Source organism: Zingiber officinale, chromosome 6B (genome assembly GCF_018446385.1).
Source record: "Zingiber officinale cultivar Zhangliang chromosome 6B, Zo_v1.1, whole genome shotgun sequence".
NCBI lineage: Eukaryota > Viridiplantae > Streptophyta > Magnoliopsida > Zingiberales > Zingiberaceae > Zingiber > Zingiber officinale.
This window is the reverse complement of record NC_055996.1, coordinates 136844255-136985284: the sequence shown is the minus strand read 5'-3', so window position 1 is coordinate 136985284 and position 141030 is coordinate 136844255. Positions and strand designations below refer to the sequence as shown.

The following is a 141030-nucleotide window of genomic DNA, read 5'->3' as shown; positions in this document are numbered from 1 at the left end:
CTAATTGGAGTTGACACTCTCTAACCCATTTATGGGGTAGAGAAAATGCTCCTAGGAACCCAACACCTATTGGTGCTCCTTGGATGCTCTAGGTACTCACTAGGGATAACTTCCCTAGATACCTTCCTAGTGACCTTGTTGGACTTCTTAGAAGCCTTGGTCACATTTTCTAGGTCAACTCTAGGGATAGCCTCCCTTGTGACCTTGTTTGTGACTTTCTTAGATTTCTTAGAAGCCTTAGTCACATTTATTGCAAAAACACTCTTAGGGATGACCTCCTTAGTATTTTTGACTTGCCCACTAGACCTAGGGTTTGTTCCATAACTATATGGAACCCTATGATAACTAGGCACATCCTTCTTAGCCTTTGGTTTGTATCCCAAACATCTATTGCTATTGGATGACTTTGATTTTCCTAACCCTAAGTTATGCTCATTTTGCCCTAATAGGATATTTTTCATCCTTTTTAAGGTCTTTTCCATTTTATCAAGTCTTGACCTTAAGACTTGATTTTCTATCATTAAGTCCTTAGGTCTTGATCCATGAGCATTTTTGTTTCTAGGCTTGTATATAAAATCCTTAGAATTATTGCCTAGATTTTTACCTACATCCCTAACCTTAGGTGTAGTAGTCTTGGCATGTAGGGCCACATGCTTTTCCTTAAAGCCCTCATGCTTCCTATTCTTATGGTAAATTGCATTAAAATGATAAAACTTAGAACTATCATGCTTTTTACCATAATGTAAAGGGGTAGGCTCAATAAAAGATACCTTCTTCTTTACCTTGGAGGCTCCCCCTTGACTAGTGCCTCCTTGAGCCTTGACCACCTTCTTCCCCTTAGGGCATTGACTTCGGTAATGCCCCTTTTGATTGCAAGAGAAGCATATAATATGCTCCTTGCTCTTCTTTGTGTTAGGGGTGATCTCCTTGGGCTTCACCTTGCCTCTTTGTGCCACTTGGCCCTTCTTCTTGGCCAATTTAGGGCACTTGCTCTTGTAGTGCCCATGTTCCCTACACTCAAAGCATATAATATGATTTTATTATTAATTGAATTATTTATAGCTTGTAGGGGTGGCATCTTTCCTTTGGATCCGGAGGTAGAAGCTTCCTCTTGATCGGACCTTGATTCTCCTCCATTTGATTTTTCTTGACTTGTGGAGGTAGAATCTTCTTCCTCCTCTTCGTCTCTTGACCCGGATGTAGAAGCTTCTCCTTCTTCTTGATCCGGCGTCACCAAGGATTGCTCCCCCTCAATCCTAGAGGTGGAGGCTTCATCATCTTGAATATGAAACAAGGAGTATGCTCCCTCCTTGTTCCCTTCGTTGCATTCCCTTGAGGATGAAGCTTCTAGGATTTCCTCTTCTTCGAAGGTTGAGCATCTCTCAACCTCGGAGTCCTCCTCTTGGTCTTGCTCCAAAGAGTCACCCTCTCTGGATTCTTCATGATCTTGTACAGTGGAGGGGATCTCTTCATGAAGCTTGTCCAATTTGCTCCATAATTCCTTTGCATCTTCAAATTCTCCAATTTTGCAAAGGATGGTGCTTGGCAATAAATTGACCAAAAGCTTGGTCACTTTGTCATTGGCCTCGCACCTTTGGACTTGCTCTTGGCTCCACTTGCTCCTCTTGAGAACTTTGCCCTTTGAATTTCTTGGAGCCTTGAAGCCTTCCATTAGAGCAAACCATTGCTCTATCTCCATCATAAGAAAATTTTCGATTCTTGATTTCCAAGAATCGAAGCTTGTGGATGTGTACAGTGGAGCCACCCTTGTGTCAAATCCAAGTCCATCTTGGAATTGCATCTTGAAGTTGAGCTTGATAAAGTCTTGAACTTGAAGAATTTGCTCCAACTTCTTCACCCTCTAGCTTTTCTTGTTATGCTTGACCCTTCCGGCGATGATTCCGGTGAAGAGCGGCCTCGCTCTGATACCACCTGTTAGGACCAAAAGTAGCTAGAGGGGGGGTGAATAGCTCGTCGCGTTCGCTCGGTGCTCAGCGATGCTTGTTTCTTCAAAGATGTGCAGCGGAAATACAAAGAAACAATCACACAACGCTAACACGGTTGGTTTACTTGGTATCCACCTCACAAGAGGTGACTAGTCCAAGGATCCACACCACACACGCACCCTCCACTATGAAAACACTCCTTTTCGGTAACTACCAAGGGCGGAGAAGCCCTACAAGACTCTCAGTACAAGAAGAAAGGAAAGGGAAACAAAATACAAGCGCAAAGCTTACAATGAGTACAGAAAACCCTAACCCTAGCTTCTCTTCTTGCCTTTGATCCGCCTCTTGACTTGGAAAGCTTCCAAGATCCTTCAAGAACTGGCGATCTGATCTTTGAGAGCGCTGTGGAGGAGTTGGCGAGAGATCTGGAGTGAATCTACGAAGCGATGCCGCAGCCATCGTACGCCTGCAGCTTAAATCGACGCCAACGGTCGGAACCCGATCGATTCAAATGTTCCCAATCGATCGGGGAGGCTTTGGATCGATCCACGGATCGATCCAGCGCTTATCTCGGGAAAAATCCGGATCGATCCACGGATCGATCCAGCGCTTATCGCGTGAAGCAGCCGCGTCCCAATCGATCCACTGATCGATTGGGACATCTGGATCGATCCACGGATCGATCCAGAGGCTTTCTGTTCGCTGGGAAACTCCTGGATCGATCCCCTGATCGATCCAGCACTTGGTTTTTGCCCAAAACCAAGTTCCAAGACTTCCAAACCAACATCCGGTCATCCTTGACCTGTTCGTACATCATGCCTAGCATCTGGTCACTCCCTTGACCTGCCAAGACTTCCCACCAAGTGTCCGGTCAATTCCTTTGACCCACTTGGACTTTTCTCGTCATGCCAAGTATCTGGTCACTCCCTTGACCTACTTGGACTTTTCTATTCAGATGTCTGGTCAATCCCTTTGACCTATCTGTATTTCCTCGTGCCAAGTATCCAGTCAATCCTTTGACCTACTTGGACTTCCCAACACCAGATGTCCGATCATCCTTGATCTATCTGGATTTTCCCTTGTCTGGCTTCACTCACCAGGACTTTCACCTAGCTTCACTCACTAGGGTTTTCCATCTGCCTAGCTTCACTCACTAGGTCTTTCACCTGGCTTCACTCACCAGGACTTTCACCTAGCTTCACTCACTAGGGTTTTCCATCTGCCTAGCTTCACTCACTAGGACTTTCACCTGGCTTCACTCACCAGGATTTTCCTTCTGCCTAACATCCCAGTTAGGACTTCCCAGTCAAGTATTCGGTCAACCTTGACCTACTTGACTCTTCTTCAATTAACATCTTATTGTCAAACATCTAAACTCAAACCAAGACTCAGCATGGTCAACCAGGTCAACCTTGACCTGAGGGATGTTGCACCAACAATTATAACCGTGCTAACACTTTCTTTTGCAAGGTGATATAATTTACATTATGCTTCGGACTAATGTTTTCTTGCAGGGAGTTGAAGTTGCTAGAAAATGGGGTCCGGGCGCCTAGAATGCAAATTATATCACTTTGTCGCTTCGCCACGTGGAGCTCTCTGGTTGGCTGGGCTACATTAGAGTCTAAGTGCCCGAAAGGGATCCGGGCGCCCGAAGTCTCCTATATAAGGAGGGTGAGCCCTGGAGCAAAATACAATTCACGACAACGTCTTCTAACGCTTGCTCTATTGCGCTGTGCTCTGGGACGCTACGAAGCTTCTCCGATAACGTGTTGCTTTCTCTTTACTTAATTGTTGTCGGTATTTTACTTCTAAGCATTTGTGTACCTTCATTTGTAATATCCTTTTCGAATTGTCAGTGAATTACCTAATGAAAGCACTCGAGACGAGTGCGGACCTCGGAGTAGGAGTCGACTAAGGCTCTGAACCAAGTAAAATGGTTCTTATTAGCGTTGTGATTTTACTTTTCCGTTACTTACTCTACGAACGTTTTCAATCGATATTCACCCCCTATCGACTTTCATGATCCAACAATTTTTAGTTACCCTGTTGGGTAGATTATTTTTGGAGGTACCAACTAATTTGGAGTCTCCCTCTAAATTATTGATTTTTTTAAAAGATTTTTGTATAATTAAGATTAGTTTTAGTTAAGATTTAATGTTTAATTTGTAATTTAAATTAAGTTTTAAGTTTAATTTGATTTTAAATTAATTAAATTGGGTCCTCTTTAAAAGAGTGTATTTAATGTTTAGGTTTTTATTAATTTTTAAATTTAAATTAATTAAATTGTTTGAATTATATCTCTTTAAAGGTTTATCTTTTAACCTTTTATTAATTGTTAATTTGGAATTTTCTAGATTATCTTTGTTTAACATGTTATCTTTAACATTTAATTTTAAGTTTGTTAAATTTAGTTTTGATTTTATCCTTTTATTTTCTTTGTCTTTTAAGTTGATATGATTAGTTGAGTTTATTAGATTAGTCTTATATTTAAAATTTAATTTTTTACTAATTAATTATCTTGGGTTTGAATAGGATTTTCTGGATTGATATTGTATAGATTATTAAATAATTTATTAAGAAATTTATTAATTTTACCTAGATTAATATTGACCTTGTCATCATTATCATTTGAATTTTCAAATTTATTTAAGTTTAAATTTGAATTTTTAATATTCAAGTTTTTTGAATTTGTTAATTTATTAAGAATTTTGTGTAAAGTAATATTTTTAATATTATTAGTTGAATTTTTCTTAGAGATAGAGTCATTCAGATTGATTTGGTTATCATTTGAATTTTTAGAGTTATTAATTATTTTCAGATTTTCTGAATGTTCTAAATTAATTAGATTTGTTTTATCAGATAATATCCTAGGGGTATTTTTGCATGTATTATCAAATACACTATTTTCACGTATATTTTCAGAAATATCCAAATTAACATGCATATTTTTTAAACTACTACTAGCAGGGGTATTTTGGTAAATAATACTAACCTTGAGCGCAACCCCTAATTCAGTAGGCTTTTCGATTGGATTTGACTCGAGTCCAAATTTGATTTTGACTTGATCCTCTAACTCTAACAACTCCTTGTGTAGTTTGATCAACTAGGTCCAAAGCTCATATGCATTCTTGTACTTTTCTAGTCTGCATAAAACATTCTTAGGTAAAACATTACAAATAAGTTTACTTACATTTTCGTTCAATTCTGAGTTCCGAGGAGGTTTTCTCAATATCATCACATTATCGAAATTTAGGCTTCCTAAGAACCATTCCATTCCTCGCCTCCAGTAATTGAAATTTTCTTGATCGTATGGTAGTGGTTCGTGGATGCTCCGTCGTTCTTGAATAGACATTGGTATATTTGCAAAGAATAGACATGAAATAATTTCCAAGACTTTGTCTTGGGGTAAGCAATGTGGGAGATAAAGAAATATACGTGAAAAAAAAATAATTTTTTAAATAAAATATTAATAAAAATTATTATTACAAATTTTGTTAAACGTGATATTTTGTCAACATTAATCAACGGTGAAAAAATGAAAATAAACTTTTCATAAATACTTTTGGAGGAAAAAAACGATATCTAATTTTTCTTTAAGAAAGACCACCTTTGCCTGATTGGTGGTAGCACTAATTCAGAGTTGTACCTGCTCTGATACTACTTGTTGGATTGTGAAAGTCGATAGAGGGGGGGGGGGTGAATATCGATCGATAAATTTTAAGCGAGTACGCAGCGGAAAAATGAAAATAAAATAATGCTAACATAAACCAATTTACTTAGTTCAGAGCCTTGGTCGACTCATACTCCAAGGCCTACATTCGTCGAATGCTTTCATTGGACAATCACTAATAGTTCATAAAAAGGTTTAAAAAGTTGAGTACAAGAACTATATAAAAAAAATGAACAATACCGACAACAATAAACAGAACTTGAGCCGTAGGTTGTCGGGGAAGCAGCGTCGCAGAAGCACAGGGAAGTAGAGCAGATGTCATCGTTGTTCTTTGCTTCAGGACTCACCGTCCTTATATAGGAGGCTCCGAGCACCCGGATCCCTTCCAAGCGCCTGGACCGTGACATAGCCTTGCCAACCAGTGAGCTCCAGGTGCGACGGGATAAAATTTACCTTCCGAGCACTCGGACCAGTTCCGGGCGCCCGAACCAGCTTTGGGCTCCCGGACCACCTTTCTCCAGAAGATCCTTTTCATGCAAGAAAGTGTTAGTCCGAGGCAAAATAAAAGTTATACTACCCTGCAAAACAAAAGTTAGCATAGTTAATGAAAATGAGTAGTAATTAGATTCCGTCTCACCAAGACTGGAATCTAGTCGAGATCTCAACTTAGATTTTCGAAATGGTTCTAAGTTAGATCGGCGCCTAAGTTCCCTTCCTGGGAACACGTCCTCACAGTCACTCGCCTCCAGTGACTTACCTTAACTTACCTGCCAGACGTCGGTCAGCCCGTCGACCCGTCTGGACTTCGTGCCAGCTATCAGATCAACCCGTTGACCTAGCTGGACTTCGTGCCAAACATCCGATTAGTCCGTCAACCAGTCTGGACTTTTCCTGCAACACTGAGTTAGCATAATAAATGAAACAGTACACTAAACTTAAGGTTACCTCCCTAGGGTTGCCTAGCTTCACTCACTAGGACTTCAATTGCTTGGCTTCACTCACTAGGACTTCCTCCACCTAGCTTCACTCACTAGGGCCTGACTTCACTCACTAAGACTTCCTCCACCTAACTATTGGTGCAATATTCCCCAGGTCAAGGTTGACCGTGTTGACTGAGCTTGAATTGAGTCAAGCTCGAGTCTTGATGTTGTGGTTTCGATGTTTGACAATACATGTAGTCAATACATGAAGATTGCAGGTGCAATTGTTCATGTGTGAAGGAGAGTCAAGTAGGTCAAGGTTGACTGAATACTTGACGGGAAAATCCTGGTGAGTGAAGCCAGGTGAAAGTCCTAACTGGGAAGTTAGGCAGAAAGAAAGTCCTAGAGAGTAAAGCTAGGCAGAAGGAAATCCTGGTGAGTGAAGTCAGGTGAAAGCCCTAGTGAGTGAAGCTAGGCAGAAGGAAATCCTGGTGAGTGAAGTTGGGTGAAAGACCTAGTGAGTGAAGCTAGGTAATTGGAAGTCCTGATGAGTGAAGCCAGGCAGACTTGAAGTCCTAGTGAGTGAAGCTAGGCAGAAGGGAGGTCCTGGTGAGTGAAGCCAGGCAAGGAAAACTCCAGATGGATCAAGGATGATCGGACATCTGGTGTTGGGAAGTCCAAGTAGGTCAAAGGGATTGATTGGATACTTGGCACAAGGAAAATCCAAATGGATCAAGGATGATCGGACATCTGGTGTTGGGAAGTCCAAGTAGGTCAAAGGGATTGACCGGATACTTGGCACGAGGAAATCCAGATGGGTCAAGGTTGACCAGACATCTGGTGGAAGTTCAAGTGGGTCAAAGGGATTGACCAGACACTTGGTAAGGGAGTCCTAGCAGGTCAAGGGTGACCAGATGCTAGGCATGATGTACCAACAGGTCATGGTTGATCGGATGTTGGTTTAGGGAACTTTGGACTTGGTTTTGGGCAAAAACCATGAGCTGGATCGATCAACCGATCGATTGGCTCATGCCCAATCGATCAGCTGATCGATTGGGCAAATCCCCACGATAGCCTTCTCCCAATCGATCAATGGATCGATTGAGGAGAAGTGTCGCGCGAACAGAACAGCTCTGGATCGATCGGCCGATCGATCCAGAGCCCCCAATCGATCAGTGGATCGATTGGGAGGCGCGACTTCGCACAATAAGCCCTGGATCGATCAGCCGATCGATCCAGGTAATTCCCGAGAGCACAGAGGTGCTCTGGATCGATCAGCCGATCGATCCAAAGTCTCCCCGATCGATTGGGAGCAATCCAATCGATCGGGATCCGACCGTTGGCGTCGTATTTAGCTGCTGGCGAGCTGTTCTCTCGGTAGAACTTCCACGGCTTTCATCTCCGATCCTTATAGCGACTCCAACCACTTCTCCACAGTTCTCATGCCAGATCTTGAAGGTTCTTGGAGGTTCTTCCAAGTCAAGAGGCGGATTTACAACGAGAAGAAGAAATCTAGGGTTAGGGTTTTCTTATGCAAACGTGTAAGCTTTTGCTTGTATTTTGTTCCCTTTCCTTTTCTTCTTGTAGTGTGAACTTGTAGGGCTTCTCCGCCTTTGGTAGTTAACATAAAGGAGTGTTTTATTAGTGGAGGGTGCGTGAGTGTGTGGATCCTTGGATTAGTCACCTCTTGTGAGGTGGATACCAAGTAAATCCTCTTGTTAGCGTTGTGTATTTTGTTTCTTTGTATTTTCCGCTACATATCTTGAACAACAAGCAACGAAGAGCACGACGAGCGCACCGAGCTATTCACCCCCCCCTCTAGCTACATAATCGGTCCCAACACTAACTTCACTCACTAGGACCTGACTTCACTCACCAGTGTTGGTGCAACCTTAGGTCAAGGTTGACTTGGTTGACCTGACTCGAGTTGGTCAAGGGTGACCTGACTCGAGTTGTATTTTGATGTTTGACAATGTTTGACGAGAGTAGAAAAGTTGTATTCTGATGTGTTGACAAGAATACGAACTTGGGAGATTGTTGGTGCAACCGTAGGTCAAGGTTGACCCGGTTGACCTGAAAAGTCCAAGTATGGAGACTTGGCACGGGAAAAGTCCAAGTATGGAGACTTGGCACTGGAAAAGTCCAAGCAGGGAGCTTGGCACGAGGGAAAGTCCTAACTGGGATGTTAGGCAGTTGGAAAGTCCTGGTGAGTGAAGCCAGGCAATGGGAAAGTCCTAACTGGGATGTTAGGCAGTGTGGAAAGTCCTGGTAAGTGAAGCCAGGCAGTGGGAAACAGGCAGTGGGAAAGTCCTAACTGGGATGTTAGGCAGTTGGAGAGTCCTGGTGAGTGAAACCAGGCAAGGGAAAATCCAGATGGATCAGGGATGATCGGACTTCTGGTGTTGGAAAGTCCAAGTAGGTCAAGGGAGTGATCGGATACTTGGCACGAAGAGGAAAATCCAGATGGATCAGGATGATCGGACATCTGGTGTGGAAAAGTCTAAGTGGGTCAAAGGGATTGACCGGACACTTAGCGGGGAGTGCTAGCAGGTCAAGGGAGTGACCAGATGCTAGGGACGATGTACCAACAGTCAAGCCGGAGGTGATGTTGCTGGGGGCGCTACTGGTTCAGTCAGTTGGACTTATCGTTTCCTTTGGCTAGACTTGAGAGGAAGGCTTGTGATGCGGTGGTCAGAAGGATGTGGATGTCAAAATCAAGACGGTCAAAGTTAGAGGCCGTCAATGTCGCGGGGCTAAACGGATCCGTCATGACACCACCGACCCGACCCAATGGCCCGATCGGTCAGCACCCTAGTTAAACAAAGCAGTCGCCTGAGCGGGAGGATTACATAAGTACACCGGGCACTCAACGAATCAAGAGGAAGCACCGAAGCCTGATCGGTCCATGGACCGATCAGGAATCTAGCCGTTGCGACGCAACGGCTAGTTCTCTGCTTTCTTCTTCGCGGTATAAAAGAGGGCTACAGGACTTCGGTGAAATCTCTCTTTCGCTACTTCTTCTTCCTTCGGAAGTTCTCTCCTGCCTCAAGCTTCGCTTCTTCTTCCTGCTGAGCTTTGCTGAGCTCAACCGCTATCAAGCTTCGCGTGAGCTTCATTCCTTGGCTGGGACTCTGCTGAGTTGCTTGTTGCATCTGTCCGTGAAGTTGCTACTTCATCCGGGACCCCAGTCGACGAGAAGGCAAGCTACTGTGTTTACATTCCTGTTGTATTTTGTTCTTGCTATTCTCTTGTACTCTTAGCTTGCTGTTGCAAGTGATTGTGGCGAGGTTTCTCCACCCACAAGGAGTTTGATTTAGCCGGTTTTCCGGGGACTCATCCACCGACGGATTGATAGGCTTCGTCCACCTTACAGACATGCCGAGGAGTAGGAGTTTCATCTCCGAACCTCGTTACATCCTTGCGTAGAGGTTTGATTTCTTCTCCTGTTTTCTTTCTGCATTTAGTTTCCGCTGCGCTAACCCTAGTTTGTAGAAAGAAACGCGAGCAATTGGGGTCGGCTATTCACACCCCCCCTCTCTAGCCGTACGAAGAGATCCTAACAACCAGGACTTCCACCACCTAGCTTCACTCACTAGAGCCCGACTTCACTCACCGAGACTTCCACCACCTTCACTCATCGAGACTTCCACCACCTAGCTTCACTCACTAGAGTCCGACTTCACTCACCAGGACTTCCACCACCTAGCTTCGCTTACTAGGACTTCCACTTTACCTAACCTTTGGTTAGGACTTACTTTTGCTGCCATCTAGCCCTGACTAGACTTCTCTCTCCCAAACATCAAGTCCTGTTTGGATCAACCCTTGGTTAAATTAACCAAACCTAGGTATATTGTTAAACATCAAAACCCTAGAGGTCGATTGCACCAACAATAATATTGTATGACACATCATTTCTGATCAACACTGAACCAGAATCCACTGCCTTATATGTGTCAAATCAATCCTTATTTGGAGTCATGTAATATAAACATGCAAAGTCTAAAATCCATCTGTCAATTGCTCCGAACTCGACATAACTAATAACATATCTCCATCACCGCTATCTGAATTTTCCTCTTCAACTATATTTACAAACTTTATCGAACTACCTTTGTTCTCTGCAACATGTTTCTTTATCTTTGGACAATCTCTCTTGATATGACCTTTACCTCCACACTTGCAGCACGTGATCACCTTCTTCCTTTTTGACTTAGAACGAGCCTTGTTGTTACCCGATCCATGTCAATATTTGCTCCTACCACACTCTTGGTTGCTATTTATCACAAGTCCTTCTCTCTGAGAAATTTCATCGATTGGTTTTCTTCCTTTAGTGAAAACCTAGCAACACACCTATGATCTCCTCCAATTTGAGAGTTTCCTTACCCCCACATCAAAATAGTAACTAAATTATCATACGTAGGAGATGAATGTAGAGAATGCAATAACATCAGCGTCTTATCTTCATCTTCGATCTTCACATCAACCCACTTTAGATCACTCACAATCTGATTGAATACATTGATGTACTGGCTTAGATCAGTTCCTTCTGTCATCTTCATCTCGAATAATTTCTGTTTGAGATACAGCTTGTTTGTCAATGACTTTGACATGTACTGGCTTTCCAGCTTTTGCCAAACTGCCACCGGTAACTCCTTGTCCATGATATGGTACATCACATCATCCTTAAAACAAAGTCTGATTGTTGTACTGTCTTCGCCTGAAGTTCTTCCCAATATGATCTCTCCATGTTTTCCGATTTCCTTTCTCCTAGCGCCTTCACCATGCCTTGTTGCATCAACAAGTCCTTGATCCTTCTTTGTCTTAATCTTCACCATATCAAACTTCGCAGAAGTCATCCCTGACATGTTGAAGAAATCTGCCAAAACCTGTAGCTCTGATATTAATTGTTATGCAAAGAGGGGGCAACACCTCTCAACCTCTAATGCGGAAGAAGAGGAAGAGAGAAAAAGATCATGTGGAGCAACGAGATAAAGATGCACAAGAAAGGAGCAAACATGAGGAAGGAGAAGAAGAAGAGTTGTCGTGGTTCGGTAGCGTACCTACTCCACAAAAACAGTCGAAATTTTATTAGAATTCTCTCTACACAATTGAATCATATTCCATAATTTTTTTGATTTATAATGATTTATATAAATAGTGTATAAATCCTACACCTAGTAAAAATTGTAAAAATATTTTATTATAAAAAATCACTTTAAGACATCCATTGGTCTCAGACAACCAATGTAATATTAATATCTCTTGTTCTCCTCTCGCTACAAGCATGCCCGGCTGAAGGCATAGGCCAATAAGGCCTATGCCTAGGGCCTCAATATAATTGGGGCCCATTAATATTATATTTTTTAAAAATATATTTAATAATTGAAATTTAATTTTAATTAGAACTGGATGTTTCATTTCAAGAATGCTGCTTCGGCGCTTCGATTTCCGTGCAGGCGTGCACAGTAATATATACTGTACCGCCGTCGCTTCGATTTTCTACTGTGCACATTGTACAACCATCTTTGAAGACTGCCGCTTCGATTTCCATGCACAGTAATGCAATGTACAACCACCTATTCCAACGAAAAACAAAACTTCAATTAATTATATAAAATAATTCTCCTAGAATTCTATATAAAACCACTACAGAATTTGATTTACTCATGTTTTCGTTCTCTAAGTCTCATACTCTCATCCTGCTCATATTTTCATCCTCTAAATTTCATCCTTTGTAATCTGTATTTTTGGCCCCTAATCATCTCGACGGTGATTCTTTCAGTCTCAGAATACTGAACACGACAAAATGCCCTTCGCATTCCTTAATCGTCAGGTAATATTTTTAAATTTTTTCTTCATTCTTGAAATGTTCTTTATTGTATAAATAATAAATTATTGATGAAATAGACTAAAATATGAAATATGGTTGGAAAAATAGATTATTAGCAGTTGTATGAAATTTTTTTTTTCTCATTTTTCCTCTCTCGTAAACAAATCACTACCATCGCAAACTTATTTATGCACTTATCTCATTTATTATATATTTGTTAAGTATAGTTTATTATAAAATATAAACTGCTTAAATTAACCGATTCAAATCAAATTTAATATTTTTTATTATATTTGTGCAGGTAATACTAAGTAATCAGTTTGAAATATCATCAAATTAAAACTACACGGCATAAATCAGGTTTTATTGTTCATTTAATTCTAAGTAATTTTATTTTGATAAATAATAGAGACTTATATTTTCTTTTCTAATATTATTTTAATATAAATATGTCTATGAAAAAAATATGATTCTGGATATATGAAACGTATGGAAAAAAAAAGAAAAATAGAAGAATTTATTCAATCTCAAAAAGGCGCACTCGATAGATTTATTATTAATAATCAAAATCAAAACTCAGAAAATAATATAATTGAAAATTTAAATAAAAAACTAATTGAATTTTCACTGGAAGATAATACTTTAGGACAAAAAGAAATCTATCAAGAACTTTCTAATAATCACAAAACAAATTCATCAAATATAATATTAATGAAGAAAATAATTATAATTTAGAAGAAGAAAAAGACGACTTAATAAATCCTGAAAATAATTTTTTTAATAATATTGATGAAACCCTTATTCAAAATATATATGATCTAGCACAATGGAAAAATATAAATACAAATTTAATAGATTTATTAGTTGAAAAGGGTCCAATTAGAGAAATCAATATTTCTTTTCCAAACGATGAAAATTCTAGACATTTTTCTATGATTCATTACATTCGAAAATTATCAAATGGAGAAAAACATGATAGAAAATGGTTAATATATTCAAAAGAATTAGATAAAGTATTTTGTTTTTGTTGTAAATTATTTAGTCAAAAATCAATTACAATTCAATTAGCAAACGAAGGGTGTCGTGATTTGAAAAATCTTAGTGCCAAGTTTAAAAGTCATGAAACAAGCAGTGAACATATTATAAATATGAATATTTGGTTTGATATTGAAATGAGATTGCTTAAAAATAAAACCATTGATCAAAATTTACAAGAAAAAATAAATAAGGAAAAAGAACATTGGAAAAATGTATTAATAAGAATTATTGCTATAGTTAAAAATCTTGCAAAAAAAAATTTGGCATTCCGTGGCACAAATGAGAAAATTTATCAAGATAACAATGGAAATTTTTTAGGTTTAATTGAAATGATAGCAGAATTTGATCCTATAATACAAGAACACCTTAAACGTATTCAAAATGGTAAAATTCATAATCATTATCTTGGTCATAATATATAAAATGAGTTAATAAATATATTAGGAAAAGAAGTAAATAATATTATAATTAAAAAAATAAAAGAAGCAAAATACTTTTCAGTTATACTTGATTGTACTCTTGATGTAAGTCATCAAGAACAAATGTCTCTTATATTACGATGTGTAGATATTTCAACAAGTCCAATCAAAATAGAATAATATTTTATAGAATTTTTAAAAGTAGATGATACATCAGGAAAAGGTCTTTTTGATACGCTTATTAATATAATAAAGAAAATTGAACTAGATGTGAATGACATAAGAGGACAAGGATATGATAATGGCGCTAATATGAAAGGTAAACAACAAGGTGTACAAAAGAGATTGTTAGATATAAATTCTAGGACTTTTTATACACCATGTGGTTGTCATAGTCTTAATTTAGTACTATGTGATATGACTACTTCTTGTCCTAGTGCTATAACATTTTTTGGTGTGATACAACATATTTACTCATTATTTTCTTCTTCTACAAAAAGATAGAAAATTTTACAAGACCATGTTTCTAATTTAACTCTTAAACCATTATCACAAACACGTTGGGAAAGTCATCTTGAAAGCGTTAAAACAATACAATATCAAGCTCCACAGATAAAAGAAGCTTTATATAAACTTGCAGAAACTAGTGATGATCCTAAAACAAAAAGTGAAGCAAATTCTTTAGCAACATATGAGTTTGAAAATTTTGAATTTTTATTAGGTATGATTATTTGGTATGATATATTATTTGCAGTTAACATTGTTAGTAAATTTTTACAATATAAAGATATGAACATTGCTATTGCATTAAATCAGTTAAAAGGTCTTGTTTCTTTTTTTAATGATTATAGAGAAAATGGATTTATATCTGTTGTGATTTCTGCTAAAGAGATTGCAAATGAAATAAATATAGAACCAAAATTTTGTGAAAAATGTGTAATTAGAAGAAATAAATGATTTGATGATAATAAAATTAATGAAGTGAAGCTTTCACCTGAAGAATCTTTTAAAATTAGTTACTTTGATTATATTATTCACCATGCCATTTCTTTACTTCAAAGTAGATTTGAACAATTTAAAATATATGAAGATAATTTTAGGAGGCGTTTGATTCTTTCCTACGAATAGGAATCGAAATGGGAATCATTGTATTGTGGAATGTGAATGAGTATGAGCATGAATATCACTCTTAAAAGCAATGTTTGGTTAGTTGCATATTTTCTATCGGAATAAATCAAAATTTCCCTTTTTACCCTTAAAGGAAAATAAGAGAAAAAATTAGATGTGAGAGAAAGATGAATGTAAGAGAAAAATATGATGAAAGAGAATGATGAGGGAGAAAGTCTGATGAGAGAGAAAGTGTGATGAGAAAGAATGAAGAGAGAGAAAGTGTTATGAGAGAAAATGAGAAAAGAGAGTGTGATAGGAGAGATCATGATGAGAGAAGATGAGAGAGAAAATATGATGTGAGAGAAAGTATGATGGGAGAGGATGAAGAGAGAGAAAATGTAATGAGAAAAATGAGGGGAAAGAGTGTGATGAGAGAGATTAAGGATAGAGAAAGTGTGATGAGGAAAAAAGAGAGCAGTGAGTGTGATGGGAGAGAGAAAGTATGATGAGAGAGAAAATGTGTTGAGGAAAAAAAGATGGAGTGTGACAAGAGAGATTGAGGAGAGAGAAAGTGTGATGAGAGTGAAAGTGTGATAAGAAAAAAAGAGAAAAGATAGTGTGATGGGAGAGATTGAGGAGAGAGAAAGTATGATGAGAGAAAAAGAAGGAAGAGAGTGCGATGGAAGAGATTGAGGAGAGAGAAAGTATGATGAGAGAGAAAGTGTAATGAGAAAAAAAGAGGAAAAAGAGTGTGATAGGAGAGAGAAAGTGTGTGATAAAATGATGAGAGAGAACAAGGAGAGAGAAGTGATATGAAAGAAAAAATAAATAAATATATTTTGATATTTGGTATTAAGGGAGAAAATTTTAGTTTTAGATCAAGGGTATAAGGAAATATTTTGATTGATGAAAATAGGATAATGACTCATTGAAGGGGAGGTACATGGGAATGAGTTATTACTCAATTTCAAGGATTCATTCCCTTATTTGCATTCCTATTCCTATGATCAAAACATTCTCATTCCCCACTCCTATTCCCCTAAACCAAATCCCCCCCTTAATTTTTTATATGATGTAGAAAAGTTAAAATTGCTTGATGATGAGTTTTTAAAAATAAAATGTTTAAATCTTGAAAATTTTTTAACACATGACATGTTATCTGATATTGATGGTTTAGATTTATTTTTAGAATTAAAAGTTTTAAGAGAAATAATAAATCCAAAATTAAAAACAACACTTGAGGTATTGAAACTTATAAAAAAATTAAATTCTTTTCCTAATGTATGGATAGCTTATAGAATATTATTAACTATACTTGTTAGTGTAACTTCAGCAGAAAGAAATTTTTCAAAATTAAAATTAATAAAGTTTTATTTACGTTCAACAATGTCTCAAAAAAGATTAAATAATCTAGTAATTTTATCAATTGAATAAAAATATTATCAAAACTCGAATATAAAAATTTAATTAATAATTTTGTATCTCAAAAAGTTAGAAAAACAAAATTTTACATAAAAAATATTTTAAATTAATATTTTATTTTTTTAAAAAAAAATTAAACCTACCATTATCGATCCGAAGTCCGAATGAAAAAGGATGATGAAAATTTTAAAAATATATATATTAAAGGCTTTTTTTTTTTTTTTTTTTTTTTTTTTTTGAGGCGGGCCTCATAGAATCTTGAGTCGGGCTACAAGTTGCAAACTAGTGTGCGTAGACATTGAGCAGCAACAGCAGCCGTGCGACTCCATTTGCCACTGCCATGACAGCCACAGAAAGAAAAACTCCCACACAAGCATTTTATGTCGCTATCTCTGATCCATATGCGTACATCTACAAGTATAAATTATTTAGGGTAAAAAGACAAGGAGAAGGATGGCAGAGGTGGTCTGGTCTGGTCTGATCTGATCTGCAACTCTGCATGCATGGTCGCATTCTTCTGCTGTTAAGCTTCAGCATTCAAATTCAATGACATTGTCTGTCTTCTTCCTCTTCTTTCAGTGCTTTTCCCAGCAGCCATTGTTGACACTCTGCCTTGCTTTACAAATTAATTTGCACGAGGTCCCTAAACACCAGGGTTCCTATTCATTAATTGTTTTGTGCCTCTCTCACAAATGAATCCAAGTCGAACTCCTCCCGTATTCCAATGGATTCATTGTCTGATTCTCACTCTCATTTTCTTCTTCATCTTCATCTTCTTCTTCCTTGAACAGGCTGCACTGCATGCCATGCTCACTCCTCGGTTTTGTTTTAATCATCTTCTCGGGAGCAAACATGCTTCATGTTCCCTCACTTTTCCCTGTCACCACCTCTCTTCCTCTTCTTCTTCATTCTCATTTTGTAAGCATTCAGTGATTCAGATCATCTACGACTCCGCTGACAACATTTCTTTTCCATGTCCCTCTGCATGCACTCATCTTTCATCCATGCCAGCTACTTTAGTCTGTACGTACGCAAGGAGTATGATACAGTGCTGCTGCAAAAGCCATGAACATGAAAGCAACAGATTCCTAGCATTAACATATCAAATATCAAATCAATAATACACTCACAATCTCGCTCATTACCTTAAAATCACTAGTTAAAACACACACGGAATCTTAGTTCATCATTCACTGACAAAACTGCAGAATCCCAGAGCAACCAGATCATGACTAGCTTGGGTGTAGAACAGAGGAGGGCTTGGCTTGTTCCAGCATTTGTATCACCTCTCTCATGGTCGGCCTCTCCACGCTGTGCTCCTGCACGCACAGCATGGCAACAAAGAACACCTGCATGGCCTCCTCCACCGGCACGTTGCTCAGCCAGGGGTCCAGGATCTTCACCACCCCTTCCTTGCTCCAGTTCGTGACGATCCTCGTCCACTGGACAAGGTCCAGTCCTTCCTCGCCGAAGTCACCCACCGGACGTCGGCCGGTGATGAGCTCCAGCAGTACTACTCCGAAGCTGTACACGTCGCTCTTCTCGTCCACCTTCAGAGTGTACGCGTATTCTGCATCACGAAAATATAAAATCAGGGATTCCGATCAAGATTCATGAGGCAAAAGGGATGAGGAGCCCGGTTCTTGAAAGAGAAAAAGCAAGGCAAATGCCGTTTGCTTTCTTTGAGGAGTTGGTCGGGCGATCTCAGTGCCCTTCTTTTGATTGAAAGGGATCTCTCACTCAGTGCCATGATTCTCAGAGCAGGAAGAGTGTAGACAAAGTGTACTGCTCGGAGCTTCAAAGTCTGAACCATCCATATATAATATAGCGAGGATCTTGCTCGACTAAACGAACTTATCTACAATGATTTGACCTATAAGTAAAAAGATGATACTGAAAGCAAAGCAGAAAGGATGATTACCGGGAGCAATGTAGCCATAAGAGCCAGCAATGGCGGACATGCATTCGGAGGCTCCAGTGTCCCTCAAGTACTTGGCCAGCCCGAAATCAGCTACATGAGCTTCAAAGTTTGCATCCAACAAGATGTTGTTGCACTTGACATCCCGGTGAAGAATCGGAGGGCGACAGTCGTGGTGCAGGTAGCACATTCCTTTGGCCGATTCGATGGCGATCCTGAGCCTCATTTGCCAATTGAGATACCCAGCTCTCTTTCCATGGAGCAACTCTCCTAAGTTTCCATTGGGCATGTACTCGTAGACCAGCAACTTGCAGTCGTTGTTGGAGCAGAAGGCGAGCAACCTGACGATGTTGCGATGTCTAATCTTGCCCAGTGTTTGAATCTCTGCAGAGAATCCGTTGTCATGCGTCGACCCTTTGCTGATTCCGAGCAGTCGCTTCACTGCGACCTCTTCGCCGTTAGGCATCGTGCCTCGGTAGACGATGCCAGCTCCTCCTCTCCCGATGATGCAGTTCTCTTTGAGGCATTCTACAATCTCTTGACTCCCGAAATCCAATTTCTGGAACGCAGTCAATTTCCACAAATTAGAGTTTCTTGCCATCACGGACCGCGTCTTGATGGCCACCGTGATGGCGAAAACTATGGAACACAGTAAGAGGCCCAGAGCAAACAGGAGTTTGGACTTCCCGGGGAGCTGGAGCTTGAAACTTCCTTGTTGGTCTCGATGGAACTGAGAACTTGCTGAGATGTTGCAGGGGTTCAGAATTGGCCCGCATAGCTGAGGATTGGAAAGGAAGGACGAAGCGTTGAAGTAGGCAAACTGCCCTGTCTCCGGCACTCTGCCGGAGAAGTCATTGTGAGAGAAGTCGACCGAAGTTAGACTCTTCATGCTCCCCATTTCCTTTGGAATGGCTCCGGCCAACTGGTTCCATGAAACATTCAGATAGTTCAGAATCCTAATTTGAGACACTTGGTACGGCATCTCACCGGTTAATTGGTTCTGGCTCAAGTCCAAGTAGGTCAGCAGCAAGCAATCGCCAAGCTCAGGAGGGATCCGACCAGAGAAGTTGTTCGTGCTCATATCTATCTTTAGCACGTGCTTGAGAAGACCAACCTGAGGTGGGATTTCTCCGGTGAACTGGTTGTCACTGAGAAGAAGAATCTGCAATGCCGAGAAGTTGCCAATGGAGCCTGGGAGAGGTCCGAAAAACCGGTTGTTCGATAGATTAAGCTGGCCTAGCTTTGTAGGTGGCTTTGCAGGTTCATCTGTTAGAACTCCGGTGAGGTAATTGTTTTGCAACTCCAGCAGTAACAATTCCGGTAGGTAGAGGAAGCCTCCGGGAATAGACCCGGTTAAGTAGTTCTGTCCCATGCGCACCCTCACAAGAGTTGCGCACTCGCCAAGGTCATCCGGCAGAGGACCAAAGAGGAAGTTGTTGAGCAAGATCAGTATCTCCAACTTCCTCCCGATGCAGAGAGCTCTGGGGACCAATCCAGTGAGTTTGTTGGTGGAGAGATCGAGCTCGCGGAGTTTGCCATTCTGTCCAAGTTTGGGAGGGATAATACCAGTGAAGTTGTTGTGCCACAGTTTCAGCACCTCCAAACAGGGCAGCTCTGCGATGAACAATGGGATTTCTCCATGGAACTGGTTGAGGAACATGTGCAGCAACTTGAGCTCCTGGAGATTCCCAAACTCACTCGGTATCTCCCCGGTTAGCGCATTGTTGGAGATGTCGAGGAATCTTAAGTTGCTCAAGTTGCCAATTTGGGGAGGAACGGTGCCGGTGAGCTGGTTCGTCTGCAGGAACAGAGTGTCCAACTTCACAAGATCCCCCAACTGGTGCGGGATTTCACCCTTCAAGCCGCAGCTCGAGAGGTCAAGGTGGAGGAGATTAGTCAACCTGCCGAGCTCCACCGGAATGCCACCGTCGAAGTCATTGAAGTAGCCTAAGTAAAGCTGCTTGAGAGTGGTGAGGTTGCCGAGCTCGGGTGGAATGCGGCCACCCAAATCGTTCCCAGCCAATGACAGATAGCTAATGGCAGGAAAACCACCGTAAGTGGCCGGGATCAGGCCGGAGAAGTAGTTCCCGCCGAGGTCCAAGTGGCGGAGCAGAGGCAGCTCCGGGAGCGCCACCGGGAGCGACCCGGAGAAGTCATTATTGTACGCGTCGAAAACTTGCAGCTCCACCATTCCAGAGAAGAAGTTCCAGTCCAGGGAGCCATTGAAGCGGTTGTTGGAGATGTTGAGGAACTGGAGGTGCGGGAGCTGGCAGACGCTGGCGGGGAACTCACCGGCGAAGTTGTTGCCAGAGACCGACAGGCGAGCGATCGCCCTCAGCTCAGCTATCCTCGGCGAGAGGAAACCGGAGACGTTGAGGTTGGAGACGTCGAGCTCGGTGACCCCGCGCCCGGAGGCATCGCACCGGACGCCGTTCCACGAGCAGACCGAAGCATGATTCCACGAGCTCCAGCTCCGGAAGAAGTCGTCAGACGTGCGGAAAGATTGCTTGATGGAAAGAAGAGCAGAAGCCTGCTTCTTCAGGGAAAGGCCGGGGGAGGAAGCCGGAGAGGCGGCTGAGAAGAGAAAGAGAAGAGAAGCAGAGAGGAAAAGGAAGAAGCTTGCACCAAGCATGGCCATGGAGAGATAGTGAGAAAGCAGAGGAGGTAGCTCGATGACTGGTGCAATGGAGGAATGAGGATGGTGGCGTTGATATGGAGATGGCTCAAGCTGCTGTTGCTATCTCTCTTTTTTCTTGGGAGGAAAAGCTAAAGACTAAAGGGCAGGAGCTTGTATTAAAAGAGGATACAAGGCCCTGTTGGAGCAGGACTGGTCATTATATTGGTCGACGTTCCTCTGCATGAGCACAACTTTTGTTCAGCAAGTTCCTCACTCACTCACCTTGTGACTTCCCTCTTCTGCAAAACAATAATAATAATAATGCAGAAAAACTTATGTTAATTTAAACTCAAACAAGATAATGAAATGGTCTGGACACTGTCTCCAGTCTCAGTTTGTTCAAACTCAGCAGTGCAGTCATCAGTCTGTTTGTTTGCGAGCGGATCGAAGAGCTGAATGAACAAGTTGCTTCCTTCAGTATTTGGTATTCAGTAATGATCAAGAAGTGCCCTACGATCAGGGACAGCTACCAGCCTTTTAGGAATGGATGAACATGCTCTATCAAGACTCACTTTTGCCCTTTAGGCCAAAAACGAGCCTCTTTTTTAACAGGAAAATGCACAATAACAAAAGACTGCACAAAGAGACTCCTTAAAGCAGCAACTGAGATATGGGGCCAAGGAGAAAAGAGGCTCCAAGTGCCATCCAATACCAGCCATCTTTGCACTGCAGTGGTCTAATATAACAGCTATTTATCTAGCAATTGATCATGAATTATGATGACTATTCATCATATCTGAAATTGGTGATAGTAGTGAGATGTGACGTGGCTCTATTACTAATTTGATGAAGATTCCGTGTTGTCCCGTAGCACAGGGAGTGTTAGTGTCGAGTCAGGAAAAGAGTCTCAACGTTGGTCTTCCGACACTCAAGTCAGTGCTCGATTTTGGAGAAAAAAGTAATAACTATGAACTGTAGCAGATAGTGTGTGCAAATAAGAAGCATTGCATACATCTGCTTATAGATGGAGACGTCTTTTATAGTGTTGTTGTTGCATTATACACGCATCTCAAAGTATTAGCACGTTTTCAAAAGTTTTTCTAAGAAATGACCGACTATAAAGTACCCCTGACACATTTCCTTAAATAAGCCTACAAATTGTTGTGACTTCACAGGTTGGAAGCTTTTAAAGGACGATTTGCTAACATGATATTCTCTGTCCTTTCCGGCACAAACTTCCAAAAGAGTATGATATGACAAGTATCTAGGCTCCGCTATAAGCCGACTGGCGACCACTCAGTCAAGAGCTTGCCAGCTCAGCTTTCCATAACGCAACCACTGACTTGTTCTTCATTTGGTCCTTCATGTTGTCAGAAAGGCGCATTGTGTCCGATCGGCCTTGTGTCTGATCGGACCTTAGGTTCAATTGACAAGGACGGTGGACCGGATAAATTAGTACTTAGCTCTAAATCCCATCTGCGAGTTGCAATGGATAATTGTTCAGGTGGTCTGATCAGGCCCTCACGTCCGACCGACGTTATAAGGCCCGCTCGGCCAACCTTGCCTAATCAGTAATTCTAGGTCCATCTGACCTTGCGACTTTGATCGTTTGACTTTGAATTCCACGTCAGTTGGTCCTTGCAGTTTTGACCCGCTTTTTGAGGGACTAATCTTTATCATTGTATCACAAGACTTTCCCTTAAGTCTAGTCGAAGGACGCTGGAAGTCCAACTGATTTGACACTTAGTATTTTTTGTAACTCTTATTTCCAACCGGGCATTTTGCCATCTGGGTCGTCGCTCAGCTCGAATGATTACTGCCCTTACTTACAATCCTAAGGAAACTCATTTCTGCCCAATTGGGAAACTCCGAGGTTGACATCGATTGGATCGAATGTTAGAGACACTTAGCTATTCATTATCTCTTTTTTGATTTTTTTTTTTCTTGAGCGGTTTCCTATACTCATAGTGTCTTTTATTGCTACTAATGTTATCCTGATTTCTTAAAAATTACTCAAATCCTTTGCCATTAATGCAAAATATGTCGAACATGTTTTTTCATTATACGTCTGCTGATTGTTTCCATTCCTCATTAATGTCACATGTGATTGACTGCCATATGTAATACTTTCATGCCTCCAAATGTTCGATGTGACATGCAACTGTTGGGATTCAATGTGAATGCTATTTTTTGAATTTTGACGGCATAGATCAAGTTTTGTTTTACTAAACCCTTGATCGGACAACTCTAAATAACCGACGACATGATTTTTAAGGCCTTCGTTTCTCCTCACACTATGTTGCCCTTGTCTTCGTTTTCATCTGCTCCTTTGCTCTCTGTCTCACATAGCCAGTAGTTCTCACCCAGTAAGTTCTCTCTTTTTTTTCTCCTTTCGATCTTTGATCTTCATCTTTCTTTACATGACACACTCTCCTCCTCCTCTTGTTATCCTCGAACTGTGGTGCACCTCCACGTCGTCAGATATTAATGGTGATGAAGTAGATTAAATGAAAATGACTTACCACATTCCTTATGATCATACGCTTACCATTCCATCTGCCTACGATTGCCCCCACACCCCTCCTAAAGCCCTTCTGACTTTTTTCAAGGACCAGCTTTACGCCGACCTCCGTTTCCCAATCCATCCTTTTTTAACGAAAATTTGTAGATACTTTCATATTCCATTACAGCAACTAGTACCTAACTCTTTTAGGTTACTGTGTGGAGTAGCAGTATTGTTCCATCTTTATAGGATTTCCCTTAATCCTCACATTTTTTATTATTTTTATTACCCTAAACAATCTGAACAGGGCATCTTCTTCCTCCAAGCCTGGGTCGGCGCCGTGTATTTTGATAAGATGTCCTCCTCCAACAAGTGTCAAAAGTCTCATTACTTCTATGTCCAACTTCCCAGCCGGGCTGCCTTCTCGAGAGGGTGGCAAATGCAAATACCCAATTCCTCTAAGCTAGGAAAATATCGATGGGAGTCGACCTACATCCAAGCCGCGGCACAACTAATCGGCATGAAATATCACAGACACAAGTTGCTGCTGGAGAGTGTTTTGTATATGTTCGGGCTGAGTCTCGTCCACGCCCTATTACCCTGCACTTTTGATGAGTAGCCTTTTCTTCCCTTATTTTTTGATCTAGCTGATTTTTTTCTCTTTTTTTATAGCAAAAATGATGTTTAGGACGTTACACAGTGGCTCCACTAAGTTAACTGATGAAGAGATGGAAGCTCATGGAGTTACTGAGCTGGAGAGCTATGAGCTATTGCCGGTCGGAACCTCAAAAGCACCGACTGGTGAAGAAGAAGCGAGTAGAGTAGCGAGGAGTGATGCTGCTACAAATACTGGGGAGCTACCTCTCGAGCGGCCTTCTTTGGTGCCTGTAGCAGTGCCTTTGGAGTCCATGACTTTCGTTGAGCCCTTGGTTCAGCGTCAACGCCGTAACAGACTTCGAACGAAAGCTGCTGCCCGCTCACAACTTCTGTCCCCCAAACTTCTGTTGTCACATTCATGCAGTGACCAGCATCTGAACGGGGCGAAAGCTCCACTTTTGCCGCTCCTGAGAGAGCAACGGGCGGACCAACTCCCCCATCCTCCGACCAGATGCCATTATCGTTCAACCCATTTCTTATCTGCTATCTGTGCCAGCCGACCCCTTTTCCACCATTCACTCCACTCCAATATCCAAATACATGGGCAAGGCTAGCTTAGAGCCAATTGGCTACACTTCGCACAAGCATGTAATGGACATCCTAAGATTGCCAACCGATGAGTGGTGCTACCCTAAACTAGAGGAGCCACGTGCCCCTGAGCATAAGATAAGGATTCAGGGTCCCTTAGCCCATACCTGAGTGGAAGCCAGAGCCAAGGTGGCGACCATTCCCCTTGATGAGTTGGCCAATCGATTTAGCCAAAATTCCATGGGGGTAAGTAAGTTCGTATAACATTTTAAATAATTATATTTTCCACTCAGCTCGGCTTTAATTAATTTCTTTGTGTACCAATTTTGGGTGGACGGCTTGACTCTTTGCTAAAGGCTAGCCTAGTTAGACCATGAGCTCAAGCAGGCGCAAACCTCGGTCGAGGATGCAAGCACTTCAAGTCCTTGATCGAACGCTTAACTATAGAGGCTACCCAATTGAAGGAGGACTTGGAGAAATAGCCTAAGCAACTCCTTGGGTCCGAGTGAGCATTGACCATGGATTTGGACATTGGAGTGGAACAAATGGTGGAAAAAGGGCCCATCAGGCCAGCTGGCACAAGTAGCAGATAAGAAATGGGTGGACGCGATGGCACCGAACGGTGGCTTGGATAGGGAGGGCGTCTGATCGGAGAATAGGGGAAATATGATTCTGTCCAAAATCAATAAAGGCGGTGAGCTGTGACGTGGCTCTATTGCTAACTCGATAAAGACTTTGCAGTGTCCTACAACACAGGGAGCATTAGTGTTGGGCCAAGGAAGGGGTTCCTTGCATTGGTCCTCCAACACTCAAGTCAGTGCTCGATTTTGGAGAAGAAAGTAGTAATTATGAACTGTAGCAGATAGCGTGTGCAAATAAGAAGCATCGCATACCTTTGCCTGCAGATGAAGACCCTTTTATAGTATCATTGTTGCATTATGCATGCATCTTAAAGCATTGACACGTTTCCCAAAGCTTTCTTAAGAAAGGACAGACCATAAAGTGCCTCTAACACTTTTCCTTAAACGAGCCACCAAATCGTTGACTTGACAAGCTGGAAGCTTCTAAAGGACGATTTGCCAACGAAATATTCTTTGTCCTTTCTAGCACAAACTTCTAAAAGAGTACAATATGACAGGTATCTAGGCTCCGTTATAGGCCAATCGGTGGTCACTCGACCGAGAGCTTGCCAGCTCGGCTTTCCAGAATGCATCCATTGACTTGTTCTTCATTCAACCCTCATGTTGTCAGAAAGGTACATTGTGTCTGATCGGCCTTGTGCCCGATCGAACTTTAGGTCTGATCGGCTAGGATGGTGTACCGAGTAAATTAGTACTTAGCTCCAAATTCTATCTGCGAGTTGCGAAGGACAGCTATTCGAGTGGCCCGATCGGCCCTTAACATCCGACTGACGTTGCAAGGCCCGCTTGGCCAACCCTGCCTAGTCATTAATTCCGGGTTCGATCGACCATGTGACTTCGACCTCCATGTCAATTGATCCTCCCGTCTTTGACCCACTTTTTTAGAGGACCCATCTTTATCACTGTATCAACTAGGAAGAATAGAATGCTACTTTCTTCCTGTATTTTCTAGAGGCTTGAATCTTCGAGTGTTCAAGGAATTGAATTATAGTGGAATATTTTCCTACAACTCATAATAAAAGTCAGATCATGAGTAAGAAACAATCTTGAAGCTTAACAAATGACTTGAAGATTTGGGCACTCACTTAGGCTCTATTCCTTTTAAAATTCGCAGTTGCAACCTGCCAAAGGATTCAAGTATAAACACATCATGACATTTTTTTAATCCAACACAAAAGCACCAATTTAGCTATACTCTTATTACTGCTATATAAAGGGTCTCTAAAATAAACAAGACTAAAAAAAAAAGGTACATAGATGATGCTAATTATACTCACTTTACATGAATCTTTTAAATATTGCCAACACTTATACTACTACTAAGGCCAATGAATGAACTGATGAACTCTGTATTATTTATTTTTTATCTTTCCTAATAAACAGAGCATATAATGTACAATTTTAGGAAAATTTGCAACAGGATTGGGTGGAACATAAGGTCTTCTGTCCAAAAACAAAAAATCTAGTGTGTCCTTGAGTTATTATCTTCTCCCCTGAAAATTAAATGATAAATATACTTGAGAAATAGAGTTAGTTTTTAGATTGTACTGAATATTTTTGTTCCTCACAAAGATTATGGTATTTTTTATACAATAAAATAAAGATGAAAAGATTAAATACCATGAGAGGCTTGAATCATCGAGTGTTCAAGGCATCAAATTATAGTGGAATATTTTCCTACAACTTAATAAAAATCAGATCATGAGTAAGAAACAATCTTGAAGCTTAACAAATGACTTGAAGCTTTGGACATTCACTTAGGCTCCATCCCTTTTGAAATTCACAGTTGCAACTAGCCAGAGGATTCAAGTATAAACACATCATGACATTTTTATTAATCAAACACAAAAGCACCAATTTAGCTATAATCTTATTGCTACTATTTAAAGGGTATCTGGAATAAACAATACTCAAAAAAAGATATATAGATGATGCTAATTATAATCGTATTACATGAATCTTTTATATATTGTCATCACTTCTTCTTCTTCTTCTTCTTCTTCTACTACTACTACTACTACTACTCTACTACTACTACTACTACTACTGAGGCCAATGAATGAACTGATGAACTCTGTTCATTATTTATTTTTTATCTTTCCTAATAAATAGAGCATGTAATGTACAATTTTAGGAGAATTTGCAACAGGATTAGGTGGAACATAAGATCTTCTGTTCGAAAACAAAAATCTCGTATGTCCTTGAGTTATTATCTTCTCCCCTGAAAATCAAATGATAAATATATTTCAGAAATAAAGTTAGTGTTTTAGATTTTACTGAATATTTTTGTTCCTCACAAAGATTATGGTATTTTTTTATATAGTAAACTAAAGATGAAAAGATTAAATATCACGAGAGCTTGGAAGGTGAATGACTCTGGAATCTACAGAAACTACTGAACAAGTAGGAAGAGGAAGAAAACAAGCCTGCTCTCTATCTTACCAATCTCAGATGCTTGTTACCATGTCTTTCCTGTTTAACTAATAGAACAAAATTCAAAGTCAAAGTCATATGGCCTGCATGGTCTCTTCACGTTACATGTTTGGTCTGATCTTATCATTTAGATATATTTTACTTGATTGTGATATTAAAATTTATTTTTTTAAAAAATGATTTTATGTTTGATGGAAAAACATAATCTCCTCCCTCCTCTGGATTAAACTAATTTGGCGAGCTAATTGAGTAAACTAGTTGTCATAATCCTCTTCTCCAAGTTGAAATAACCACGGGAGCCAATTGAATAAACTTGTTAAATTAGTCGAGCCAACCTAACTAACCTGTCTCAAATTAATTCACTTGGACCGACAGATAAATCTAGATTGAATTGACTGAACTGACCAGAACAATCAAACCATCTGACTCAAAGTCGTCTGATCCTTTTTGCCAATCTAGTTTGTATCCTTAAACATTAGTGAATAGAGAATAATTGACTAATAAAGTGACTAAAATAATTTTCCTGAAACAAATGAAGTTTTAGCCGCCTAATTAGTTACTGCATCACCATCAACTCATCAAGGTTGGTTTGGCCTATTCTATTTGAATGGGGCGCAGTCTGGACCGTAAAGATGGACCACTCTATTTATTGGTAGGATCTTATAGACCCTACCTCTTATATAAATTGGGTTCATAGGATCCCACCAATGAGTGACCCTGATCCAAAAACGGACCAGAGGTACAGGAGCGGACCAAAGGTACAGGTCCAGAGGATCCCGTCCCATTTGAATGGTCTAAAACAAGGCAAGAAGTCTGAGATTTTACTTCACACCCCAAAATTTTTTTAAAAAAAATCTGAGATTGTTAGTCAAACGAATTGAATGCTGTGTATAAGTAAAAATGAGGACTATTTCAAGGTATATCAAGTAGATGTAAGATATAATTCATATTCAATGGCCATGAGTGATTGATTTCTTGGGGCTGTGGAAAGTATCAATAGAACTGAGACAAGTGCTACCATGGCATGGGTTGAATTAGTAGGTTCTGCTAGTGTTTACTTGAGCAAAATGTATGTTTATTCTTCATTGCCCGATGCTCTGATTGAAGTATTGAAGACCATACCATAATCTTACAAAATGTTCTCTTCCACCTAAGGGGCAAATGATGAACATACAAGAGCAAAGATATTAAATCCATGTGTGCTACAAATATTTAGTGACCAAAATCCAAAAAAACTATCGATTCTCTTGTCATTCATACTACTGCACAGAACTGCAAGTGCGTTTCTACATACTGATGTGGATACCATGTGATAGAAAGATTTATATGATCATGAATATAATCCTAATCAAAGAAAATACGTCCGTCCATATATGATACCAGCTTCAACAGCTTGCATAGTTAACTATTTGGATAGACAAGTTTGGTTATTCGGTCTTTGCAAATCTTCCCCTTATCCTAGGTTGATTGTCGGCAAGAGCCTTCCTGCAAGCATACTGCAAAACGCCCCAAAGTTTATCAATTTCTAGAATTTGTGTTTGACTGAAAGTTATAAACAAATAGCTACATTTGCAAGCACTTCATGGGCTCAACACCCAAAAATAACTTTTTATTGTGGTGCCAATGTAGTTTAGACTAGTGATAGCATACTTCTTCACGATGACAAATTTATTTGTTACAAAAAATAGCAGTATCAACTGACAGATCAAAAATTTTTTCATTCTTGGTTCCAATAAGGAATTGCCTTTTTTGCTGTGCGGTATCCAAATTACAAGGAAGATATGGCACACTTTTTTCAATCTAATAATACAGTGTTATGTTCAGTTAAATGTCTTTAGTTATTTAAAATGCTGAAATTTTTTACTTGTATAGTTATCTTCACTTTTATTCTCTTATCAAGTTTGTTGTGTATAATCCTCATATCAATTATTCTAGTGTAGGGTACTCCAACTTTCAAGGCTTTACTTACTTTAGAAAGAATTATAAAGGGCAAAAAAATTTTAAGTTCGCACCTTTATTTGTCTGGCAAAGTTTCTCTTACTCTTCTTCTCCCTGTATCTGGAAAGTTTTTGTAGTCGCTGTTCTGTCTTATCGATGGAAAGGAGTTGCTCAAATGAAGAGCATGCAGTGGTTGTATTTCTTGAGTTGGCACTTTTACTGCCAAGATTCTGACAATAAAAAGTAAAAAATAAACGATCCTGCCCATATCGGCATACATCAGGTACAAATTTACTATAAGTGATATATCTCGATGAACTAATAACAATCTCAGGGAAATTCTCCATCTCTCAAGAGGGAAATATTCATTAGTCTTTAAGACATGGTAAGATCAAATCCTGTGCTAGTTAAACCTTCATAGCCAAACATTGAAGAGATAAACCATAACCATGAACAAAAATTAAACAAGGAAAATAGTCAGAACACTGGAAGTTTACTCATACCTCTATATCTCCTTCACTGCATGCTCTCTTCAAACCAAGTGCAGCTTCAAAATCCAATCCTTGGAAATCAAGGAACTCTGGTCTCCTAGTTGAACTAGGAATCCATTCTAATGAGCTTAAACAATCAGAACTTGCACTTTTATGAATTAATATTTCTTCACAATTAGCTTTTTCTGGAGGTGGAACTTCAACTGTTTCGAATGCAGGAATCTTCACTTCTAGGAGTTCAGAAATTGTCTCTTCAATCTGCGACTTATCAAGAATTGTTCCTTCTGCACAATTAATTTTTTTGGAAGGTGGGGGAACCTCAACCATTTCAGCTAAAAGAATCTTCACTTCTAGGAGATCAGAAATTGTCTCTTCAGTATCTGATTTCTCCATAAGGTCCTTCTTGCATTCATTGAAAATGTCACTCAGATGATCATTTTGGGTTGACTCTATATCTGCAGCCTTGATGGTTTCTGTGATGACATGTCCACCTGATATAACGGACATGGCATTAACCATAGGATCGAGTGCAGGATCTTCCAAGATAGGTTCTGGAGCGTTGAAAAGATCTCCTTCTCCTCCCATATCATATTCCAAAACAGAGGGAGCCTGTACCATATTGGCCTATACAAACAGTCAACAAGTGAACTATGGAAACAGTTTATATTAATGTACATACTTTAGTTTCTAATAAAAATAAGCAGCTCTACTGTGTTTTTCAACAGACATTTTAAATGATAAGCTCATAAAAATCGAAAGATGTTTCTAGTATGGCTATTAAGATAATTGTATTGATTGCCAACAATTTACTTCAATGGTTCCACTTTTGATTATAGTGCTTCTTTTTTTCTTTCAACTTGACAAAAGTTCCCATTTTTTCTCTTAGCAGGCAGCCACAATCACAATCACATCTCTATCTCATCTTTGAAGCTAAACTAAATATTATCCTCAAATTGAAGTCAAAAACTAAAATGTTTGAGCAGATTTCACAATTACGTATCTTTTCTTTTTAATATAGGATCGAGTATTGTCTAATAAATAAAAAAATTTCCAGTTTCTTTGCTTTCAAAGAATTTTGTCGACTTCAACCAAGCAATAAGTACTCTTCGATCTCAACCTTCCCGATCTTTGCTTTCAGAAAGTCCTCTTCGGAACTTCCCAAGTGGCATGCACTTCTTCTTGATCATCTTTCAAAATCCAGTAACAGTCCCAACAAATCAAACAACCACTTTTAGTATTTTCACTTTTCACCCCACAACCCTCAGCATCCGATCCAAATCTCCCCAAACCCTAGCATATTCCTCGACCGGACCCATTCAGGCCACAGTAAAAGCGAGATCGGTTTAACCAGAAGGAAAAAATTACCATGTTGCGCGAACCATCCTCGACGCCGACGCAGAATCGGGGGGAGAGAAAGCCCTCATCGGAGAACGGCAGGTAGGAGCTGTGCCCGCTACTGTAGTCATGGAAGAAGCCGTCCGAGAAGCCCAGAGGCAGCTGAAGCCCGGCCTCCGCATGCATCTTCGATCTCTCTTCCCTCTAACTTCTCTTCGATTACTTCGCTCGTGCTTCGCGAATCCTCTCCTCCTCCTTCGCGAACTGGAGGAAGAAGAAGCACGAAGAGACAGTAGCTGGGGAAGAGACAGAGGTCTATTTATAGAATACTTGCCTCTCCTCTCTTTTCCCCCCTCCTGTCTTCCAAAGTAAACGCACGCAAAATATAAACTTCGATATAATTAAATTTTAAATATGCTAAGATAACTTTATTAAAGTCATAATGTTCATCATTAACTTAGCGTAGTGTTTAAGATGGCAACGTATATAAATATTGTATTATTATTTTTTTGTCTTTATCAACTTCGATAGTGACATTAATTGGTCTGGTGCCACCTCATGATAGGCAATCAAGTGATTGATTGAGGGAAACAAATAAGGACAACAATTCAATTCCAATGTGCCTATCATCAACTTCAGTTCATTCCAAATTTTACAAATATTCATTCTATTTTAAATGAATTATAAAAAAAATTATTTCCTTTCCCGTTTACCTTTAAAGTCCGTAAAAAACAATACGAATTACTAACGATCGACTATAAATTAATTTAATAATTTATCTTTTTCTTATATAATTTTAAAATAGACAGTAAAAATATCTTAGATAAACATAATTACTTTTTTTTACTATCATATAAATAATTATTGGTACTTACATAAATATTGCTCTAATAAATTTTAAAGTCAATTCTATTTAAAATACTTTATTTGATGTCTGATCTCTCACATATAAAAGGGTTATTGTACTAGGACAAAGATCTTTCGTGATTTATGTTAGTGTAATTTTCCCTAGATTAAGGTTCACCAGGTTGACTAAATTTGAGTTGACTCAAACTTGAGGCTTGATGTTTAAATTTTGATGTTTGACAATATATGGAGATTGATGGTCAAAGGTTAACCAGAAGTCAAGTAAGTCAAGGTTGATTAGATATTTAACTGGGAAATCCGAATTGAAGGTTAGGTATAGACAAATCCAACGGGAATATTGATAGAAAATGAAAATTCAAGTGGGTCAATGTTAACCAGACTCTTGGTGTGAAAAATCTTGATGAGTGAAGTCGGGTAGTGAGAGAGTCCTGGTGAGTAAAGCCAGATAGTTGGAAAGTATTGGCGAGTAAAGTCAGACAGTTTGAAAAATTCTAATGAATGAAGTTAGGCGATGAGAAATCCTAATGAGTGAAATCAAGTGGAAAAATCTTAGTGAGTGAAGTAGGTGATAAAAAGTCTTGGTGAGTGAAGTCGAGTGAAAAGCTCTAGTGAGTAAAGCTAGGTAGAGAGAAATCCTGGTAAGAAGTCAGGTGGTGAAAAGCCCTGGTGAGTGAAGTCAGGTATGTGAATCCTGGTGAGTGAAGCCAGATGGGAAAATCCTAGTGAGTGAAGCTAGGTGATAAAAAGTCCTGATGAGTAAAGTCAGGTGAAAAGCCCTAGTGAGTGAAGCTAGACAGACAGAAATCCTGGTGAGTAAAGTCAGGTGGTGAAAAACCCTAGTGAGTAAAGCTAGACATATGGAAATCCAGGTGGGTCAAGGTTGATTGGACATCTGGTGTTTGGAAGTCCAAGTGGGTCACGGAGGACGGGAGATTTGGCATGAGATGGTAAATCCAAGTGGGTTAAGGTTGACCAGACATTTGACATGAGGAGGAAAGTCCAAATGAGTCAAAAGATTGACATGACACTTAGTGACGAAGTCTCAACAGATCAAAGTTGATCAGATGTCAGACATGAGAAAGTTCCAACAGGTCATGATTAACCGGATGTTGGGATTGGAACCCTCGACTTGTGTTTGGAGAGATAGGGTTGGGCAATGCCCAATCGATCTATCGATCAACTGGGAGCTTCTCGCAAACACATACAAGGTTTCCCAGTCGATTAACCGATCGATTGGGACACACCAAAGCTAATCAATTGGGACATGACAATCGATTAGGCGATCGATTCGGAAAGGTTTTCTAGTAAATATAGCGAGGCAGTCGGAATTGAGTGGTCAATCAATTTCGGATCTTCTGTGAGAACACCAAGACATTCTGAATCGATCAGTTGATCGATTTAAGTCTCCCCAATCGATTAGTCAATCAAGTGGAATATGACCGTTGCGTAAGTTGTGAGCTTTGGACGGCTGTGATCACTAGGATCTGACTTGGCAATTGATTGAGACGGGCCCAATAGATTGGGAACCCTAAAAGTACAAATATAAAAGCAACAATGAATTCAGAAACGACAGATCTCTTCTCCACAGCTCTTCACACAATCTTCTCTGCTACTATTCGCCGGACCTTGAGATTTGGAAGATAAGTGTTGTTACACTTTCTAACTAGTCTAGAAGTATCTACAAACTACAAGAGATCAAGCAAGAATGTTTTTATTTGTATTCTTGTGTGTTTACTTTTTATTTTGAGTTGTATACTTGTGTGAGTTTGTACGAGGTTTCTTACCTCCGAATTGTTTCGAGAAAGAGTGCATTTCATAGTAGAGAGTGTGCTTGGGTGTAGATCCTTGAATTACTCACCTCTTCTTGAGGTGGATACTAAGTAAATGCTCGATGAAGCCCCCCCTCTCCTCTAGCTCTGGAGTATCCCAATAATTTACACCCTTCTAGAAACTGTGAGAGTTGTCATGGAGGGACCGCTAAGTTAACGATTTTATCTTCTACTCCAATAATATCTAAATAATTAGGGGAGGGGGGGTCAGTAGACTCCCATCATTTATAAAATCATCAGATGGGCATCCCTACCCTGGTGGCTTGGCTGAGTTAGTCATCATAAGATAGAATTGTCAAATCAAGTAAGAGTTAATTCCCGATGAAGCCGGAAGAAATACCTTCTCATGTGATGATGTACTTACTTTCTTGATTTATTTCCCTATAAATGATTGTGGGGGATTTGAGATATGACCTTTTGCTAAATTAGATGGACGTTCCATTTCAAATGAGTGCTCTATTTAACACAAACGAACAAAAATATCATTATATTATTTGATCATTTCAGAAATTAACAAGTAGTTTTTATCATTATTATTCATTACATAATTATATTTCAAATGAACATGTAATGAACATATATATACCTTTATTACTTAAGGAAAGCCTAAATCCTAACCAATTAGGTTTTAAGATATTGACAATTTATATATTAGTTAATTATATAATAATTAATCATTATATCACATTTTTCTTAATAGTTGACAGAAAAATAAGAGAATAAAGAAATAATTTCTTTCAAATTTGTAATAATTTATTTATACTAGTGATTTAAAATCTAGAAAGAATGAATAACTAGGGGTGACAATTCGGTTCCGATTCGGATTGATGAATTTAGATTGGTAGGTTGACGGATTGGCAAATGATAATCTGAACCCGACCTGATTATTAATTTGGGTCAAAGCATTCAACCTGAACCTGATCTGTTTATTTGCACTTGACCCGAACTCGACCCGTTTGACCTGAACATGACCTGAATTCATTAAAAAAAATTTGTATATTAAATTAAAAATTAAAAATAACATTTATCTACACAAATTGAAAATCCATATAATAAATAATAAGTCATGGCAACATTGCAATCAATAGCATCTCTCTATGTTTATGGTTTTAATTTTTTTTTTAATTTGTAATTTTAGTTTAAATTTATAATTATTTATAAACGGGTTCGCGGGTTGTAATTGAGTCATTTCAGGTTGACTCGAACCTGACCTGTTTATTAATTGGGTCAATTGGGTCGATCCGATTTCGACCCGAACCCGAAACTACCCAACCTTAACCTGATTTTTTCGTGTTCGATTCGAATCGTATTTTCATATCGGATAAAAAATTATCACCCCTATGAATAATTATTAGATCGATAGCTTTGATCATTAAGGAAGAGGAGATCATTTATTTATTTTAAATGATTTTTATTGATGATTGAAGATACTCTTATAAAATTATAAATGATATGTAAGCGTGTAAGTCCTCCTTTATATTTTATTATAAATTTATATTTTTTTTTAAACTAAAATAATATTCATCTTGAATCATGAATTAATGGTTCTAAATTATAAATCGTAATTGTCTTAGATGGATAAAGTTAAAAGTTTATCTATTAGAATCGTCGAATTGATGGTTCTAAACCGTGAAATCAACTATTTTGAACCATCGAAAAGTCAATTTCAAATTATAGTCAGATATAAAGTACAATAACTACTTGCTAACTTCTACATATTGTATAAATTAGCCGGTAGTTTCTATGTATTATGGAAGTTATATATTCCTCTTAATTATTCCAAAGTTCTTACGGTTAAATGTGCGTAACAAAGAAATAGTATTAAATGTGCGTTTACTTGGTGGGATTAAAGAGCTCAATAGGCAAAAAGAAAAGGAGAGAGAAAAAAAAACTAGAGAGTGGAATCCGTCAAGAGAAACACTACTTTAAAAGAGTTGAAAGGTGTTCTTATAAAGCACCATAAAGTGTCATTTCAATGTGAAAAGTGAAGATGTCTCTTTCTTTGTGCTTAGCCTTTGTGAGTTTCTGCAAATTAGAATTGTATTTTTACAACAATAATGAATAATGTTTAAGTTCTAGGATGCCAATTGATTATTGTTATGATTATATCTCTAGGATTAGCTTAAAATAAACCTCATTGCTCTTAGTTTCCAATTTTGTAAAATGACAAGGGTGCTATAAGAATCATGGCCCTACCCAACACTTTGAGTGAGAATCATTTGCATCATCTTCTTGCTTGATGCACATCACAGTAGTTGTATATATGGAACACTTTATCCCTTTTGCTCAACACTTTTGCCATTAAAGTTGAACTATCTCATGAACTTTTGCTTAAGTCCTCATTCTTCACCATCTCTTCACACCACAATGCAATATGAACTTTTGCTAAGTCCTCATTCTTCACCATCTCTTCACACCTCCAATTCACTTTGCCTACAATGAAAAACATTACTGAGCAATATAGAAACCCTTTATCCTTTGCTCACCTTTTCATTTATCTAAGTGTAGGAAAGGAATATATTATAGGGCAAAACTATGAAGGATGTCTCTTTTATAGGAGGATGCTCTATTTTTTTATTTTTAATTAAAAAGGTGCTATGTCATATTAGTCTCTTTTTAAAATGACACAGCTGTTTGTACACTGTTTAATATTATTATCTTTTAATATATTTATTATATTCGAAATTGATTAGGTAGATTTGATCTATTCAATAATATTTATATTAATTATAAATCCATAGGTATTACAATATTGTAGTAACTATGAATCCATATGTACTATAATAATATAGTTACTAATTCGTAAGTATTATAATGTTATAGTAATTATGATTTTATAACTGTTACAATATAAATTTATCTTGTTTAATAATATTCACGTTGTAGTAGTTATGAACAGTAGTTGTTATAACTACCACAGTTTGATAGCTATTACAATACAAATTTATCATATTCATATAACTGACTAATGAGACCGGGCGGTAGGAGATAATTGTTGGTTCCTTTGGAGGCCGGCAAGAGGGGAGGTGTGAATTGCCCTAAAAAAATTAAACCAAAAACCTTTTTCGAATATTCAACTAATTAACAGACACTTGTAATAATAAAAAGAAGAGACTAAATTAAAAGATCAGACACAAGAGGGTTTACATGGTTTGCAATCAGAGGATTGCTAATCCAAGGCAAAGATGGCGCACTATCTGATTCTCCTCTGAGCGGAGTAGCCTCTTACAGCGTTGACAGTAAAAGAATAGAAAGCACAGAAAGAAATGAATTACAAGTTTGTTGATTTGACTGTGCAGATCAGTGCTATATTTATAGCACTGGTCGGGGCGCCCCGAATGGGTTTCGGGCGCCCTGGGGGGATAAAATTTTATCCCCCAACGATCAGATCGCGTTTGACGCGATCCTGGTCAAAATCCAAGTCCGGGCGCCCGGAAGGGTTCCCGGCGCCCCGGGCTGCTCCGAGTGCCCCGGACTGCTCCTGGTGCCCCGGAGCCCAAAGTCAACAATGTTGACTTTTCCGTCTCTGGTTCAGGTCGTCTCGGTCCGGGTCTTGTTCGCTCCGGCTCCACTAGCTTGGGTGATCTCGGCCATCCGGAATAGGGCTCACCCGAACCCAAGTTCCGACCTTTTCCTCGAGCAGCCTTCCTTCCCGGTTTCTCGTCCCTCGAACGCCGCGCACGTTCTTCTCGTCCACCGGTGTATTCTTCCGCGGTCACCTCGTCCCTCGGATGCACCGAGCCCGTCGGCTCTCTCCCCGTGCCGTCCTTCTTGTTAGCCGTGTCTTCCGCTCGATTTCCTGTGTTCCTAAGCTTCTACACACTTAGACATAAGGGTTAGACAACGCAGGACCTAACTTAACTTGTTTGATCACATCAAAACACCTTAGGGTTCCAATAATCTCCCCCTTTTTTATGTGAGCAACCCAAGTTAATTTAGGGTAAAACAGATGCAATAAAAACAGTTAATTTTCAATTATATTACCTCCCCCTAGACTTAATATACTTCTCCCCCTTTAAAAATTGGGGTTATAAACAAGTCTAAGATAAATCCTTAAAAAATCTTAAGTGTAAAAAAAATTTACGCATCATGTCTAAGTAAAGATATTCTTCAGAATTTTTCTTTCGAGAAAAATTTAAGTAAAACATTTTTCAGAAAAAAGAAACATTCATAAGTGTTAAAAAAAATTTCTTAAAATGTAAGTTTGAAACTTAAGTCAACATTTCCTTAAAAAAAATTCCAAAAAAATTCTAAGGCAATTTTTTTTTAATTTCTAAGGCAATATTTAAAAAAAATTCCTATGGTAAGTCTTAAAAACAATTTCTAAGAAAAATTTTTTAAGTTAAAAAAAAAATTGAAGACCGTTAAAAAAAATCTTAGTAAAAAAGTTTTATGGTAATTTTTTTAAAAAAAAAACTTAAGGTAATAAAAAAATTCTAAGTAAAATTTAAAAAAATTTCAAAGGTAATTTTCATAAAAGAAAATTTCTAAGGTAAAAATTTCTAAATCAATTTTAAATATTTTCTAACACAAATTGAATAACTCTTTTAAAGCATTAAGTAAATTAAATTAATACTTTTTCAGTTAGTCAATTAAACTTTTCATTTTGATACTTGGCTTCCAGGTCGTGGTGAGGTACTAGGTCTTCTTGGTTATTGGAGCAACAATCACTTCCTTAGACAAAGCCTCATAAAGAAATTAGTTGTTTAATTTCCTTGATGAAAATACTAAGTCTAATTTTAATTTTAAATTAAACAGGTTTTTGGAATCCAGTAGAGGTTTCTACCTGCAGGATTAACCAAGTATTTCCTAGGTACATAAACTTTTGATATATTTCTAATTTGACTTTGATGAAATCTATAATACCAATTTAAACCTCTATAATTTCTAAAAGTAGAAATATTTGAATCATTAGATTTTTTCAATCTTTCTATTTCTTCTTTTAGTTTTTCATTTTCAATTTTTCAAAATTCTTTATAAGACATGATTTTGCCAAAATTCTTTTTGTTTCTAAAATTTCATTTTCTAATTTGGTATTTTTATTTTCTAATTTATACATGGATTTTGTCATTGCCTTAATACCAAAGTAAAGTTCATCAGGGGGTAAGAGGCATACCTCACTTACCATATCAGACTTGAGGCCTGAATCTCCCCCTGCTTCGCTACTTCCATCTGAGGTCGCTCCCCCTTCATCGATGCTGGGTTCTGATGTAATTTGTCCTTCGTAGCTTGCCATCAGTGCTATCCCGACATATTTTTGAAATTCGGACTCAGATGAAGAAGTGTCGTCCCAAGTAGCTTTTAGGTTCTTGTGCTTCTTGGGAGTCTTGCCTTTGTCCTTCTTTAGTTTTGGGCAATCTTCTTTTAGGTGTCTTTCCTTTTGACACCTACATTTCTTGGATTCTTTTTCTTGGATTCTTCTTCTATTTCTTGGATTCTTTTTACTCTACATTTCTTTGAATTTATTAGATCTAAAAAACTTTTTAAAATTTCTTACCATGTATGCTTCCTAATCGCCTTCTGAATCTGACTAGGGTTCATCCTTCTTGGTTGCATTTAGTGCAATCATCTGGCTTGCTTCCTTTGTTGTCCCGACACACCTAGTTTCATGCAATTCAAGAGTGGAGAATAGTTCTTCTAAAGTACTTACCTCCAGGTCTTTCGAAATGTAGTAGGCGTCGACGATTGATGTCCAATCTGAAGTTCTGGGAAACACGTTGAGTGCGTAGCGTATTGTTTCCCGATTTGTTACCGTTTCTCCGAGGTTCTCGAGACCAGTAATCAGTTCTTTTACCTTTGCGTGTAGACAGGCTACCTTCTCACCATTTTCCAGTCGGATGTTCATTAGCTTGTTCCGGAGGATGGCTCTTCTAGCGAGCTTCGCTTCGGACGTGCCTTCGTGGAGTTCCAGGAACTTTTCCCAGAGTTCTTTGGCAGATGAATAGCTTCCGATGCGGTTGACCTCTTGAGGCGGCAACAAGCTCAGCAAGTGATATTCCGCACGACTATTTGCTACAGACTCATTTTGCTCCTTCTTTGTCCAATGACTCTCTTCTTTTTCTTCTCCATCTTGATTCATCGGAGCTACAAAACCATATTTCATAATAAACCGAATTTCGAAATCAGTTCTTAGGAATACCTCCATATGTCGCTTCCAGTCTGCGAAGTCTCCTCGAATTTTGGTGGAACGATGCTTGGTCCGACCATCTCGTTGCTTCAATCGGCGGTTAGTCCTCCTGAAGCGCCTTGCTCTGATACCACTTGTTGGTCCCTTTGGAGGCCGACAAGAGGGGAGGGGTGAATTGCCCTACAAAAATTAAACCAAAAACCTTTCTCGAATATTCAACTAATTAACAGACACTTGTAATAATAAAAAGAAGAGACTAAATTAAAAGATCAGACACAAGAGGGTTTACTTGGTTTGCAATCAGAGGATTGTTAATCCAAGACAAAGATGGCGCACTATCTGATTCTCCTCTGGGCGGAGTAACCTCTTACAGCGTTGACAGTAAAAGAATATAAAGCACAGAAAGAAATGAATTACAAGTTCGTTGATTTGACTGTGCAGATCAGTGCTATATTTATAGCACTGGTCGGGGCGCCCTGGGGGGATAAAATTTTATCCCCCAACTATCAGATCGCGTTTGACGCAATCCTAGTCAAAATCCAGGTCCGGGCGTCCGGGCTGCTCCGGGCACCCCGGAGCCCAAAGTCAACAACGTTGACTTTTTCGTCTCTGGTTCAGCTCGTCTCGGTTCGGGTCTTGTTCGCTCCGGCTCCGCTAGCTTGGGTGATCTCGGCCATCCGGAATAGGGCTCACCTGAACCCAAGTTCCGGCCTTTTCCTCGAGCAACCTTTCTTCCCGGTTTCTCGTCCCTCGAACGTCGAGCACGTTCTTCTCGTCCACTGGTGTACTCTTCCGCGGTCACCTCGTCCCTCGGACGCACCGAGCCCGTTGGCTCTCTCCCCGTGCCGTCCTTCTCGTTAGTCGCGTCTTCCGCTCGACTTCCTGTGTTCCTAAGCCCCTGCACACTTAGACACAAGGGTTAGATAACGCAGGACCAAACTTAACTTGTTTGATCACATCAAAACACCTTGGGGTTCTAACAATAATAATATCAAATAATATACTGGTGGATAGTTGCATCATTTTATAAGGGAATGATGGGGTGAAATACTTTTTTGATGATTTTTTTAAAATGATGCTTCTTTGATAATTCAAGTGGATGTTCCGGTGATGGTCGGTGTCAAAAAGTTCAAAACATTGACATGGGAAGACGATAGCACCAAATCATGCTTTGACATCAAAAGAGCCTCTGAGTCATTGTTTTACTTGAACATTTTAGTAATCATTTTCATGTGCATATTATGATCAAGTGAGTATTCGATTAAAATTAAACTGAACTAAATTAATCGAATCTAACTAAACCGATTTTTGTTCGAATAAATTGAACCGACCTATTTTTTTTTTAAAAAAAATTGAACAAATCAAATCTATAAAAAATCAATTAATTCAGTTGAAAACTATATTAACTTAATTTTTCTAATTAAGACATAAACATTTGGTTTGGTTTGAAAAAGTTCAATTTTGATCTAAAAATTTGATTTATTCCAACAATTTGGTTTATTTGGTTTAACTAAATAAGAAAAATTAAAATCAAACCTGAACTAATTAACTAAATCAATTAATTTTTTAGATAAAATCTAAAATTTCAAATAAATCAAACTAAATTTTAAAATTTGATTCATGGGTTTATTTAGTTTAACTGAACTTTGCTAACCCCTAATCCTTGATACACAAGTCACAATTGGCAATACAATTTTAAGTGACTTTTAAGTGTTACCAGAAGTTTAAACTTGATAATGTGATATCACTCTTAAGTATATATTTTTAATAGTTATATATATATAGAAGTAGATAACATCAAAATTTCATATTTTAAAAATTATTTTAGTTTTTTTAAAATTCGTTTTTAAATATTAAACATTAGGTTTTAACATTTCTAAATATCAATCTAAAGAATACTTTTAAACAAAACTTAATTTTTATAATTTCACTAATAATGTATTTTATTCATATGCATATATCTTTCTTGATTGCAAAATTTTGACAACGTATAATTTTTATATCTTAATTAAAACAGACAAGGCATGTAAGTATATGACTCAATAAGCTTATGTGACATCTTAAAATATGTTCTTTATCTCTATTGATGTAAGCTGACATATAAAAGAGACTTGGAAAAGGAGAAGAAAAGAGATAAAATTTCATGTAACAGTCTCAATATTAACAAAATTTCTACTATAATTGACACAGGTCGCACTTAAGTTGCGTAATTTTTAAAAGATATATCTAACTTTTAAATTTCTAAAAGGATATATTTATTCCTCATTTACCCCTTCCACTAATTAATATGGTGTTGTATTCAAATAACAATACCAATGTGATGTTAAATTTTAATACCACAAAATACAACACCAGAGTAGGTTGATTTTGAAAATCAATATCATATTAGTGTTGCTGATTTCAATTATCATGGTGGCATTGTTTTAAAAAAAATGAGCAACACAGTAGTATTGATATTAGAAAATAAACATCGTTCTTTGAAATCCAATATCATAATTGCATTGTTATTTAAATGTAGCATCGTACTTGACGGAAGGGATAAAATGTTAAATAAATGTGCCTTTTAGAAAATATGAAATTTAAATGTATCTTTTAGAAATTTCATTATTTTAAATTCATGATTTAGTTAATTGTTGAAACTTTCGTGTAACTAATTTTGCTATTTTGAAATGCAGCAAACTTCATCCTAATTCAATATTGTGTTAGAACTAGTGATCAACTCGAATTGAGTTATAATTAGGATACGTTTAGTTTAAATTATAATTAGGATACGTTTAGTTTAAGTTACTAGATAATCACATAATAAAGATTACGAGCAATAAAATATAACTAAATATTATTTTTTAATTTAGATAATATAATAAAAATTTATTTATTTGAAGATTTTAATGAATAATCTATCTTAATATTTTACTGTGTTATCTTCACAAAAATAATCATATTTATATTTTTTTTTATTTTTTCTTTTTCATATTTTTTTAATTTTGTCATTTTTTTCCTTTTCCTTACGTTTTTGATATTTTTTTCACGTTCTATTTTACGTTTTTCTTTTTTCTTTTCTTTTTACATTTTTTTTAAATCCCCCCCCTTTTTTATGTTTTTTTTTATTTTTTACTTCCTTTTCTTTTTTTACATTTTTTAATCTTTTTATTTTTTACGTTTTTTCCTTTTCTTACAGTTTGTTTATATTTATATATTTTTACATATTTTTTTCTTTATATTTTTCTTTCTCTTTTCATATTTTTCTAATTTAGTAAAAAGAATCAAGAAAAACTTGATTTTTCAATTCTAAATTACATGTCTCTTTTGCTAATGTTCATCGATTACTTAAATTGTGGTTTTCATTAATCTTAGATGGATAATCCTAACTAAACGCACTCTTAAATGTAAATCTGTTATATTAATGATCCCCTTAGTGCCGACCTCATGAATATAAAAGGAGGTACATAGAAACCAAACACACCCTTAAAATTATGGGTTTCATAATTCACTAACTCTATAGTTGAATAATTACTGATTACTCATCCTAAATCATATAATACACATATGAATCCCTCAACTGAGTGAGTATTCATCCTAAACACTAAACACTAAACTCTAAATCCGTATATTTAAGATGCCAACTACTAATTATTAAACTTCTACTAAGTTATAACTTAGGAGTCAATTTTTTTTTAAAAAAATTTTAATCACATGAAAATGATTATTAAACCTTTAATCTTTGATTATCGACCAGAAGATCTAACCGCACTTGAAGATTATATTTGTTATTAATGAGAACATTTATCAATTTTCTTGCTTGAAGTTTTAGTTTAAAATGAATAATGTTATTAATATGAATGATGGAAACTCTTATCATTTGCAACAAGTGATCAATGATGATTTTCAGGAATAAATACATTTAGTTTAACTAATTAATGATGATCGAAGAATTTTTAAAAAGTATATTAATTATAATTAATTGTCGAAAGGGCTCTCGCCGACATAGTTTCCCGGCGGGTCGTAGTTGCAGATGACAATGTAACCGGCGTCGGCGAAGCACTCGACGAGGGCGCATCCCACCTTGGCCGTGCTGTTCCACACCATCTGCGTGTAGTGACCGCACATCTGGCCCTCCTCGCAGGTGTTGGTGGCGCGGTCGTAGTACGCGGCCTCCTCCGCCCAGGCATCCACCGCCAGGTCGGGGGTCCACGAAGCGCCGACTGCCCCCCAGAATATGTTCTCCCCGTACGGTCCTTGCGAGTGCACCATCGCACAGTCGAGGCGCCGATTGCTGGCCCACCGCCGAGCGTACCGCGCCACCTCCGGGTCCCACTCCAGCGGCGCCTCGCCCTCCGCCACCCTCACCTGGTTGTGCGCTTGCAGGTACTCCCGCACATCTTGCCCTCGTCGCCCAGGCGGCGGAGGCTGAGACGGAGGTGCAGTCGTAGAATCTGAAGGCGGCGGGGAAAACAGAGGAGGAGGAGACGGAGGAGTCGGCGAATCCAAACTGGGCGACGACGTAGATGATTTCTGATTAATGCAACCAATCTCCAAGGAGCCCAAATTGAGGCAGAAAGAGTTTCTCTCCGGCGACGTTACAGAGACGCCGCTGCCCAAGTCCACGGCCGGCGGAGAGGGGGCGTCGGCTGAGGCAAGAGTGAAGAGGAGGAGAACGTGGATGAGGAAGAGCGAGGGGAGAGGAAACATCGCTGCTGGACTCTGCGCCATTACCGAACTCCAGCAAGGTAAAGATCGCCGGATTCTGTTTTCCCCGAAAATTAGAAGAAAAGAGACGGATTCCGATGGCGGGAATGGCGTACCAACGGTCTAATTAACAGTTTTGGAGTTGCTAAAATTAGATGGATTTCAACGGTATATACTCATAGTATGCCTCCGATTTACCAATTTAGTAGTTGTTAAAATAAGGAACCTATTAATTTATAAAGTTTGGAAAAAATTTAATAATAAAAAAAACATCTTTATTACTAAATCAAAGTTGATTCAAAATTTAAATTATTTAATATGATAGTTAAATCAAGAACAATCTAAAATAAATTGATTATTCAATTTTATTTTTTTTATTATCTTAATCCTGATTCATTTAGATGTTATTAAATTTTTAATTCAAGTTATTATTTAAAATTTTTATATTTTTAATTTATTTAATTGGTTAGTGAATTTGATATTATTTATTTTTTAAAAAAAATATTAAATTGTTTATTTATGAATATAATTTATTTATTTTATTTGTAGATACTATTTATAAATATTATTCTATATTGTCTCCACAATGGAACTCAAACTCCATTTATAAGAAAAAATATTTTTTTTATGTTTTTCTTTTTATATTTCATATAAAGTTTTAAAAATCTTCTCTTATTTTATAATAGTTTTCTGTGATTTTTTTTATTATCAGCTTTCTTTTCTTTTATGCGCCTCTATTCCTTTTGAAACTGAAACCCATTGTTCTCTGCGGAACGCAAGCATAGAGTTTCCTACGCGTCAAAAGTAAGCTCCTTTGAAACCCTTCACGCTCCACTTTCTTCGCTACGCTCGCTGTTAGTTCTTTCTGCGCCGCCTCGTCTCCTCCTTTGGCAAGCTCTTTTCGCACCGCCAATTCCACGCTGGTTTTCCTCTCGTCTCCTTTCTCTCCGTTTTACTATTACAATTGTTAATCGTACTTCTCTCTTTCTGAATCTCAGAATCCAGTATGATTCATCCAACTTCCACATAATACAAATTCGTAAGTATTACAATGTTATAGTAATTACGATTTTATAACTGCTACAATATAAATTTATCTTGTTTAATAATATTCATATTGTAGTAACTACGAACAGTAATTGTTATAACTATCATAGTAATGTCGGCACTAGGGAGGTCGCTAAGGTAGCGGATCTACCTTATAACTATCATAGCAACTATGAAACTATTATAACAATTATAGTTTTATAGGTATTACAACATAAAATTATCATATTTATATAACCGACTAATGAGACTGGGTGGTAGGAGATAATAATGTTAAATAATATACTGATGGATAGTTGTATCATTTTATAAGAGACTGATGGGGTGAAGCACTTTTTTTATATTTTTTCCTTTAAAATGATGCTTCTTTGATGATTCAAGTGGATGTTCGGTGATGACCGATGTCAACGAGTTCAAAACATTGATGTGGGAAGATGATACCACCAAGTCACGCTTTGACATCAAAAGAGCCTTTGAGTCATTATTTTACTTGAACGTTTTAGTTATCATTTTCATGTGGATACTACGATCAAGTAAGTATTCAGTTAAAATTAAATCGAACTAATTTTTTTCAAATAAATCAAACTTACCTATTTTTTTTCAAAAAAAACTGAATAAATCAGACTGATAAAATATCAATTAATTCAATTGAAAATTATATTAACTTAATTTTTAATTAGGGTCTAAAAATTTGATTTCACTTGATAAAGTTTGATTTTCATCTTAAAAATTTGATTTATTCCAACCATTTGGTTTATTTAGTTTAACTAAATAAGAAAACTTAAAATCAGAACTAAATTAACTAAATTAATCAATTTTTTAGATAAAAACTAAAATTTCAAATAAATCAAACTAAATTTTAAAATTCGATTGGTTCAATGGATTTATTTTGTTTAGCTGATCTCTAATCCTTGATACACAAGTCACATTTGGCGACACAATTTTAAGTGACTTTTAAATGTTACAAGAAGTTTAAACTTATAATGTGATATCACTCAAGAGTATATATTTTTCATAGTTATATATTTGTTTTTAGAAGTAGATAACATCAAAATTTCATACTTTAAAAAATATTTTAGAATTTTTTTAATTCATTTTTAAATATTAAACATTAGGTTTTAACATTTCTAAATATTGATCTAATACTTTTAAACAAAACTTAATTTTTATAATTTCGCTAATAATGTATTTTATTCATATGCATATATTTTTCTTGATTGCAAAATTTTGACAACTTATAATTTTTATATCTTAACCAAAATAAAAAAGCGTGTAAGTATATGACTCAATAAGCTTATGTGACATCTTAAAATATTTTATCTCTATTAATGTAAGCTAAGCGGGCATATAAAAGAGACTTGGAATATGAGAAGAAAAGAGATAAAATTCCATGTAACAGTCTCAATGTCAAAACTTCTAACAAAGATTCTTAAAATATTAACAAAATTTCTACTCCAATTGACACAGGTCGCACTTAAATTGTGTAATTTTTAAAAGATACATCTAACTTTCAAATTTCTAAAAGAGTATATTTATTTCTTATTTACCCCTTCCATGAATTAATATGGTGTTGCATTCAAAAAAATAATACTGATGTTGAATTTCTACACCACAAAATAGTAAGGTTGATTTTTGGAAATTAGTATCATATTAGTGTTGTTAATTTCAATTATCATAGTAGTGTTATTTTTATAAAAATTAGCAGCATAGTGATACTAATATTAAAAAATAAACATCGTTCTTTGAAATCTAGTATCATAATTGTGTTGCTATTTAAATATAGTACCGTAGGTGATGGAAGGGATAAAATAGAAAATAAATGCGTCCTTTAGAAAATATGAAATTTAAATGTACCTTTTAGAAATTTCATAATTTTAAAATACATCATTTGGTCAATTGTTAAAACTTTTATGTAACTAACTTTGTTATTTTGAAATGGAACAAACTTCACCCTAATTCAATATTGTGTTAGAAGTAGGGATGCACTTCGAATTGAATTATAACTTAAAGTTATGAGTTTTATGGTTCACTAACTCTATAGTTGAATAATTCACATATCAACCTTCTCTCAACTACTACTGATTACTCATCCTAAACCATATAATACAATCCCCCTTGAATTGACTACCATCATAAACACTAAACTCTAAATCTGTATTTTTAAAATATCAACTAATCATTATTAAACTTCTACTAATAATTTAGGAGTTATTTTTTTTTTAAAAAATTTGATCACTTAGATTTATTTGAAAAAAATGTTTAGCTCCATTTTAACTTAATATTCATCCAATCATAATATACATATTAAAATTATTATTAAACCTTAAATCCATGATTATCAATTAGAAGATCTCATTGCGGTTAAGATTATATTTGTTATCAATAAGAACATTTATCAATTTTCTCGCTTGAAGTTTTAGTTTAAAAATGAATAATGTTATTAAAACGAATGAATGGAAACTCTATCATTTGCCAAAACAATTGATCAATATGATTTTCAGGATTAAATACATTTAGTTTAACTAATTAATGATATTAATGATTGAAGAATATTTAGAAAGTATATTAATTATACTTAATAATTAAAAAACCATCTTTATGACTAAATCATCTAAATTTTTTCCCTAGTAACTTATTTGGTAAAGGATCAGTTGATTTAAAATTTAAATTATTTAATATGATAGTTAATCAAGAACAATCTAAAATAAATTGATTATTCAATTTTATTTTATTTTTATTATCTTAAACTTGATTTATTTTATTAAATTTTTAATTCAAGTTATTATTTAATTTTTTTTCTATTTTTAAATTTATTTAATTGGTTAGTGAATTTGATATTATTTATTTTTTTTAAAAAAAATATTAATTTTTTTTTAATGACTATAATTTATTTATTTTATTTGTAGATACTATTTATAAATATTATTCTATATTGCTTCCACAATAAAACTCAAACTAAATATTTTTTTATGTTTTAATATTTCAAATAAAATTTAAAAATTCTTCTCTTATTTTATAATCGTTTCTTGTGATTTTTGTATTATCTTTCTTTTCTTTTATGCCCTCTTTATTTCTTTCAAGACCGAACACCTAGAAGGCTAGAACCCATTGTTTTCTGCGGAAAAAGAAAGCCCCTTTCGAAGCCCTCACTCTCTTCCACTTTTTCTGTCGCTCGCTATGCTCGCCGTCTGTTCTCTCCGCCGCCTAATCTTTTCCTCTGTCAGGCTCTTCTCGCGTCGCCGATTCCATGCTGGTTTACTCTTGTCTCCTTTCTCTCCGTTCTGCCATTACAGTTGTTAATAGTACTTCTCTCTTTCGGGATCTCAGATTTTTTGGGACCGGGAGAATCCAGTTCGATTCACCCAACTTCCATCATCCACCCCGATGCGGTTCTTGGGCAGGTTCTCCTTCGACTGTGCTTTCCCGACTTATTTTGATACTGTGATCCTACTTATTTGGCTGCTTGATGTGCTCAGGGAGTGTCGATTGGACCTTTCTGTACTGTTGGGTCTGCTGTCAAGATTGGTAATTCTTGTCAGTTGCACGCGTCGAGCCATATTGTGGGAGAGACTGAAATAGGAGACCACTGCATAATTCAAACGTATGTTTTGGATATTGTTTGATGATTTCTCGTTTTTGCTTTAGTGGATTAGTAAAAAAAAAATGATCTTTTACCAGTCATGCCTGAATGCTTCAAGCAAAAAAAATGAAGTCTACCTGAAAGAAGAAGTACATGAAGCTTCCACCAAAAGTATGCCTACTTTGGGCATTTAGTTTCCCACAGGAATAGTTGATTTGTCGACAAACATAGCCTTAAAATAATTCAACAAGAAGTAGTCAATAAAATGGTTATTAAGCGCGTAGTGTTTGGTATTATCAAACTATTTTACTGCTTCAAACAGTAAGAGCTCAATTATACTTTTGCTCTCTGAATTCTTAATTTTGATTAGCGAGGAATATTGCGCATGTATGTATCTTGTCATGCCATGGAACTCCATTTAAGCTTCTATTGGGAATTGATGATTATGTATATCATTTGTAAACACTATTGTGCTATTTGAGTAGAGTTTAAATGAAAGAATCTCAAAGCTTAAATTGTAGAGACTCTATGTTGTAAACTCTTTGCTTTTGATAGATCTCACCGATTGTGCTTGAAAGCCATTGATTATCTCATGGTAATGAAATCACAGACAGTGGTGCAGTTGTTGGAGCAGATCTACCTGGTCTTACAGTCCTTGGTCATCATAATGTCGTTGGACACTACGCTGTCGTTGGTGTGAAGTGTCAGGACCTGAAATATAAGGTCAGTTGCGATATTTTCTTTGTTCTATTGTATTCCTTTACATGCAATCGCACCAGCTCTGCACTCTTATTGGGAAATACTGAATGTTTAGTTTCACTTGTATACTTCTTTTTAATCATAACCTAGCCAAGGATCAATATACATATACCAATTCTTCAAAGAGTAGAAACCATAAATATGTACTTCAAACAAGACTTCTAATGAATTTACTAATAGCCAGGGGATGAATGTTTTCTGTATATTGGTGACCACAATGACATTAGGGAGTATAGTTCCATTCATCGTTCTTCAAAATCCTGTGACAAAACTGTAAGTTGGTTTCTTCTCCTTTTTATCTTCTTTTTTTTTTAAAGATATTACTTTCTGATCAGCATTGAATTTTCTAGATTATTGGTGATAACAATCTGATCATGGGTCATTGTCATATTGCCCACGATTGCAAAATCGGTAACAAGAACATTTTTGCTAATAACACTTTACTTGCTGGACATGTGGTGGTAGAAGTGAGTCATGTTCTCAAATTTTGTTATTATATCAAATTATTGCCTGATTGATTTTATCTTGTTATTGTCAAAACCATTTCCTCTTCAGGATTATGTTCATACTTCTGGCGCAATTGCAGTTCATCAATTTTGTCATATTGGATCACATTCTTTCATCGGCGGGGGAGCTATGGTATATTGTTTTAAGCCAAGTTTCATACTTTTGATTTATGTCACATTAATAATGTAAATAGTTAGATTTCTGTTATATCAATAGCACTCTGTATACTTGATTTCCCTTTATAAAATGAGTTTGTAGCCAGACCAAGACCTGGAAGTTTGGACCAATCACTGGCAGACAATAAATAATCATATCAATGGAAAATTACTGTGATACAATGGGAGAGTGTATATGATCTACCATATTGAGAAGTTTTCTTTCATACAGTATTATTTTTGCTTCGAATATGCTTCCAATCAACTTTTTTAATATTGCAAGTTTTTTGGGTATTATTTAGAAGATTCCTAATCTCTTTTGGGTATTGAACTATATGCCAGTATTTTTGCTGAGATCCAATACATGGCCATGAAAAAACGTTTTTAGGCTATTAGCATATGATTCTGTTCTAAAGCTGAGTCGATGGACGTTGGAGATGTGACGCTCCCGTTGGCTGGTTGAAGACTCTGCAAGCGTAGATCTTCCGCCGACGTGGACCTGCAAGCACAACGCCGAGCCGGGGAGAAGTTCCCCGGCGATGGCCCTCCGATGCTCAAGTAAGATATCCGGTGGAAAAAAGTAGAGCAAAGGGGAAGCGAGAACTGTAGCTACAGTAGACCAGTGAGCATACCTCCGTCGAAGTCTGGGGGTCCTTATATAGGGCTCCCCAGAGGCGCGCGCACGCTCCCCGAAGCGTGCACGCTCCTCGAAGCATACCTGGAAAGGATGTGTCAGAAAAGCGTGCCGAACGCCGTACCTTAATAGCACGAGCATATCTCTGAAGTGATAGTGGAAGTTTCCACCGTACGATTCTCTGTCTGACCATGCCGCCGGCCATGCCTCTTGTCGGCGGCACTGGTTCTCAGGAAGATATCGCCAACTGCTCCCCTTGTCCTTTACCGAGCCGAGCAGAGGAACCGCTCGGCTAGCGCCTTCCCCGGGCCGAGCGGAGGAACCGCCCGGCTAACGCCCTCCCGGCGACACCTAGGTCGGACTGACTTGGATGTCCGCTCGACCGGTGATTTGATGTCCGAATTCACCCTGTCGAGCGAGGGAGCCTTAACTGCCGGGTTGATGTCGTGTCCCTTATTAGCCGAGCGGGATGACCGCTCGATCTTCGTCTCTTCTTGCTTTTGCCTTATGAGTGTCAGAAATTCGGCGTTAGGCCGAGCTGTCGAGATGCTAGTTCGGCTATTCTTCCTACCGCTCGGGAAGGTAGCTCGCCCGATCGGCCACCTGCCCTGGATGTTGACCACTTTGACTTCCTATTGGGCGGGCCTCGTCTTACCACCGGATCAGCATCCTTTGAGTTCAAGGTGTAACAAGATTAACAATGTGTCGATGCACATTTCCAATGTCATGAAATCTAAATGCCTGTTTTCATGTGTTTTGTAGTAAATACTGCGTCATTCCTGAACTAGCATTTACCACTTTATACTCGGATCTTATTTATGTAGGTTACGCAGGACATACCAAAGTTCATGATGGTTTCTGGTGGTAGGGCAGAGCTTCGTGGTTTGAATCTTGAAGGGCTTAGACGGCATGGATTCTCAGAGATTGAGGTAGTATCATCAAGTAATCTCAATTTTTAGAATTAGACTATGTATGTCAAAAATCGGTATTTTGTTTGTTTTCATTTTTTCCCCCTATGAAATAGCAACTAGGAAATTTATGGCTTCAACACATTATGGATTAAGTTTTTTGGATTGCATTGGTACAGGAAGAAGATGTAAGAGCAAGGTTCTAAATTGCTTAGTTTCTTCTTATTTTCTCCATATTTTGACTCATTTTCACTTAGAGACTTATTCAATTCTTGAATTTGGATAAGGTACGTGGTATGAGGAAGGCATACCAAAAGATATTCATGGTCAATGAAGCAAACTCTGGGGGTCTCGACGACCGGCTCAGTCAAGTGGTATGGATCTTATTTTTCAACTGGGTTGCATCAACTCCAAATAACAAAACAAAAGGTTAACTTGACAGGAACATGATGAGGAGATTGCTTGTTTTTCTGCTGTGACTCATATGGTCCAATCGATCCGCGAATCATTTCGACCAAACCGACGAGGAATATGCAAGTTCAGAAATCCAAGTGCATCCTGAAGAATTTACCATTGTTAGTTATAACTCTGTTTTAATAATCTTTAGAAGGTTTTTAGTGAATTTGACGAGAAATTGGTTGTCATATTTGAAACTTATTCAAGATTTTTTTTTGGATCGATTTATATAATTTTAGAAATGGTAATCAATGCAAAGCAAAACGAAAATGTTTTCTAAATTAAAACGATTTTAATTTCCATCAATATTTTAATTTAAATGATGTATTACCACGGGCAGGGCAATATGTTGTAGTATTATTTAGATAAAAATAGTAATTATCCTTTGGCAGAAAAATTATGAGATATTTTACAAGAAGAACAAATAATTATACAGAAATCCACTGCGTCAATCGGCGAGTACAACAATAAATTTCAGACGTATACAGAGAGATGACATTCGACGGCCAATTTCATGAATTGATGTTGTGAGGCTCTCATTCATTTTACATGAACTGTCTTATGAATTTTTAAATTAATTAAAATTCTCACTTAGCCAGTTGTTTTACGAGTATCATATGCCCTTAATGTTATAATTAGGAGTAAGCAGTCAACCCGTCAAACCGACCAATCCGTTTATATCGATCCGAATCGAAAAAAAAAATCCGCCGGATATAAGGTCATGATATTACATTATCCGATCTAGTAGGGTCGGATAGTTTTTTATCCAAATAACCGAACCAATCCGATCCGCGATCATCCCTATTTGTAGCAACTACTATTAATAAGTTGCTACACGTTGTAGTAACTACTACAGATAAGTTGTTACACGTTGTAGTAGCTAATCGCAGTAGTTGCTACAACGTGTAATGAGTAATGTTTATTATCATTTTAAATATTTTATTTTTTATTATTTTATATTTTATTGGATATAGGGTCGGATATCCAAATAACTGACAATCCATCAAATATCTGATATATAATAACCATCAGATATAAGACTGGATGTAAATTCAGATATTATATTATTTGATCTAATAGGATCGAATAATTTTTTATCCTAATAATCGAATCAATTCAATGCATGATCACACCCCTAGTTATAATTCAATAATAGAGACATTTTACTCCGGCAATTGTGCGGAATACATTTTTAATTTTTCAGAAAACTAAAAATCAAGTCATAGTTTTCACGAATTAATAAATAAATTTACACTTAAAAATATTAAATTGATAAACTTTCTCGATAATACTTTCTAATTTATCTTGTTAACCGCTAAAACAGTTCCGTGTGATGGAATTAATCTCCTCTAGTATTAGTTGACGTAAGCAGAATATATGATGTTCACTTAAAAAAATTAAAATAAAAAATAGAGAAATTTTCAAATTTTAAAAATTCTAACACACACACGGGTTAAAAATTTTGAATTATAAATATCTTGAGTGTTCTGTTCTACAATTTTAACATACCAATAGTGTATTTCATTCCATAACCGAATGCACCATTAAACTGCAAAAGAAAACATACCGAATAATGATGAGATGCCACCACAAGCTACTCAAAACACGGCGAGCTCATGTAAATTTCCCGCCGAGGACCAAGGATGCTTGGTCGATCACCCTCGCAACCCTCCACACTTCATGCTGGGCAAAATGCCACGCTTCTGAACTGTTCAGCCTCTTAGCCTTCCAAATGGCATCGTCGATGCCCGGGAACATTGTCGACCCGTAGTCATCCTGTGCTGAAGGTCCATAAATCTGTTCGCATTAACAGGCGGGGCGCCTTAATACTTCTCCTAAGCTGAAGCAGAAAGTGAAGACGCTGGCATTTGGCAATATGAACACGGTGGTTCTGAGCTACATACCAAGTGCTTGTACCATTCCTTTTGGAAAAGCCCTTCCCGATCGGTCAATGCTCGTTCGGCCATCATCAATCTGTCGTTGACATCTCGAACTGTCAGTGGATCTTTCCTCCACTTTAATAAGCCAACTTTTGACTCTAAGCCCTGAAACGTGAGAAAGTTCAGCATCAATAGGAAGCATTTATCTTCCTCCTTCCATGGAGGACCATAATTGAGTTTGGAGATACCTTTTTCTGGTTATCTACTGTCGAAGCTGCCCTCTTGAGTTTCTCAATGGATTTGTACAGAGGAGCAAAACTTACAGGTGTATTGACCGCCTGGTCTTTAGCTATCTTTGCACTGCGCTGACAAATTCAACAAGGAAGTCTTCAATTAGGTCACAATATATTATATACTAAGACGAGGATGCAGCCACTCGTTTTAGGATTTTCGGTTGCGAAATAAGAAAACCTGGAGCTCAGATGCATAGGAGCTGTAGTCAAACGGCAAGAACTCATCATCTGCGAGCCTCAAGGCGACAAGACCCCATATACTTGCCACTGCATAATAGAGATAAAATTGGAATTGAATGAGATCCACAGCCAATTTTTAAACAAGATATAGCTAAGTACTTTTAGGATATGTGGACGGCATGCTGACACTGAGAAGGACATCAATAAACAGGAATCATGAGAGTTTCAATGGCAAAATTTAAGATTATAACAAGAAAACTTCTTGAGAACAAAATTTGAATATTACACATACAGCTAGCTATAGAAGGTTTACTTGATCGATGAGAAAGATGACATTGTAAATGAAGAAAATAATGTTGCCATGAAGTTCATATGTATATACTTTCTGTTATCTCAACCACAATGTACCTTTAGATACATGATATACACAATTTTGTCGGTTACCTGCAATGTGTCTATGAAAAAATGGATCTCCAAAGTTACGCATCCACACAAAATCATCATACAGTGAATGGTAAACTGGGTATCCTGTAAAAAAGGATGCACGTGAAAAACAAATAAATAGAAAGGCAAAAATGTTGTTTTTAATTCATGATTCAGTATTTCTTAGCTAGAAAATATTTGGATTAGGCATACAAAAATGGTTCTGAGAATTTTGGAAAAAGCTAAAGCAAATAATGAAATGAGAATTATGTAAGGATTAAGTTTTTAACAAGATAATTATACCTTCTCCAAAATACATATCTAAGGATGAAACACCCGCATGTTGGATGAAAGCAGCAAAGTCTGTAGCACCACCACCTAGTCTCCCAATCTTCAGAAAATTCAGCAATTACATTTCACAAGTGAGATGAAACAATTTTTTTTAGGTTGAATATAGTGATAATGCACCAAAAACATGATTATCTAGGCACCAATTACAATATGTTATCAGATTAAAGTTGGGGGAAATAATCAAGAGGACAGCTCTCAGCATATGGAACAATTGCAACTTGTCAATTTGTTCATTTTGTAAACAGCATATGCTTCAAATCAAAACTTAGTGACTTGCCTGAGGAGAATGATTGGGGGACAACGTCCAAGAATCATAGACTGTTTGAGAGAAATTTTCGGGGTCTTCAACCTATCAAATACTTGATTGAAAAAAGAGAATTAGCACAGTCATGTCCATAATATTTGGATCATAAATGATAGCACGAATGAAAGTTTAATTGTCTTTTCATCCCTTTTCACTTCCAAGGTATACTTAATTCAAATTTCATTTATATAACAGCAATAACAATTTATAGATCCACTAATCCAAATGAATCATATTTATTTTACTACAAGTGCTATAATTCTCGTTGCAGTAGAATTGTTACGGAGGTAAAATGACACCATTAGCAACCTTTTTAGTAACTTCCTTCAGCAACTCGTCAAGTTGTGGTGTTGTAGAGGCATGGAAACCAGAGCCTCTGACTGGGCAGTCAGCATTCAGATAAGCAACTGCTCTTGAAGCTAACATTTCTCTATTCTCTTCAACCCATTCTGTAGATCCTATCTACAAGAATGCAACAGTTCAGAACTGAATTGCCACTAAGAAAAAGAAAGTGGATGGTTAGAGGAACCAACTAGGCCATATTCTTCTGCATCCCAATTGCACAAGACTATGGTCCGTCGAGGTCTCCATCCCCTTTTTTGTAGCTTGCCCAACCTTTCAGCTACCTAAAATATTAGGGAAATTATATACATATTCTTAGGTGAGCAACTTTGTCACTCTTTCCATTTCAGAGTTACATGCTATAGAATAAGAAAATTTTAGCGTCATTAATAGAAAATCACACATCCAGGAGAATTTTGTATGCCTGTAAGTACCTCAAGCAATGCTGCAGTTCCACTACTTGGATCTACTGCTCCAAATGTCCAGGCATCCCGGTGATTACCCAAGATTACATACCTGCAACAAGTCTCTTATAGCCTCATTCACTGTGAATTATAACCATCAAATTTTTTTTATAGGAACTGTATTTATGTGATATGGTAATCTCATTGTGTTTACTAAAGCAATAAGCATGTTTTGCAAAGTAGTTCTATTATCTACATATGCACATCAACCAAAGCCTCAATGCAGATGCATTTTCAACATGGGTCAGACTAACTTTGACAAAATATACATAGAGATATTTTCAAGCAAGGAAGTTAAATATCTAAATAGCTGCTCACTGCCAATTCTGATCTTAAGATGCATTATGTCAATGGCAAATTTCATAAATGTCAATGGGAAAGATAAGAACTAACCTATCAGGTTCCTCTTTCCCTTCAATAACAGCGAAGACATTCTGTATTGTTGCAAGCGTTTCATTCCCCTGAGAAGAACACAAAAACACATAAAAAAACAGAGGAAAAAAAAACGAATCAAATGGCTATCACACGCTGAGCAAACGATCAATGCATAGTGGCATATGTACAATGTACGTCAAGTTGAGGAACCCGGGACCTGGACCCAGACGGTAAACAGGGGCCCCTTCGCCTCCCTGCCATTCACCTGGCGCCACCTGTCCCCCGACGCTCCTCTGTATTTCCTCCCCATCCCTCGCCGAGATCGGCAACGACGGAATGCCCGGCACCAGACCACTAGCCGACACCTCCGCCGGGCTCAGACGCTCGCACCCGGCGGCGCTCGGCCATCCAGGGGTCGTCGGATCCCCAATTCCCCGAAACGTGGTCCCCACCTGGACTCCACTCGGAGGCATCCCCGGTCCGTCGGGGAACCACCGCTCCCTGCCGCGGTAGTCCTTGGCGTCGGTGTACACCACGGCGGCGGACGCCCCAGCCTCCTCAGCGTTCTTCAGTATGTCCCCGCGGAATATCTTACCGTATCTGGCCAAGACCACCGCCCCGGTAACATTTACCCCCATCTCCCCTAGGGCGGCGAAGTCCTCCAAGCGGCCATAGTTGGCGTAGACGACGGGGCCGGCCGCGGAGCCGGATCGGGAATAGGCATGGAAAGTGGGAACGGATTCAGCGGCCGAGGTGGCGTAGGGATCGCCGGGGTAGATCTCCTGGATGAGGTCAAACGCGACGGGTGGAGCCGAGAACGGCGGCGGAGATGGGGAGAGGAGGAGGGAGCGGGTGACAGGGTAGGAGAGGAGGACGTCGTAGGAGGCGGATCGGGCGGAGAAGGAGGCGGAAGAGAGGACATCGAGGACATAGGACGCAGCTTCTGCGTTAGCCGGGGTTCCGGCGACGTGGGGGCGGCGGGTTAGAGCGAGGAGGTGTCGGGCGGCGGTAGCGTTGTCGGCGAGAGTGAGGAAAAGAGCGTGGTAAGTGGATTTGGAAGGAGGGGAGGCGAGGAGGCCGAGGAGGCCGAGGAGGAGCGGGAGGACGACGCTGGCGAGGATGCGGTTGGAGGAGGAACCGGTGGTTGCGGAGCGGCGTAGCGTCGGCGGCGCCTTCTCGAGCCGCTCCATTGTTTCCCAAGGCAAATTGCATTCGCATAATTAAGGGAAATATTTCATTTGACTCCCAAAAGTTTCCTAATTCTTCAAACTACTGTCTGCATTTTTCCTAATTCTTAGTTCAATTGGGCCACCGATATGATCCATGTCATGGATCATGTTGGGCCGTAACTGGAGCGGCCTACGAATATATGGGGCCCAATGGTCGCCACCAATCAGCACAGCAGTTTATGTCGTCTCGTGAGATCTGGAGCCGCGCCGGAGGTGATCAGCGCGACGGTGGCGGCCGAGGCCGGCAGCTTTCTTCGGGGAGATGTTTCGACGAACAATCATTGATCATCGAACTGTCACCATCGCAATCTGAATTTTCCATCTATTCCGCCGACGACGGAGGTTTGCCGTCGACACTTTTTTTTTTTAACTTCAATCTACGCAAATGATCATCTCGAACTTCCAATTGGGAGTCCCATTTGATGAACCCTAATCCTATTTCAATCCTCGTTTAAGTAACTAACCCTAATCTCTCATTTTGTTTATGTTTCTGCAGTATGAAGAGAAGTCCTCGGAGAATCAACTCAGCGGATTGTAATGCGAGACCGGGTGAGTTCTTCCAGGCCTCATTTTCGTTGAAATTATGCCCTGCGTTGCATCCCCTAGTGTTTGAATGCTTCATAGCTGTTTCCATTGATTGCTTCTAAAAAATGAACTCTTTTTCCTGACCAATCTAATCAGAATGTAACTATACATAATATGAAATATTCTGAGCAGTTCAGTCATCATCGAGGTGGCAACCCTATATGTCTTTTTATGCTTAGGGCCTATGAATCGACTTCTGGAGTTGATCCACAAAGACATTTCAAGATAAGAGCAGATGCAATGTTCAATGGCTGACTATGGTCTTTATCTTAGCGTATTTCTTTGGCAAATCTTCCTGTTTGGGTTGTTGACAATCTTATGCTGTCAATAGTTCTTGTCACCTGTGACCATGAGAGATTTCGATGTTAACCATTGTATACGTCCCATTTGTTTCTGTTCATCTTCTAGATGTTTTATTTATCTCAAGTTTAGGAAGAGGGAAAGGAAGAGAAGAACTGTTAGTGGTTTATGACAAAGAGTTTTGATTGACTTAGGACATTTAAGGAGTATGGGCACCTGGTGAAATTTTTTTTTGAAACTTCAAAGTCACTATTATGGAGTTTTATCTACATGGATACTTTACATGGCAAGGCTAGACAGGAAAAAATAAATAAAGCTCTTTCTGTTTAGATTTATCACACTGACTCACTGAGTAAAGGTTTCATCCCATGTAGCAAAGATTCTACAGGAGACATGATTCATACAAGGGCTCAAATAGGAATCATCTGGTTGTTATTTCATTGAATGATTTGATGGAAAACCATTAGCTCATATTTAAATAAAATTATGCCAAGGTTTCACAAGACATATTTTTCTATAATATGTAAAATGTGAAGGACAGAGGTCAAATCCACACCTAATCTTAAACTTGTTGGAGTTCTGACTCTAGGATTCAATAATTTTTATGGAGGCGTGTGGTTTAGGCTCATCAGGTTCCCTTAGCTGGAAAGTCTGAGGGCAATACTATTTAGAGGCATGAAGTCAAGTTTCAACTTAATAAAAAAAGCTTCCTTGACTGTGACAAGAAGAGAGCAACATCACTCTAACTCAGGTAAAACACATCGGCGCACACAGATTTAAAAAATTTCAAATCACTCGCCTGTGAGAATGATTAGAGAGCGTGCTGATTTGGATGATCTTCTTATTTTACCCTTTCTATCAGCCATATATTTCAATTCCTACTTCCAAAACATCCGAGCTACCTTCTAAAAATTAAATATAAAAATTATTTCTATTGTTTGGATGTATACAAACTTTAATATCTCTCTTCCTCTTTTTCTCTCCACACGGGGAAAGCAAATCTCTCCCTCCATTTCTTTCACCCTTCGAATTATACAACTCGTACTTATTATTTTTTTTTCTTCAAATGTAGCTATTAAAATCAGAACTAAGATTTAACATCAAATCTATCTTTTCTAAACTATACTCTTTCATGTGATTGCAATTTCATAGAAATCTAAATAGTCTAGATCCATCAGTGGATTTTAGTCAAAACTCATTGATCGATCTAGAGAGCTTTGATTACACTCATTTCAAGTTCTGTGAGTTTCGAAAGTGCCAAGGAGTCCAATTGTTCCCTCCTTTAATGTTAGAATACTTCGGTTTGATCTCCTAGAGACCAGGACCATGTTGGGCTTGATATGAGAGTAGACCAGGACTATGTTGGGCCTGGTGTGGGGAGACTAGGCCTAACTTGGTCATGGTCTGCTCTCAAATCAGGCCAACATGGTCCTGGTCTTATGAGATCAAGCCCAAGCATTTAACCTGTAAGTTAACATAATACTAGAGCACTTCCAGCAAACCCGAAATAAGTAATTGAGGGCACTTTTGGACTCCTTGCAACCTCAAAAACTTACAGAACCTGAAATGAGTGCAATTAAAGCTCTCTACATCGATAAGTAAGTTTTGGCTAAAACCTACTAGATTTCTTCAAACTTGCACCCATTCAGTAAGGTTGAGCGAGAGAGGAAGGTAAGTTCTGATCAAGAAATACTGTGGGCTTAATATGAGAGTAGACTAGGAGCAAGTTGGGTCTAGTCTCTCCACACCAGGTCTATAGTGTTCCTTCATCAGAATCAAGGTTTGACACTATATCTACCTTCCTTTCACTCAACTCTATCGGATGAGTGCAAGTTTGTAAAATCCAAGTAGCCTAGGTCTATCGGTTAAAATATACTAATCAACTTAAAGAGTTCAAATTACACTCATTCTAGGTCCTATAGGTTTCTGAGGTTGCAAGTAGTCCAGAGGTACTCTGGTATTATACTAACTTTAATCTAGAATGTTTGGGTCGGGTCTCCCGGAGATCAGGACCACGTTGGGCCTAATCTTCTCACAATAGGCCCAACTTAGTCCTGATATGCTCTTAGGTCAAGTCCAACATGGTCTTGATCTCCAGGAAACCAGCCCCAAGCGATCTAACTAATGACCTTTTTCTCCTTGACACTGCTAGAGAAGTCCGAAAACAGTAAAGGAGGACACATTTGGACTCCTGGGTATTTCAAAAACTCACCAGACTTGGAATGAGTGCAATTAAAGTACTCTAGGTCGATCAATAAATTTTGATCAAAATACATCGATGAAATTAGATTATTTGGATTTCTATAAATTTACAACCATATGAATGAGTAAAGTTCAGAGAAAGTAGATTTGATATCAAATCTTGCTTTTGATTTAGTAGTTAAATTAAAAAAAAATAAATTCAAGTTGTATAAATTGATAAGTAAGAGGAAGGGAGAGAGAAATTTACTTTCCACGAGTGGAGAGAAAGGGAGGAAGAGAGATGTTGAAGTTGCATGCATCTGAAGTATCAAAATTATTTTAAAATTTAAATGTTTCAAATATGATTCGGATGCATTAGAAATTGACATGTGAAAAGTTAATATTGACGGGAGGGATATAATGGGAAGGTCATCTAATGTGTGCTTTGGTCATTCTCCTAGTAGTATGATGTGTGATTTGAAAATTTTTCAAATATTTGTGCACTCTTGGTAAATTCCCGAAAACAATAATTGCGGAGCAAATCTTATGTTTAAAGAAAAGTCTCTTCCTTTTCACTAATCCGAGTTCCTGAGTTCGTAAGCATACAGTGAATAGAATAGTATTTTCTAAAAGAAACAGTTCATGTGGGGAAGAAGGTTGTATTGCAAGGAGATATAGATGCAGGTATAGATGTCTCGCTACATGACAAGCTCTCGTATTCCTTTCGTAAACTCTTCATGTTCCTGACTGTCCTTAGATCAAGGCTTGGCCTAACGAAAGGGACCTTTCCTTTTGTCACGGGCACTGAAATTAGGAAACAGTGAGTCAACGTTCCTGAGGTTTTGTTCCTTTCTTTTTCTTATGCTTTCATTGAACCAAAAATTTTATGAGAACAGACAAAAGATAGATAGTTCGAGTCTTAATCCATGAAAGTCAAATTATTAACCACAAGCACGAGTGGGATGGGATGGAAGGTAGCGGTCAGTGTATGCGTTAGCGTCACCTTGTGAGTTCACCACTTCGAATTGAACTTCTCTGAGTGGCATCTAACCGGATGACTCACACTGCTATTGTAGTGGATTGGATGGGTTTTCTTATGGAGTCGTCCATCACGTATCTAGGAAAAAATCCGTGTGAAAGCTACTCTTTCATCTGCAATGCTTAAGGATGCCTCTTGCTGAGTTACTAGTATACAAACGAGTGCTTAGTGGGCAGACAGTGTATCGGTTTCCTAAACGTCCACACTCGCATTAGTTGTATATTCTACACCTCCAATTCCTAGGATGCATTTTGTTTGCAATATCATGGCAAATTAGTCCTTTTCCTTGCTTAATTGCTTGACACTAATGATTTCATAACCTTCTATTTGCATTAGAACAGGGTAAACTAGGTTTTTTTTTTTTTAAAAAAAATAATACTTCTTGGTATGTTAATGTACTTCTACTAGAGGGAGCTGAAGCACAGACTAATTATTCTCTAATATTACTAAACAGATACAAATCATCATGCGAATTAAATCCAACTGATAAAGCAATTGCATTAATAAACTCAAGTATGATTTCAATAAGTACACAAACAGTTAGGAATTAGTTCAGTCCCAAAGGCCTTCTCTCCGATCTCAACACTCTATCACTGTTCTTTTCCGGCATACAGATCCTAACTGAAAGAGGGAAAAGAAATGAAAAGCAATGAGATCACAAGGTCACAATTAGTTGTTTTTTAGTATCAGAAAATTAACTAATAGTCTGTTTACCAGTCAGATTATATGAATGTTGTGATTAGATTAAAGAGGACTTACACGTAATGAAGAAAGATGAGAATTTTTCAACACCCTCAACCTTTTTACAGTTGAAACAAACATCCTGCAAGTGTCAGAACTCATGTCATAAAGGTGGAATTGGTTGTTTCTCATTACTAAAATATGTACTATAATTCATTAGTAAAAATTGAATCAAGTTTTTTTCTTTTAAATTTCTGTTTTTTTTTTCATGGTTTACATTCAAGCTTGAGCTGAATTATCCCTGAATCACTGCTGACTATTTAAGGTGACAACAAGGTTTTGAGATTCAGTGCCCTAATTTGGTATGAGTTAGAGAGTACTAGGATCTATTTGAAAAATTCAGTAGTTTTTCCTTCTTGCTAAATATTGATCAGTTCAATTATGGGAGTTAGAACTTATAGTTTTCAAAATAAACAAGTATCAATTAAACAAAGATACAACCAGCCAGGAGAATCAGGCGATAGTTTGTTCTGTAGCTTGTATAAAAGCTTTCTAATATTCTAATGGCAGAGTGTAGTAGCACAAGCAAGTGGCCAATGGTATTAGTTAAAGAAGCATATATTACAAGATCATTTTTTTTCTAGACCTTGCTGGCCATAGGCACGCATCTACGATGACTTTCTAAGAGGGAACAAGCCGTAATCAAACCGAAAGTGCTGTCATGTTCATACTTTGGCATTACTAAAAGACAAATGATGGCATTAGGTAAGTTCAGGAAAAAAACAAAAGAAAAAAACAAGGCTTACTCCCATGGAACATCCCCAACAAGCATTCTATGACCATGATTGTCTTCATAAACCAAAGTGTAGTCACCAGAGCCATCCATTAAACCTGTGAATGCTTTTTTTGCTTCCTCGTCCTTCTGAATGGCATTTGCAGAGATATCCTTTTGAACTGTGCATTTAGTAAAAGAAAATGGATAGGAAAATCAAGAACACCTTTAAGGCCCTATAATTATAGTTTGTCTAAGGAGCATGTGCATATACTTACTAACTGGAAGGAAAGGGGGATATGAACAAAGTACTTAGAAAACTGAAAAAAGATGAATTCTTCATCTATTGTGTGAATTCCTAGCCAACTCTGATGACTTAAGACAAGCAAAGATTAGCATGATTCTAGAACACAAAATTGTCTACCTAAAGTTCCAGTACCTTCAAAAAGGCCTAGAAAGAGATCTTCCACTGCATTGGAGAGCTTCTCATAGGTATCATAAGCTTTTAAATCAACTTTTCTCCCAATTGGGATACCATCCATGTTGATCTTCACAAGCAAACCCTTGTTGCTCTCAACCTTCACTTCTTCCACTATTCTTCTAGTCTCTGGCTCCACTGTTTGTTTAGCTGAATTAGTTGCTAGATTCTTTCTGAAGGATCTAATGGGAGGCCAACCAACAACAGGAACAGCAGCAGCTCTGCATATTTTCCACATAAATGAAGTATGATGTAAAATGTATTTCATTGGCTTCAGTAGTGGCTTCAGTAGTGGCAAGTAGAAGTTCAACTACACAATCTACCATCTCGTTAATTTTTAGAATATGAGAGACTAAGGAATAATTTAGCACCGACAGAAAAACTTTTATAGGCTCACAACTTCTAAATTGATCTTCAGATTATACCAATAATTAGGAAGCCGAGAAAACATATTCACTAGGACAATTGAAGTATTTCGAGTACCAAATGTAACTCCCTTGTGAGTCACATAAGAAGCATAAAGGTAGTTTTCAGTATCAAAATATGAAGGCAGGAATATAGTAAAGGAATGAGCACATAATCTATCAATTAGCACAAGTAAACAACAAGGTTTGCCATCTAAGCGTTCAAAGTGCTACTCTCAAAAAAATAAAATGGGAAAAGACAATAATAAAGACATGGGTGCCCATCTTGGAAGAGATGGCACAGGCCACACAGCCACAATGGCATATAGACCAATCATCATGACTAACCTCGCCTGGGAGCTGGTGCTGGGTCCAGCAGTTCCATCTGCTTTCTCCTTCTCGAGGCTTTGTTGTTGTTCAAATTCCCCATTAGCCCAAGGGGTGTTGTGTTCCTTTTCAGTACCAGCTCGGCTCTGCAACTTGAAAAATCCAGTTTTCTGATGCTGAAAACCTAAGAACAAAAATAGAAGGGTATGCTAAAGAAGAAAACCTGATAGAGAAAACACTTTTTTGGTACTAGAAATACCTTCATTTTTAGATTTAACTGCTCCAAAGACCCTAATGGAGGAGGTCTTTGAAGCCTTGGAGATGAAACCAAGCGATAAAACAGAGGACTCTTCTTCTTCTTCTTCTAAGCCTCCTCCAGGGAGTCCAAGCCTCAGTTCCAGTTTCATCTCTTCTGAGGCATCTAAACGCCTAAATGTTCTTCTTCCTCCTCCTCCTCCCTCTTGCACCACTCTCACATTTGGGATCAAATCTAGCAGCCGAGGACATCCATGCCCCCCGTTCTTGAAGTCTTCTCCTTCCATGTCCTGTTTCTCTTCAAGAGGATGAACTAACTTTTCAACTGCAAGTATTAAGGCATGTGGATTAAACAAACAACGGCGCCCTTACTATTTCAACTCTCAAGATGGTAGAAAGCGTCAAAACCAGTTTTTTGACGAAGAAAAAAAAAATCCACGAACCAATTGATTAAAACTCTTTCCACGCGTGCGAACAATTAGCTCGGCCACAAACTTTTATATTTTAAACGACAAGAACAGGGAGCTTACTCAGACCGCCGCACTTGAGTAGTATTCCAACTTCTTGCACACTACCACACGAAGACCTCAAAATGAGAATTTTGAGGAAGAATTGGGATGAAAACGAGTTAAATCCAGGAGTAAAGCTACAAAAGCGTGTTTTTATTCGTTTTCTTACACGCTTGTGAGCCTCTCTTTCGTTTTCTTTTGTTCCCTCTTCCTTTGTGATAGAATTGGCGCTTAAAAAGGGTGCAGCTGCAGGGATTCCATGGCTGAAAAAGTTCAGAGGGCCAAGTAAGAGAAGTTGGACAGATGGGGTCGACTCGTGCAGCGCGCTCCTCTTATCTCTACCGCAGCACTCTTACCCAGGCAAGTAAACGATAGGGACATGAGTTCCTCCCCCCTCTCCATTTGTATTGATATTGCAATGCACTTTCCTCCCTCTTAAACTTGAAGACGTGGCTCCTGACATAATAATTTGGTTCAGTGAACGTAGTTAATAGTAAACACTACACTGCTTTGGCAGACATGAGTAGATAGATATTCACCAGCTTGTGCAGTGTTTGATATCTTGAATACTTTATACCCCACTAGGTAGCCTTTTCCTGCCTACTCATTGTGGAATTTAGCAGGTTGCCTTAGACTAGTGATGATGTCTGAGGATAGGTCAATGATTTGAGCCATTGGATAAGTGGTCCAACTCTCTTATGGTTTGGCAAGTTGGCCTTACTGTTTTCTTCTTATGTTTGAAAAAAAAAGGCAGCTATGGCTGTGCAGAATCGATCAGCTTGTAGAATTTAACTAGTTGCTTCTTAAACATAAACTTTTTAGGGCCGATACTTCAACTCATTGTAACAGTGGTCCTGAATTCTTTGCTTCAAGGCCTTTTGTTTCTTTGAGACACGGCTCTGCAAGATATTATGGGCTCAAGGTCATCGCCAGTTTTTTTATAGTATGTTGTGCATATTCTGTGGCTTTTACACCTTACAAAGCAGCATGACTAATGATGTGATTCAGTGGATTTAGTGGTCCAGTAAGAGCTTTGTTGCCCTGGGACAAGTTGGTATCGGTTGTTGCAAGAGTTCCTTTTCATTATTTCTTAGGTCTACATCGATAGTTTATACTCCATCAATGGTTTGCCTCTCATCCTTTGGATTATGTATTCATTTACAGAATCTTCCACCATGTGCATGCCAATACCCTAATGGCTGATTTGATTCTTACAAATGATTAGAATTCCTATAGAGTATTATTCTATTCCCAATTTCATAACTACTAAATATTTGTTTCTTTAATCCAATAACATCTATTCCTTATTTATTCCTCTCTCCAATAAATATATATTCTTTTCTATTTAATTATTATACACACACACACAATCACAGTCCATTAGATGCCCTAAATTAAACTAGATTGTTAAGTCAGCTGAATTGATCGAACAACCTAAACAACTTGATCAGGCTAGATAGAGTAAACAAGTTAGGTGTGTTAGACAAGTTATTTTAAATAGCAAACTGAAAAATATCAGTTAAATAGTCGAATTGAATAAAACGAGTCGAGCAAGCTGAATGAGCTAATGAAGTCAGGTGTATCAAATAGTTCATTCAATTTGGGTAGGTCAGTTGAATCAATGCAATTGAGCAAGTCAACTAGATGAATTAATCGAGAAAGGTGAGTTGACTTGGATGAGTTTGCCACACATATACAACAGAACTTCTAAGACAATTATTCGACCTTTCTTAGCCTAGTATCCGACCAATTACTAATATCTTTTGCTCTCGACTTTCTTGTGTATTGGCTCGACCTTTGTTGTAGTTCATGAGCTCAAGTAGTGTCGCATGAAAACTAGCCATTTAGACTCCTGTTGTGACTTGTAGCTTTTCCCATTGAACAAGTTGAAAGTTGTATTCCTCTGGGAATTCCCATTTCTTCTTTTTGTGAATCACTGGTCTGGTTTATAAAACGATGAAGACAAGCTCCATGTGAGACAGACAACACGGCATGGGCATGTCAGAAGTAGTAGAACTAGCAGCAGCTAAGGGACTGTTGGAGGGACCTCAGAGCATAGGAAAGGGGAGGAGCATTGAAATGTATTGTGATTACCTTTAAACATTTGGTAGTAAATTGGGTTTCATAAGTCCAGCTAGAAGTTGATATTGGGCATGTTTACTTTGCCTTGGGTGTGTTTCCTACGAAGGAATAAAGAGGAGGAAAAGTGGAATGCTAAATGAAAAGGAGCAAGCACATTAGCTCACAACTGCCCTTAGCGAAGTAGTAGGAGAATCTGCTGGTGGGGCTGGGAGGACATCATGGAAGAGCCAACTTTGTCGTCTGATTCTGGCATTTTAATGATAAAGTTAAAACCTTAAGGAGTGAAAGGAAAAAAGATAAAAGCCATAAGAGTTTTTGAAGAAGACGTGAAATTGAGAGGTAAGATGAAATTCCCACTAAAAAAATGTCGGAGATATTATTAGTTGTTTTGTTTCCCCAATGTTTAAAGCCATAGAGTGTCACTCAATTCTGTTGCATTTGAAGGTCAACATAGGTTCTCATCGAGTTCTTCGAGAATTATATATCTTTCTTTCTACTCTTTTTGTCTTAAATTTAATTTGCAAAACTTATCCCAGTAGCATTTAGTCATTGGTCAAAGAGAAAAAGATGACAAACACGTTTAATCTTGATTTTAACGCCATTAGCGTGTAATCATGATCGAGTTTATCTATAAGGCTCGTTTGTTATGAGTGATAGGATTAAGATTATGTTTTCAAAAAGTTATTAATATACTGTTTGGTAGGATTGATTAGGGGTAGGATTAGGGTTGATTAGGAGTGGGATTCACAATTCATAGACATGGGGAATGATTATTAATCCTACCTCCAATTCTATCTTAATCAACTCAATTCTAATCCTATCATCCCTACCAAATGGAGCCTAAGTAACTTACACGCAAATGCCAATATTGAAATATGTAGACAGACTGTTTGTCTTCACCCTTCCACTTAAAAAAAAAAATGACATTTAGTAAAAGTTTACATGAAAAATTATATAAATCTAGTTGTCTTAAAAAATATATATAAATAAACAATTTTATTTTCTCTAACGGTAAAATCAACAAGATCAGGCATCAAAAAGTGTGAAAGATTATGCAGATTTCAGAAAACAAACATAGAAGGATGAACTAGAAAATGAATGGAATCAATGTTGTATGGTTTAGGAGCTATTAACTAAAATGAATGGAATCAGTCCATAACAAGGGCACAGTAAAAAGACAATTGAGAAATAGAACAGTCAGTGGTGCTTTAGTGATCCTAATGGTTTAGATCTTCAATTTGGAGTCTGTTAGTCGAATACAGCAAGAATAGAAACTATGATGTTAGGCTTCCATCCTACTTATTCATTTCAGGCAAGGGAGTATAGAATTATAGAAATCAAGCTACAGACTTTTCGTCTGTGTACATTTACAATCTTAACAATGAACGAACAAAAATTATATGCACGCCACACTGAGAGCCAGTTAGCAATGAGAAATCCAACCAAGAATGGATTCAATATTTTCTCGATACTCATAATCAGATGAACAATATAGTTAGCTTTCCCTTTCTCTTTTCCTACCTTATTGACAGGGCAACTCAGAAGTGGACAAGGAAACCAATTGACTCGGTTGTCGGCCGGCCCAAGTCAATGCATATTAACGCATCTTCAAATCCAAAGAAAATCCAAGTCGAGATGGCTCGATTTTCTTCGCCAAAGATTCCTAAAGAAGCTCGGTACCATTCTAAATCAGTGACCTAGTTTCAAAAGTCAGTCCATTTCTGCCATCATTGCCTACAACTTTGGCCAAAAATTCCTCCCCTGCCATATCTTAACGCCACAGCCGGATTATCTGATCGGCAGTGGGACATGGGGACAGAGAAAGTTCGGGACAGAGAATCCGAACTACTGTCAGGGATGGGCCACTGCCACTGCTCTTAGTTTGCATGCAGCACTCGAAAGGGATCCTCTCATTTACCTCCAATCATGGAGGGCAATAACACAAACATTGTTTTTCGATTCGGGCAAGGTAAAAACTGATCTCATATAGAAGACCAGCAAAGTCACTTTTCAGCTGGAAAAAGAAAACTGAACGTGGTTACTTGCTTAGTTCAGGTACAAGGCATCAATCTGTCTTTGCAGTGGTAAGTATTTCTGATTATTGAACTTTAGTGTTCAGTCTGAAGTCAAAATTCGTTGCATGCATGAGAAGGGAATCTTATAGCTAGCTAGCTGTCTGCAATTTGTCCAATGAGTGGGGGACAGACCACTAAATTTTTTTCATGGCAGCAATTTTTTTACTTTGTAATCACAATGTGTTATTATTCTCCACTTTGAGTCAACCAAAGAAAGAAAGCAGCAGCAATTTTGGTGGAAATAAGCAATTTGAGTGTTGAGCTTATTCTGTTCTCGAACAGAGAGATACTGAACATAGACTATGATGTTAAGAGTTCATACAGATGAACAGTAGATGTTGAATCAATAAGACAGTGAAATATTGCAGATATCGTTCGTGGTGGATTAAGGTTAGAGCTCGAATTGCAGACTTCATTGGAGAGGAGCTCGAATTGTACAATAGAATTACCAAGGACATGAGCTAAAATCTCTCAGGAAGAAGAGCCGGCGGCGGAGGCGGAAGACACCCTCGGGGATGTCAACGGGAAGAGCGGCAGCAGCCTCGGCAGCTCCGGGTCCCGCGGCGTGGTCCGCGGCGAAGGGTGTAGGTAGAACCCCTTCTCGGCGATGGCTCTCTCCTCGGCCGACATCGCCGCAGCCGGAGGCGGATTGGGCGGCTGCGAGCGTCGGAAAGGATCCGGGTTCAGGGGGGTGACGGGGCTGAGGGTCAACGAGGGCAGGTCGAGGAGGCTCGGCGAGAGGATATCCGGCGGCTGCCTCCGCGGCGAGGCGCCTCCTAGGGGGGAACTAGGGTTCCAACAGCCGGGAATCATGGGGCTGATCATCTTGAGATTCTTGAGGCTACCGCGGCGCTCGTAGAGCTTGAAAGCCTGCTTCTTGGGGCCGGTGGCCTTCGCGACCGGCGAGATCCCGCTCTTGGCTGGCGGCGCCGGCGGCAGCGGGGCGGAGTGCTTTGCGGCCGCGTCGGAGGAGCCAGTCCACATCTGGACAACCTGCTTAAAGGAGCCGGCGTCGGCCTGGATGAACGTAGTGGGGTAGGGACTAGCCGCGTCGACGGACCTCGGCGTGGACTTTGGAGTGAGCGGCGGCGCCTGCGCCGGCGATGCGGCCACTCCATTGCTGTTGCTGCTGGAGGAGGAGGAGGAATTCGGAGACTGGAGCCGTCCTTTCTCCATTAAAAATCCAATTTTTATGGGCAAAGGAAGAGATGGAGGGAGAGAGGAAGAAGAAAGGAAACAGCTTGGAGTATCCTTCTCCTTCGCCTTCTCTTCTCTCCTCGCCAATCTCTTCTCTCTTCAGATTCAGTTGCTGTTCTTGTGGAGGCTGTGTGGGGTGTGTGTGTGTGAGGGAGAGAAATGGATCGTGATGTGGTTGCTTTATGGAAGTTCATGGTGGGGCTAGTCAAATTGGGGCATTTAGAAAAAGGATGAGACGAGTTGACTCAGTTTGCACAATCCAACAACCTGTTTTTGTTACATTTTTAAACTTAGAAAATTAGGGTTTTCTCTGGATATATATATATATTTCAAATAATAAGGGAAGAAAGAACAAAAAAAAAAAATTGGGCAAATTGCGATGAAGGAGTCAGACATGGTAGCGGAAATCACAAGAATTTTGTATAGGGACTACTAAAAATATCATTTCATTTCATAAGGTGGTGGTCCACTTTTTGCCCCCAAATTTGACTCAGGTTGATGCAAACTCTCTGGTAAATGTTGTCTTCTCATTTTAAAAAATGAAATAAAATACTAAATAAAATAAATGCTGGCCAATAAATAGTCCAAATAAAGGGGGAACAAATCAGATCAGTATGCATTTTCCTGCTATATCAATTTGGTAGACCAAGAACAGATTTTTCGCAATCTGTCTATGTATTTTTTTAAAATTTATTTATTGGTTTGTTTATCAAATGACAGGCATATTTGGTAGCTAATCATCAATTAATGCACTGCCACACCCAACCCAACCCAACCAACTCTGAGCAGGTACTACTAAATCTTTTGGCTTGGCCAGGGTTAGCTAAGAGCCTAATGAATACTTTACCAAGTTCTTGAAAATAGTAAACATTTTTCACGCTTTACATGTGTGAAAGATTATTCAACCCAAGCATTGAGTAACAAACTAATAGGTTTTTTTTTTTTTTTTTTTTTTTTCCAATATGGCATAGACATGTGATCCTATCCGAACGCTGAATCGATGGATGCTGGGCACGTGGCGCTCTCTAAACCGATGACGTGGATTTCTGACCGGTCGTATGGAGCTCCGATGAACCTGTAAAGAAGTCGGGTCGGGAAGGGGTTCCCGGCGACGACCCTCCGACGTTCAAGTCAGGCAAGAGAGAACTAAGGAAGTGGCTTTGAAGATAAAAGACCGCGTGATTACGTACCTCTGGCGAAGTATGAGGACCCTTATATAGAGCTGTGAGGAGACTTACACACACATACCGAGGCATACACGTGTCCTCGTACCATACCTCAGTATGAGCTTGCCAGAGGAACTTGCCTGACACCATACTGCTACAGTCCGAGCACCTCTATGATGTGACAGTAGAAGCTTCCGTCATAGGATTCTGTGCATGGCTTGGTCTTCGAACATGCTTATTGTCAGAGAATGTTCCTTTGTCATTTTGTCTCTTCTCTCCTCACGCCGAGCGCCCAGCCGCTCGGCCGTCCCATCACGTCCGACCAGACGCAGGTACTGGTCCGCTCGGGAGATTCCCGGTCGTGTGTTCGGCTGAGACTGTTCCTTCACAACATTGTTGCTTTTTGCCTCGGCCGAGCAGGACACCCGCTCGGCCCGGCGACCTTGTTCACCATGAGCGTCGGAAACCCGACTCCCCGCCGAGTTGTCTTTGATTCTGTTCTGACCCGTTCGGCCGGTTAACCCGACCATTACCCGATCGGCATGACCTCATCTTGCACTTTAACTTTTGACCTCTACATATTATTAAATTCCTTCAAAAGGGGGCATTCGTCCTTACTGCCATATCAACGTGAATCTTATAATTTAAAAGCTTTAGTTATTTCAGTTCTAACAATAAGAAAATACTACAAATAAGTAAAAATAATAATAATTAAAATGTGTTTATAGTCTTCTGTGATCATCTTGCTGTGCTGCTGCTGTTCATCTAAAAGAAAAATTACTAAACATAGTAGCATTATAAATGATATAATTTGCAATGGCAAGGAATCATGTATCCATGGATGGATTTCTAGCTATGAGCTACCGTGAATTAGTTTCCTCCATTGAAAAGAAAACCACAGGATGTTAATTGCATAGCAACCCGTCATTTATACCTCTGGATTTAAGAAGGATTTATTCTTATGATTGATGAAAAAATTTTATAGGACCGGATTAATCATCTATAAAATTAATCAATTCGAAAAGTTGAATACTTCGATTAACAAAAAAATAAAATGATATAATTTACCCTAGGACATAGTGCGATGGTAAGTGGCAAAGTAGATAATTCAAAGAGTGATGGTTTGATTCTCATGTAATGTTGGGTACGTATTCTCAAACGCATGCGGTGCTCGAACTATTGGTGATGTGGGCCATGGATATTTATGATTTTTAAATTTAGTCTGGTGGTCGATAAAAAATTCTGTTTATCTTATTCTATTAGGTAGAGTAATCCTTCTACATCATTGGACTCTATTCCTTATAATAACAATTAAATTTTTTTTATCTTTCTCTTTTTCATTTAATATATATATTTATCATTATTTTACATTACCTAATTAGAACATTAATTGATAGTTAAATACATATTCATACTATGTGTTTATCAAAAATTTTTATTAATATATGCAATTTCGACTTCTATTTGTTTTCTGAATAATCCTTACATTATTAAAAATAAAATAAAATAAAATAAATGATATAATTTACATAGAGATTGATGTAACTATAAAATGGATAAAGTTGATTCGTTTTGTATTGGTACAGTCGTAGGAATTTCTGTAACGATATAAAACAAGGGGACAAAAAGAAAGAGAAAGTCAACTCCTATTCCAGCTTGCTGAAAAGAAGAAGAAAACATAGACCCAGCATCCATTCTTTATTTTCTTTACTTTTATAATTTAATCAAGTGGAGTTTAGCACCTTCACTTTCAAAATATGAATAAATATTGGGAGGAAAAGATTCAGAAAGTGAACTATAATAATATATTTTCTCTCTTGTTTTTTTTTTAAAAAAACTTCAGTTCCAGTTGCCTCATCAATCATCCATTGCTGAAGGCAACTGGAAGTGGAGAATGAGGTTCTCTCCATTTTGAAAGTTGATGCTCATAATGACAAACAAATTCAACCTACATGACAAAGACAGAAGCCAGATTATAGAGAAACATGTTGCATGAGGGAAAATATTAGTGGTAGTTTTTCCCTACAACGTTATAGCCAACCATAAATCTTGAAAGAAATATAGAAAGAGAACAAAAAAGTGGCATGAAATTCCAGATGTAGATGGCAAAGACACTGATATAATACTTGGAAAATTTCTTTGGTTTGAGTGTCCGTTTACACCTTGTCCACTTGAATATACACAATATTTTTTATAACCAAGATATCATTGTAGGAAACAAAGGGCATGCATGATATTGCAACTTGTGATAATAATATGACAATTACCACATCTCATTATTATTTTTAATATTTTGTAATTCTTAAAAGAGCTCTGACACATACCTAAATTTGATGCAATGCAGTTATTATTTATAGGCAAGTATAACTAATACATGTAGAGAGAGACATATAACTCACTTTAATTTTGTATGTGTATAAAGTATTTATTATTATGCTTATATGGATGGATGAAAGCTATTTTAACAACTTCTTAGTCACCAAACAATATCTCACAAAATATTAATGGAACACTTTAAAATTTCTTTGGTTGGATCACCTATTTACACCTTGTCCAATTTTTTTTTTTAATTGACACTATATATATACAGCTTTTCAAACTGACTAATAAGGTGATGCCCAATTCCACGGAAATTTTTCATCAATCATCAGGATAAATCGGAAAGTGTTCATGGAAGCCTATTCAAATGGCCAATATTCTTAAGTCCGTTTCTCACCGGAGAAAAAAATCTCCTGTAATACGCCACAGCAGAGATTCAAATCTTAGATCCCTTAGTTACACCTAACCATTGTACCATTATCTCGAGGACTACACTTTATCCACTTGAATACACACAATGTGTATGATAGTCGAGAGATCATCGTAGGAAACAAAGACCCAAGGCAAATATTACAACTTGTGATAATAATATGGCAATTACCAATACAAATCTCAATATTAGAGGTGGTTTATGCCGTCTTAAATAGAGGATTTAGTAATCTGAGGTAAAAGCAGTATTACATGATATAAATGTAAACACGTACCAAATTTTGGTCGCTTCATAATCAATATCTTAATGGTAATTTTCTTTCGGTAACTGGATGTGATAAGATCCCCCGCCTACATTCAAACTCCATAAACAGATGATAGAAACATAAAATGTGCTGTTCAGATGAAGAACAGAAGTTGCATAATTGGTAGTGCAGATATCTTGTCTAGTCATATATTTCTGTTTGCAGAGAAAGGTTACGAAATCAACACCCACTCATTATATTCAAATTAGCTGATGGAGTACACATACACAGCTAGGTATCATAAATTTAGAGAGATTGGTTTCAAGTTCCACAAGGTATTGGGAATTGGGATTGAGATCAGAGTTGACAACTGCTGCTTCTCTAGCCAAATCTGTGCAATTTCTGGTTGAAAATCAAACACAGGTCAATTGATGTTGAAATTTCAATGCAATTCTCACCGTCCATGACTTCTATAGATCCATTTAAAGAAGAAGAAGAATTAATGATCCAGCTACGGGACAACACATCCTGAAGCTTACAGAGGAATTGCTGGATGACTATTCCTAGGACATTGGAGCACACGACTGGAATGGACTGCACTGTCATTCCTGAGCTCTGAGGTGATCATGAATTTCACATCCCTGCCCCACCCATACTTCATATTTTCACAAGTGAGCTAAGCTACAAGTGGTGTATCCACTGTTTCAATGATCTTCATATAGGATGCTGCAGCCAAAACTAAAAGTGAAATTTTTAATTAGTATGCTAACAAAGAGACCTCACAAGTCATTATGCATTCATGTTGTTTAGCAGCATGTTCTTATTTTAATTATGTTCCTCGTTGCAGTAATATTTTTTATATCATCCATATACTACCAGTTTCTGTGTCAGAATTATGCTTGAAATGCCAGATCCACGAAGTAAGATATTTAACTCAAGAAGCATGGCAGTTCTATCCTATAGATGGATTGCCTAAATTATTGAAATCAGTACATAACAATTGAAAGGTTGTCTGTACAAGGTATTATGTGACATATTCATCTAATGATGCAGTAAAGACAAGAACTGATCATAAAGAACAGTAGGGCATGACTCACCAACAATAATGATGCTCAAGCTAAGAGAGCATTAGTTCTAATAATGGTTCGATACCACGTAGTATTCATTTCCAAGTTTGAAAATGTATCACTAATTCAAACTACAATTTGACAGTATCTCAAGAAGAGAGCAAACATAAAGATAATTGCTGGGGCCCCAAGCTGAAATTTATTTTCTATCAAGCTACGAATAGCTATTGTTTCTCTAGTGAATAGAAGTCTTTCGCAAAAAAAGGTAGCATATTTTACCCAACGTTTTTCCCAGATATCACAGGCAACACAAATTAAGCTATCTTGTTGACACAATATCATTCTGTAGTTGAGGTAACAACTGGTTCTTTTGCATCAATGGGTGGGGATAACAAAATCAGTTACATCAACAACTTTATTCTTAGATATTAATAGCACATAGTAAGTTGGCATTTCTTCAATTTTCCAGTCAGTGAAGGTCACAACAGAAACAGGTCAAGCATCCCTATAAAAGATGTAAAGACAATGTTTTTGTAAAAGCTTGTGGGAATTATGTCAGATGGACAATAGATGAAGCATAAAGGGGAGCATTTTTCCACCTTAATTAGGTAATCAACATCTTACACACAAGAAAAATATGATGCAAGCATCAAATATTAGTTGAATTTTGGGTATAGAGAAAACCTTGCAAAAATCTATTTCCCTGAAATCTTCTTCAATTTCAGTGCTGTTAGTTAAGGCGGCTTCTATGAATAAAGAAATTGAAAATGACATTCAATATGAACAAATTTACTTCTCATCTAATTGCCACAAAGTAGAATGACATAAAAAAGGCCACCTCTGGTAGTAACTCGAGATCACCCAATTCCTTGAATTCTGAACATTGTTATCAAACTTGCCTAGTATTAAAAATATATGCCTCAATGGAATTGTTTGGTGTAGATCAAACTACAATGAAGCTCATACAGCATTTTGAAACTCCTGATATTTTGACACCAGAAATGTTTTCAACTGGTAAATTTCTGTCGGATGTCCAAACTCAAAATATCTTTCAGCTTACTACACAGCCACTGACTACATGTGAGATTCAAACCAGTCGAGAATATCACCAATAGGCAAGCTGGTCATCTCATGGTATGCAAACACAAGATTTAACTCCTCCTCTACATGATCAAGCCATTCATACTTCTCCATTGAGGGATCCTTTTCCTTAAGAGCTTGCTTCCACCGACTTGCTCGTCCATCGCTCTTCAAATATCCCCTCTCATCAATGAAACCCTTCTCCTGAAACAACTCAAATACACTGGCAGATACTGCCTCATCCAAACCAGGGATCCTTTCCGTCAAAAGCGTACGAGTCAATGGGAACTCCAGACACCTAACCTCCTTAACAGAAACACCCTTCTTCTTCAACGAAGCCATGTTCTTCTCTATCAGCCTCTTTGCACGTAGGTCTTTAGGCATATGGACAAAGAGAGTGGGAGGATACCCAACTAGAACACCCATGGAACCGAATACCCCAGCTGAAATCATGAGCGCTATGCTGCTAAAATTCACCTCCTATGCCAGCGCAGAAACAAAATAACCACCAGATGAAGCTCCCAGAGCTGTGACAGGAAGCTTTTGGAGCTTGTGGTTCTCAGTCCACAATTATAGTATCCCTTTAGCAATGCCGACGTCCTTCTCGATAGACCAGCATCTTCCGAGGCTGGAAACAGCGATGACGGCGAACCTGCGACCTAGAGCACTGAGGACAATCAGCTTGTCTTTTGGATCGATCCCAGAAATTAGCAGCTCGGCAGTTGCAACCGTGAGCTATGAAGACGACGACCTTGGGGGACTCGGGAATTTGCCATATGACTTCGGTCTTGTTGACGAATTCGGCGGTCGGTTGGGATCGAACAGATGCAACAGCAACAACATAATTCCTTTCGCTCTTCCTATCAGGTTGGGTCAGTGATCCAGTCAAACCATTAGAATTCATGGAGGAAGCTAGAAGAATCATGCCTACGAGAAGAAGAGGCAGCAATCCGACAGCAACCGCCCCTCCTCTCCGCTGCGTGCTCAGTGGTCTCTTCGCTCTCTGCGCGATTAGGGAGAGGCGTCATGATCTAGGGCAAGATCGAAGCTTTACTGCAAGATTGAGCACGCGATTTTGATGAAAAGAACGCGAAAAAAAAATCCGCCTGAAACGTAAGACGCTGCTGACCGATTGAGATCTAAATCGATATTTAAAACCTCTTTCCAAATTAGGCTATTCCGTGAGGGATTATGGCCCACAGCAGCTTTATATGGGTTGGGCGAGCCCATATGAAAGCCCAAAGCAATCTTAATAATTTACTTTTGTAAATTAGCCCTTTATTTTCATGAATATGAGTTTTCACCCTTGTATTTTGAAATTAAAATAATAATAATAAACTTTAATATATGCTGTATGGAAAATTGCTTTAATTTATACTAATTCTTTGTATTCATAAATTTTCGAAACTTTAATCGGCTTTCTTTTAAAGTTCTCTCACATGATAGGTCACATAAATGCGATGCTCAAAACATGGAGAAAGTCGACTGAGGAAAGTGATCGTCGACCACTACAATTTGTTTCTGTTCTACCAGATGTTAAATATAAATTTGCAGGCTGAGCCGCCGCCGGCGTTGGCGTTAGCGGCAGCGGCGGCGGCGGCGGCGGATGCGGGATTTGCCGGAAGGAGGGTGGCGGCGGCGGGATTTGCGAGGGCGGCGGCGGCGGCGGTGGCAAGAGGGACGGCGTCGGCTGGAGCTATTGTAGCAGCGTAAGCAGACAAATGTGCTGCTGTAGTTATCAGTTGCGCATATAAACCACCTCCAGCAACATGAGCAGCTACAGGGGCAGCGTTGGCAGCTGCAGCGGCGGGGACGGTGGCGGGGTCTCCAACGACGATGGCAGCAGCGGCGGTTGGTGCAGCGGCGGGGACGGTGGCGGAGTCTCCAACGACGATGGCAGCAGCGGCGGTTGGTGCATCGGCGGCGGCAAGATGGTAGGCGTCGGCAGGAGCGACTGCAACCGCATCAGCACATACTACAGATAAATCATCTCCCGCTACAGTGTCAAATCAACTACATTGCGCTATTTATAAATAAACTCCGCCTCCTAAACCTCCTAACATTAAAAGTGTGCTCTGGCTACAGCTGTAAAGCGATCGCTTTATTCTGCTCGCAGCAGAGAATCGCTGCGACAGCTGCTCGCAGCAGAGAATCGCTGCGACAGTTATAAAGCGATCTGCTCGCTGCAGAGAATCGCTGCGACAGCTGTAAAGCGATCTGCTTTACTCTGCTCGCAGCAGAGAATCGATCAGATCGCTGCCAGCGATTCTATTTGAGAGAATAAAAGTAATAATCAAATTAAAATAAACCTTCTTCTTAGATGGGTATCTCCTCCCTTTCATTGGCAAGTTCTGGGATTTCCAATTCTTCACCGTCATGGGGGACAGCGGGGGCATCTTCTTTGCCCTTCCTCGTTTGCAAGTCTCCCTGGTCTTGTGGGCAAGCAGTTGGTTCTTCTGCATGATCATCATCTTCTTCATCAAGAATAAGAATCACTAAATTTAATTTTTGTATTTAGTGGTTTGCTAGGAACAGCACTAGATTTCGCATCCGACTCTTTCCCATGCACTAACTCTTCATAGAACTGCACATTGAAAGAAAGCAATCCTACATTAGACCACACATCCATGGATTGCTAGGCAACAACGAAGGCCAAAAAGCAGACACAAAAATACGATGAGAAAGCTCTAATCTTTAATGCTACATAAATACAGTTAACTTTGATATAAAACCTAGGTGGAACCCAATTCAGAGGAGAAGAAGAACGAACATCCTCCAGGAGATTAAGGGCTTCATTTGTCGCCTGGCGCTCCCTCCCTCCGTCGCAAGTAAGGAAAAAACCTTGCACACCTGGACGCAGCGGATATAATCCCTTCCTGACGGGTTTCTGCGTGGCAACGGCACAGATCATCGAACACAAAGTTCAGTTGATGATGCATGAGGAGGAGAGAAAGGTAAAAGAAGGTCAAAAAGTGGAGAGAAAATTTACCCCATGGGGAAGATACTTCCTCTTCTTCCCTTCGCCGCCGTTTACGCTAGCCTCGTCGCTGTCCGCCATGGCCGCGCTCTCTCTCTCGCTCTCTATCTGGAAGACGAATGGCGTTGTGGAGATTAAAACCCTAGGATCGAACCGCCGCAGGTAGTGGGCGAGTGGATCCCGGTTCACCGAACCCGATTTAGATAATGGCGGTTCGATTTTCTACCATCGTGGTCCGTAAAGGAGGAGAAAAATAAAAATTGCGTTTTTTAGAGGACCAACATAGAGTAAATAAGCAACAAACTATAGGGGCCAAATTAATGGCGTTTCCTTTTAAAAAAGCACAAACTCGTATATGGTGCTGGATCCTCATTAAATTTCAGCAGGAATTATGCTGTCCCTCAGAATAAACCAAGCAATTTGGATCCCTTTCGATCTGTAGCTGGTGGGAAGAAAAGTTTTAAACCTCATTTGACTTCACCGGAGAGAACAAAAGTCAGTGACCTAGATTTTAGTGGTTTTCATATAGGGACATCTAGAAGTGCAGCATTTGTTCCGGAGATAGTTAATAATCTAAAAGGAGATGATCCTGACAAATTATCAAACGAAACATCTTCTGTTGTTGATAAGACACACATGGCAATTGACAAAAGGTGGAATCGTCACCCTAGTGGTTTTCTAGTCCCGGCCTCACAAGATTTCAGAGGAAGTAAATCATGATTAATGCTGAGCAGGATAGGTGACTGGGGGTCGAAGGAATTTTTGGCGCAACAGACCAGGGTTTTATCCCCGAGTACAACTGACGACCTTCGACCCCACAATTTTATTGACAAGTTACAGACACCTAATCAACTGATCCAGCCCATGAGCGCAACATACCAGGGTTTTAGCCCCGGCCCCACATGGATTCTTATTCAAGTGGTCTGAGAAAAAGTGATACCATGAGCAGTAGCAAATCACAAAACCCAGGGGTTCCAGTTGTAAATACTTCTGTACCTACGAAGCTTGAAATCACTTTCATTTTTGGGGTCAGTTCAACAAGCAATTCAGATTCAAAAGGCAGTGTTCCAACGAATCACATGAGATCTCTAGGTAATGTGAGCAATTGCAAATGTGGTATTTATGATGAACTTCCTTCGCTATTCAGTAATAGAGTGGGGATAAGTTCTAGTTCAATTGCTTCTAATATTCCTTCATTCACTAGTCTGCATGATGACAAGGACAAGCTGAATTTGCAAAATTATGGTAATCCTGTTGCTTCTCATTGGAGCAACCAAACTGAAGAGAAAGTGAAACACAACATTGCTAATTCTTTCATATTTGGTAATAATAAGTCTGCAGTTTCAATTAGCCTTTGTGACAACATGGAGAAACTGAATTTGCAAAATTCTGGTGACCATGTTACTTCTCAAATGAAGAACCAAGCTGATGACTGTGGGAAGCTTAATTCTGCTAATTTATTTATTTTTGGTAATAACAAGGGTGCTCCGAGTTCCTCTGCTGGTAGTCCTGTCAATGCATTGGCTGAGAAGATTGATACAGTGACTATTCAGAGTCCTGTGAATGTGCTGTCGGAGAAGATTAATAAAGTGAGTATTCAGAGTATGCAAGCATCACAATCTAGTGAGGCTCTCTTCAATTTCATGAGCACGCGAGAACAAGTAGGGATGCCACACATGGAATTTAGGAGCTCAAGAACTACAGATGACATGTTGAAAGAGAATTTGTTTTCTGGACCACGTAAAAGCGCGCCATTTAGTGGAAAGAAGGCAGAATCTAAGGCTTCCTGAATGAGAAAAAGAAATGGTAAACTAAATAATCTCAGTCCACAACACCAAACCTTTGCTCAAACATTTCCATTTGCATCAAATATTAATTAAATAATAAGATCTAATAGGCAAATATTCTTAACGGAATTTTTAGAAAATTTTAGAAATTTTCTGTATGGCGTGTTTTGAGGGGATGAGTTTATAGGCTTTGGAAAAACTTGTTTAGAAATACCCTAAGATGGGAGTTGATTAAGGAAGTAACCTAGATTTTAATAAAGGAAAACCTAAGTTTTATTTATTTCCTTTTTCTTCTTTTTCTTTTCTTATTTTTTTTACCGTGCCATAATCTTCTTCCTCGCCGTTTCCTTCACCGACTCTTCTCTCGCGCCGCCGCCCGAATCCCCTTCCTTCCCTTCCGAGCCGCACGTCGCCGCCAACATCTCTCCTCTTCTCACCACCGGCCAAGATTCTTCCTCCCTCGGAGTTACTTTCGGCCAAGGAGAGGTTCTGTGTCGAGCCTTCACCCTTCTTCTCGATATGTTTAACTCAGATGGGTGGTTAATTAATGATCGTACATCAATTAGAGTTTTTCCCTAACTAGTTTTGGGGATTTATTTAGCTAATTAATTCAAAGGAACTTAGCTAAATAAAATACTTTGATGCAGGGCTCTGATTCGAGACGGAAGTCTCGACATAGGATCTATCTGGTCACGATCTCCATTTTTTTAGGCGGGTACTTTGACTTATCTCTTTTGATAATGTCATTTTGATATGCTTAGTAGGTTATAGCATCTAATAATGATTATGTTTATTATTGCTTTGGTATGTCACTACATGATACATGTTGCATACTTTTATATGTTCTGCATTTATGTTTTATACCCTCTTGATTATTTCATAGAGGTAGGATATACCATGATTTATTGTGTATAGGACTAGTTATATGTCATACCTAACTTGTGTACTTAGATCATTTTTGATCCATTTACTTTTTGATACATACTATATGGAGGTGGATATGGTCAGGATTTACATGCTTAATAACATGCACTATCTTGCATGATTGCATGTTGAGCGATTGTCGGCTCAATTATTGTTGAGCACATCGACAGTTACATGGATCTGCACACACAACCACTCATGAGTTAGTGGTATATCAGGCAGGATGTGTTGTAGCAGGTTGCTCTGTCAATGGATCCGCTGGTTCGCTCATGGGTAGTGTAGGCTGCAGCGTGATAGTGGCCAGAGATCCCTCCCCTTGACTATAACACAGGAAGATGAGAGCTTAGGCTCCCCCACTATGTTTGGGGTAGGAGAATAGATATACTCCGATAGCATCATGTCCACTCGGTCACTCAGGAGCAGTGATGACAGAGTGCACAGTTGTCATAGTCCTACCCACTCGGTCTCACCATCGCGTGTGAGATGGCTGACTGGCGTCAAGGGTGACCAGGACATTTTGCATCATATGCATAGATTGCATTTATTGCTTGTGATTGTTGCATATTGGATGCTGCATTTCTGTGGTTGCATATGATTGACATGCATACAGGAGACATTGTGAGTTTGGTCTGACGACCTTTATGTCAAGATAGGAGGCCCTGGTGAGTACAGTTTCTCCTATCTTTTCAGTTTGCATTTCCAGCTATTGTCCAGGAGATTGTACGACATGATGATTATTATTGGTTATATTGTACTATGCATGTCCGCTTGATACCCGCTGAGTGGTGGTCTCACCCTATTACTTTATTTTCCTATTTCAGGTTGAAGCTGTCAAGAGGTTCCAGTCGTTAGTCCTCTACTAGGTGTCGAGATGACTTTCTAGTTTCGGACTTTCTTTGTTGCCTTGTTTTGGTATGTCTACATACTTATGATGTATAATTCTTGTATTTATGAATTTTATATCGTGCTTCGGGTATGATGCTCATGCTTTCCGTTGCGAAGGTTTTCCTCGTTGTAGTGTAGGTATTATTTATAAACTGCGTGGTTGTGTAGTCAGCCGGAGGCTGATTTATTATTAACTGTGTGGATTGTTTTATTATTGTATGGTATATGTTCCCGTGTTGGCCGATGATTGTGAGCCCTGAGGGCTATGTAGTTAAGTTTCAGATTGTCATCCATACAGGGGAGATTTTGTCAAAATTTTCTCTGACAGGGACTTCCCCGGGGTGTGACATCATTGTCGAAAACAAAGACCCAAGGCAAATATCACAACTTGTGATAATAATATGGAAATTACCAATACAAAGCTCAATATTATAGGTGGTTTATGCAGTCATAGATAGAGGATTCAGTAATATGAGGCAAAAGCAGTATTACATGAAATAAATGTAAATACGTACCAACTTTTGGTCACTTCATAATCAATATCTTAATGGTAATTTTCTTACAGAAACTGGATGTGATAAGATCCCCCGGCTACATTCAAACTCCATATACAGATGATAGAAACATGTAATGTGATGTTCAGATGAAAAACAGAGGTTGCATAATTGGCAGTGCAGATATCTTGTCTAGTCGTATTTCTGTTTGCAGAAAAAGGTCACCGAAATCAACACCCACTCATTATGTTCAAACTAAATGATGGAGTACACATACACAGCTAGGTATCATAAATTCAGAGAGATCGGTTTCAAGTTCCACAAGGTGTTGGGGTAGCTTTATTGGGGCCACAAGCTGAAAATTATGTTCTATCAAACTACAAATAGCTATTGTTTCTCTAGTGAATAGAAGTCTTTCGCAACAAAAGGTAGCATATTTTATCCAACATTTTCCCCGGATATCAAAGGCAGCACAATTTAAGCTATCTTGTTGACACAATATCATTCTGTAGTTGAGGTAACAACTTGTTCTTTTGCATCAATAGGTGGGAATAACAAAATCAGTTACATCAACAGCTTCATTCTTAGATATTAATAGCACCTAGTAAATTGTCATTTCTTCAATTTTCCAGTCAGTGAAGGTCACAACAGAAACATGTCAAGCATCCCTATAAAAGCTTGTGGAATTATGGTAGATAGACAATAGACGCATTTGAGAAATCAGAAAATGTAGCATAAAGGGAGAGCATTTTTCTACCTTAATTAGGTAATCAGCATCTTACACATAAGAAAGATATGATACAAGCATCAAATATTAGATGAATTTTGGGTATAGAGAAAACCTTACAAAAATCAATTTCCCTAAAATCTTCTTCAATTTAGTGTTGCCAGTGAAGACGACCTCTATAAATAAAGAAATTGAAAATGTCATTCAATATGAACAAATTTGCCTCTCATCTAATTGCCACAAAGTAGAATGGCATAAAAAAAGGTCACCTCTGGTATCAACTCGAGATCACCCCATTCCTTGAACTCTAGTAGGGAATCTCCTTGAACGTTGTTGTCAAACTTGCCTAGTATTAAAAATATACGTCTCGATACTAGCAAAAAAAATCGTAAAAAGATAAAATGTTACATCTTCATTAACAAGCTAAGATAAAATGTATGTGTGTGACTATGTATATATTATCCAATAATATTTGATTCATCGTCTTTTCTTTATCAAATTGACAATCGATGATTAAGACATACAATATTATCACATGAAGTCTTGAGATCAAAATTTGATGTGTCCGAACATTTCTCCCTCTGTATCTTACCAACTGTATTAATGACTAGTAGTTATCCGTGATTTACCTCCTCCATATTTGACCTAAGGACGGGTTGCCTGAGGCACTAGGAGCGAGTGAATCGCCTTTTACCACACAAGGCAAACATCAAACTCAAATTGTTCAAAATTTCACTATATTTGAAAGGAATCACATTCCATTCTAATTCTAATACAACTTACAGCTTATTTTATATTTCAAATTTAAGTGCCACACACGTTATGCTGATAAAAATAATGCATGTACCATGGTTTCGGCAAGTAAAGAGATAACAAGAGAATTAAATGATGGAAGGAGCATCTCGAGGCATAATTTTGTGCGCTCATTTAGCACTCAGAAAATGAAGACCACACTATCATGGATTCTGGACTTCTGATTCTGCGCTACGCATTCCGGGATCCACATCAGATTCCTTATCTCCTGCTCGCTCAATCTCATATAGGCAAAGAAAACCGCATAGTGAAACTGCACTTGTCATTGTGAGAATTGATTAGAACTGGTGAATTAGTTCATCCAAAAAGAACAACGTCCATCAAACAAGCATGTAGAGAGAATTCTGCAATTTGGTATTTTTAAGAAAACCGGAAGAAAATTCAATTATCTCAAACTTACAATTCCATGAGAGATTCATATATTGAGCAAATTGGATTATTAACACAAATGCAGTGTGATTCTTGTGAACCAAGTTCTGTTGTATGAACAATCACAGTACGTGTAAAGTCAAGGAAAACACACCCTCTGAATAAAATAGCCATGTCAAAGAAGTGTCTTTGGCCAAAAGGATCAACAAAATCCTCCAGATACAAAGATGGTGGAAAAGTTTGAGAAGTTGAACATAAACAACAAACATCGGAATTAGGGGAAAGTTAGTGATATCCTTTTGTCAATACAAAATTAGAGAGCAAGCAAATTGACTAAATTCATCTAGACTCACAATCAAAAAATTTCAAAGTCGGGTGGATCAAGCAAGCCACACAATCTTAAAATGAATAACTATCTTTATTAGTTAATGATTTGCAACGATGATATAAATCAGTTTTAATCTATCCTATCAAGCAATTGGTGGATGATGCTTACCTGCTGCTCAAAAGCCAAACAGAGCCTCTTTACTTCCTCTTCATAAAATGCTTTGTCCAACATCTGACTTTCTCCGTAGGATATCTTGGCAAAAATGGACTGGTATGGTGGATATTTTTCCATCACACCACGGACCTGAAACAAAAATATAAATGCAATCATGTTTAAGGTGTGCTTGCTTTAAATGAGAGAGTGAGAAAGTGACAATTTATTTCCTTCCAACAAGCTATATTGTCTACACCAAATTAGAGTGGAACTGGAAGGAAGAAAAACCAGCCTTCTTGGTTGATCAACAAATGCCAACTGGTCCTTGACAGATAGGCACGATTTAGTCCCCAACTGAAATTTCAGCTTCTATACTTCTCTCCAATTAAACACAACAAGAATTATTTCTTTCCCAATACCTATTCCTTCCTGTAACTTAAATAACTTCTTTCATCCCTTTCTCTATTCCTTCTATGAGATGACTAACATATTTTTATCCCTAGATTTTTATGAGATGACTAACATTTCAAGAAAGAGCGGATTGGCCTTTTTCGATACTAATACAACTTAGGCAATATGCATCTGAATATGAGTGATTTTGACACTTTTTGGATGAGATGTCACCATTCCCCATCTACATTAAAATGCAACACAATGGTGTAATGCAAAATCAAATTAGATGTCTTGTTTCTTGTTGACAGTGACTGTCAAATGGCAAAGTTGATGAAAAGGAATTAAGGAAGGCCCAACAAGTAATATGGGGTGACTGAGATGAATGATAAGCTTCTTTTCTAACATATCCTAGCTACCATGGCATTATAGCAATTGATACACTCATTCCCTCTCCTCTTTTGTCACTTAATCTCCCTATAAATAATTGATGCCAGTCAACGCTATTCACCTATGCTGACCTATACCTTGTGTTGGCACAAGTTGGCATTAGTGCATGGCCATTTGAGTCTGGGACTGAAATTGGTTCCTCAACACTTTGAATTCTGGTCTTCTAGGATAGGTCAGTGTGTTTCATCAAAAAAATGTAATGGATGGTAAGACCAACACAATAATATAGATCAAGTGCTTTTCCTTATAGCTTAAAATAGTATCAAAACAAGTCATGTCCTTGGATCTTGTCAATGCCCTATATTATACCCAAGTGGGCATATTGGACTTAGGCAAATCCAGCCGAACTGCCCAATCGAACTTCTGTGGGAGTGTTATAAATAAAAGAAATTAGTTTTTCCTAAAACTCAAACTTTGGAGATAGATTATCTAATTCGACAAGCAATTTAACTATCTTACCTGGTCAATATCCTCACAGATAGCAAGTTCTTCATGGCCATAGGGATATCTGTAAAGAAGAAAAAAATCTATAAGAAAAGTGCAAACACCCAATACAAGCTAAATGATTATATGATAGAAGGGTGAAAACCATACAACAAACCGAAATTAGAATAAAGCTTCCGGCAATCATCTCTAGTCAACTCAGTGCCAATGCTGTAAAACCAAGCCCTCAATTAATGAACAAAAAATCTCATGCTTACAAATTTTTTAATGTGTTGGGTAAACAATACGATGAACATGGCCACCACTTGAATAATCTGAAGTTTAATTTTGGCTCACCTATTTATAGTAATATTGACAGCCCTTCTATCAGCTTCAAATGCAAGAAGATCGGACATAATTTCAGCAGTTGCTCCACCTAGTTTTTTGTTTTGACGTAACAGTTTAAGCCAAAAGTAGTAGAACAAACTATCTTTTTCAATCATAGATATTGTGATATGTCATCATTGTTTACCTGACAGAAGTTACAGAAATCTTCAAGGTAGGCCTTGTACAAGGTATTCCTCATGATCTCTATATTCATATCATCCAAATCCTGACAGAGTCAAATAAAGATAAAGTCTTTGCAATTAAACAAGTATATGTTTTTCCAATTAACCTGGTGTAGATCAAACTACAGTGATGCTCATACAGCATTTTGAAACTCTTGATATTTTGACACCAGAAAGTGTTTTCAACTGGTAAATTTCTGCCAGATGTCCAAACTCAAAATATCTTTCAGCTTACTACACAGCCACTGGCTACATGTGCGATTCAAACCAGTCCAGAATATCACCAATAGGCAAGCTGGTCATCTCATGGTATGCAAAAGCAAGATTTAACTCCTCCTCTACATGATCAAGCCATTCATACTTCTCCATTGAGGGATCCTTTTCCTTAAGAGCTTGCTTCCACCGAGTCGCTCGTCCATCGCTCTTCAAATATCCCCTCTCATCAATGAAACCCTTCTCCTGAAACAACTCAAATACACTGGCAGATACCGCCTCATCCAAACCAGGGATCCTTTCCGTCAAAAGCGTACGAGTCAATGGGAACTCCAGACACCTGACCTCCTTAACAGAAACACCCTTCTTCTTCAACGAAGCCATGTTCTTCTCTATCAGCCTCTTTGCACGCAGGTCTTTAGGCATATGGACAAAGAGAGTGGGAGGATACCCAACTGGAACGCCCATGGAACCGAACACCCCAGCTGAAATCATGAGCGCTACGCTGCTAAAATTCACCTCCTTTGCCAGCGCAGAAACAAAATAACCACCAGATGAAGCTCCTAGAGCTGTGACAGGAAGCTTTTGGAGCTCGTGGTTCTCAATCCACCATTGTAGTATCCCTTTAGCAATGCCGACGTCCTTCTCGATAGACCAGCATCTTCCGAGGCTGGAAACAGCGATGACGGCGAACCTGCGACCTAGAGCATTGAGGACAATCAGCCTGTCTTCTGGAAGGCCGACGCAGTGCGGGCAATGAGCGGATCGATCCCAGAAATTAGCAGCTCGGCAGTTGCAACCGTGAGCTATGAAGACGACGGCCTTGGGGGACTCGGGAATTTGCCATATGACTTCGGTCTTGTTGACGAATTCCGCGGTAGGTTGGGATCGAACAGATGCAACAGCAACAACATGATTCCTTTCGCTCTTCCTATCAGATTGGGTCAGTGACCCGGCCGAACCATTAGAATTCATGGAAGTGGCTAGAAGAATCATGCCGACGAGAAGAAGAGCCAGCAATCCGACAGCAACCGCCCCTCCTCTCCGCAGTGGCTTCTTCGCTCTCTGCGCGCGATTGGGAAGAGCCGCCATGATTTAGGGCAAGATCGAAGCTTTACTGCTGAAGATTGAGCACGGCGGCACGCGATCGTGATGCGAAGAAGCGGAAAAAAAAATAGCGAAAAAAAAAATATTACTGCTGCAGATCGATTGAGATCGAAAGGGATTGTGGCCCACAGCAGCTTTATATGCGCTGGACGAACCCATATGAAAGCCCAAAGCAATCTTAATAATTTACTTTTGCAAATTAGCCCTTTATTTCCATGAATATAAGTCGTCACCCTTGTATTTTGAAATTTAAATAATAATAATAATATTAATAAACTTTAATATATATTGTATGGAAAATTGCTTTCATTTATACTAATTCTTTATATTCATAAATTTTTAAAACTTTAATCGATTTACTTTTTAAAGTTCTCTCACATGACATATCGCATAAATATGGTGTGATGTTCAAACGATGAAGAAAATAATATTCAACTAAATAAAGTGATCGACCAATAAAATTTATTTTCTTTATTCTAAGGAAAAAAAAGTACAATATAATATTTTTTAGTTTGAAAATAATTAACCATGCGCTAACTTCTATTCTTTGTTGGTGTTGATATAGCTTTCATTTAATCTGTAGTAGAATTAGCTTCTCTGAATATACGAGAGCAAAAAACTTGGTACCTTGTAATTACATCTCTGATTTTCAATACTACATTACGAAATTCTCAACAAATAAAGGAAGACCGAATAATCTTCAAAGCCACCAAAGAATCAAGACTCTAGCCACGAGGGAAAAAAATTATTTTCTAAACATAGCTCCAAACCTTTAAGAATTGCTACCAATTCAGCTCTTACATTGGATCCAACCCCAATAATCCCATGTTTAGCCATAATCACTTGCCCACCATGATCCCTAATAATGACACCATAAGATGTACCAGAATTTCCCTTAGAGCAATCGTCTGTGTTGATTTTGAAAATCCCCAAATCCGGCCTCCTCCAATGTACTACTGAAATTGTCCTCCCAACAAAAACTTCAAAGGAAACCCCAACTGACCAGCAACCCTAAAGAACCCTTTCCCATGCTTGCTTTTAATAAAACCAGCAGCCACACCAAAGAAAAATTATTGTATAATATTTCGGATCATCTTTTGAGCACCCATCTTGATCCCCCTATGTTTAGCATCATTCCTAAAGACCCATATAAACCAAAAAACTAAGAAAGGCATCCCTCTCTTACATGTCCACCGTGAGACCATTCTATTCCCAATCTCCAACTCCGAAAGTCAAAAAACCTATTTACACAAAATAGATTGGCAAAATACGCCCAAACCTCTTTTGCAACATGTCCATTAAAGAACAAATGCCCCTATGATTCCATTTCCTCACAGCACTGACATTTAAATGCTAATGACACCCCACGTTTTTGCAAAACTGAATCAACCGGTAATCTTTTCAACCAAAACCGCCAACCAAAAATAGATATTTTAGAAACCAATAATTTACTTCGAATTGCAACCCCTATATCCTCCTGCTGTCCACAAACCCTAACACAATTCCATGTAGATTTAATAGAAAAATTTCCATCCAAAGACAACTTCCAAATCATATTAGGCGAACCCCCTCTCTGAATTACAACTTCAGCCACCAAATAAGGTAAAACAGCCCTCACTTTGTTTAAATTTCAGCTCTGCTCCACTATAGAAACAGTAATTAAGGCATCCGGATTCCCTTTCACTGCACAAGATATTTTAGCAACCAACAATTTACTCCAAATTGCATCCCCTATATCCTCCTGCTGTCCACAAACCCTAACACAATTTCATGTAGATTTCATAGAATACTTTCCATCCGAAGACAACTTCCAACTCATATTAGGCGAAACCCCTCTCTGAATTACAACTTCAACCACCAAATAAGGTAAAACAGCTCACACTTTGTTTAAATTCCAGCTCTGCTCCACTATAGAAACAGTAATTAAGGCATCCGGATTCCCTTCCACTGGACAAGTATGGAACAAAGGCCCTCTATCCAACCACTCATTATACCAAAAACTTACACGGCCGCCACCAACAATCCATCCAATCTGATTTTCTACAATAGCGTGAGTTTTCATCATCAATCTCCAGCAAGGAGAAGCATTGCCTTTTATAGAAACAATCATAGGAGAAGTCGCACCACAATACATTTTAGTAAGAAACCTAGCCCAAGGAGTTTTATATTCCCTAAATCAATTGCCCAAGAAATCTAGTGAGCTTTCCCTTTCGAACCTGAAGATCCCCAGAAAAAATTTGCAAAAATTATTTCCAATTGATGCAAAATTGAAAGGGGTGGTAAAATATCTTGTAGCAAATAAACAGGGAATGAACATAAGACACTTTGAATCAAAAGCAGGCGCCCTCCATGAGATAATCTCGATATATTCCATCCAATCAATTTCTTCCTCACTTTTTTTAACAAAGATTGAAAATGTACAGTTTTCCAATTACCCGAAAGAATAGGAACTCCCAAGTAAATAAGAGGTCCATTTCCTTCCATAAAACCCGTCACGCCAGAGATTTGAATTTTCCTAGCATTAGAAATGCCTTTAGAAGGAAAGAAAGAGCTTTTTGAAACATTAATCAATTGCCCTGAGCATGACATATATGAATCCAGAAAAGCCTTAACTCGTCCCCGGGCCTATGGTGTCATTGTAAGATATCCATGTTGTCTCCCGAGCACATGCAGTTCGATCCCAGCTATGACGTATTTGTAAGAATTTTTCCTCCAAATAGAGCGCGCAACCAACGGATGCTGGGCTTCCGTGCGCTTCCCGATTTACCCTTGTGGCCGATGGGAAAATTCCGTGGGACCGGGCCAGTCACCTCAGGGATAGTCAATGAGGCTAACTGGGATTATCATTTTTTTAGAAAATCCTGGACTCTCTTAACACAACTCACTGTCCCATTCATAAGGATCATCACATCATCTGCATATGCTAAATGAGACACCTTATAATCACAGCCATAATTGAAAAACATTTGAGGAAACTTGTTAAACAATTTATCCAATCCTCCAGACAAAAATTCAACTGCAATAATAAACAATAATGGCGAAATAGGGCCCCCTTGCCTAAGACCTCTTTTAGAATAAATGAGACTAACTGAGATTATCATTTTTTTAGAAAATCCTGGACTCTCTTAACACAACTCACTGTCCCATTCATAAGGATCATCACATCATCTGCATATGCTAAATGGGACACCTTATAATCACAGCCATAATTGAAAAACATTTGAGGAAACTTGTTAAACAATTTATCCAATCCTCCAGACAAAAATTCAACTGTAATAATAAACAATAATGGAGAAATAGGGTCCCCTTGCCTAAGACCTCTTTTAGAATAAAAGAAGCACAATAAATGACCATTAACCTTACAAAAAACCAGCAATTCGCAATACATGTCCTTGTAATATCAATCACTGAATCCGAGAAACCAAAAGCACCCATTATTTTGAAGAGGAAATTCCATTCCACCCAGTCATAGGCTTTAGCCATGTCAAGCTTTAGAATTAAACTCACCCCTCTAACAGGATAATTCAACTTATGATATAGTTCTTGAGCCAAAAGGATATTATCTGAAATCAACCTCCCTGCTACAAATCTACTTTGCAAAGGAGATATAATTTTATCCAAAAGTAAACTCAACCTATTTGCCAACAATTTTGAAATAAACTTGTTTGATACATTACATAAACATATAGGTCTGAAGTTCTGCCACTGTTACACGTTATCTTTTTTAGGCATAAGAACTATAGTGGTCACGGCCATCCCTTTTGGAAAGGATCCTCCTGGAAAGAAATCCAATACAACATTATGTACAGCCAATTTAATGATCTCCCAACATTATGTAGAGCTAACAAAGCTAATTTCTCTTCCGGGCTGATTAAACTTGGAATAAGCTCTAAATCTGCAGAAATCAGCTTTTCCCCCTCCCCCGACAACAACGTTTCAAAAAATTCAGCACCTGAAGCTTGAATTAAATCCGCTTTCTCTAAACAAACTCCATTATCTTATCCCATATTCTGAAAATCCGGGCAGCCAATCTCCTTTTCTGCACTAAGTTGTGAAAAAACTTAGTGTTTCTATCACCCTCGCCTATCCACCTAACAGCCGCTTTTTGTTTCCAGGAGATCTCTTCCATGTTTAAAATTTTGAGTAAATGTGCATCATCCTTGGCCATCTAAAGTTTATTTTCCACTGTAGGGGCTGAATCAAAAACCCTTTCAGCTATAGCAAATTGATCTTCAGCCTCTTTTACCGTATCAAGAATATTCCCAATAACGTCTGAATTCCATTTCCACCACTTCAAGTGTCCTTTCAGACGATTCAGTTTGAACTGCAATTTCTGCAAGCCAAATCCAAAGCAAGGAAGCATCCAATTTAACCGAACTGTCAAAGAAAATTTGAATGCTTTATCCACATATTTTGGAATCTAAAAGATGCCACCGGAGGAGAAAAACTAGTAAAAGAAATCAAAAGAGGACAATGATCAGACATTGCCCTGCTCAAATGCTCAAACCGAACATTAAAATCTTTGGCACTCCAAGAAGAGGACAAAAGAATCCTATCCAACCTCTTCCATATCTTGTTATTCGTCCATGTAAAAGAATAACTATCTGAGATATATTTTATGTATTGCATGTATAAAGACAGTGATTTTCATGTATTGCATGTATAACAAAGAAATCCGCTTTTGACAATGTATAAAGACAGTGATTTTCATGTATTGTATGTGTAACAAAGAAATCCTATTCTTTCATGTATCACTGTATAAAGACAGTGATTTTCATGTATTGCATGTATTGCTGAATTCAAGATATCTGTCTTCTCATTTATTTATTTTCTTTTGAAATGTCAAAAGCAATGAAATTAAGAATATTCTTCCCAAAATTAAAAAAAAACATGGCTATGAGAAATTCAGTCAATCCAGATGTCAAAATTAAGAATAACATAATACTTTCCTCCCAAGATTGATTTCAGTCATGTCTGCACGCAATTTGCTTGAGCCGACACTGCAACTGATGAGAAAAACATGGCTATGAGAAATTCAGTCAATCCAGATGTCAAAAGCAATGAAATTAAGAATATTCAAAAGCTTAGTGCTATTGATACTCTTAAAGCAGAAAAAATGGTTATTAGAATTCAGGATAATGCAAGCAAGAGATGAGAATTCAAGGCTCCAAAAAATGAATTCAACATCAAATCTCGTCGAACAAACATATTCATATTTATAAACTTTAAATAATAATTCTTTGCAACAAGCATACTTCATATCGTCAAAATAACATTAAAACATACAAAAACTAATATACAAATGTATCCAAAATAGTTATATATGCAAAATCACATCAAAATATATCCAAGATAATTATACATGCAAAATTACATCAAAATATATTCAATATAGTTATACATGCAAAATAACACAAAATAACCATCCTGAGCTGATATAACATTAAATAACATCAAAATATATCTCAGATAGTTATACATGCAATACATGAAAATCACTGTCTTCTCACCCGAATCTCAGATAGTTAACATCAAAATATTCTTAATTTCATTGCTTTTGACATCTGGATTGGCTAAGCTTTTGTATGTCGATTTCAAAAGAAAATAAATAAATGAAGAGGATTAATTTAGCTTAAAGCAAAGTTAAGATCATAAATATATAAAAGACATCATATTTAGATATGCAGCACTTACTGAATGTGGGAAGTCAAAGGTAGTGCAGCATAACCAATAATCACCTACATAGTGAACTATCAGTTAAAAATAGGAAGAATGTTCCACACGTGTGAGGAGCTTCATGTTTCATCAGAAGTTTGACACGAAAAAAAGATAAACAAGAGATGGTATTGGGGTGTCAAAATAGAAAGAAGGCAAAGTTTAACTTCATCATGGTAGCAAGCCATTCTAGCTCCAACTGCAATTTGTGTGAGCATACTTTTCAAGAGTTTGACCTTGTTCCTTTGGAAACTCAGCCTGAGCAACCAAACAACCAGAAACTCAACAGATTGAAGAATTCTAAAGTGAGAGTGATAAACAACAACCTAACCACTTCTCATTAACACAGACCTCTAATGGTTGCTTTTGGATGTCAGCATCATCCTTTCGCATTTATATCCTTATGAACAAATTTCTTTTACGACCCAAGTTAACAGTTAAAGGATAAACATAAAGACACTGGAAAAGTTGTGAGAATGGCTCACTTCTAATCATCCTCCAAAAACCAAAAGCTTGAATGTAAAATCATGAGCTATAAAGATTAAAATTTTAGTAGCCTAAAACAAAATGGGCTAATTAATTGTCTATGTGCCCTAATCAACAAAACTCTATTTGTACATGAAGTTCTGATAAGAGAGAGGTAACTACATAGATACAGGTTTCCACAATTTGCCTAGCAAGGATACAAGAGGATATTTTAAAAGAAATTAATGATATATTGTTCTACTAAATAATAGCATGCAAGCAGAAATAGTAGCTAATTTAATTTAATTTTCTAAAATAACATGTGACAGAAAAAAATAACAAACAAACAAATATGCAAAACGACTATAATAAACTTACAACTCAAAACAACTAAGATACACTTCCAATAAATTACTACATATCCATGACAGAATAACCTTATAAAGTGTGTTTTTTACCTAAGAGAGCCACCAGAATCGCCAATAGAGAATGTTCACAAGTGCCCACGGATAAAATTCAAGAGATGGCATAGAGAAGCTAGCTTTAAGAATCAGGAAGAGTAATGTTTTGTAAAGAAAATATGACAACAATACTAGCAAAGTAGCACCTATAATTTAGAAACATTATGCTTTTAAGTAAAGTGAATAGACAAATCTGCTGAACTTCAGGATGTGTTAAAGCAAGATTACAGATTGAATGTTGATAAATAGCAGACAAAATACTACTTACATGGTCACTAAAATCAGGATGATGTTCTCCAACTGGAATTGACACATTCCTACAAATATATTTTCGATTAATGTCGATGAACTTCAAACTACCACTACTGGAGATATCGGGATCATTGCTATGATGCTTTCTTAGAGAAGTTTCAGTAAAACAATCACCATCATCATTTGAGTCAACGATTATGCTTCCACGATCAGAGATTGCCCACATCAACGAGTGAAGTATGAAGCTTGTCAACCTCCAATTCAATGCACCTTTTTTAACAGGCTTGTGTACCTTTCTTTTAGGATTCTAAAATTTACAAAAAAAAGGGCAAGAAAAACTAAAGTCAGAAGCTTTCGTTGAAACAAATTAATAATCATAGATCAAAAGAATATTGTTTATCTTCCTTTTATCAGCAGCATAAACATCTAAAAGGCATCATTGTGTGTACTAGCAAAAGATAACTAAAATTATCAGGAGTTTATGCAGGCAAATCACCAGAAGTAAGTCCTCTGTATAACTCTCTTTGACTTTGTTTAAATTTGATATCTCCACAATAACAGACACATCACAATATCTTGTAGCGTCAGTGTCATGCCCAAACATGCAACAACGCTCAATTAGCTCAAATAAAAAATACCTAACCGTGAGTAATCGGACAAATGCTAGGCAGAGAGGAAGAGACCAAGCACGGTGAGGGTGAGGCCAAATATCTCCAAGTTCTTGTTCATCTAGAGAAATGATGACGAACACCAAAGAGCAATACAACAGGCTGCCCCCACCCACAGAGGGAAGGTCATGTCATGGATAACACTTCTCAGGCACATAGCATCATCTCTGGAGACTACATCGGTTTCTTTGCTGGCTGTGGCCAAATATCTCCATGTTCTTAGTCACATATGTCACAAGGCAGTTTCTATTGTAGTAAAAAGTGCTCTATCCAAATATGCCCTTGAGATCCTTGAACACGAACTCGACAAATTCATTGCAGAATTGGAAAAATATTTTACATGGTGTTCCTTGGACCAAACAATCACAAAATATAAACATGGTTGGTTATGGGTAGCAAAACACATTAGCACAAGTGGTATTTGTTTTGATGGTTTTGAATTTTCTGCTAGATGACAGTAGATTCAAATGTCTGCTGAAATCCTACATGTGGTCCACCTGCAACTTGATGCTTACCTTTGTCTTACTTAACTCATGGTGTGAATTGTTACTCTTGTGCATGCAGAAACTTCTCTAATAATTATTTCTCTAATAATTGAAAATTGATGTTTTAATTTGAATAGCTTTATGTGTATACAAGAACAAGTCTTGGGTCCTTTCATATTTTAAACCATGCTAATCGTATGGACTTTTGACTGACATTTGCACCTTGCAAAACTAGAGTAGAAGTGCTGTCAATTAATATATTGAAGCATGAGAACTTCAATTTTCTTCCTCTGCATCATCATATTGAAATCAATGAATGAACATGATACAGGTGCAAATTTAATGTTGTAAAACAATTTTATTATTTTCTATTGTTATTTGTATAAACTGGTCCTTGTTGTTGTAATATTTAAAAAGAAAAAAGAAAAAATGCTGGTGTCCGTTTTTATTGAAAAAGGTTGTAGCCTAATGGGCGATCTTTGAGAATTCTTCAAATGGTGCTTTGCCGGCAAGGAATGGGCTTTGACAGTTATTAATCTACCACATTTATGTCTGTTGTTGATTTATGTCATCTTATGTTCTTGCTACTACAACTTTTCTAGAGCATTTATAGCTCTTATTTTCTCCTATTCTATTTTAATTTGCCTCCATTGTCATCTATGGTCGACAATGTATTCCATCTAAGCCGCACTGTTTTACTTGCATTTCTTTTGTCTGATATTATCTCAACAGAGTATTTGTATAGGATTTCCTTTTATAAATAGATATAAGTTGGTAGATTTATTTAAATTACTTGTGGCAAATTAGGAACTTTTTATTTATCGTCAAGTATAGTGTAAAATATTTTTCCAATTCTGCAATGAATTTGTCAAGTTCGTGTTCAAGGATCTCAAGGGCATCTTTGGAGAGAGCACTTTGTACTACAACAGAAGCTGCCTTGTGACATATTGACTATATCTCATCGTCAATGAACCTTGGGCACTGGAGTCCTCTACTGATGGTGGTCCACTATACACTGATGAATCTTTGGCATACTTGGTCCATCTCCTCAAAATATACTGAGGAGGTAGGTAGCGAATGTTGTTATTATTATTAAGAGCCTTCAATGCATGCATACACAAGACACCCAGTGATAAAAACTTCTGGCTGCTACATTTAATTGTTTGGTGTAGATCAAACTACAGTGATGCTCATACAGCATTTTGAAACTCCTGATATTTTGACACTAGAAAGTGTTTTCAACTGGTAAATTTCTGCCGGATGTCCAAACTCAAAATATCTTTCAGATTACTACACAGCCACTGGCTACATGTGTGATTCAAACCAGTTGAGAATATTACCAATAGGCAAGCTGGTCATCTCATGGTATGCAAACGCAAGATTTAACTCCTCCTCTATATGATCAAGCCATTCATACTTCTCCATTGAGGGATCCTTTTCCTTAAGAGCTTGCTTCCACCGAGTCGCTCGTCCATCGCTCTTCAAATATCCCCTCTCATCAATGAAACCTTTCTCCTGAAACAACTCAAATACACTGACAGATACTGCCTCATCCACACCAGGGATCCTTTCCGTCAAAAGCGTACGAGTCAATGGGAACTCCAGACACCTGACCTCCTTAACAGAAACACCCTTCTTCTTCAACGAAGCCATGTTCTTCTCTATCAGCCTCTTTGCACGCAGGTCTTTAGGCATATGGACAAAGAGAGTGGGAGGATACCCAACTGGAACGCCCATGGAACCGAACACCCCAGCTGAAATCATGAGCGCTACGCTGCTAAAATTCACCTCCTTTGCCAGTGCAGAAACAAAATAACCACCAGATGAAGCTCCCAAAGCTGTGATAGGAAGCTTTTGGAGCTCGTGGTTCTCAATCCACCATTGTAGTATCCCTTTAGCAATGCCGACGTCCTTCTCGATAGACCAGCATCTTCCGAGGCTGGAAACAGCGATGACGGTGAACCTGCGAACTAGAGCATTGAGGACAATCAGCCTGTCTTCTGGAAGGCCAACACAGTGCGGGCAATGAGCGGATCGATCCCAGAAATTAGCAGCTCGGCAGTTGCAACCGTGAGCTATGAAGACGACGGCCTTGGGGGACTCAGGAATTTGCCATATGACTTCGGTCTTATTGACGAATTCCGCAGTAGGTTGGGATCGAATAGATGCAACAGCAACAACTTGATTCCTTTCGCTCTTCCTATCAGATTGGGTCAGTGATCCAGCCGAACCATTAGAATTCATGGAGGTGGGTAGAAGAATCATGCCGACGAGAAGAAGAGCCAGCGATCCGACAACAACCGCCCCTCCTCTCCGCTGCGCTCTCAGTGGCTTCTTCGCTCTCTGCGCGCGATTGGGGAGAGGCGTCATGATTTAGGGCAAGATCGAAGCTTTTACTGCTGAAGATTGAGCACGCGATCGTGATGCGAAGAACGTGAAAAAAAATAAAATCCGCCAGGCGCTGCAGATCGATTGAGATCGAAATCAGTTAAAACCTCTTTCCAAATTGGGTCATTACGATGAGGGATTGTGGCCCACTGAAGCATCACGCATTGACGGACCTCGGCGTGGACTTTGGAGTGAGCGGCGGAGCCTGCGCCGGCGATGCGAACACTCCATTGCTGTTGCTGCTGGAGGAGGAGGAGGAATTCGGAGACTGGAGCCGTCCTTTCTCCATTAAAAATCCAATTTTTATGGGCAAAGGAAGAGATGGAGGGAGAGAGGAAGAAGAAAGGAAACAGCTTGAAGTATCCTTCGCCTTCTCTTCTCTTCTCTCCTCGCCAATCTCTTCTCTCTTCAGATTCAGTTGCTGTTCTTGTGGAGGCTGTGTGGGGTGTGTGTGAGGGAGAGAAATGGATCGTGATGTGGTTGCTTTATGGAAGTTCATGGTGGGGCTAGTCAAATTGGGCCATTTAGAAAAAGGATGAGACGAGTTGACTCAGTTTTTGTTACATTTTTAAACTTAGAAAATTAGGGTTTTCTTTCTCTAGATATATATTTTTTTTCAAATAATAGGGGAAGAAAGACCAAAAAAAAATTGGGCAAATTGCGATGAAGGAGTCAGACATGGTAGCGGAAATCACAAGAATTTTGTATGGGGACTACTAAAATTATCATTTCATGAATAAGGTGGTGGTCCACTTTTTGCACCCAAATTTGACTCAGGTTGATGCAAACCCCCTAGTAAATGTTGTCTTCTCATTTAAATAAAATAAAATAAAATAATAAATAAAATAAATGCTGGCCAATAAATAATCCAAATAAAGGGGGAACAAATCAGATCAGTATGCATTTTGCTGCCATATCAATTTGGTAGATCAAGAACAGATTTTTCGCAATCTGTCTATGTATTTTTTAAAATTTAATTATTGGTTTGTTTATCAAATGACAAGCATATTTGGTAGCTAATCATCAATTAATGCACTGCCACACCCAACCCAACCCAACCAACTCTGAGCAGGTACTACTAAATCTTTTGGCTTGACCAGGGTTAGATAAGAGCCTAATGAATACTTACCAAGTTCTTGAAAATAATAAACATTTTTCACACTTTACATGTGTGAAAGACTATTCAACCCAAGCATTGAGTAACAAACTAATAGGTTTTTTATTTTTTGTTTTTTTGCTTCAGTTGATATAGACATGAATCTTATAATTTAAAAGCTTTAGTTATTTCAGTTCTAACAATAAGAAGATACTACAAATAAGTAAAAATAATAATAATTAAAATGTGTTTATAGTCATGTGTGATCATCTTGCTGCGCTGCTGCTGTTCATCTAACAGAAAAATGACTAAACATAGTAGCATTATAAATGATATAATTTGCAATTGCAAGGAATCATGTATTCATGTATTGATTTCTAGCTATGAGGTACCGTCAATTCCTCCATTGAAAAGATAACCTCGGGGTGTTGATTGCAGAGCAACATGACATTTACACCTCTGGATTTATTCTTATGCCGATAGAAAATTTTTATGGGATTAGATTAATCATCTAAAAAATTAATCAATTTGAAAAATTCAATACTTGGATTAACAAAAAAAAATAAAATGATATAATTTGCCCTAGGGCATGGTGCGATGGTAAGTGACAACGTGGATAATTCAAGTAGTGATGGTTTGATTCTCATATTGGGTATTCTCGAACGCATGTGATGCTGGAACTATTGGTGATGTTACGCCATGGATAGTTATGATTCTTGAATTTAGTCAGATGGTCAATGGAAAACTCCATTCACATTATTCTAGATAGAGTCAGTTATATGAATCCTTCTACGTCATTAGACTCTATCCCTTATAACAATAATCAAGTCTTTTTTAATTATTCTCTTTTTCATTTGATACATATATTTATCATAATTTTACATTACCTAATTAGAATATTAATTGATACTTAAATACATACTCATACTATGTGTTTATCAAAATTTTTTGTTAATATATGTAATTTCGACTTCTATTTGTTTTTTGAATGATCCGTACATTATCAAAAATAAAATAAAATAAATGATATAATTTACAAAGCGATTGATGGAGCTATAAAATGGATAAAGTTGATTCATTTTCTATTGGTATAGTCGTAGGAATTTCTGTAACGATATAAAACAAGGGGACAAAAAGAAGAGGAAGTCAACTCCTATTCCAGCTTGCTGAAAAGAAGAAAACATAGACACAGCATCCATTCTTTACAAGTGGAGTTTAGCACCTTCACTTTCAAAATATGAATAAATATTGGGAGGAAAAGATTCAGAAAGTGAACTATAATAATATATTTTCTCTCTTTTTTTTTTTAAAAAAAAAACTTCAGTTCCAGTTGCCTAATCAATCATCCATTGCTGAAGGCAACTGGAAGTGGAGAATGAGGTTCTCTCCATTTTGAAAGTTGATGCTCATAATGACAAACAAATTCAACTTACATGACAAAGACAGAAGCCAGATTATAGAGAAACATGTTGCATGAGGGAAAATATTAGTGGTAGTTTTCCCCTACAACGTTATAGCCAACCATAAATCTTGAAAGAAATATAGAAAGAGAACAAATAAGTGGCATGAAATTCTAGATGTAGATGGCAAAGACACTGATATAATACTTGGAAAATTTCTTTGGTTTGAGCGTCCGTTTACACCTTGTCCACTTGAATATACACAATATTTTTTATAACCAAGATATCATTATAGGAAATTGATCCCGTCCGGAAGCTGAGTCGGATGAAGGCGGACCTTGTTGTGCGGAAAGTTGACGGAGAGTCGCTGAAAGAAGGTGACAAGGACGATGACGCTATCCTCTGCGCACACTCAGACAAGCACCCTTGTCATTAGAGACCAGAAACCAGGGAAAAAGTCCCCGGGTCAGGCCCTCCGACGCTCAAGTCAGGTACTTTTTCCCCAGAAAACCCAGAGAAAAGACGAAAAGTAGAAAGTAGTGAGAAATGACGAGTGAGCGTACCTGCATAAGGGACAAAGCCTCCCTTTTTATACTGCAATGGATGTTTCTGGAGCCTGGCAAATGTCAGGGAATGTCGGGTGTCAGGCTTTGTCTGGCAGTGGTCAACACGTAGCTTCCTCCTATAGGCTGACGGAGGACTCGAGAGGAGTATGAGCCTCAAACCGTTGGAATATTCCCTGACATGCGATGATTATTCTCTAACAATTGGTTACGCCTCTTTGTCCTGTAGTGTCTGATCTCCTGACCTGCTTCCGTCTACGTCATCCCTGCCCTGTACATCTTGACCTGCACGTGGGGTTTGCTTCCCGACTTGCATCTGATTACTGTTGGATAAGACATGTACGTTCCGACCTGCACGCTGGGTCTGATTCCCGACCCGCATCTGATTGTTATCCAAGACATGTACGTCCCGACCTGCACGCTGGGTCTGATTCCCGACCCGCACGCTAGGTCTGATTCCCGACCCGCACCTGATTGTTATCCAAGGTATGTACGTCCCGACCTGCACGTTGGGTCTGATTCCCGACCCGCATCTGATTGTTATCCAAAGCATATACGTCCCGACCTGCACGTGTCTTCTGACTTGCATTTCCAGGTCTGCTTCCTTGAATTGTTTCCCTGGGCTCCTGGGACCATCCCAACGGGAGACCTGGGGCTGGGCTTCCTATCATCCTCAAAAATGGGCCCTTTCGAAACCTATTCGGTCCTTGCTGGTCCTGACCGCCATTCCGTTTATTGCTATGTGAGTCTGACTTCTGACCCCCCATATGCTTGACTTCTGACCTCCACGTATGCTTGACTTCTGACCTCCATGTATGCTTGACTTCTGACCTCCATGTATGCTTGACTTCTGACCCCCACGTATGCTTGACCTCTGACCTCCACGTATGCATGACTTCTGACTACCTCATCATACCGACCCCACAAAATGCACCGTATCACAAGCCTCTCCCTCAAGTCTAGTCGAATGAGGCTCTAGTCCGACTGACTAGACCCCGATCCTAGTGTTCACTGACCTGGTTCTCGCATCCCTTTGCCGGCCTGCATTTCCAGGAGATGAATGATTCTTTTCCACGTTGGTCCTGACTCTTTAACTTCTGAGCGCACTTTGCTGCTATAAATATGACACTAGTTTCCAAACGCTTCTCCGAGTTCCAAGAAAATCCCTTCGCCTTCTTCTTCTTTATAAAAGGTTTTCGTTTCCTCGCAACAACACCCTTATCTTCAGCCTTTCTACTCCCTTGTGATACTTCTCTGATCTATGGAACCCGCCGAGCTATCCTCCTTACGCCATCAGCTAGCTCTTACGAAAAAGTCTCTGCGTGATATGACCCTGAGTCGGGATTTGCAAACCTCTCTGTGTTAGGAAATGGAAGAGCTTTGGCAAGCAGCTAAATGCAGAACTCGGGCCGAGATAGCCCTCAAAATGAAGGCTCAATCGGATTTCCAGAGTCAGATCCATCACATCATGTATCTGAAGATCAAGCATGAGAACGAACTGACTAGGCTAAAAGAAGAGAACCAGCTGAAGGATGAGATCATCGACCAATTGAGGCATACTCTTGAGAATGTCCAAGAGGAGCTAGCTCGAGCACAGGCTCCTTTGAAAGAAAAAAGTCCTGTCTCTATGTCCGACAACACTTGAAACGTTTGACCCATGTACCTCTGTTCTTAATAAAATAAGGTCGGCCTTCTGTATTTTACTTTTACTATCCCTTCGTACGTTACCGCTTATGCACCATTATGCTTTTCTAGAACCCCCTGCATTTTTCTAACATTTCTAGCAAAAAGTAATGATATGATAAAGATAGCTTACCTCCTCTTCTTCTTACCTTGTTACATATAAGCGAGCCTTCGGTTAACGCAAGTCCGGCAGTAGATGATATGCTTATGAGACTTCATATTTAGAAACAACCCTTCAGATACGGCGTGAAAAGCAATCCCTCGTGATAACTTGTCCTGCTGTATTTTGCCTCAGCAGAGAAGGAATATGAACCGAGAGAGTCCTTGTACTGACCGGGCTGGTTGTTGGGCGTGAGAGTCATGCTCACTTATAACTCGCACTGGGGCGAAAGTCTGGGACAACCGACCGACCAGCTCGGTCGTTGGGCGTGAGAGCAAAGCTCACTTATAACTCGCACTGGGGCGAAAGTCTGGGACAGCCGACCGACCAGCTCGGTCGTTGAGCGTGAGAGCAAAGCTCACTTATAACTCGCACTGGGGCGAGAGTCTGGGACAGCCGACCGAGCAGCTCGGTCGTTGGGAGTGAGAACAAAGCTCACTTATAACTCGCACTGAGGCGAGAGTCTGGGACAGCCGACCGAGCAGCTCGGTCGTTGGGCGTGAGAACAAAGCTCACTTATAACTCGCACTGAGGTGAGAGTCTGGGACAGCCGACCGAGCAGCTCGGTCGTTGGGCGTGAGAGCAAAGCTCACTTATAACTCGCACAGAGGCGAGAGTCTGGGACAGTCGACCGAGCAACTCGGTCGTTGGGCGTGAGAGCATAGCTCACTTATAACTCGCCCTGAGGCGAGAGTCTGGGGCATCCGACCTGGAAAGGTCGTTGGGCGTGAGAGCATAGCTCACTTATAACTCGCACTGAGGCGAGAGTCTGGGGATCGTTGGGCGTGAGAGCATAGCTTATTTATAACTTATAACTCGCACTGAGATGAGATTCTGGGGCATCCGACCTGGAAAGGTCGTTGGGCGTGAGAGCATAGCTCACTTATAACTCGCACTGAGGCGAGAGTTTGGGGCATCCGACCTGGAAAGGTCGTTGGGCGTGAGAGCATAGCTCACTTATAACTCGCACTGAGGCGAGAGTCTGAGGCATCCGACCTGGAAAGGTCGTTGGGCGTGAGAGCATAGCTCACTTATAACTCGCACTGAGGCGAGAGTCTGGGGAATCCGACCGAGCAACTCGATCGTTGGGCGTGAGAGCAAAGCTCACTTATAACTCGCACTGAGGTGAGAGTCTGGGACAGTTGACCGAGCAACTCGGTCGTTGGGCGTGAGAGCAAAGCTCACTTATAACTCGCACTGAGGCGAGAGTCTGGGACAGCCGACCGAGCAGCTCGGTCGTTGGGCGTGAGAGCAAAGCTCAGTTATAACTCGCACTTAGGCGAGAGTCTAGGACTTCCGACCTGGAAAGTGATCACCTGACCGGGATGAATGTTGCCGAACGGGAGGCAATCTCCTGACCAGGATGAAGGTTGTCGACCGGGAGGTCGATCTCCTGACCGGGAACTGCTTAGAGAGCTTTAACTTCGCCTGTCATCAAGGAATGTACCATTAATAATGATGTGAGGATAATTATATTAGAATTGTACTTAGCCTTGGCTTCGCTGTATTTAAATTCCTTTCCCGCCACTTTTCTTCGATGGTTCCCGAGAAAATTGCGTCGTGAGCGTTTCCATACTCCCGCCTCATCTCATGATTTCCTTATCACGTCCATCATTAATACAGCTCTTAGGGGGATCGACACCTGTCGCATGTCTTTAATGCTTATGCAAGATGACGCCGCCCACGCCACTCCCTTTTGTACACGCTATTCCATAAGAACCTGTCCCTCGGCGATCGGACGGCTTTAGGCGCTTCACCCAAAAAGATACTCGACATCTCTTTTCGATATTCCCTAGGACAACTCCCTTTATAAACCCTAAAGGCAGTCCGCAGTCATTACCTTGCACCGTTTGGCTGCCTTCCTTCTGTTGCTTCGACTGCTCCAGCGTCTTCATCCTTCCCCTTTTAGGCTTTTCTCGTCTGGTGCTCTTCTTCTTCTCGACCGATTTTCCCCTCGACCTTCCTCATATTGATAATGGCAGACGGTAAGGCCACCTTTTGGTACTCAAGCTTTATTTCTGATATGGATGAGCATGACCTAAACGTGATCCGGTCTGACCTGCGCTTGAGTGACGCCTATGATCTTCGAGTTCCTACAACGAATGAACATCCTGCAAATCCTCCCGAAGGCTTCATGACCATCTTTAGAGATCAGATTTTAGGATGCCTTCGGTTTCCGGTACATCCCTTCATTTCTTCCCTATGCCGATACTTTGGCATCTGCCTCTCACAATTTGCTCCCAATTTCTTTAGAGCCGTGTGTGGTACTGTTATTTTGTGTCGCACCTACCAGCTTCCCTTATCTGTTGAACTTTTTCATCATTTTTACTCTTTCAAACGCTCCGAACCGAGGGTGTTTATGGTGTAGGCTCGGCCTGGCTATAAATTCTTTTATGATATGCCCTCTTCCAATAAGGGATGGAAGTCCCACTTCTTTTTTGTTAGGTTGCCTACATCCACCCCCTGGTTCCAGCCGATCCCTTGGTGTTCTGATATTCCTGCAAATCTTCTTGTTCATCATCATCAATCTTCTTGCGATGCTGCTTCAGAAAAACTCCAAGGCGTGAGCGTTAGATTATCTATATTATTATTGGAAGGCATTCTGTATTTATTCGTGCTCAGCCCTACTCATGAAGACATAGGGGCTCCGTTTGGTAAGATCCCGCTTTCTTCCTTGCTACTCTTCGCTAATTGAGGTATCTTTCTTTCTTTTTGCAGAGACAACTATGTATCGAGCATACACCTCTGACGTAAAATGACGACCTGTCTCCTACTTAAAATCTTTAAGTGAGGAGCTTAAGCAAGGTTTAGCAGCTCGCTCCGGCCCTTCTGCTTCACAATCGGTTCCTTCCACTTCACTACCTATTCTACCAGCGCCGGCTCAGGAGGAAGCTTCTTTGGCCGTACCTCTGGACGTGGTTCCCGCGGAAGACCTGGCCGCTTCAGGGCAGTCAAGGCAGATCGACCTGACCACTGGAGAGCAGGTCGAGGATGCCACTGAAGGACAAGTCGAGGAACAGCCAGCAGTATCTCCCCGGCCAGCCAAACGCCTAAAACTCCAACGCAAAAGGAAGATAGTTACCCCAGCTCTTCAGGCGTCACCCCCACCTCTTCCTTCCAGACGACGATCATCGGTTGCCCTCCGTCCTTTGGAAATTAGGATTGCAGCTACCATGGAAACTGGGACTGTAGCTTCTGATCGGGAGATTAATCTGGGGCCCGAGGTTCCTGTTATGTCGCCCCACATTTCAGCCTTGACTCCCGGTCGGGTTATGCCTCCCGAGCAGACTTCGTTTCAGGCTCAAGTTTCTTCTCCCGGTCAGCTATCCTTACCTTTAGTGGACTAGCCTAGTAGCTCTGCGACTCCATCTGCTTCCCTTCCTCCAGCTGTTCCCGCGTCTACTTCTAGATCTCGGAGGAAAAGTCGCAAGAAGTATTCTTTTACTGATTCATGGCGTCTGCCTTCCTTCACAGTCTCAAATGCCGCCGGCGCAGAAACTACTGAAGAGACTCCTCCCCTTGTTGCCCTCGTCGAATTAGAGGGAGAGTTAGCGGCCTCCTGGTGCTCAGGCCATCACAAGTTTTGGAAGGATCCTTCAATGGAGGGACTAGATAAAGCGGCTTGCCAGATTGTCTCTGTGAGTCTTTTTATCTTCATGCTATTTCGATGAGCTCCTATATAATTTTTCCTCCTACATCCATTGCAGGCCTGCTCCGCTAATCTGAGTGCCCTTCAGTACGCTACTAGATTATAAAGGGAGAATGAAGCCTTAAAGGCTCGCCTTTAAGAGGTGGAGCTGCCCCTAACTCCTCGCGATCCTCTTAATCCCACTCCTGGAGACCTAGCGCATTATCTTTGCTTAATTGGTGAGTCTGCAGAGTCTGCCCGCAGTATTTCACATGCAGCTTTTGACAAGATAAAGGCTCTGGAAGTAGCTCTGCAGACAAGCGAGTCCAAATTGGCTTCTGAAGTGGAGAGGCGTCGGGCGCTAGCGGATGAGCTAGACAAAAAAGATGCCCAGCTGATAAGCCTGCAGGAGACTGGGGAAGCTCTCCAGAAGACTATAACAGAAGTCCAGGGTCAGTTGGTTTCCAGCAATGACCGGGAGAAAATTCTCCAAAATCAGTGGGAGGCCGGCCAAGCGACTCTTAAATATATGCAGGCCGACCTTCTGAAAGCTCAACAAACCTTGACTCTGGTCCAGGCTGAGAAGGAGAAGGCTGAGGCTACGCTGATAGATTATCAGGCGGGGGAAGTGGGTCGTCTGAGAGCCTACAGACGAGCCTACGTTACCTCCCCTTTCTTTCTAAGGAAAATGAGAGATCTGATGAGCTTTATAGCATGCTGTGGTGCGGGTGGGGGAGCCCGCCAAATGCTTGAACAGAATTTGCTTCGCGCCGCCCCTTCAGAAGATTTCCCAGATATAGGTCGCATCATGAATGAAATTCCGGACGGATCATTCCCTTCTTTTAAGGATGATGACGACTTCTTCCTCCTTCCTGAGCCTCCGACTGAGTTTACATCTTGCCCTTCTGAGCCCCCTGTTGGCCATGCTGGAGATGATCCCAACCCTACTGACGCTATTTCTTAATAGGGCGATATGTACTGCCCCCTTTTTATGTAAATGTAAATTTGTAGCCGAACAACTTTCTTTCAACCCATCTACTGATTTATCTTTACTTTAGCATGTTTATCCTTCTGTTGATACCACTTGACCACTATCTCCTGCTTCTTTTTAGCGTACTAATCATTTAATAGTAAGCTAATCATTTGACAATAGATCTGTCCTATTATTGGTAGACCTGCATGCTTTCCGCATGTTCCTCATGAAATGTCCCCAAGCCTTGTGAATGTGTAATCTGATCACCTATTTTTAGATCTTATGGATTCTCGACCGAGACTCCTTCTGTTATCCCGACCCGCTTCCCTTACCTTTTTCTGCTGGTCCCTCTGACTTGGTATTGTTCCCCGATCTGTACTCCAGGTCAGGTTAAACAAAAACCAGAGAATTAAGAAATGAGTGCCGATCGGGATACTCCCAGATCGGGCTGGTCCATATCGGAAAATAGAAACAGCTGTTACCATCTTTTCCATAGGTCCACCTCCTCGTATCTCATACCAATCCCAGACCGGGATAATTTCAGATCGGGAAGGCGAGGATCCTTTTCTAAGACAGCTGTTCATATCTTTTTCCGAGATCCACCTCTTCGTATTTCGTGCCAGTGCATTTACAAATATGCCCCTGGGAGTTATTTCCAAGGAAAATCCTTCGGCTCTCTTCTACTCCCGCCAATCATTGTGAACCGGTAGATGATAACTATCGAAATTACCCCTTTACTCAGCAGCTATAAATAACCTCCTCGGGCTTCGCCTCTAGGCTTGGACTTTCTTCCTGCTCCTCTTCCGAAGTTCAGTATCATTCTTGAACTTATACTTGTGCATTGCTAACTTTGTAACTGACCCTTTCTTCCTTCCTTCCCTTTCCTTTCTCATGGCGTCCCCCTCTTTCCTTCCCTCTTTGGCAGCATTGTACCATCCGGGCTCATCTACTTTCGACGAATTGGACCGGGATGATCTGCGTTACACCTACGGCGTCGAGGACACCGTACAAGTGATTATCCCCACTGGAATACATCAATTCTTCAATCCTCCTCCTGGCTCTAGCACCTTCTTCAAAGAGCAATTTCTTGCAGGCCTTCGCCTTCCTCTTCACCCTTTCTTTTCTGATATATGCCGCTACTTCCGGATTCCCCTGGGTCAACTGACCCCCAACTCTATAAGGATCCTCTGTGGCTTTGTAGTGCTATGTGAGGTGTGTGAACTATCTTGATCCGCCCACTTATTCCATTGCTTCTTCACCCTCCGATGCCAGGAAGAAGGCACATTCCGTTTTCAGCCCCGTCTTCGCACTACTTTTTTCTCATCCCCACCGCCTTCTGATCCGAGCTGGAGAAACAAATTCTTCTTCATCGCCTTTCCTCATGAGGTAGAGTGGCCCCTGCGATGGCAACAGACACTTCCGTCCTCTCCCGAACTGGGAGAATTTCATCTTAACTCTTCTTACATAGAAGCCTCGTCTCGCTTGGCCGGCTGGCAGCTGAACTTACCGCGTCTATTATTTGAGGATGAATTGTTGTCCTATTTTCGCCTGAGTTGTCTAACCCTAGAGACACCTCGCTCCCTTGGTAAGCCTCTCTTTCCGCTCTGTTATCACTTCGTGATTGTTTGATCTTTTCTGCGGCAATTAACTTCATACTTTGTGCAGCTGAAGTCCTAACCTATGCTTCGGAGGTTCAACCCCTTCCTCTGTGCGATATGGAAATAATGAGGCGCGGCAGAGTTATCTTACAGAGAAAAGCACTCCCCCACTCATCTTCGACTTCAATCAGTGGAACCTCTTTGGCTAATCCTCCACCCCGACTAGCTAGACGAGGGTCTTCTGGCATCCGACTTGCCCCTTTAGCTCGCCCTACTCGCCCCCGAACTACGCGTTCCCCTAGGCCGGCTACCCCTGCTTGCCCTAGGGCCCCGCGTACAACCCGACCTACTACCCCAACACCCCTACAATCGGCCAGTCCTCCCCGATCCCCGTACCCCCCTAGTCGGGGCCTTGGTGGAAGACGTAGGGGTCGTGGCGGAAGATTAGGCAACGTTTCCTTTGCCAGCCCCGCGTTTAGAGAAGCCTCTCAAGCAGCTCTCCGGGCCCGTTCCACAAATGACCGCCTGAGCTCAGATGCCCCTTCTTCTTCTAGGCGCAGGGCTCGGTCACCCTCCGATGATTCTGATTCAGATTGCCAGCCACTGTCTCAGAAACGTCGACGTCGAGCCCCTCCTCCGACGTCCGACTCAGGCCCGTCGTCTATCCCTCCTCCTCCAGCCGCAGTTCTCTCTTCTTCACCTCCCATTGTGACTCCTCCTCTAATCCCGAGCCCGGTAAATGATTCCCCTGCTCCGCCCGATATTCAAGTAGAGCCCCAGGTTGAGCCCCCGTTAGCCTCATCTTCAACATTGCAGCCATCTCAGGGCGGCGAAGCCGGCCCTTTAGAACACCCTTCAGGTATCCCATCACCATCGTCTTCTCAAAAGCTTCCTCCCGCTTCTCCTGGATCGAATACTGGGCCTTCAGAGCGTCCTTCGGATACCCCACCAACAACACCTTCTCAGGGGCCTATTCCAATTCCTCCTAACTCAACTGCTGGGCCCTCTACCTCCACCGCGGGATCTTCACAATCGCCTCCACTAGTATATCTATATTATCGCACCACTACCCCTTCAGAGGCGAGACTACAGTCTAAAAAGGACGTTCCTACCAGCTCCTTGACCCTGAAAGGTCGCCTAGCCACTGTGTGGGCTGAGAGCAGACAGCAGATGTAACTTTTATCACCCGTTGCCCAGATGGATAAGTTTTCCGAGCTATATATTAAGGTCAGATTCCATAATTGCCTGCTGATATTATTGGATTCTTCACTCTTATCAAATGCTCTTCTTATGTTTCAGGCCTGTGCAGAGTCTCTGACAATAAACCAGACTTTCCATTCAGTCAACCATCAAAACAAGATGTTGCGAGACAAAGTTACCAAACTGGAACTGCAATTGAATGACCCTACTCAGGCAAGCCATGCCCTGAGGGCTGAGATAAAAGTTCTGACCAGAAAGACGACCAGTCTGAAAATATCCCTATCCGATGCCAACCACGCGCTTGAAATCTCCAGGAAGAACAAAGTCGAGTCAATGTTGTGCATCAGCAAAGTATAAATCAACAAGCTCTAGAGCATCAACGAGCTATGGACCAACTGACTCAGAAACTGCGTGCGACCGAGGCCCTAACACAAGAACAGGACAAGAAGTTGAAATCCCATGAGGCCCAATTGACTTCTCAAGCAACAAAACTGGCCACCGCCCGGCATGAATTAGCTCAGGCTCGGGCTACTGCAGAGGGCGTATTGACAGCCCTGGCCCTTTATAGAGAAGGAGAAATGCTCGCTGTCAACAGAGCCGAGCTCAATACCTGTATTCTCCTGAATTTTGCAATCAAGTAGGTCAGCGTTTCTCCACTTCTGCCATTTATGCTGCAGGCGGGGCTTTGTGTCAACTGTATGAACAAGATTATTTGAAGTCAGCCCCGCCTCCTGAATTTTTGGATCATGACCGGATTCTTAAAGAAATTCCAGATGAAATTTTTGCACCTTTCGAGTGACTTTTCGTGGCTACTTGTAAATAATGACAACGTTTTCTTGTAAAGTACTTGCATTTTAAGTTGTATATTTGCCAGAATTGTTTAGTTGGCCTAAGGGTACATTGGGACATACAGTTTCTGCTCACAAACCTCAGCTTCGCTCTATCAGGTATGTCTTTCACCCGGTCTGTCAATCAGGCGACAGCTCGGCTTGCAACCCTGATTCTTCTTCGTTATATGCTCAGATTCTATAGGGCCGTAGGTAATTAGCGCTCTAGGGCCGATCTAGCTTCTTGCCTCGTTCATCTTGTAAGTAGTAGGCCCCGGACACCAACTTTTTAATGATCTTGTAAGGCTCGTCTCATTGAGGTGCTAGCTTGGTTACGTCCCTTACATGCTTGATTCGCTTCCAAACCAGATCTCCTTCCCCAAAGAATCGATGAATCACTCTTCTGTTATAATTCTGTCTCATTCTTTGACGATAAACCTCCAGCCGTGCTGTTGTTCTGTCACGAGTTTCACTGATGAGGTCCAGCTCAGCTAACCGCCGTTCTGTATTTTCTTCATCATATAATATCCTTCTGACTGATGGCACTCCAATTTCTATGGGTACCACTGCCTCGTTGCCATAAACTAGGTGAAATGGTGTCAGACTTGTACTTTCTCAAGGTGTAGTGCGATAGGCCCATATAATGCTTGGCAACTCTTCCACCCAATTTCCTTCGACATGATCTAGCTTCACCTTCAAACCTCGTACTATTTCTCTGTTAACCACCTCGGTCTGCCCATTGCTCTGTGGATATGCTACTGAGGTGAAGGCTTGCGTTATGCCGAATCTCTTGCACCAGGCCTGAATTCTCTGCCCCTGAAATTATCGGCCATTATCAGACACTAGCTTGTGAGGAATACCAAATCGACAGAGAATATTCTTCCACAAGAATTGAATAACAGTATCTTCTGTGATCCGGACCAAAGCTTCTGCTTCTACCCATTTAGAAAAATAATCCACTGCTACCAATAGGAAACGCCTCTGACCCGGTGCCATTGGAAATTGTCCCACAATATTCATGCCCCATTGATCAAAAGGACATGAAACTATAGACGTTCTCAACAGGGCTGCAGGTCGATGTGTCAGGTTTTGATGTTTCTGGCAAGACAGGCAAGTGCTTACCAATTTCTGAGCATCCCTCTGTAAAGTAGGCCAAAAATACCCGGCTAGCAGTACTTTACGAGACAATGTCCGACCCCCTGCATGATTACCACAGCATCCCAGATGTATTTCTCGCAAGGTCTGATCAGCTTCCTCCATATCTAAGCATTTGAGTAAGGGTCTGGAAAAGGACCTCTTATAAAGTTGATCTCCAATCATGATGTATGCATGGGCCTGCTTCCTGACCAGTCTTGATTCTTCTGGATCGGCCGGCATAATACCTTGCCTCAAATAGCTGATCATGGGTGCCCGTCAATCAATAGTTGCCTCCTGATTATTCTGTAAATCTATCTGGGCTATAAGGAAAGTTTTTGCTGTTGACCGATCCAATACCCAAGTAGTCAAAGAACTGACCATCTTTGCTAGCTCGTCTGCCTTTTCATTCTCAGCCCTGTGAATTTTAGTTACAGTGATATCTGCAAAGTCCTCTTTCATCTTCTCATAGGCTTCTCGGTATACTTGCAACTTGTCACAATTTATCATGAAGTTACCGGTCACCTGTTGTGTTACTAACTGAGAGTCTGAATAAATGATTACTCGACTTGCTCTTATATGCGAAGTTGCTTGTAATCCTGCCAACAAAGCTTCGTATTCTGTTTCATTGTTGGTGGCCCGGAAATTCAGTCGAACTGCCAATTAGAGTATATCTCCTTGAGGAGATATCAATAAGACCTCCACACTGCTTCCCTGGTGATTAGCAGACTCATCCACATAGATCTTCCAGGTTTCTTTAGAGTCGGTCTGATGTGTAACGACCCGCCTTCTACTGGCTAGGCTGTAAGGTCAGACCGTCACAATATGCTGTGCTAAACTATTTTTAAGGTGCGGAAAAGCTGAACTAATTAAAATTTTGCTAGCTAATACATTTTCCTTGTTCTACATGTGCTAAGGGATGCATTCTGAGGTATACATGACATATCCTACATCTCCTATGGTCAAGGAGCTAAGTTAAAAGGTTTCCTGGTCGAAACTCAGCTTCCCAATCGATTCAGACTGACCTCAATCGATTGACAGCTGTTGGATCGATCCGTTGATCGATTCAGGTTGCTACTGTATGCGGAAACTTCTTTCAGATCGATCGGCTGATCGATCCAGACTTGTTGATCGATCCAGTGATCGATTCCAGAGCTCTCTGTTCGCGACAGAACCTTGTTGATCGATCTAGTGATCGATCCCAAAGGTCTCTGTTCGCTACAGGACACGACCAGATCGATCAGCTGATCGATCCAGGAGCTTACTGTTCACGGAAAAACTCCCAATCGATCAGTTGATCGATTGAGGGCCCCCAATCGATCGGCGGATCGATTGTGGTTTCTGATTTCGCAGCTGAGCTCTGATTTCAGCACTGTTTCGTGCCAAGATCACATATATGAGTTCTAAAATGACTGGAAAACATCCTAACATCAAATAACTGGTATTCTAAGCATGGTGTAGTTCATAGTTCACTAGTTCATGGCACTCAAACATACTAAGATGCGGAAAAGTAACAAAAATCTGAAATACTAAGTTTTTTAGTTGCTAGTTTCTCCAAAATCTTTATTCCAAGTTCCATCCACACACATCTTCATCACATTGACCTCCAGCCTCCGTTAGTCCATCTTTCCCTTACCTTTATTTGCAGTATAAGGAAAAGAAAGTATCTGTAAGCTCGGGAGCTTAGTAAGAAACCATCTGCCTCACAAAACATGCATACGATGCAATTTATGCTTTTAAAACATGCTATTTGAAATATATATGCTGAATAGGTGAGAGCATGGCATGACATACTATCATACAAAACATAGAAATCAAAACTGATCATAGAACTATCACGTGTATCAATAATGAAGAACTAAGCTGGAGCATGAACTGAGCTAAACTGAAACTAAGCTAGAACTGAATTTAAACTGTATACACACAACTGATTTGTGAGTTTTTGAAAGCTATTTATCATAATAGATTAAAATACATAATCAAGCTGTTGATGGGCCCGGCAACTGTACTTGCTGTACGCGCATCCCTAACTAAACCCGAGGTAGCTAGTCCCGAATCTAGTAGGGTTACTAGGTTATCTAAACCTAGGGACGACTGTGGGAGCCCAACCCAAGGACATTCAGTCCAGTACAGTGCCACTGAATAAAGTAACATACTGAATCATAAGCTAACTAATTTATCTTGCTTTTACTAGGTTGTCTGAACCTAGAACTAGGTTATCTGAACCTAGAGGCGACTATGGGAGCCCACTCATTGGACCGTAGTCCCATATAAGCTGAAGCAAGACTAAATATGCTGAAAATGCTTCTATTGCATTTATCTAAGCTATTAGAATGTCTATATGCATTTAACTGTGCTAAATAATTCTATCGAACACTTGGTGTGCACTAATTCATACCTTTATGTGTCGAAAATCTGCATACGACTAATCTAACCCGTAAAAACATGAAATTAGCTACTTATACTGCAGGTGAGGGGTTTCTTACCTCCTGCGCTTGTTTTTTTACGATTCTAGTTGCTAGATTTCCGGAGAAGACGATCCTTTCGACGATCTTCTCGCGTCTATGCGTTCTTCTCGCGGAGAGGAGCGCCTTCGTATCCTTGATGTCGCCGGAAGGTACTCCTACGCTCCTCGAGGTGGAACCCTAGGCCTCCTTGGTTTGTGCGCCGAGAGGTGAGGGAGAAGAGGGGCGACGTGTGAGGGTTTAGGGAAAAGAAAACTATCGTTCAAAAATAATCAATCCCCACTTAAGTTCCCTATTTATATTAAGTGATAAATATCACCCAACCCAACATAAATATAATTGTTCTCCTTTCCTTTCAGCACACCCCTGCTGGGGCCACTTGGTTACTCAAGCTATCTATAAGTCGTAGGGTCCGGTAGGTCTCGGGTTCAATTCCCGCTTAGGCCGCTTTATGCTTTTATTTATTTTTGCTACTTCCGCTACTCTAAAAATTCTATAAAAATATCCTAAAATTCCAGAAAAATAGTAGAATATTTCTAATAATTTATTTGGAAATTTTCGGGCGTTACAATCCCCCATACCTTATAAAAAGTTTATCCTCGAACTTAGAATAACTCTGGGTACTTCTGTCTCATACTGGCTTCTGTCTCCCAAGTTGCCTCTTCTGCTGTGTGACTTTGCCAAATAACTTTTACTAATGGTACTTCCTTGTTCCGCAATTTCTTAACTGCTTGGTCTATTATCTGAATAGGTCGACTGTCATAGCTGAGGTCTTCGCGGACTTGTACCGACTGGGGCTCAATCACCTGGGTGACATCTGGTATATGCTTCTTCAGCATAGAGACATGAAATACATTATGTATGGCTGACATCTCCTGGGGTAGGTCTAGCTCATACGCTACCTTGCCAACTCTTCTGGTAATAAGGTATGGTCCCACATATCTGGGACTTAACTTGCCTTTCTTCCCAAAACGCATTACTCCCTTCATGGGAGCTACTCTGAGGAACACTGTATCCCCAACTGAAAACTCTAAGGGTCGACGCCGTGTATCAGCATAGCTTTTCTGACGGCTCTGAGTTGTCTCTATCCTCTGGCGGATCTGCTGTATAGCTGCTGTGGTATCTGCTACTAAATCTGTCTGAAGTTCTAGTTCTTTCTGTTCACCACTTTCATACCAGCAAATTGGAAATCTACACCTCCGCCCATAGAGAGCCTCGTAAGGTGCCATACCGATAATGGCCTGATAGCTATTGTTGTATGCAAATTCTGCTAAACTCAGATATTTGCACCAACTTCCCTTGAAGTCTAGGGCACATGCTCGGAGCATATCTTCGAGTACCTGATTTACTCGCTCCGTCTGACCATCTGTCTGAGGATGGAAAGCTGTGCTAAATTTCAACTTGGTGCCTAATGCTGACTGTACACACTCCCAGAAGTGTGATGTGAATCTACTGTCCCTGTCTGATATAATGGTCCGTGGGACTCCATGCAGTCTGACGATCTCCTTGAGATACAACTGCGCTAGTTGTTCCATGGAGTAGGATATCCTGATAGCTAAGAAGTGGGTTGATTTAGTCAACATGTCTACTATTACCCAGATGGCATCAAAACCATTTGTGGTTCGGGGTAGTCCCACTATGAAATCCATGGAAATGTCTTCCCACTTCCATTCTAGAATCTGAATAGGCTGCAGAACTCCTCCTGGTCTCTGGTGTTCTGCCTTGACCCTCTGGCAGGTCAGGCAGGTGCTAACATATCTAGTGATGTCTCTCTTCATCCCAGTCCACCAAAAACGTTTCTTTAGGTCTTGGTACATCTTGGTGGAACCCGGATGCATCGCATAGGGAGTTCTGTGAGCCTCGTCTAATATCTTCCTTCGTAGTTCCTCCTGGTCGGGAACACATAGTCTGTCACCAAAATATAATGCCCCACTATTGGCTACTCTGAATTCTCCACTTCCTGATTCTGCTGACCCTTGCTTGATTTTCTGAATTTCAGGGTCCTGATCCTGAGCTGTCTGTATGTAGACGCTAATGTCATAGTAGAGAGCTGTCCCACTAAAAGTTCGAGACCAAAATCTGTGATCTCCTTTTGTAGGGGCGGTGACATGGCTGCTAGGGATAGTAAGGTGGCACTGGACTTTCTGCTAAGTGCGTCTGCCACCTTATTGGCTTTTCCTGGGTGGTAGAGGATGTCTATGTCATAATCTTTGACCAGCTCAAGCCATCTACGTTGTCGCATATTCAGATCCTTCTGAGTGAAGAAGTACTTCAGACTCTGATGATCTGTATACACTCTACACTGAGCTCCATACAAGTAATGTCTCCAAATTTTGAGAGCGAAGACAACTGCTGCAAGCTCAAGGTCATGAGTAGGGTAGTTCTTCTCATAATCCTTGAGTTGTCTGGAGGCATAGGCGATCATCTTGCCATTTCGCATCAGTACTGCTCCTAGTCCCAACTTAGAGGCATCACTATAAATATCAAAGCTGTCTGTATTTTCTGGTAGAGTCAGAATGGGAGCACTGGTCAATCTCCTTTTTAGCTCGCTGAAGCTGTTCTCACAGTCCTCTGTCCACTGAAATTTTTCTGTTCTTTCTGGTAAGAGCTGTCAGTGGGGAAGCTATCCTGGAGAAATCCTCTACGAATTTTCTATAGTAGCCCGCTAGTCCCAAAAAGCTTCTGATGTCATGGGCGTTCTTAGGTCTCTTCCAGTTACTCACTACTTCTATCTTACTGGGATCTACCATGACACCATCCTTGGAGATGATGTGACCTAGGAAGGATACCTAGTCAAGCCAGAATTCACATTTCGTGAACTTGGCGTACAACTGATTTTGTTGAAGGGTCTGTAGTACTATTTTCAGGTGTTCTGCATGTTCTTCCTGGGTTCCTGAATAGATAAGAATGTCATCGATGAACACAATAACAAACTTATCTAAGTATTCTCTGAATACTCTGTTCATAAAGTCCATGAAGGTGGCTGGAGCATTTGTCACGCCGAAGGGCATGACTACGAACTCATAATGTCCGTATCTAGTCCTGAATGCTGTCTTGGGTATATCACCTTCTTTGACTCTCACTTGATGATATCCCGATCTGAGGTCTATTTTGGAGAACACTGCTGCTCCCTTTAGCTGATCAAACAGGTCATCTATTCTGGGAAGAGGATACCTGTTCTTAATCGTGACTTGGTTCAGTGCTCTGTAATCTATGCATAGGCGCATGCTCCCGTCCTTCTTCTTCACGAACAATACAGGCGCTCCCCATGGTGAGTGACTAGGACGTATGAAGCCCTTGTCAAGCAGCTCCTGTAGTTGCTCCTGAAGTTCCTTCAGTTCTGCTGGAATCATGCGATAAGGTGCTTTGGAGATGGGATTTGTACCGGGAATGAGCTCTATCTCAAACTCAATCTCCCTGTCTGGTGCTAGGCCTAGTAACTCTTCAGGGAAGACTGCTGGGTAGTCACGTACAACTCGGACCTCTGTTAGCTTTTGGTCCTCGTCCTGACTGGTATTGACTACATGCGCTAAAAATCCCGTACATCCTGAATCTAGTAATTTCTGTGCTTTCAGAGCTGAGAGAAATTTCTTGACTTTTCTCTTTGGTTCTCCGCTGTACTCAAATTGTACTCCTGCTTCAGGTTGGAATATGACCTTCTGTTCACGGCACTCGATAGAGGCACCGTACCTAATCAGGAAGTTCATTCCAAAAATGACATCGTAATCAGTCATATCTAGCACTATCAGATCACATAAGAGTTCTCTGTCTGCTATAATGACTGGCACTGCTCTGAGCCAGTGCGTGGATGCCATAATTTCTCCTGAAGGTAGTGTTATCAAAAACTGACCACTGAGTACCTCTGGAGGTATCGCTAACTTTTCGAAAAACGCCCTTGATATATAAGAATAGGTTGTCCCAGTATCGAATAAGACAGATGTACTTTGCTATAAAATACCGATCTGACCTGTAACAACTGTCGAGGCATTCGCTACGTCTTCTCTGGTTAAGGAGTAGATCCTCGTATTTGTCGTAGCTGGAGGGGCTTCTAGTCTGCCCTGGCTGATGTGTGGACAATCTAAAGCGGCCTGCATCTGATTTAGCTGTGCTGGCTGGCCTCCATACTGTATCGGCTGTGGTTGAGGAAGACTGGTCTTGTTCGGGCATTGCTTAGCCATATGCCCTTCCTGTCCACATTCGAAGCATCCTCGTGTGCCCTTGCGACAAACCCCTGGGTGAAATTTCCCACAAGTAGCACATTTGGGATAACTATGCTGTTTACTAGCTGGTCCTCCTTTTGGGTAACTCCCTGGTTTGCGTTTATTGCTGTAGTTCCCTTTCCAGTTAGAGCTGTGACCCTGTTGTTTCTGAGTACCTGAGCCTCCCTGACCTTTGGACTCTAAGAGGACTTGCTTCTGCTGTTTGATATTGTTCTAGTAGTGCTCGGTGGTCAGAGCACTGCTTACTAGTTCTTCAGTGGTTTGCGGCCTATGAACGCCGCTGGCCACGTTTATTGCTATTTCCGGCCTTAGCATCTTGAGCATCAACCGGACTCGTTCTCTTTCGGTGCTGACTAGTTCAGGGCATAGACGAGCCAATCTGTTGAATTTCTTTACGGCTTCCTCCATTGAAAGGTTGCCCTGGCGAAATTCAGTGAACTCGTCGTAGTGGCGGTTTGTAACCCGCATGTGAAAGAACTCCTCAAAGAATTCTCTCTCGAAGTCAGCCCATGTCTTCTGGTTCACTGGGCGCTTCACTTTAATCCGCTCCCACCACATACGTGCATCTTCTGTCAGGCAGAATGAGGCGCATTTCACTTTTTCAACCTCTAGCCAGTCCAGAAGCTCCATCGTACTCTCCAATGTTTTGAACCAGGCTTGTGCATCCCATGGTTCACTAGTGCCTGAGAAGTTCTCTGGCTTGATTCTCTGCCACTGGATCAGATAGGCTTCTCTCCTTGCCCCTGCTGCTGGGGCTATTGGTGCTGCAGGTTGGACTGGTGGAACCTCTATCACTACTGGGGTTGCTAAGTTGAGTTCCGGTGTGACAGTGGGAGTGTTCTGCTGATTAGCCCTTAAGGTGGCTATCTCCTGTTGCTGTCCAGCTAACTGCTTCTGTAACTGAGCCACTACTGCTGTAAGGTCTGGGGGAGGCACCGAGCTGCCTGCCTTATGCTGGAGCTCAGTAGCTGGTGTCTTTCTAGCTGGGCGTCCTCGTACCATTTTCTAAAGAGATAGAGGACATACATAACTAATACTATCATGTTTATATAACTGCTACTACTATCATGTTAAGTGCTATCATAAGTTAACATGCTACAGTATCTATAAACATGAAAGAAAGAACATAAGTAAAGTGAGAGGTATTCTTACTTGGAAGCTGCAGGTTCAATGTTGATGTGTGTGTAGGAAGTATGGAATTTTGCTCTGATACCACTCTGTAACGACCCGCCTTCTACTGGCTAGGCTGTAAGGCCGGACCGTCACAATATGTTGTGCTAAACTATTTTTAAGGTGCGGAAAAGCTGAACTAATTAAAAACTTTGCTAGCTAATACATTTTCCTTGTTCTACATGTGCTAAGGGATGCATTCTGAGGTATACATGACATATCCTATATCCCCTATGGTCAAGGAACTGAGTTAAAAGGTTTCTTGGTCGAAACCCAGCTTCCCAATCGATTCAGACTGACCTCAATCAATTGACAGCTGTTGGATCGATCCGTTGATCGATTCAGGTTGCTACTGTATGCGGAAACTTCTTTCGGATCGATCGGCTGATCGATCCAGACTTGTTGCTCGATCCAGTGATCGATTCCATAGCTCTCTGTTCGCGACAGAACCTTGTTGATCGATCCAGTGATCGATCCCAAAGGTCTCTGTTCGCTACAGGACGCGACCGGATCGATCAGCTGATCGATCCAGGAGCCTACTGTTCGCGGAAAAACTCCCCAATCGATCAGCTGATCGATTGAGGGCCCCCAATCGATCAGCTGATCGATTGAGGGCCCCCAATCGATCGGCGGATCGATTGGGGTTTCTGATTTCGCAGCTGAGCTTTGATTTCAGCACTGTTTCGTGCCAAGATCACATATATGAGTTCTAAAATGACTGGAAAACATCCTAACATCAAATAACTGGTATTCTAAGCATGGTGTAGTTCATAGTTCACTAGTTCATGGCACTCAAACATACTAAGATGCGGAAAAGTAACAAAAATCTGAAATACTAAGTTTTTTAGTTGCTAGTTTCTCCAAAATCTTTATTCCAAGTTCCATCCACACACATCTTCATCACATTGACCTCCAACCTCCGCTAGTCCATCTTTCCCTTACCTTTATTTGCAGTATAAGAAAAAGAAAGTATCTGTAAGCTCGGGAGCTTAGTAAGAAACCATCTGCCTCACAAAACATGCATACGATGCAATTTATGCTTTTAAAACATGCTATTTGAAATATATATGCTGAACAGGTGAGAGCATGACATGGCATACTATCATACAAAACATAGAAATCAAAACTGATCATAGAACTATCACGTGTATCAATAATGAAGAACTAAGCTGGAGCATGAACTGAGCTAAATTGAAACTAAGCTAGAACTGAATTTAAACTGTATACACACAACTGATTTGTGAGTTTTTGAAAGCTATTTATCATAATAGATTAAAATATATAATCAAGCTGCTGATGGGCCCGACAACTGTACTTGCTGTACGCGCATCCCTAACTAAACCCGAGGTAGCTAGTCCCGAATCTAGTAAGGTTACTAGGTTATCTAAATCTAGGGACGACTATGGGAGCCCAACCCAAGGATATTTAGTCCAGTACAGTGCCACTGAATAAAGTAACATACTGAATCATAAGCTAACTAATTTATCTTGCTTTTACTAGGTTGTCTGAACCTAGAACTAGGTTATCTGAACCTAGAGGCGACTATGGGAGCCCACTCATTGGACCGTAGTCCCATATAAGCTGAAGCAAGACTAAATATGCTGAAAATGCTTCTATTGCATTTATCTAAGCTATTAGAATGTCTATATGCATTTAACTGTGCTAAATAATTCTATCGAACACTTGGTGTGCACTAATTCATACCTTTATGTGTCGAAAATCTGCATACGACTAATCTAACCCGTAAAAACATGAAATTAGCTACTTATACTGCAGGTGAGGGGTTTCTTACCTCCTGCGCTTGTTTTTTTACGATTCTAGTTGCTAGATTTCCGGAGAAGACGATCCTTTCGACGATCTTCTCGCGTCTATGCGTTCTTCTCGCGGAGAGGAGCGCCTTCGTATCCTTGATGTCGCCGGAAGGTACTCCTACGCTCCTCGAGGTGGAACCCTAGGCCTCCTTGGTTTGTGCGCCGAGAGGTGAGGGAGAAGAGGGGCGACGTGTGAGGGTTTAGGGAAAAGAAAACTATCGTTCAAAAATAATCAATCCCCACTTAAGTTCCCTATTTATATTAAGTGATAAATATCACCCAACCCAACATAAATATAATTGTTCTCCTTTCCTTTCAGCACACCCCTGCTGGGGCCACTTGGTTACTCAAGCTATCTATAAGTCGTAGGGTCCGGTAGGTCTCGGGTTCAATTCCCGCTTAGGCCGCTTTATGCTTTTATTTATTTTTGCTACTTCCGCTACTCTAAAAATTCTATAAAAATATCCTAAAATTCCAGAAAAATTGTAGAATATTTTTAATAATTTATTTGGAAATTTTCGGGCGTTACATGATGAATCTCTGTTAAGAAATCTGCTAAGGCCTGTGCCTTAATGGCGGTGCGCGGTTGATACTGGATGTCATACTCTCCCAGCTCTGTAGCCTATTTGATAAGTCGGCCTGCCACTTCTACATTAGTTAATGCTCTCCCCATGGTGTTATTGGTTAAAACTGTAATAGGATGTGATAAGAAATAAGGCCTTAATCGCCTAGCCATAAGAACCAATCCGTAAACCAACTTCTCGAGGGCCGTGTATCGGATCTCAGCTCCCTTTAATAGATGACTGAAGAAATACACTGACCGTTGTACACTGTCATACTCCTTAACCAGCACAGCCCCCACGGCCTCGGGGGTGGCTGATAGGTAGACCCATAAGGGTTCCCCCACAACTGGCTTAAACAAGGATGGTAAAGATTCCAAATATTTCTTCAGCTCTTCAAAGGCTTTGGTGCATTCTTCATCCCATTGGAATTTGGAGGCCTTCCTTAGCACCTTGAAGAACGGAGCAGCCCGGTCCGCCGATCTGGAAATGAATCTTGACAGGGCTGTTATTCTGCCGACCCGCTTCTGGGTTTCTTTTAAATTCTGAGGAGGTTGCATATCTTTGAGCACTTGAACTTTTTCAGGATTGACTTCTATTCCTCGCTCAGTCACCAGGTAACCCAAGAATTTTCCTCCCTTAGCTCAGAACAGACACTTCAAAGGATTTAGCTTTAGTCCATATTGCCGGAGAGTCCTGCATGTTTCTTTTACATCTTGGATCAGATTCATGGCTAAGGGAGATTTGATGAGTATGTCATCCACATAGACTTCTACATTACGCCCAATTTGCTCCCGAAAGATTTTATCCATCATTCGTTGATATGTGGCCTCGACATTCATGAGACCAAAGGGCATGACCGTATAACAGAAAGTATCGTCAGCAGTAATAAAGCTAACATTTTCATGATCCTCTCTAGCAAGAGGTATTTGATGATACCCCTGGTAAGCGTCCAGCATACATATCCTCTCGCATCCGGCTGTGGAGTCTACCATTTGATCGATCCGAGGCAAAGGATAACAGTCTTTGGGACTGGCTCGATTGAGGTCCCGGAAGTTTATGCATACTCTCCACTTATTGTTAGGCTTTTTTACCAGGACTACATTGGAAAGCCACGAGGGGAACTGCACCTCCCGAACATGTCCTGCCTTCCTGAGCTGATCCACCTCGGCTCTTATTATTTTATTCTGATCGGCTGAGAAATTCCTTTTCTTTTGCTTTACAGGTCGGGAATCTAGTAATAAATGCAGCTTGTGTTCAGCTACTTCTGGCTTGACCCCGGGCAGTTCCTCAGTAGACCAGGCAAAGACATCCCGGTTGCGGATCAAGCATTGAATTAACTCCTCTTTGAGGGGAGAATGAAGGTCACTCGCCACTCGTGTCGGACTTTCGGGTCGATCGGCATATAATTGCACCTCCTCCCACAGGATTGATTCTTCAACTACAGGTAGAGACTCTTCTTGAACAGTGTACCCGCCCCTGTCTTGTGTCCTTTGATTTTTCCGAGCCTCCACTCGGACCATATCGATGTAGCATTGTCGTGAGACTCTTTGCTCTCCTCTAACTTCTCCGACCTGATCGCCCACGGGAAACTTAATTTTTTGATGGAAGGTCGAAACAGCAGCCCTAAACTCATGCAGAGCTGGCCTTCCCAGTATGACATTGTAGGAAGAGGGGGAATCCACTACGATAAAGGTACTCCTCTGTGTGCGTACCAGTGGCTCAGTGCCCAGAGATATGACCAGCTTAATCTGACCCATAGGCTTCACTTCATTGTCCGTAAACCCATATAGAGATGTGGCCACCGGCTGAAGTTCATCAGTATCAATCTGCATCTCTTCAAATGCAGTCCTGAATAGGATATTGACCGAGCTCCCCGTGTCAACAAAGACCCGAGCGACTCGGCTATTGGCAATGATAGCCTTGATGATAAGAGCATCATCATGAGGCAGCTCCAGACCCTCCAGGTCTGCTGGCCCGAAGCTGATAACAGGACCAGCAGCCTGCTCTTGACTGCATCCGACAATATGTACCTCCAACCGACGCACATGTGACTTGCGTGCTCTCCCTGAATCCCCATCGGTTGGTCCTCCAGATATCATGCCGATCTCCTTGACAGCAGCATTACCTCTGTTTTCGGCCTCCCGTGATCCTTCCGACTCTTTCTCCCGACCGGGTTGATGTGTACTAGGCCCTGCGAAGTCTGGACGAGATTGCCCGACCTGTCCCGTCATGCCCCTTTGTTCTTCCATCATCTTGATCAGTTGAGGGGCTAGCTCAGGTGGAGGTAATCCCATCTCGGCAGCCCGCTTGGAATCTCGAGCGAACTGAAAGCAATGATTACTGTCATGCGTGCGAGATCGATGATAAGTACAATACCGATTATTCCCAGGTCCCACTCAGGGAGCATGTACAGCTTCCACTCGAGGGGCGGGTTTGATCTCCGGCCCTGGATGAAAGGCAGGTCTGGTTTCCCGGGCACGCGGCAAAGGTTGAGGGGGCGGTGGAGGTACCCTCCTTTCTTGCTTGTTAGTGGCGGGAGGTGGTCTTTTAGCTTTCCTCCGAGCGGCTTGCGCTTCCTCCACTTTGATGTAGGAGACGGCTTTCTCCACCATCTCATCAAAATTCCGGGCAGGGTTTTTGATGAGGTCCCTGAAGAACTCCCCTTCTCCTAATCCATGAGAAAAGGCGCTCATCAGGATTTCTGAAGTGGCCGTGGGGACATCCTGAGCCACCTGATTAAAGCGATTGATGTAACTCCTCAAGGGCTCAGTCGGCCCTTGCTTCAGAGCGAATAGACAATGATCTGTCTTCTGATACTTCTTACTGCTAGCAAATCACCGCAAGAAGGCTGTCTTGAAGTTCAAAAAGCAAGTGATGGATTCTTGAGGTAATCCATCGAACCATTTTAAAGCTGAACCAGCTAAAGTGTTCAGAAAAACCCGGCATTTGACAGCATCGCTGTACTGATGCAGCAGGGCTGCATTTTTAAACTTACGCAAATGTTCCTCCGGATCTTTGCTCCCGTCATATTCGCCTATCGACGGAGGCCTGTAGCCTTTAGGCAATCTCTCATTTAAGATCCTAGCCAAGAAGGGCACTCTCTCGTCCGGATCTTCAGGAAATACTTCTGCCACGACAAGAGCTTTTCCCTTTTTTGAGTCTCGCGGTAAAGAACTTTCGGCCATAGAAATTTGTGATTGTTCCTTCTTGAGGCTGTGGCCTTGAGGCTCTAGCTGATAGTATCCTGCACCAGGCTCACGATAAGGAACCTGAGGCAATACCTCAGGTTGTTTTCTTTTAGAGCCCCGATCTGAGACAAGAAGGGGCTCTTTGGAAGCTTCCACAAGCACTTGTCGTGGTCGGGAAACGGTCGCCTGTCTCTCTGAGGCCGCTCGCCTTTTAGCCTCTTTGAAGAGCCCGTACTCTCCGGCCGTCATAGTAACGTTGATGCGACCAGACTCCTCCATCATCACATTCCGAATCAGGCTGTTGTGTTCCCACAGACGGCGCCAAATTTGATCTCGCCCGGAAGCTGAGTCGAATGAAGGCGGGCCTTGTTGTGCGGAAAGTTAACGGAGATTCGCTGAAAGAAGGTGACAAGGATGATGACGCTATCCTCTGCGCACACTCAGACAAGCACCCCTGTCGTTAGAGATCAGAAACCAGGGAAAAAGTCCCTGGGTCAGGCCCTCCAACGCTCAAGTCAGGTACTTTTTCCCCAGAAAACCCAAAGAAAAGACGAAAAGTAGAAAATAGTGAGAAATGACGAGTGAGTGTACCTGCATAAGGGACAAAGCCTCCCTTTTTATACTGCAATGGATGTTTCTGGAGCCTGGCAAATGTCAGGGAATGTCGGGTGTCAGGCTTTGTCTGACAGTGGTCAACACGTGGCTTCCTCCTATAGGCTGACGGAGGACTCGAGAGGAGTATGAGCCTCAAACCGTTGGAATATTCCCTGACATGCGATGATTATTCTCTGACAATTGGTTACGCCTCTTTGTCCTGTAGTGTCTGATCTCCTGACCTGCTTCCGTCTACGTCATCCCTGCCCTGTACATCTTGACCTGCACGTGGAGTTTGCTTCCCGACTCGCATCTGATTGCTGTTGGATAAGGCATGTACGCCCCGACCACACTAGGTCTGATTCCCGACCCGCATCTGATTGTTATCCAAGGCATGTACGTCCCGACCTGCACGCAGGGTCTGATTCACGACCCGCATCTGATTGTTATCCAAGGCATGTATGTCCCGACCTGCACGCTGGGTCTGATTTCCGACCCGCATCTGATTGTTATCCAAAGCATGTACGTCCCGACCTGCACGTGTTTTCTGACTTGCATTTCCAGGTCTGCTTCCTCGAATTGTTTCCCTGGGCTTCTGGGACCATCCCAACGGGAGACCTGGGGCTGGGCTTCCTAGGACATTGGAGCTTACAAAGGAATTGCTGGATGACTATTCCTAGGACATTGGAGCACACAACTGGAATGGACAGCACTGTCATTCCTGAGCTCTGAGGTGATCATGAATTTCGCATCCCCGCCCCACCCATACTGATGAAATTGGAAGGAGAACTTGAATAGACTGTTTTTTCCACACCTCTAGCGATCAGGAACTTCATATTTTCACAAGTGAGCTACAAGTGGTGTATCCACTGTTTCAATGATCTCCATATAGGATGCTGCAACCAAAACTAAAAGTGAGATTTTTAATTAGTATGCTAACAAAGAGACCTCACAAGTCATTATGCATTCATGTTGTTTAGCAGCATGTTCTTATTTTAATTATGTTCCTTGTTGCAGTAATATTTTTTTATATCATTCATATACTACCAGTTTCTGTGTCAGAATTATGCTTGAAATGGCAGACCCACGAAGTAAGATATTTAACTCAAGAAGCATGGCAGTTCTATCCTATAGATGGATTGTCTAAATTATTGAAATTGGTACATAACAATTGAAAGGTTGTATGTACGAGGTATTATGTGACATATTCATCTAATGATGCAGTAAAGACAAGAACTGATCATAAAGAATAGTAGGGCATGACTCACAGACAATAATGATGCTCAAGCTAAGAGAGCATTAGTTCTAATAATGGTTCCATACCACTCAGTATTCATTTCCAAGTTTGAAAATGTATCACTAATTCAAACTACAATTTGATAGTATCTCAAGAAGAGAGCAAACATAAAGATAATTGCTGGGGCCCCAATCTGAAATTTATGTTCTATCAAGCTACGAATAGCTATTGTTTCTCTAGTGAACAGAAGTCTTTCGCAACAAAAGGTAGCATATTTGACCCAGCATTTTTCCCAGATGTCAAAGGCAGCACAATTTAAGCTATCTTGTTGACATAATATCATTTTGTAGTTGAGGTAACAACTGGTTCTTTTGCATCAATAGGTGGGGATAACAAAATCAGTTACATCAACAACTTTATTCTTAGATATTAATAGCACATAGTAAGTTGGCATTTCTTCAATTTTTCAGTCAGTGAAGGTCACAACAGAAATAGGTCAAGCATCCCTATAAAAGATGTATAGACAATGTTTTTGTAAAAGCTTGTGGGAATTATGTTAGATGGACAATAGATGCACTTGAGAAATCAGAAAATGTAGCATAAAGAGGAGCATTTTTCCACCTTAATTAGGTAATCAACATCTTGCACAGAAGAAAAATATGATACAGGCATCAAATATTAGTTGAATTTTGGGTATAGAGAAAACCTTGCAAAAATCTTTTTCCCTGAAATCTTCTTCAATTTCAGTGCTGTCAGTGAAGGCAGCCTCTATAAATAAAGAAATTGAAAATGACATTCAATATAAACAAATTTGCCTCTCATCTAATTGCCACAAAGTAGAATGGCAAAAAAAGACCACCTCTGGTAGTAACTCGAGATCACCCAATTCCTTGAACTCTAGTAGGGAATTTCCTTGAGCATTGTTATCAAACTTCCCTAGTATTAAAAATATGTCTCAATAGAATTGTTTGGTGTAGATCAAACTACAGTGATGCTCATACAGCATTTTGAAACTCCTGATATTTTGACACCAGAAATGTTTTTAACTGGTAAATTTCTGCCGGATGTCCAAACTCAAAATATCTGTTAGCTTACTACACAGCCACTGGCTACATGTGAGATTCAAACCAGTCCAGAATATCACCAATAGGCAAGCTGGTCATCTCATGGTATGCAAACGCAAGATTTAACTCCTCCTCTACATGATCAAGCCATTCATACTTCTCCATTGAGGGATCCTTTTCCTTAAGAGCTTGCTTCCACTGAGTCGCTCGTCCATCGCTCTTCAAATATCCCCTCTCATCAATGAAACCCTTCTCCTGAAACAACTCAAATACACTGGCAGATACTGCCTCATCCAAACCAGGGATCCTTTCCGTCAAAAGCGTACCAGTCAATGGGAACTCCAGACACCTGACCTTCTTAACATAGACACCCTTCTTCTTCAACGCAGCCACGTTCTTCTCTATCAGCCTCTTTTCATGCAGGTCTTTAGGCATATGGACAAAGAGAGTGGGAGGATACCCAACTGGAACACCCATGGAACCGAACACCCCAGCTGAAATCATGAGCGCCACGCTGCTAAAATTCACCTCCTTTGCCAGCGCAGAAACAAAATAACCACCGGATGAAGCTCCCAGAGCTGTGACAGGAGCTTTTGGAGCTCGTGGTTCTCAATCCACCATTGTAGTATCCCTTTAGCAATGCCGACGTCCTTCTCGATAGACCAGCATCTTCCGAGGCTGGAAACAGCGATGACGGCAAACCTGTGACCTAGAGCATTGAGGACAATCAGCCTGTCTTCTGGAAGGCCGACGCAGTGCGGGCAATGAGCGGATCGATCCCAGAAATTAGCAGCTCGGTAGTTGCAACCGTGAGCTATGAAGACGACGGCCGGGGGGGACTCGGGAATTTGCCATATGACTTCGGTCTTGTCGACGAATTCGACGGTAGGTTGGGATCGAACAGATGCAACAACAACAACATGATTCCTTTTGCTCTTCCTATCAAATTGGGTCAGTGATCCAGCAGCCGAACCTTTAGAATTCATGGGGGTGGCTAGAAGAATCATGCCGACAAGAAGAAGAGCCAGCAATCCGACAGCAACCGCCCCTCCTCTCCGCTGCGCGCTCAGTGGCTTCTTCGCACTCTGGCGTCATGATTTAGGGCAAGATCGAAGCTTTACTGCTGAAGATTGAGCACGCGATCGTGATGCGAAGAACGCGAAAAAAACATCCGCCAGAGAGGTGAGACGCTGCTGATCGATTGAGATCGAAATCGATAGTTAAAACCTCTTTCCAAATTGGGCCATTACGTGAGGGATTGTGGCCCACTGCAGCTTTATATGGACTGGACGAGCCCATATGAAGCCCAAAGCAATCTTAATAATTTACTTTTGCAAATTAGCCCTTTATTTCCATGAATATAAGTTTCACCCTTGTATTTTGAAATTAAAATAATAATAATAATAATAAACTTTAATATATATTGTATGGAAACTTGCTTTCATTTATACTAATTCTTTGGTTTCTACATTAACATTATATTCATAAATTTTTAAAACTTTAATCGACTTACTTTTTAAAGTTCTCTCACATGACATGTCACACAAATGTGATGCGATGTTCAAACGTTGGAGAAAATAATGTTCAACTAAGTTTTTTTTTTTATTCTAAGGAAAAAAAAGAGTGCAATATAATTTCTTTGGGTTTGAGAATAATTAACCATGCGCTAACTTCATTTTCTTAATTTGTTGGTGTTGTTGTAGCTTTCATTTTAGTTTGATATCTTGAAAGAATCTATCTTTTCCTTGATTAATTGACATTGTCTCTCCTTTTAAGTCACAATATGGCTTAGTCTTTATATCTCAATCAACAAAGAACAAATGGAAATAAATAATAACTCTGATATTTATTTTTTTAATTTATTTTTAACTTTTAAAAAGTGTAAGATGTTTCTCAGCCTTCAACGAAAAATATTTTTATTGAACTTTTAATGTGAATCATCTTGGATTAACAACCACCTTCTTTAGTTGTTCAATTTATTTCTGATTTATTTTAATTGCACTATTTAACTAAGTTGAAAGATCGAGAAAGAGATTATTTTTATTTAGCAGGCAATTCACCCCTCTCTTGCCAGCTGCACGGGAACAACAAATACGAAGTTTGTTCTACTCGATCTAAACTCTGGGCCATGTCAGCCTGGTTTGGTCGACTGAACCTCTTGTTCGGTAGACTGATCACCCCAGTTTATGCAAAATAGAGTTACATAGATGCTCCTGTAAAACAGAGTTAGTACAGTATAATATAATACATGAGTAAGATAAGACAGTAAAATCTGTCTTGATCTCAAATTAGAAACCTCCTGATTTCTTCAGTTGGATCAGCGACCTAAGGTTTTGTTCCTTCCTAAAGCATGACATCACTGTCGCTCCATTTTAGTTGCTTACCTCAACCTACCCGCCAAAGATCGGATTCTCCAAACCTATTTAAACTTTATTTCTCAGCATTGGATCATCTCGCCTGGGCTTCCTCTTGATATTAGGTCCTCCAGACATATCGAGTATCACTGCCAAGTGTCAGGTCCTCTCAACTCACCTGGACTTCCTGCCTGGTTTCTACGATCTACTAAGACTTTTCTATCTAGCCGTGACTAGGACTTTCTAGGTTGAGTAAACAATCTGCACACTTAGTCCAGATCACAACAAGACTTAACTTGAATCTTTAATAACATCAAAACTCAGATAAGATACTGGTGCATCATGCATCAACAATTTTTTTTTTTTTTTTTATGTTTGATAACCAATGTTCACAGTTAAGTTTAATATATGTAGAATTAAGTAAATAAGCATTTTTCTATAACTCTCCTATTGAGTTTAATAACTCTCTCTTAACTTACTATCTCTTGCCCTTTAACATATATCAAAAATTGGGACAAAACGCAAGACCATTAACTTCAGAGAAAATTAAAGTTTTAAAGTAAGGCTGGTAATTTTCAAGGAAAATTTTAAAAACAAGTTGTGAGTAAAATTTTAGTGTTTAAAATTTCCAAATGAAAATTTTTGAAAAATAATTTAAAATTTTTAAAGAAAAAATTTGTAACCTATTTGAAAATTTTTTAAGTGTTTTAATTTTCAAAGGAATTTTTTTGAAAATTTTATAAGTTTTAAAATTCTCAAATAAAATATTTGAAATCTTCTAAGTGCTAAATTTTTTCAATTTTTTTTGAAATGTTCAAAGTGTTAATTTTTTTAAAAAAATGAAAATTTCAAAATATTAAAATTTTCAAAATTGTTTTTTGAAAATTTCAAAGTGTTTAAAATTTTAAAAAAATTTGAAATCTTCTAAGTTTTAAAACTTTCAAAGTTTCTAAGTGTTAAAGTTTCCAAATTTTTTTTTTTTAAATTCAAATTGTTAAAAAAAAATTCTTTTTTTTTTTGAAATTTTCTATGTTTTAAAATTTTCAAAGAGAATATTTTAAAAACAATTCGAATAGTTTTTAAGTACAAATTTTAAAACCATTTTTCAAAAATTAGTTTGAAAATTTTTTGAAAATTGTGTGAGAGAGTTTGGGGAAAAAATCTGAGGAAATTTTGAAAAGCTTTTGACAATTAATTTTGAAAATAGCTAAAATTGATGGATTCCTCTCCCTTAATTAAATATATCTAAAGTCAAAGTAGATATAAAATGCATAAATTTTGAAAATATTTTAAAGAGAATAAAAATATCTAGAAAATAGTCTTTAAATATAAGATAGTTGTTACTTACTTAGGTTAGTCAAATTGAGCTTTGGTTTCCAACTAGTTTGTTATTAAATTGGTCAATCTATTTGTTTAAAGTCTAGATTTATATTGAAACATCTGAAATTTTATATTAAGTCCTAAGTATCTCACTTAATTCTATCTTTCACATACCAATTTAGCCTCTCGGGTAGCTATTAAAAGCTCCAAATCTTTTTACGATAGAGCGTATCTAAAAGTTAGGGTCGATGGGGTTTCTTGTTCCTTGTTTTCATTGTGGGAGAAATTCTTGAATGTTTTTTGATTGCATGATGGCATGGAGTGGTAGTGGATAGAAGTGGTGGTTGCCAATATTTTTGTAAGATAGCCAAAGAAACGTAATTCATCTCGATCTGCGTTTAGCTCCTCCATCTCACAATGGTAAAGCTAACCAACTACATGCTTGGCAGATTGGGTTTGGAGCGGAGGCCCTGTTCATTACACACATCTGACAACATAGTAACTATTAATTAAAGAAGCAGAGGTTTGGCTATCCATATCTACCCTTTTGAATGGATGATTCAATTTACTGTTTTATAAATTTTTAATATAAATAAAAAATTTTCGACCTTATCATAATAAATCATTAATTTGAAGTCATTATTTTACTAGATATCATTGATGCTAAATCCCTGGGGGCTATGGTCATTCTTAGCTATGATTGGATTGATTTTTTTTTTCATTGTGCCAGATTTATTGTTAGCTGATCTGGCTATTTATTATTATTTTTTTCAATGGACTAATTTAGCACAACATCTATTAGCGCAACATCTCGGCTTAAGTTAAGATTCAACCGGTTCCAAAAAAATTGTCTCTCAATTACTAACCAAACTAAATCGAATTGAACCGAACCGAACCAAAATTGATTCAAAATAGCTAGGCAAGTTGGATGGGAACTCAAACACCAATCAAAATAGATGCACGAATTAATTGTTGAATTGTTCTCAGGGGATACTCAATTGGTTAGAGGGTGATAGATATGCTAAAATGAAGAGATTAATTTCCGACGGACGCATGCTCTTGAAAACAAAATCTCTTAGTTATTTGGCGGTTGGATATAGGCTGACCGCAAAATTTATCCTTTTTTATACAATCTGAAGATGAATTGTGAGAAACATGCTGAACTATTTGATCTAGGCTCCATTTTTTTCCTTTTGATAATTTCAATTACTCATATCTGAGATGGTTTGTTTCCTTCGAATTCACAGTGCGCTCGGTGCCTAGTTATAGTTATTGGATTAGTTTCTGCTATCTGGCTGGGTTTAAAGCCTGGGAAAATTGGCTGAGACCATGAACTCAGGTAGCTAGAAAGAGTTTAAAAATAGCATTGATCAATAAAATTTCTAATTTAAGTACATTGTTATAGAAATCTAAATCTGCATGTAGCAAACTAATTAATTTAATTTTTACTCTTAATAGCTACGAATGTTTTAAATTCTGTTATAATTTCCTCTCTTTGCCTTTTCTGGTTGAGTTTGTCAAGTTCATGTTCATGTTGCTATTTATTTGATAAGATAATTAGAGCGTCAGGGATTATATTTACACTATTATATAATAGATTTTTTTTTAAAAAAATTATGAACCTTCTAAGAAAATATGTCAGATGCGGATGATTCTTTTATCTCTTAATAGCTAGGAATGTTTTAAAATTCTGTGCCATGTAACTCCTTTGAATGATTATCATGCATCTGAGATGGTTTAACCCCACTATTATTTATTAATACATCAGCAAAAGACAAAAGTTTATCCCCACTAATTCTCTTTTTGTTAATCAGTTTATTCCATTTGTACTTCTCCCGATACATAGAAGCCACACTTCCTTCTAATGACCTATCCATGATCTTTGTGCTTCCCGCTGAACTGTTCATCATTTTAGTATTTACTAAGGGTCCTTTCATAGGGTGTGTTTACTATTATTTACTAATATTATTCCTGCTCTAGACAGCTAGCTACCTTCAAGTAGGGGTGGGAAAATTTAGTTAAAACCGGAAAAACCGACCGAACCGAAAATTTTTAATTTTTTTGGTTTGGTTTTTTCGATGTTTCGGCCGGTTTCGATTTAAGTTTTTTAAAATTCGGTTATTCGATTCCGTTTACGGTTTTGACTCCCAAAAATTTGAGTAAACCGAACCGATCATATTATACTTAAAATATGAATTATCGGTCATACAAGTGGATTGAGCCTCTAATCATTTTTAATATAATAGCACAATCAAGTTATATATTTATATAATTACTTATTGTTACCGGATAATAAAATTTTAGCATTGCTTTAAATTCATAATTATTTTAATAAATAGATATTTTTTCTTGGTCTCTAAATTAATATTTGTAGTCGCACAAAATCAATTTAATTTATTATATAAACCGTATATAACCGACAGTATAAACCGGACCGTATTACAATAAAAACCGGAATGAACCGTAATAATATGGTTTGATTTTGGATCAAAGATTTTTAAAACCGAAACCGAAAAAATTAAACCATATTAAAGTAAAATCGGATCAAACCGGCCGATGCCCCCCCCCTACCTTCAAGCCTAAACTCCCACAAGAACCATACATCTTCAACCCAGGGAAATACATAATAAACTTCAACCATATTTATTAGAGGTGCAGGATTTCAAAAAAGAAGTGTATATTCATTCATACATATCTACAAGAAAACAAAAAAAAAGAAAAATTATCGATCAGTTAAGCTTATACATTTAGCAGCTAGTAAGCACATCAGTACATGACTGAAAACTCCAACTTGATACTTGCAGCAACATTTGTTGGCTAATGAAAGCCAACACAATCATAACAATATTTTTGAAGTACTAGCAAACATGCAAAATCAAGAACATAAAAAATAGACAAAAACCATCGTACAAAAACTTTGACAAGGAAAACGTGAAGAAAAAAATTATTTTATAATAAAAATGCAATCTAACAGTGAAGTTCATCTAATTCAAGATTTTTTAGAAAAGAAACTTATTCCATCATCATCTATGTCAAAAGATAAAACTTAAAGAAACAACTTCACACAAGTCACATAAAGAGGGGACGATGAACGCCTAGGTAAGACCAAATGTGCAACTACCAACAACTTAGAAAGTTTTATCTGCCGATAGCAAAAGCTAACAAAAGCTAAAACAAGTGATGGGGCTAAAACAAGTTATATATTTATATATTTACTTATTGTTACCGGATAACAAAATTTTAGTATTGCTTTAAATTCGTAATTATTTTAATAAATTGATATTTTTTCTTGGTCTCAAAATTAATATTTGTAGTCGCACAAAATCAATTTAATTCATTATATAAATCGTATATAACCGACCGTATAAACCGGATCGTATTACAATAAAAACCGGACCGAACCGTAATAATATGATTTGGTTTTGGATTAAAGATTTTTAAAACTAAAACCGAAAGAATTAAACCGTAGTAGAGTAAAATCGGATCAAACCGGCCGATGCCCACCCCTACCTTCAAGTCAAAACTCTCACAAGAATCATACATCTTCAACTTAGGGAAATACTCAATAAACTTCGACCATATTTATTAGAGGTGCAGGATTTTGAAAAAGCAGTGTATATTCATTCATACATATCTGCAAGAAAACAAAAAAAAGTAAAATTATCAATCAGTTAAGCTTGAGCATTTAACGGCTAGTAAGCACATCAGTACATGACTGCAAACTCCAACTTGATACTTGCAGCAACATTTGTTGGCTAATGAAAGCCAACACAATCATAACAATAGATGTTGAAGTACTAGCAAACATACTAAATCAAGAACATAAAAAAAAAGTCAAAAACCATCGTACAAAAATTATGACAAGGAAAACGTGAAGAAAAAAAAACATTTTATAATAACAATGCAATCTATCAGTGAAGTTCATCTAATTCAAGATTTTTGAGAAAAGAAACTTATTCCTTCATCATCTATGCCAAAAGATAAAACATAAAGAAACAACTTCACACAAGTCACATAAAGAGGGGACGATGAACCCCTTGATAAGACCAAATGTACAACTAACAACAACTTAGAAAGTTTTATCTGCCGATAACAAAAGCTAACAAAAGCTAAAACAAGTGATGGGGCTAAAACAAGTTATATATTTATATATTTACTTATTGTTACCGGATAACAAAATTTTAGTATTGCTTTAAATTCATAATTATTTTAATAAATTGATATTGTTGCTTGGTCTCTAAATTAATATTTGTAGTCGCACAAAATCAATTTAATTCATTATATAAACCGTATATAACCGACCGTATAAACCGGACCGCATTACAATAAAAACCGGACCGAACCGTAATAATATGGTTTGGTTTTGGATAAAAGATTTTTAAAACCGAAGCCTAAAAAATTAAACCTTAGTAGAGTAAAATCGGACCAAAGCGGCCGATGCCCACCCCTACCTTCAAGCCAAAACTCCCACAAGAACCAAACATCTTCAACCCAGGAAAATACTCAATAGACTTCAACCATATTTATTAGAGGTGCAGGTTTTCAAAAAAGCAGTGTATATTCATTCATACATATCTGCAAGAAAACACAAAAAAAGTAAAATTATCGATCAGTTATGCTTGAGCATTTAACAGTTACTAAGCACATCAATACATGACTGCAAACTCCAACTTGATACTTGCAGCAACATTTGTTGGCTAATGAAAGCCAACACAATCATAACAATAGGTGTTGAAGTACTAGCAAACATACTAAATCAGGAACATAAAAAATAGTCAAAAACCATCGTGCAAAAACTTTGACAAAGAAAACGTGAAGAAAAAAAACATTTTATAATAGCAATGCAATCTAAGAGTGAAGTTCATCTAATTCAAGATTTTTGAGAAAAGAAACTTATTCCATCATCATCTATGCCAAAAGATAAAACATAAAGAAACAACTTCACATAAGTCACATAAAGAGGGGACGATGAACCCCTTGGTAAGACCAAATGTGCAACTAACAACAGCTTAGAAAGTTTTATTTGCCGATAGCAAAACTAACAAAAGCCAAAACAAGTGATGGGGGCTAAAACAAGTTATATATTTATATATTTACTTATTGTTACCGGATAACAAAATTTTAGTATTGCATTAAATTCATAATTATTTTAATAAATTGATATTTTTTCTTGGTCTCTAAATTAATATTTGTAGTCGCACAAAATCAATTTAATTCACTATATAAATCGTATATAATCGACTATATAAATCGAACCGTATCACAATAAAAATTGGGCTGAACCGTAATAATATGGTTTGGTTTTGGATCAAAGATTTTTGAAACTGAAACCGAAAAAATTAAACCGTAGTAGAGTAAAATCGGACCAAACCGGCCGATGCCCACCCCTACCTTCAAGCCAAAACTCCCACAAGAACCATACATCTTCAACCCAGGGAAACACTCAATAAACCTCAACCATATTTATTAGAGGTGCAGGATTTCATAAAAGCAGTGTATATTCATTCATACATATTTGCAAGAAAACAAAAAAAAAAGTAAAATTATCGATCAGTTAAGTCTAAGCATTTAACAGCTAGTAAGCACATCAGTACATTACTGCAAACTCCAACTTGATACTTGCAGCAACATTTGTTGGCTAATGAAAGCCAACACAATCATAACAATAGGTGTCGAAGTACTAGCAAACATACTAAATCAAGAACATAAAAAATAGTCAAAAACTATCGTACAAAA

The 141030-nt window shown here is 39.4% G+C and overlaps 13 protein-coding genes and 2 long non-coding RNA genes across 31 annotated transcripts; 2 read left to right on the top strand and 13 right to left on the bottom strand.

Moving 5' to 3' along the window:
• Positions 1–17251: 17251 nt before the first annotated feature.
• Positions 17252–20911, bottom strand: LOC121989812 (leucine-rich repeat receptor-like serine/threonine-protein kinase BAM3). Of its 4 annotated transcripts, none has more exons than XR_006114329.1 (3): positions 18277–20911; positions 17501–17925; positions 17252–17409 (listed from the first exon to the last, which is right to left on the bottom strand). XR_006114329.1 is itself a non-coding variant. In XM_042544081.1 (2 exons), exons 1-2 carry the CDS (start codon positions 20909–20911, stop codon positions 17588–17590), a joined length of 2973 nt encoding a protein of 990 aa, XP_042400015.1. In that variant the 3' UTR covers positions 17424–17587. The 4 variants fall into 4 exon arrangements, 2 of the variants coding, with proteins under 2 accessions (XP_042400015.1, XP_042400016.1); XR_006114330.1 differs by having other exon boundaries at positions 17252–17406; XM_042544081.1 differs by lacking the exon at positions 17252–17409 and having other exon boundaries at positions 17424–17925.
• A 124-nt stretch (positions 20912–21035) lies between these two features.
• LOC121989813 lies at positions 21036–31720 on the bottom strand. 5 transcript variants are annotated; one of them, XM_042544086.1, is made up of 5 exons: positions 31447–31720; positions 30094–30705; positions 29665–29820; positions 26305–26340; positions 21036–21189 (listed from the first exon to the last, which is right to left on the bottom strand). In XM_042544086.1, the coding sequence occupies exons 1-4, from the start codon at positions 31600–31602 to the stop codon at positions 26305–26307; spliced, it is 960 nt and encodes a 319-aa protein (XP_042400020.1). In that variant the 5' UTR covers positions 31603–31720; the 3' UTR covers positions 21036–21189. The 5 variants fall into 5 exon arrangements, with proteins under 5 accessions (XP_042400020.1, XP_042400019.1, XP_042400022.1 ...); XM_042544085.1 differs by lacking the exon at positions 21036–21189 and adding an exon at positions 22561–26222; XM_042544088.1 differs by lacking the exon at positions 21036–21189 and having other exon boundaries at positions 26304–27440.
• A 12476-nt stretch (positions 31721–44196) lies between these two features.
• Positions 44197–44949, bottom strand: LOC121991628 (pathogenesis-related protein 1A-like). The gene has a single exon (XM_042545611.1). It carries the CDS (start codon positions 44947–44949, stop codon positions 44197–44199), a length of 753 nt encoding a protein of 250 aa, XP_042401545.1.
• Positions 44950–49049: 4100 nt separating this feature from the next.
• On the top strand, positions 49050–53213 carry LOC121989811 (probable acyl-[acyl-carrier-protein]--UDP-N-acetylglucosamine O-acyltransferase, mitochondrial). Of its 3 annotated transcripts, none has more exons than XM_042544077.1 (10): positions 49050–49225; positions 49300–49373; positions 49449–49573; positions 50167–50275; positions 50492–50584; positions 50662–50778; positions 50867–50950; positions 52432–52536; positions 52803–52889; positions 52958–53213. In XM_042544077.1, the coding sequence occupies exons 1-10, from the start codon at positions 49150–49152 to the stop codon at positions 53075–53077; spliced, it is 990 nt and encodes a 329-aa protein (XP_042400011.1). In that variant the 5' UTR covers positions 49050–49149; the 3' UTR covers positions 53078–53213. The 3 variants fall into 3 exon arrangements, with proteins under 3 accessions (XP_042400011.1, XP_042400013.1, XP_042400014.1); XM_042544079.1 differs by having other exon boundaries at positions 52945–53213; XM_042544080.1 differs by lacking the exons at positions 52803–52889; positions 52958–53213 and adding an exon at positions 52632–52693.
• A 1209-nt stretch (positions 53214–54422) lies between these two features.
• On the bottom strand, positions 54423–58773 carry LOC121989808 (probable glutamate carboxypeptidase LAMP1). Of its 3 annotated transcripts, none has more exons than XM_042544071.1 (12): positions 57772–58773; positions 57602–57669; positions 57179–57260; positions 56936–57028; positions 56712–56864; positions 56376–56447; positions 56051–56138; positions 55769–55852; positions 55323–55411; positions 55100–55216; positions 54876–55016; positions 54423–54768 (listed from the first exon to the last, which is right to left on the bottom strand). In XM_042544071.1, the coding sequence occupies exons 1-12, from the start codon at positions 58771–58773 to the stop codon at positions 54586–54588; spliced, it is 2172 nt and encodes a 723-aa protein (XP_042400005.1). In that variant the 3' UTR covers positions 54423–54585. The 3 variants fall into 3 exon arrangements, with proteins under 3 accessions (XP_042400005.1, XP_042400006.1, XP_042400007.1); XM_042544072.1 differs by having other exon boundaries at positions 54516–54811; XM_042544073.1 differs by lacking the exons at positions 54423–54768; positions 54876–55016 and having other exon boundaries at positions 55117–55211.
• Positions 58774–58841: 68 nt separating this feature from the next.
• On the top strand, positions 58842–59913 carry LOC121989810. Its single transcript, XR_006114328.1, has 3 exons — positions 58842–59154; positions 59309–59361; positions 59530–59913. It is a non-coding gene; the product is annotated as an uncharacterized LOC121989810 (long non-coding RNA).
• A 3477-nt stretch (positions 59914–63390) lies between these two features.
• LOC121989809 (auxin-responsive protein IAA6-like) lies at positions 63391–66756 on the bottom strand. 3 transcript variants are annotated; one of them, XM_042544076.1, is made up of 8 exons: positions 66513–66756; positions 66365–66405; positions 65839–66159; positions 65601–65763; positions 64810–65069; positions 64405–64552; positions 63677–63740; positions 63391–63538 (listed from the first exon to the last, which is right to left on the bottom strand). In XM_042544076.1, the coding sequence occupies exons 3-8, from the start codon at positions 66119–66121 to the stop codon at positions 63497–63499; spliced, it is 960 nt and encodes a 319-aa protein (XP_042400010.1). In that variant the 5' UTR covers positions 66122–66159; positions 66365–66405; positions 66513–66756; the 3' UTR covers positions 63391–63496. The 3 variants fall into 3 exon arrangements, with proteins under 3 accessions (XP_042400010.1, XP_042400009.1, XP_042400008.1); XM_042544075.1 differs by having other exon boundaries at positions 66278–66756; XM_042544074.1 differs by having other exon boundaries at positions 66365–66755.
• A 4021-nt stretch (positions 66757–70777) lies between these two features.
• LOC121989806 (VQ motif-containing protein 4-like) lies at positions 70778–71877 on the bottom strand. Its single transcript, XM_042544068.1, has one exon. It carries the CDS (start codon positions 71674–71676, stop codon positions 70972–70974), a length of 705 nt encoding a protein of 234 aa, XP_042400002.1. The 5' UTR covers positions 71677–71877; the 3' UTR covers positions 70778–70971.
• A 2843-nt stretch (positions 71878–74720) lies between these two features.
• Positions 74721–78456, bottom strand: LOC121991627. Its single transcript, XM_042545610.1, has 2 exons — positions 78017–78456; positions 74721–74811 (listed from the first exon to the last, which is right to left on the bottom strand). Exons 1-2 carry the CDS (start codon positions 78454–78456, stop codon positions 74721–74723), a joined length of 531 nt encoding a protein of 176 aa, XP_042401544.1.
• Positions 78457–79529: 1073 nt separating this feature from the next.
• Positions 79530–80483, bottom strand: LOC121991626 (antifreeze protein Maxi-like). Its single transcript, XM_042545609.1, has 3 exons — positions 80313–80483; positions 80087–80186; positions 79530–79999 (listed from the first exon to the last, which is right to left on the bottom strand). The coding sequence occupies exons 1-3, from the start codon at positions 80481–80483 to the stop codon at positions 79530–79532; spliced, it is 741 nt and encodes a 246-aa protein (XP_042401543.1).
• An 82-nt stretch (positions 80484–80565) lies between these two features.
• Positions 80566–81787, bottom strand: LOC121989807. The gene is made up of 2 exons (XM_042544069.1): positions 80993–81787; positions 80566–80890 (listed from the first exon to the last, which is right to left on the bottom strand). Exons 1-2 carry the CDS (start codon positions 81059–81061, stop codon positions 80639–80641), a joined length of 321 nt encoding a protein of 106 aa, XP_042400003.1. The 5' UTR covers positions 81062–81787; the 3' UTR covers positions 80566–80638.
• A 4722-nt stretch (positions 81788–86509) lies between these two features.
• LOC121989805 (V-type proton ATPase subunit d1-like) lies at positions 86510–90730 on the bottom strand. 3 transcript variants are annotated; one of them, XM_042544067.1, is made up of 7 exons: positions 89400–90730; positions 89256–89314; positions 89081–89159; positions 88895–88954; positions 88760–88808; positions 87476–87610; positions 86510–86863 (listed from the first exon to the last, which is right to left on the bottom strand). In XM_042544067.1, exons 3-7 carry the CDS (start codon positions 89137–89139, stop codon positions 86732–86734), a joined length of 435 nt encoding a protein of 144 aa, XP_042400001.1. In that variant the 5' UTR covers positions 89140–89159; positions 89256–89314; positions 89400–90730; the 3' UTR covers positions 86510–86731. The 3 variants fall into 3 exon arrangements, 2 of the variants coding, with proteins under 2 accessions (XP_042400001.1, XP_042400000.1); XM_042544066.1 differs by having other exon boundaries at positions 89256–90730; XR_006114327.1 differs by lacking the exons at positions 86510–86863; positions 87476–87610; positions 88760–88808; positions 88895–88954; positions 89081–89159 and having other exon boundaries at positions 89254–89314.
• Positions 90731–96412: 5682 nt separating this feature from the next.
• LOC121990712 lies at positions 96413–99057 on the bottom strand. The gene is made up of 3 exons (XR_006114674.1): positions 97680–99057; positions 97522–97570; positions 96413–96585 (listed from the first exon to the last, which is right to left on the bottom strand). It is a non-coding gene; the product is annotated as an uncharacterized LOC121990712 (long non-coding RNA).
• Positions 99058–99788: 731 nt separating this feature from the next.
• On the bottom strand, positions 99789–132821 carry LOC121989804. Of its 2 annotated transcripts, none has more exons than XM_042544065.1 (2): positions 132719–132821; positions 99789–101031 (listed from the first exon to the last, which is right to left on the bottom strand). In XM_042544065.1, the coding sequence occupies exon 2, from the start codon at positions 101026–101028 to the stop codon at positions 99964–99966; it is 1065 nt and encodes a 354-aa protein (XP_042399999.1). In that variant the 5' UTR covers positions 101029–101031; positions 132719–132821; the 3' UTR covers positions 99789–99963. The 2 variants fall into 2 exon arrangements, with proteins under 2 accessions (XP_042399999.1, XP_042399998.1); XM_042544064.1 differs by lacking the exon at positions 132719–132821 and adding an exon at positions 101220–101494 and having other exon boundaries at positions 99789–101119.
• LOC121991625 lies at positions 131666–132124 on the bottom strand. The gene has a single exon (XM_042545607.1). The coding sequence runs from the start codon at positions 132122–132124 to the stop codon at positions 131666–131668; it is 459 nt and encodes a 152-aa protein (XP_042401541.1).
• Positions 132822–141030: the final 8209 nt, after the last annotated feature.

What these genes read in the sequence shown, in the direction of transcription:
- LOC121989804 (XM_042544065.1), bottom strand. Translation starts at nt 101,028, where the DNA reads ATGACGCCTCTCCCCAATCGCGCGCAGAGAGCGAAGAAGCCACTGAGA.
- LOC121989812 (XM_042544081.1), bottom strand. Translation starts at nt 20,911, where the DNA reads ATGGCCATGCTTGGTGCAAGCTTCTTCCTTTTCCTCTCTGCTTCTCTT. An exon ending in TTATGGCTACATTGCTCCCG is followed by an intron (nt 17,926 to 18,276) that starts GTAATCATCCTT and finishes TTCGTGATGCAG; the next exon opens with AATACGCGTACACTCTGAAG.
- LOC121989806 (XM_042544068.1), bottom strand. Translation starts at nt 71,676, where the DNA reads ATGGAGAAAGGACGGCTCCAGTCTCCGAATTCCTCCTCCTCCTCCAGC.
- LOC121991625 (XM_042545607.1), bottom strand. Translation starts at nt 132,124, where the DNA reads ATGATTTCAGCTGGGGTGTTCGGTTCCATGGGTGTTCCAGTTGGGTAT.
- LOC121989808 (XM_042544071.1), bottom strand. Translation starts at nt 58,773, where the DNA reads ATGGAGCGGCTCGAGAAGGCGCCGCCGACGCTACGCCGCTCCGCAACC. An exon ending in ATGCAGAAGAATATGGCCTA is followed by an intron (nt 56,865 to 56,935) that starts GTTGGTTCCTCT and finishes GCATTCTTGTAG; the next exon opens with ATAGGATCTACAGAATGGGT. An exon ending in AGGAATGGTACAAGCACTTG is followed by an intron (nt 54,769 to 54,875) that starts GTATGTAGCTCA and finishes TAATGCGAACAG; the next exon opens with ATTTATGGACCTTCAGCACA.
- LOC121989811 (XM_042544077.1), top strand. Translation starts at nt 49,150, where the DNA reads ATGCTCGCCGTCTGTTCTCTCCGCCGCCTAATCTTTTCCTCTGTCAGG. An exon ending in CCGATGCGGTTCTTGGGCAG is followed by an intron (nt 49,374 to 49,448) that starts GTTCTCCTTCGA and finishes TGATGTGCTCAG; the next exon opens with GGAGTGTCGATTGGACCTTT. An exon ending in GTCAGGACCTGAAATATAAG is followed by an intron (nt 50,276 to 50,491) that starts GTCAGTTGCGAT and finishes ATTTACTAATAG; the next exon opens with CCAGGGGATGAATGTTTTCT.
- LOC121989807 (XM_042544069.1), bottom strand. Translation starts at nt 81,061, where the DNA reads ATGGCGGACAGCGACGAGGCTAGCGTAAACGGCGGCGAAGGGAAGAAG. An exon ending in GGAAGTATCTTCCCCATGGG is followed by an intron (nt 80,891 to 80,992) that starts GTAAATTTTCTC and finishes GTTGCCACGCAG; the next exon opens with AAACCCGTCAGGAAGGGATT.
- LOC121989813 (XM_042544083.1), bottom strand. Translation starts at nt 31,602, where the DNA reads ATGCATGCGGAGGCCGGGCTTCAGCTGCCTCTGGGCTTCTCGGACGGC. An exon ending in AGGATGGTTCGCGCAACATG is followed by an intron (nt 30,706 to 31,446) that starts GTAATTTTTTCC and finishes CTGTTTGTATAG; the next exon opens with GCCAATATGGTACAGGCTCC. An exon ending in ACTTTGCCAGACAAATAAAG is followed by an intron (nt 29,149 to 29,664) that starts GTGCGAACTTAA and finishes GGCGTTTTGCAG; the next exon opens with TATGCTTGCAGGAAGGCTCT.
- LOC121991626 (XM_042545609.1), bottom strand. Translation starts at nt 80,483, where the DNA reads ATGAAGAAGATGATGATCATGCAGAAGAACCAACTGCTTGCCCACAAG. An exon ending in GATACCCATCTAAGAAGAAG is followed by an intron (nt 80,187 to 80,312) that starts GTTTATTTTAAT and finishes GATTCTCTGCAG; the next exon opens with CGAGCAGATCGCTTTATAAC. An exon ending in AAAGCGATCGCTTTACAGCT is followed by an intron (nt 80,000 to 80,086) that starts GTAGCCAGAGCA and finishes TTGACACTGTAG; the next exon opens with CGGGAGATGATTTATCTGTA.
- LOC121991627 (XM_042545610.1), bottom strand. Translation starts at nt 78,456, where the DNA reads ATGATTTCAGCTGGGGTATTCGGTTCCATGGGTGTTCTAGTTGGGTAT. An exon ending in ATTGGTGATATTCTCGACTG is followed by an intron (nt 74,812 to 78,016) that starts GTTTGAATCTCA and finishes TTTGTCATGTAG; the next exon opens with GTTGAATTTGTTTGTCATTA.
- LOC121991628 (XM_042545611.1), bottom strand. Translation starts at nt 44,949, where the DNA reads ATGGCGCAGAGTCCAGCAGCGATGTTTCCTCTCCCCTCGCTCTTCCTC.
- LOC121989805 (XM_042544066.1), bottom strand. Translation starts at nt 89,139, where the DNA reads ATGTCCGATCTTCTTGCATTTGAAGCTGATAGAAGGGCTGTCAATATT. An exon ending in TATTCTAATTTCGGTTTGTT is followed by an intron (nt 88,809 to 88,894) that starts GTATGGTTTTCA and finishes TCTTCTTTACAG; the next exon opens with ATATCCCTATGGCCATGAAG. An exon ending in TCTGTGAGGATATTGACCAG is followed by an intron (nt 87,611 to 88,759) that starts GTAAGATAGTTA and finishes TTTTTGTTTCAG; the next exon opens with GTCCGTGGTGTGATGGAAAA.
- LOC121989809 (XM_042544075.1), bottom strand. Translation starts at nt 66,121, where the DNA reads ATGGAAGGAGAAGACTTCAAGAACGGGGGGCATGGATGTCCTCGGCTG. An exon ending in CTTTCTAGGCCTTTTTGAAG is followed by an intron (nt 64,553 to 64,809) that starts GTACTGGAACTT and finishes CTAAATGCACAG; the next exon opens with TTCAAAAGGATATCTCTGCA. An exon ending in GTTGGGGATGTTCCATGGGA is followed by an intron (nt 63,741 to 64,404) that starts GTAAGCCTTGTT and finishes TGACACTTGCAG; the next exon opens with GATGTTTGTTTCAACTGTAA.